The 121,896-nt window shown below is 32.9% G+C and overlaps 13 protein-coding genes and 1 long non-coding RNA gene across 21 annotated transcripts in view; 7 read left to right on the top strand and 7 right to left on the bottom strand.

Annotated features, from left to right (window-relative positions):
* Positions 1 to 5,170: 5,170 nt before the first annotated feature.
* On the top strand, positions 5,171 to 6,824 carry LOC112758932 (uncharacterized). The gene is made up of 4 exons (XR_003179859.3): positions 5,171 to 5,338; positions 5,420 to 5,495; positions 6,404 to 6,430; positions 6,532 to 6,824. It is a non-coding gene; the product is annotated as an uncharacterized lncRNA (long non-coding RNA).
* Positions 6,825 to 20,914: 14,090 nt separating this feature from the next.
* Positions 20,915 to 23,226, bottom strand: LOC112756625 (uncharacterized). Its single transcript, XM_025805249.1, has 2 exons — positions 22,417 to 23,226; positions 20,915 to 21,514 (listed from the first exon to the last, which is right to left on the bottom strand). Exons 1-2 carry the CDS (start codon positions 23,224 to 23,226, stop codon positions 20,915 to 20,917), a joined length of 1,410 nt encoding a protein of 469 aa, XP_025661034.1.
* A 62-nt stretch (positions 23,227 to 23,288) lies between these two features.
* Positions 23,289 to 26,039, bottom strand: LOC140179978 (uncharacterized). Its single transcript, XM_072220350.1, has 2 exons — positions 23,766 to 26,039; positions 23,289 to 23,504 (listed from the first exon to the last, which is right to left on the bottom strand). The coding sequence occupies exons 1-2, from the start codon at positions 26,037 to 26,039 to the stop codon at positions 23,289 to 23,291; spliced, it is 2,490 nt and encodes an 829-aa protein (XP_072076451.1).
* Positions 26,040 to 39,124: 13,085 nt separating this feature from the next.
* On the bottom strand, positions 39,125 to 39,967 carry LOC112758837 (monothiol glutaredoxin-S11). The gene is made up of 2 exons (XM_025807612.3): positions 39,824 to 39,967; positions 39,125 to 39,724 (listed from the first exon to the last, which is right to left on the bottom strand). The coding sequence occupies exon 2, from the start codon at positions 39,668 to 39,670 to the stop codon at positions 39,362 to 39,364; it is 309 nt and encodes a 102-aa protein (XP_025663397.1). The 5' UTR covers positions 39,671 to 39,724; positions 39,824 to 39,967; the 3' UTR covers positions 39,125 to 39,361.
* A 2,103-nt stretch (positions 39,968 to 42,070) lies between these two features.
* Positions 42,071 to 42,758, bottom strand: LOC112758168 (glutaredoxin-C11-like). The gene has a single exon (XM_025806766.3). It carries the CDS (start codon positions 42,679 to 42,681, stop codon positions 42,373 to 42,375), a length of 309 nt encoding a protein of 102 aa, XP_025662551.1. The 5' UTR covers positions 42,682 to 42,758; the 3' UTR covers positions 42,071 to 42,372.
* Positions 42,759 to 70,177: 27,419 nt separating this feature from the next.
* LOC112756360 (membrane-anchored ubiquitin-fold protein 3) lies at positions 70,178 to 73,370 on the top strand. 4 transcript variants are annotated; one of them, XM_025804925.2, is made up of 5 exons: positions 70,219 to 70,365; positions 70,863 to 70,930; positions 71,195 to 71,410; positions 71,954 to 72,124; positions 72,934 to 73,370. In XM_025804925.2, the coding sequence occupies exons 3-5, from the start codon at positions 71,281 to 71,283 to the stop codon at positions 72,987 to 72,989; spliced, it is 357 nt and encodes a 118-aa protein (XP_025660710.1). In that variant the 5' UTR covers positions 70,219 to 70,365; positions 70,863 to 70,930; positions 71,195 to 71,280; the 3' UTR covers positions 72,990 to 73,370. The 4 variants fall into 4 exon arrangements, with proteins under 4 accessions (XP_029149771.1, XP_025660708.1, XP_025660710.1 ...); XM_025804924.3 differs by having other exon boundaries at positions 70,786 to 70,930; XM_029293938.2 differs by lacking the exon at positions 70,863 to 70,930 and having other exon boundaries at positions 70,178 to 70,365; positions 71,169 to 71,410.
* A 10,071-nt stretch (positions 73,371 to 83,441) lies between these two features.
* LOC140179977 (protein MAIN-LIKE 1-like) lies at positions 83,442 to 84,700 on the bottom strand. Its single transcript, XM_072220349.1, has 2 exons — positions 84,686 to 84,700; positions 83,442 to 84,071 (listed from the first exon to the last, which is right to left on the bottom strand). Exons 1-2 carry the CDS (start codon positions 84,698 to 84,700, stop codon positions 83,442 to 83,444), a joined length of 645 nt encoding a protein of 214 aa, XP_072076450.1.
* A 473-nt stretch (positions 84,701 to 85,173) lies between these two features.
* LOC112756513 (E3 ubiquitin-protein ligase MIEL1) lies at positions 85,174 to 89,717 on the top strand. 5 transcript variants are annotated; one of them, XR_011873860.1, is made up of 12 exons: positions 85,211 to 85,526; positions 85,613 to 85,700; positions 85,800 to 85,856; positions 85,947 to 85,979; positions 86,075 to 86,152; positions 86,241 to 86,284; positions 86,408 to 86,448; positions 86,591 to 86,673; positions 86,762 to 86,853; positions 86,949 to 87,018; positions 87,952 to 88,554; positions 89,400 to 89,717. XR_011873860.1 is itself a non-coding variant. In XM_025805128.3 (12 exons), exons 1-12 carry the CDS (start codon positions 85,444 to 85,446, stop codon positions 89,517 to 89,519), a joined length of 828 nt encoding a protein of 275 aa, XP_025660913.1. In that variant the 5' UTR covers positions 85,211 to 85,443; the 3' UTR covers positions 89,520 to 89,717. The 5 variants fall into 5 exon arrangements, 3 of the variants coding, with proteins under 3 accessions (XP_025660915.1, XP_025660913.1, XP_025660917.1); XM_025805128.3 differs by having other exon boundaries at positions 88,516 to 88,554; XM_025805132.3 differs by having other exon boundaries at positions 88,512 to 88,554.
* A 5,492-nt stretch (positions 89,718 to 95,209) lies between these two features.
* Positions 95,210 to 98,068, top strand: LOC112758052 (zinc finger protein CONSTANS-LIKE 13). Its single transcript, XM_025806618.3, has 5 exons — positions 95,210 to 96,144; positions 96,426 to 96,599; positions 96,683 to 96,921; positions 97,427 to 97,524; positions 97,781 to 98,068. The coding sequence occupies exons 1-4, from the start codon at positions 95,536 to 95,538 to the stop codon at positions 97,515 to 97,517; spliced, it is 1,113 nt and encodes a 370-aa protein (XP_025662403.1). The 5' UTR covers positions 95,210 to 95,535; the 3' UTR covers positions 97,518 to 97,524; positions 97,781 to 98,068.
* A 2,229-nt stretch (positions 98,069 to 100,297) lies between these two features.
* Positions 100,298 to 101,892, bottom strand: LOC112756623 (NAC domain-containing protein 13-like). Its single transcript, XM_025805247.1, has 4 exons — positions 101,449 to 101,892; positions 100,752 to 100,904; positions 100,587 to 100,705; positions 100,298 to 100,427 (listed from the first exon to the last, which is right to left on the bottom strand). The coding sequence occupies exons 1-4, from the start codon at positions 101,890 to 101,892 to the stop codon at positions 100,298 to 100,300; spliced, it is 846 nt and encodes a 281-aa protein (XP_025661032.1).
* An 8,121-nt stretch (positions 101,893 to 110,013) lies between these two features.
* Positions 110,014 to 112,897, bottom strand: LOC112759054 (CASP-like protein 1E1). The gene is made up of 2 exons (XM_025807880.2): positions 111,128 to 112,897; positions 110,014 to 110,636 (listed from the first exon to the last, which is right to left on the bottom strand). The coding sequence occupies exons 1-2, from the start codon at positions 111,361 to 111,363 to the stop codon at positions 110,264 to 110,266; spliced, it is 609 nt and encodes a 202-aa protein (XP_025663665.1). The 5' UTR covers positions 111,364 to 112,897; the 3' UTR covers positions 110,014 to 110,263.
* Positions 112,898 to 112,929: 32 nt separating this feature from the next.
* Positions 112,930 to 114,241, top strand: LOC112758714 (uncharacterized). Its single transcript, XM_025807439.3, has 3 exons — positions 112,930 to 113,070; positions 113,150 to 113,262; positions 113,350 to 114,241. The coding sequence occupies exons 1-3, from the start codon at positions 112,971 to 112,973 to the stop codon at positions 113,641 to 113,643; spliced, it is 507 nt and encodes a 168-aa protein (XP_025663224.1). The 5' UTR covers positions 112,930 to 112,970; the 3' UTR covers positions 113,644 to 114,241.
* Positions 114,242 to 119,526: 5,285 nt separating this feature from the next.
* On the top strand, positions 119,527 to 120,957 carry LOC112758747 (uncharacterized). Its single transcript, XM_025807486.3, has 2 exons — positions 119,527 to 120,445; positions 120,585 to 120,957. The coding sequence occupies exons 1-2, from the start codon at positions 120,243 to 120,245 to the stop codon at positions 120,682 to 120,684; spliced, it is 303 nt and encodes a 100-aa protein (XP_025663271.1). The 5' UTR covers positions 119,527 to 120,242; the 3' UTR covers positions 120,685 to 120,957.
* A 731-nt stretch (positions 120,958 to 121,688) lies between these two features.
* The window catches only part of LOC112758160 (uncharacterized), a 4,552-nt gene continuing 4,344 nt past the window's right edge, over positions 121,689 to 121,896 (top strand). The window contains exon 1 of the mRNA XM_025806758.3: positions 121,689 to 121,896. This exon is cut by the window's right edge and continues 1,796 nt beyond it. The gene's annotated coding sequence lies outside the window, so the exon portion shown is untranslated.

Below are 121,896 nucleotides of genomic sequence, written 5' to 3'. Positions count from 1 at the left end.
CTGGTCTAAGCGGCTAAACCAAGCTGTCCCTAACCATGTGCTTGTGGCGTGTAGGTGTCAAGTGAAAACTTGAGACTGAGCGGTTAAAGTCAAGGTCCAAAGCAAAAAAAAAAAAAGAGTGTGCTTAAGAACCCTGGACACCTCTAATTGGGGACTTTAGCAAAGCTGAGTCACAATCTGAAAAGGTTCACCCAATTATGTGTCTGTGGCATTTATGTATCCGGTGGTAATACTGGAAAACAAAGTGCTTAGGGCCACGGCCAAGACTCATAAAGAAGCTGTGTTCAAGAATCATCATACTGAACTAGGAGAGTCAATAACACTATTCGAAATCTGAAGTTCCTATAGATGCCAATCATTCTGAACCTCAATGGATAAAGTGAGATGCCAAAACTATTCAAGAGGCAAAAAGCTATAAGTCCCGCTCATATGATTGAAGCTCTGTTTCATTGATAGTTTGGAATTTATAGTATATTCTCTTCTTTTTATCCTATTTGATTTTCAGTTGCTTGGGGACAAGCAACAATTTAAGTTTGGTGTTGTGATGAGCGGATAATTTATACGCTTTTTGACATTATTTTTAGTATGTTTTTAGTAGGATCTAGTTATTTTTAGGGATGTTTTCATTAGTTTTTATGTTAAATTCACATTTCTGGACTTTACTATGAGTTTGTGTGTTTTTCTGTGATTTCAGGTATTTTCTGGCTGAAATTGAGGGACTTGAGCAGAAATCAGATTCAGAGGTTGAAAAAGGACTGCTGATGCTGTTGGATTCTGACCTCCCTGCACTCAAAGTGGATTTTCTGGAGCTACAGAACTCGAAATGGCGCGCTTCCAATTGCGTTGGAAAGTAGACATCCAGGGCTTTCCAGAAATATATAATAGTCCATACTTTGGCCAAGAATTGACGACGTAAACTGGCGTTCAACACCAGCCTTCTGCCCAAATCTGGCGTCCAGCGCCAGAAAAGGATCCAAAACCAGAGTTGAACGCCCAAACTGGCACAAAAACTGGCGTTCAACTCCACAAATGGCCTCTGCACGTGGAACACTTAAGCTCAGCCCAAACACACACCAAGTGGGCCCCGGAAGTGGATTTATGCATCAATTACTTACTCATGTAAACCCTAGTGACTAGTTTATTATAAATAGGACCTCTTACTATTGTATGAGACGTCTTTTTGACCATCTTTGGATTACCTTATGATCCTGTGATCACGTTTTGGGGGCTGGTCATCTCGGCCATGCCTGGACCTTCACTTATGTATTTTCAACGGTAGAGTTTCTACACTCCATAGATTAAGGTGTGGAGCTCTACTGTTCCTCAAAGATTAATGCAAAGTACTACTGTTTTCTATTCAATTCTTCTTATTTCTCTTCTAAGATATCCATTCGCACCCAAGAACGTGATGAAGGTGATGATTATGTGTGACGCTCATCATCCTTCTCCCTTATGAACACACGTGCCTGACAAACACTTCTGTTCTACATGAATTAAGCTAGAATGAATATCTCTTAGATCTCCTAACCAGAATCTTCGTGGCATAAGCTAGAATGATGGCGGCATTCAAGAGAATCCGGAAAGTCTAAACCTTGTCTGTGGTATTCCGAGTAGGATTCAATGATTGAATGACTGTGACGAGCTTCAAACTCGCGATTGCTGGGCGTTAGTGACAGACGCAAAAGGAGGGTGAATCCTATTCCAGCATGATCGAGAACCGACAGATGAATAGTCATGCCGTGACAGGGTGCGTAAGCATATTATTCACTGAGAGGAGGGGATGTAGCCACTGACAACGGTGATGCCCTTGCATAAAGCCAGCCATAGAAAGGAGTAAGACTGATTGGATGAAGATAGCAGGAAAGCAGAGGTTCAGAGGAACGAAAGTATCTCCATTCGCTTATCTGAAATTCCTACCAATGATTTACATAAGTACCTCTATCCCTATCTTATTAATTATTATTCGAAAACACCATTATCCATTTATATCTGCCTGACTGAGATTTGCAAGGTGACCATAGCTTGCTTCATACTAACAATCTCCGTGGGATTCGACCCTTACTCACGTAAGGTATTACTTGGACGACCCAGTGCACTTGCTGGTTAGTTGTATCGAAGTTGTGACAATTATGAATTAAGATCAGAGCACCAAGCTTTGGAGCCATTACCAGGATTTGTTCGAGCCTGGAGATCACAATTTCGTGCACCAAGGTTGTGACTGGTTGGACCGATAATAGTCACGACTTCTTAGTCACCGAGAGCCTCGCGATATTCGACAGCGAACCCGTCGTGAGCAGTTCATACAAAAGTTATATAAAGCTTTCATGGGTTCACCATATTAGAGATACACAACCTTTAGACACATGGGAGTCTGTTAAGCGCTATGTTAGGTGTCACATCTTTTGTCTGCTGGGTACCATCCTCTTCGCGGATAAGTCGACGGCATATGCCCACGCGAAGCATCTACCACTGCTCTAGAATTTTGATCAGATCGGCAATTATAGTTGGGGGTCTACTTGTCTCGCGCATCTTTATAGGTCACTGTGTCGTGATTCACAATACTATTGTAAGGAGATGGATGACCCACTTGATTTGTTGTTTGTTTGGACGTGGGAGCGTATGCCGTGGCTTGCGTCCATTCCCCGACAGCAACTTGCGCCGGCTGATATACTGGTGGCACGCAGGTAACCGTAAATAATTTATTGAAATTTGACTTGTATATTATTATGTTTTACTGGCAAGATGTAATTCAAACTCTGTGAATAATGTTCTGTGTTGTAGATTGAGTCATCATCCACGGACCCGAACATGGATGTATAGGAGTGCAGCATCTATTAGGCACGCAATCGACTTTATGGAAGAGGTGAGTATGAGTATTGAGGTTTTCACTATAATTTACGTATTATTAATAATCTAATGGCTCTCGCAATATTTTGTAGTTTGGCTAGAGGCCGTATGTCAGTCTCATCATACCTGCCGAACTACACGCACACCTTGATGTCTGTGACACGGTAGGGCCATTGGTATCATTCGAGTGTGTCGAATGGCTTCCTGCAGACCGAGTGGTTCGCCAATACAGATATGCACAGTCCCTCCCTCTGGCAGCACAAGCCATACCAGTTGACACACATTGCTATACTCTTCGCGGAGTACAGTCCCATGATTGGCACGGGATACAATGGGGGAACCGACGTAACAGTTGTATGCGAGATTGGGACCTGCAACCAATCTTTGACTTTACCCCGTCTACCGATTACCAGAGTTGGTACATTGGATCATACGGGATGTAACTGAGGCTGTCAGATGTCATTCCTCAGCATCCACCCTAGTATCCACCACAGCGGCCACCCCAGTATTCCCCCAGCAGCCATTTCTTTATCATCGCCTACAACTATCTCAGCACGACAGCTTGGATCATGGGCATCGAGCCATCACAGCCATCAGTCTCATTGCAGATCACATTACAGCCATCAGTCATACCATCACAGCCATCAGTCTCATCGCATATCACATCAGGCCTAGCAGTCGCATCACAGCCAGCAAAGCAATCTTGGATTCGATTACGCAGACATTTCCCCATTCTCACCACAGGTAGATACATTTGGGGACGAGGATACCATCCATCGATTCCTTGATAGCGGTGGTCCTGTTCTTCATAATGCTTTCATCCCAACCATCCCATCACAGCAGTCGGTGCAATCCCACCGGGTATCAGTCGACGGTTCGTCTCATCGAACCCATCATATGGACACACCTGATAGGCAAGCCAGTGTATGCATCAAGTCGCATATTGGGATCGATCGGTGTCGTTTGAATAAACCAATAGCGGTCTGGACTTGAATGAGTCGACACAGGAGCTTGTTGATGAGTATATCCCCGGTCCTTCTGCCCCGACAGGTAGGGTCAGGTCCAGTTGCAAAACAGGCAAAGGCAGGTGGATCAAGTCCAACAGAGGGGCAGACAGTTGGTCGAGGCCATTAGTACAACCTATGAACAGATGTCCATTCACCAACCAGGTTTACTCTCTCAAGTATTAACAAGATAGCGAACAAGGCGATGGGATGTTTTATGAAGAAGTCGTAAGCTGTTAGTCGAACTTTGTTGATTTCATCGTTGTATTAGTTTTCAGTTTAGTAGAACTTTGTTTAATTCATCCTTGTATTTCTTGTTTTAATTTCCAGTAGTCTAACTTTGTTGCTTTCATCGTTGTATTTGTTGTATTAACTTTCAGTTTGAGTCGAACTTAGAATTGAATGCATTAACTCAAATACATTAACTTAAAATTACAAAGACTTTGAAATTCAGAATTGAAACACATTAACTGAAAAATACATGAACGTCCAGGACATCTACTACGACTATGACCTTACGAACCACAACTAGAAACAAAACCATACGAACCACCACTACCACCAACCCTACTTGGTCCAGTACCTTGAGGACATCTACTGCGACTATGACCTTGTCTCCCGCAAAGACGGCATATTTGGGGACCACGCATTTTCCGTGAATCCATTTCATTCAGATAGTGAGTCGATTTGGGACGACCTTTTGACTTTCATCTCAAGGCAGGATTTGCGACCATCCTCAGTCCCGGGTAATCAAGCCATGTCTCCGTGTCGTCCAACGGGACAAACTTAACTCTGTAGACCTTGTAAATATCTGACATCTTGTATACATCGCTGACATACACCTGCCAATCCAGTCACTGGTTAGCACAACAAGCAATAGCTTGGCGACATGGAAGATAAGTGATAAAATACATCTCTTATTTCATATTAAAATTCTTTAGCCATATCCTTGCAAATATATTTTTATTTTCAAAAAAAAAATTATCTGCTTAGACCTATTGGAAAGATAAGTGATAAACCATGTAGGAACTATGATAGTCCCTCTGAATTGTTGCTTTAAAGTGATGCCAAATTAGTAATTCTGTCTCAAATATATTCAAGAATGAAAAAGCTTTAGGGTGTGTGTGATTAGAGGGAATACAAGTGTATTTTCAGGAATTTTGAGATGAGAATATCTTATTTCCATATTTGGGTCAAGGTTTAAAATATTATTCTCAGGTATGTTTTATTCCAAGGAATATTCCTATATCCTCTTGGGTATATTTAATTCCAATAGAAACAGAATTTGTATAATAAAAGAAAAAAACTAAACTACCCTTATCTAAATAACAAAATCCAACCCTCTTTTAGATCTCTCCCTTCTCATTTCACTAAAAACCAAAATCCTAGCAGAGCTTTTTTCCCAAATTCAAGAAAGCTCCACCAGTGTCGGTGTCACCTCGCCTTCGATTTAGGTTTGCACGACCACTGCGCACGTCATTCTAGAGGTAGGAGTCACTTCGATTTCTTTTTCGCGTTCGCGTTCACGTTCCTCTGTATCATTCACTCTCTATTTCATTCATTTTCAGTGACGAAGAACGAAGAAGAATGACGATGGCAATGGTGAACTGCCTTGCGAACTGAGAGCCAAACCAAACAGTGAAAGTGTGTTTTCATTTTTGATCGTTCTCTAAATTATTTTTGGATGGAGATTGGGTGTTCTGAACTGTAGGGTTTACTGATTTTTTGAATTTCTATTTCTTGCTTCGTTAGGATTTGCTTTCTGATTTTTGCATCTTTTTTGTTAGAGTTTGTTGATTCTGCATTTTGCTTCGTTATGATTTTGTTAAATATTCTAAACTATCGTTTGCTTGCAGTTTAAATGCAATGGTCCCTAAAATAATCAATGCCCATATCTTGTTCAATGATTGCGTTTGTGCTGTTTGTGTAAATGGTTCTAATGAATTGGTTTTGATTCTACTTAGTTTTTATGGAATTTATTTTTTACGCAGCCCTTGATTTTGAAGTTTTGAGGTGTTTGCATAATTTTAAATATTTTTCATTTTGCTTCATTTTGCTTCATTTTGCTTCATTTTGCATTTTGCATTTTTGTTATTTATTTTTTGCTGAATTCTATTTGTGCTATGATTTATTGACACGAGGGTTTGTGCTAGATTTGAAATATTATTATCTTAATCTGTTGTTGACTGTTTTAACGCCCAATCCCACCGCATTTCCTGGTATGCTTGTATTTGGATTCACGATTCCTTTATTCCTCCAATTATTTATTTCTTTTCTCTATATTCACCTTCACCTTGATTGTAATTGAGATTATGACTGTGATTTTGGTTGTTAATATAATAATGATAATCAATAAATTTTGGTTGCTACATTCTCTGTATTGCATTGCAATGAATCTGCGCTATATATGCTATGTTATTCTATGCTCCTATACTTGTATAACTTCATTATTTGTGGACAATGAAATCCTAAAACACAATCCATGTTTACACTATTTGGGTGGTTTTAAAGTTTCTGTTTGACCTAACATCTTTCCTTTTCGCATTTTGCAGAACTTGATTTTCAGGTTCCTTCAAAGTGTAAGTCCTTGCCTATACTCAGTAGTACCTACCTCTATTCTTGAATTCTTCTATCCTTTCTATAACTTGATTTTTTTTATGTGAATTGTGTTTTTTTGCAGAAAGCTCCCATTCAGATTTGGCTCTTTGAACAAAAAGATTTGAGGATTGAAGGCCGTATCATTGTGATATGGTTCATGTAATCTTTAGTATATGGTTCTTTTATTAAATATTTGTCATCCATAGAACTTAGTCATTTCAAAACCATCATAGTAAATTATATAATCAGCCATGTGACTCGTTTTATACTTCCGATATATATCATGTGTTGTAGGATGTTTTTTGGTTATTAATTTTATTTTTTAAATAATAGAAAAAAGTTTATATACAATAAATAAATAAAATCTTTTAGCTAAATATTTTAATATTTTTTTTTTATAAAATAGATTTCAAATAGAAGATGAGAATTATTACCTGTTTGATTTTACGTTTTGAATTAATGAATGACCTTATAGTTAAGTTGAAGAAAAGAAAATAAAATGATAGCTACAGTAGGTAAGTAATAAGAGATGTTAGTGTCGATAGGATTATTTATTTTAGTGATCTACCATATTGAGATGATCCACTATATTGAGACGAGTGATACTTGGGGTAGATAGAGGGATCAACTTGCACAAGAAATGTAGAACTAATGGAGGAGAAGACATCACATTCGATAATTGTGATCATTTTTCTATGTATGAGACTGTCTATCATAACATTGATTTTATTTTGTTGATGTGTTTGTATTCTTATATAAGAGTTGTGCATGTATGCTTATTAGTGCTAGTAATTCTTTATTTTTAAGATTTCTTTGTAACTTTCATTTGGATAATAGTAAAATTTTTTTAGTAAATTTAATTGTAATAATGTTAATTTTAATTAAAAAGATATTTGTTATTAAGGATATTTTAGTAAATTAAAAAATAGAATCGATAATAAATTTAATTAAACATATTTTTTATTAAGGATATTTTAGTAAATTTTTTTATTAGATTTATTTTTGAAAATTCAAAATGTAAAAAAGTAATAATATTTGATTAGATTTATATTTTATTTTTTTAAAGAAAACTAGAGTCAAGAATAATTTTGGTTGAAAATATTTGATATTAGGAATATTTTTGGAAATTAAAATATTTTTTGTCTAAAAATAATAATATTAAGCTTTTAATAAAAAATATAGTCATGTAAATTTTTTTATGTGTTTATCAAGTTTAATTAACTCCGCCTATGTTACACTTGCGGTACATAGCCGGTCCCAAGCCCGGATAAAGGAGGAGGGTTGTGTTAGGTCTTCGGCAACCAATATAAAAATATAGCTGAACCCCCATGACATGAATCAAAGACATTATTGCGTTAAAGCTAGGTCGTTGCCCGGAAGCAACGCGCCGTATGGCTCGAGTACGGTGTCAAAGCAAGAGCCGCTACATCGGTGCCCGGATGTAGTGTTAAATGAGCAAGGGTTCTCGTGTTTTCGTGAACGGACGAGGGTAAATAAGCTAGTTCACAAAGTAAAAGGTATAGGTCGAAGCGACAGAAGGTTGAGATTTGGGACATGGAACATAGGCACTCTAACAGGAAAGTCCATGGAGGTGGTGGACACCATGACAAGGAGGAAGATTAACATCATGTGCCTACAAGAAACGAAATGGGTTGGTACAAAGGCTAGGGAGTTGGATACTTCTGGTTTCAAACTTTGGTATACAGGAAAGGTGAAGAATAGAAATGGGGTTGGAATAATTGTGGATAAGCAGTGGAAGAAGGACGTAGTGGATGTCAAGAGAGTGGGAGATTGGATCATCTCTATCAAACTTGTGGTGGAGGGAGGTGCTTTCCATGTGATTAGCGCCTATGCACCGCAAGTGGGTTCGGACAAACAACACAAGATAAGATTTTGGGAGGATCTAGAGAGTTTGGTTCAAGGCATACCTTTGGGAGATAAGATTTTTTTAGGAGGAGATTTAAATGGCTATGTTGGGAGAGAAGTGACTGGATATGGGAGTATTCACGGAGGCCATGGTTTCGGGGTGATCAATGCCGAGGGTAAAACTATTTTGGACTTTTCCTCAACCTTTGATCTTCTCATCGCAAATACATGTTTTAAAAAGAGAGACGAACATCTTATAACCTATAAGAGTGGCATGACAAGCTCTCAAATCGACTTCTTCTTGTTGAGGAGAGTCGACCAGAAATTTTGTATTAACTGTAAAATTATCCCGGGAGAGAGTTTGACAACACAACATAGGGTGCTCGTCATGGATTTTCGCGTTGAGCAAAAGTTGAGGAAAAGACATCATACGAAGAATCCAAGGACGAGGTGGTGGCGGATGAAAGGTGGGGAACAAAGAAGCTTCCTAAGACGGGTAGGAGAAGAGGCAAAGTGGGATGGGAATGGAAGCGCGGAAAAGATGTGGAGGGAGATGGCAGAAGTTATTAAAAGAACAGCAAAAGAAAGTTTTGGTGAATCTAAAGGAATAGGACCAAGAGACAAGGAGTCCTGGTGGTGGAATGCGAGTATACAAGAAAAGATAAAGATAAAAAGGGAATGCTTTAAAGAGTGGTCTTTATACCGCAATGTAGATAATTGGAAAAAATATAAGGCGGCTAAGAAAGAGACAAAAGTGGCTGTAAGTGAAGCAAGAACAAGAGCATATGAGGGTCTCTACCAGTCTTTGGACACGAAAGAAGGAGAAAAAGGTATATATAGAATCGCAAAGAGCCGGAAAAGAAGAACGAGAGATTTGGATCAGGTTAAGTGCATAAAGGATAAGGATGGAGAGGTATTGGCTCAAGAGGAGAAGATTAATGAAAGGTGGAAGAGCTACTTCTACGAGTTATTTAATGAGGGACAAAAGACTCTTCCGAGCCTTGGTCGATTATGCACAAGGGAAGAAGATCAAAACTTTGACTACTATCGAAGGATTCGAGACTTCGAGGTAAAAGAGGCTCTAAAATAGATGAAAAATGGCAGGACAGTAGGACCTGATAATATCCCGATTGAGGTTTGGAAGGGTCTTGGAGAAAAAGGCATCAACTGGTTAACCATGCTTTTTAATGAGATTTTAAGGTCAAAGAAGATGCCTGATGAGTGGAGAAAGAGCACCTTGGTACCTATCTACAAGAATAAGGGGGATATACAAAGTTGCGAAAACTATAGAGGGATTAAGCTTATGAGTCATACTATGAAGTTATGGGAAAGGGTGATAAAATGGAGGTTGAGAAAAGAGACACAAGTAACAGAGAACCAATTTGGATTTATGCCAGGCAGATCTACCACTGAAGCGATATACCTATTAAGAAGGATGATGGAGAGGTATCGTAGTAATAAAAGGGATCTACATATGGTGTTTATTGATTTGGAAAAAGCGTATGATAGGGTACCAAAGGAGGTCCTATGGAAGGTTTTAGAAAAGAGGAGAGTAAGGATCGCATATATTCGGGCAATTAAAGACATGTATGATGGGGCCACAACTAGTGTGAAGACTCAAAGTGGTGTGACAGAGGAATTCTCTATTGGTATAAGATTACACCAGGGATCATCCTTAAGTCCATACATTTTCACATTAGTCTTGGAAATACTCACAGAGCACATCCAAGAGCATGTGCCATGGTGCATGCTTTTTGCCGATGATATCGTCCTTATAGGAGAGTCAAGGGAAGACCTAAATAAGAAGTTGGAGTTATGGAGAGAAGCTCTAGAAGTGTATGGTCTGCGCATAAGCCGTAGTAAGACGGAATATATGGAATGTAAGTTCAGTCTGAGAAGGGAAAACCCCAATATAGAGGTGAAGATTGGAGAAAACATCCTACGAAAAGTTAAAAGTTTTAAGTACCTTGAGTGCATCATACAGGATAATGGAGAGATTGAACAGGATGTAAATCATAGGATCCAAGCAGGTTAGTCAAAATGGCGGAGTGCATCTGGTTTTATATGCGACAAAAAGTGCCTTTAAAGCTTAAAGGTAAATTCTATCGCACCGCTATAAGACCGGCTATGCTGTATGGTACGGAGTGTTGGGCGGCTAAAGGGGAGCACGAACATAAGCTGAGTGTGGCAGAGATGAAGATGTTGAGATGGATGAGTGGTCATACGCGATTGGATAAAATAAGGAATGAAGATATAAGGGAGAGAGTTGGAGTAGCACCCATTATGGAAAAGATGGTTGAATCGCGTCATAGGTGGTTTGGACATGTGAGAAGAAGACCGATAGAACATCCAGTCAGGAGGATGGATAAGATGGAAGATGGACAAAGGGCGAAAGGCAGAGGAAGACCTAAGAAGACCATCCATGAGGTGGTCAAACGAGATCTACATATAAACGGTCTCTCTGTAGACATGATACATGACAGAGCATAATAGCGTCGTTTGATTCATGTAGCCGACCCCACTTAGTGGGACATGGCTTTGTTGTTGTTGTTGTTTATCAAGTTTAATTACTAATCTTTTAATTTGAATGATTAAGGATAATTTTGACATATTACATAATTAAGTAAGTATTTTGTGTTAATTTTAATTGTGATAATGTTAATTTTAATTAAAGATATTTGATATTAGGAGTATTTTAGTAAATTTAAAAAAATTAAAATCCATAATAATTTTAATAAATTTATTATTAGGGATATTATAATAAATTTATTATTAGAGGTATTTTTGTAAATTTAAAAAAAAAATTCAATTTAAAGAAGATAATAATATTCGATTAGTTTTATATTTAATTTTTTATGAAAATTAAAAAAAATTGATATTGGGGCTATTTTTGGAAATAAAAATAAACAATTTTATCTAAAAATAATTATGTTGAATTTATCTTAAAATATATTTATATGTAAATTTTTTATGTATTTATTAAGTTTAGTCATTAATCTTTTAATTTAAATGAGTAAGGATAATTTTGAATTTTTGACATATTACATAATATAAGCAAGAATTTTAAATCCAACCAAACAAAAAATTATTCATTCTCAAGAATATTACACAAGATTTTAAAATATTAGATTTTGTAAACCAAATTGAAAAATGTTATATACCAAATAATCTTATTCCAAGATATTATATTTCTAAAAATGATATTCTTAAAAATGAAAACTAATATTTGAAACAAAAGACACCTTTAGAACTCTAGAATTCCTTTTCAACCAAATACACTGTAAAACCGAGGACGGTCATGAAATATTTGTCCCTTTCTTATAAGCTAAAACTTCTGAACTTGGTGAGGAGATACTGATGTAAGCCCCATCTTGCTGAGCACACGGATAATGCTAAATAAAAGTTAGTTGAATCAGATCTCGAGATAGTAGAAATTAGCTTGAGACTAAAGTCCTGGTACCATAGTAGGTAACTAACAGATAATGCTTAAAAATGTTAGTAGAATGTTGCTCTTATTTAAAAGCGTGTCCTAGATTTGATACTCTTCAACAAGTTGGGTAAGATTTCTAATACATTCTCTACCTGAATTTGATATAATATGCGTGTTGAGGGCAAAGCGGAGTATGTAAAATGTATTATATTCCATTTTCATATCAATTTTAAAGTGAGGATCTTCCATAAGCTGATTTTGATTTTTAACTTAAAAAATATTATGCTAAATATTATGCTATTCATTTATTATTATAATCCATGGTAGCAGATAAATGAGGAAAAAAATTGAAAGAAAGCTAGAACTTTACATTAGAGATACACATTATATATAAGATAGTAACTAAAAAAACTAACATATTGTAGTAACCAACAGCAAAAGTAATTAATATCCATTTTTCTAATTAAGTCACTAATATCTCTAAAATATATTCTGATTGATTGAGTAATTAAACAATCAGACTAACTTTATTTTTTATTGTAAATTTTAAGAGTCTCGCTAGGAAGATAATGAGGTATTTGTACAATATGTACAATGGACTGTTTATTTAGCCTAATATGAGTTAAAAATTAAAATTATCCACGAAATAATAAATTTAAAAACTCTTATTCAGTTATTTCACATCAAATTTCAAATTTCAAATTTTAAATTCTCCAATTTCAAATTTTAAATTTCAAATTCTCCAATTTCAAATTTCAAATTTCAAATTTCAAATTCTCCAATTTTAAATTTCAAATTTTTAAAAAATCCAGTTAGTTATTTCAAAAAAATAACCATCTGAAATCCTCCAATGCTCTCTTCTTTTTCAACCGGCGGCCACCCCACCTTCATCAATAATCATCCCATTTCACCATCGCTACTTTGCTTGCCACACGCCACTCACCCTTAATAAAAATAACCATACACTTAAGGATAAAAATAATCATTCACATACCTAATGAATTGAACATCTAACATATTTAAATTATATATAACTAAACTCAATCCAATCAAAACAATCATCTACATCAAAATAAAATAACCATTCGCATACCTACTAAAATGACCATCCTAAATTGACCATTAAAATAGAAGAAGAAGATGAATAAACAGAAAAAAATTATTATTGTAGTGAAACATAATTTTGAAAGACTATGACAAAAGCGACACTATTGTAAAGTATAGGGCTCAAATCATGAAAGAAGCTAGATCCGAAGAAGAAGAAGAAGAAGAGCATGGTGGTATCATTGTTGAGAAGAGGCTTGAATGAATGGGAGAAAGCGAAGCCAGTTTGGAAGAAAGGCACGAAAACAGCGGCAACAACGTTAGGTTGAGCGTCGGAGGGTGAGGCACATCGGGCTGACCGGCGGAGGTGAGGACGGTGTCGGTGGGAGGATGCGGCGGCCTCGGTATGGTCGGAGAAATTCAGTGACGCGAGGTAAAAATAGGAGAAGATGACGGTGAGTTTTGGACGTGAATTAGAAATAACCGTACATATTGTGAATAGATTTAAATACTAATCTTAATTTTCAAATTTTAAAATTTAAAATTAAATAATTAATTAATGATCTAATTTTTAATTTTAATTTTACATTTTTTTAATTCATTGTACACGTTTTACACAATTAATATTGGTTCCCCATACTTTTCTAAACTTTAATATTCTTCATCTGAGTTCATTTGGTGCTCATGTTCATAGTTTTGTTTTGCAAGTTTGATATGGAATGGAACTCAAAATAAGCTGAAAAATTAAAAAAAAAATTATCTACTTTAATTTGATTTTCTGATGCAACAGTTAAGAGAATCATTCTACCTCACTTATTTACACCTAAATTTTTCAAAAAAAATTCAAAAAAATTGTCATTCATACAAATTAATTCAAAATAATTAACAGAATCTTTAAATAAGCTATTAACAGATCAACCTAAAAATGAGTCAAATTTTTATAAATATCTAATTTAAATTTAAATATCTAAAAATAATTTAATTTAAATTAGATTTATTTTTATTGGATTATATCAGATTTGATTTAAATTTAAATTTTTTAAAAATATTACTAAACTAAATCAAATTTTTTAATAAATTCTAACAACAAAATAAATTAAATATAGACTAAAAAGTCCTCCTGAACATGTATCAAAGCTGCTCGGTAAGATATCGTAGTTTTGTTTTTATGCAATCGGATTTATTGAACTATAATTCTATCGGAAATATTTGGTAACCAAAATAAATTAGTAAAAAATGGCAAGAATTTATTTTATTTAATGTTTATTAATTATTATAACAATTAATAAATGTTAAATAAGATAAATTTTTTATGATTTTTTTTGTCTTCCTAGCATAACTGTAATTTTATAAAGAGTTTAGCTAATATGTTAAGTTTATAAATTAAGAAACTTTTTTATTGAAAATATAAAAAATTTAAATTTTTAATGTATTTATTTATATTTATTAAATAAAATATTTAAAATTTTTATACAAATTAGATAGATTTATGTTTTCAATGAGATTAATTTTGGTGTATATAATTAGGATAGATAATTATTAATTTATTATTTTGGGAATTGGATGGCAATGCTGGGTGTATTTCAATTTTCGACAAAAGACTAGGGTTAGTGATTTGATATATGAAAAGAGAAAGTTTAGGGACTAGCATTTTTATTAAAATCTGGCTAACACTTAACCATTAAAAGAAGAATGAGTAATCATATACCATTAGATATCATCTCATACCATTAAAAATATTGATGATAGCTAATTAATGGTTACTCATCACAAATTTCTCTATGTAAAAATATGTAAAAGAGTCCTATTTTGTATTTTGTTGTGATAGTTTGTCAATTATCTTAAATATAACTTGCAGCATTAATCCATCGACGAGAGCACTCAAAAGTTGCATTTGATATTAACCAACTTCATTTTGAATGTTATTTGTATTAGGAAAAGTTGATTATCTCACTAATATTTGTTATTTTGATTGGTTGAGTAATTAAATGATCGGACTGAAAATTTCTATGGAAGACTTCAATTTTCAAACAAAAAATCAAGAGATCTGATATAAATGGATCAAAAGGAATTTTCTGTTCAATAAAACACTAAAATTGAATCGGTTAGCAAATTAGGGTTTGATTTTCTTAGATTTGGGCTAATTTATGGTCTTAGTCCTTGAAAAATAAAATAATGATAGTAAAAATATTAAAATTATATAATTTTTTTATAACAAAGTCATACTAAAAAGAGTCGGTCTAATTTGTTGAGATTATGTATAAAATAATACACATATATGTTTATTTTATCTGTAAATAACAATATGAAATTGAAAAAAGTTTGTGGTGGTTTAATGGAAAGTAAAGTTTTATCCTAGCCTATTTTGATCCTAAAGATGACTTGTTAGGAGTTGCTCTTAGAATTCTAAATTTAAAAATAATTAATTAGGTATATATTGAATATTAAGTTGAGATAATTTTTCTAAATTTTGACAAGTATGATTATATAACAGTAATTTCAATAGTTGATTTTATTTTTATATAATAATAATTTTTAAAAAAAATAAATTTAATTAAAATAAACTATAATTTACCAATTCAAAAAAACAGTAAAATATATAAATTAATATTAATTAAAATATTTTAAAATATTTTAAATATATTATTCGTGCGGTACTATTTATTATGTGTCACGAATAACTGGCTCTATTATATAACAACGGATATAAGAAGCAATTTTTGATATGAAGTTTAGACATTGAGGTTATTTTTAAAGAAGCATCAAATTTACGCTAATACACTTTCATCCTGAGAACAATTTTCAAAGTACCTTTAGTCTTTCACATAGTGCTTGAAATATATGCAGTGCTGGCGTACTGCCAGCATGTTATAAATGTAACTCTCCACTATAAAATCATGAATAAGATTTTGTTGTTGATAGTCACAATGTGAGGACTAAGATTCACCACTAAAGGAGTGTATTGTCATTGGATAAATAGAAGGACGTTTGATTAGTTTTGTTATTGTGGATATATGATCCTTGGAGGAAAAAATGTTAGCAAGGTATGTTAGAATTGTACTTTCGCATGATCACTAAATAATAAATGCTTAAAGAACAATAACTTAGAATTGCAACATTCTCTTTACAATCTATCCTCATATAATAGTGTTGAGGTTGTGAATTGGTTTCCTGTGTGATATTTATTATTTACTCTATCAATGTATTTGGATATTATGCTTTTATAATTCTTTTACAAACGCCCCAAAGTGCATCTATGATCATATAGTATTTTGATTAAGTAATTGCGGTTAACCCTTTATGGTTGAGAATAAATCTTAATGCATTGTTTCCGTGATTGTTATGCTTGTGTTTTAGTTGTGGTGTTTGTAGTTGTGATTATATTTCTAACTGCATGATTGCATGTTTTTTAATAAGTGGGTGTTCAAAATTTTGTTTGGTTTCCTTCAATTACTGTCTTAGTCTGAATTTTTTTTTTCGGTGCACTTAATTTTCTAACTCCCAAAAAACGAAGTAAACATCTTTTGTTTCTAATAGTATAAAAGAAATTCTTTAGCTTTTCTTGATATAAAACTTACTTAAGCTTGACACGATTGAGTACATTTGAAGCTAGTTTCACCTTTTTTTTTTGAGAAAATATTGCAAAATGCAAACTAACTGATGATTGCTCTTTATGGCCGTGGTTGCTACATTGTCATGATTCGTGCAGTTAGGAAAATCTTAATATATTTGATGTATGATATAGATTATGGCTGGTGATCGATGATGATAGTTGAAAAAGCCTTAAATAGTTATTAAATTATTGATATTTTTGAAACTTGCTATTTTTTTAGCTTTGTTCATTAGAGCAAGAATCTTGATTTGGTATTATCAAGTTTTTGTGCTATATTTTGATCAGTAGATATAGTGGTATATAATATTGAGAATTTATTGTCACATTTTTTACTTCTGAATTATTAGCAAACTTGATGAAGCTGATCAAAACCTAACGTGTTTCGACCATGTGAGTCTATCTAATTTTGTAAGGAAATACTAAATTAAGCAACTCGTGTTCATTTAGGTCGGGAAACTTTCTATTGCATTTCTGATATGATCATTAAAAAAAAAAAAAAAGTTCATCTCTCTTTCACAACTATTATCATTATTTAACAATAATGTTATACGTTATTACTCGGGTTAATTTACTGTTTATAATAACAAGAACTGAGATATCATAAGTATCATAACTTTTTAATTAAATAGATATATGATGGCTTAAAATTGAATTTCACCTAAATAATTTGTTAGTGTTTACAGTGTTTAACTTAGTCATATAAATTAAAGGGTTCTTCAATTCACAAGTAGGGTTTAAGGTTTTTTTTATTAGCCTGCAGTATTCTTAGCTTAATTATCTATGTACTGGAGACCTTACCAGATAGAAATTAAATTAAATGGTTCATAAGTAATAGTTTAAAATTGAATTTCACCTAAAGTGTTTTTTTTTTTCAAAGATAGTAGGTTATATTTCATTAATTATTGAAAAATAAAATACAAATATGTCCAAAAACAGGACAACATAATGAAAGGTGAGGATTTTCCAAAAACACTACACTGAAGATATGCATCCAACGGTGATAAAAAAAACGAAAGAAAAATTGAATTTCACCTAAAGTGTTTTTGGTATTTAACATAGTCATGTAAATTAAAAGGTTCATTCATTCACAAGTAGAGTTTAGGATTATTTTATTTTATTTTATTTTTATTCAAATCATATAGAAGGGCAACAAACAAAAACACAACATATTTTTAAGTAATTGAGTTGAAAAATATAATATATGCTATAGATAAAGTTTAAATTCGTATAAGCCAATGTGATTCTTTGAAGCGATTAATTTAAGAGCATAAGTTTACTCTCAATGTGATTCTTTGGAAAATCCATTTACAACTGTGTTTCAACTCAAACTTTAAAAAAAGAACAAAGAGAATTTGTATTACTGATCGATATCTAATATAAACTAAAGTTCAACTCAAAAAAGATTATTGATCTTGCCTGGAAAATAGGTCGGCTTCAACTCCTCGAGACTAGCCGAGCTATGTGCTATAAGGTCAGGCGTCCGCTCCTCAAAGTCCGAGTTCTTTATGTTCGTTGTAGATGTGAAGGTACGAGCAATACAAAGGGAGTGGAGTGTACCTGCAAAGACACTCCAATGCTTAAGTCAGTTATGGTGTTAAGTTAAGCTAAAAGATCTGTCTAGAAAAGACATTTTACCTTCCTTTTATAGAAATATGTTCGTCCGTTATATTGTAGGTAATAAAATCGGTTTCGTAACCGATTTTATCTTTCCGTTTGGGACGTCGGTTATGGTAATATTAACGCCACCGAGTTATAGCTCATAAGGGCCGAGCAATAACGGCAAAATGGCGAGTTATGGTGATGGTCAGTAACGGTTATGAGGCCGAGTTATAGCTTGTATTAATGGTGACCATATCATAGCCCCCAAGCTTAGCCTGAGGAAAGTTTTTTAATGAAGCAGGTTGAGCTTTTGTAATGAGTTATAACTCAGTTAAGTGGGTTACTGAGTGAGCCCCCAGTTCAACGTACTTCATTAAAGTAACTTCCCGTTTGCGCCACGTGGAAAATTGTGCGTGTTTTTTGTTCAGGAGAGAGAAGGAGTGGGTGCTTCATTAATGTTTTGATGTTTTCCAATGCTCCTTTCGTCGTTTGATGTGACTGAGGGAGTTTTGATATTTGGAACGTTTTTTGGTTGTGATTAATTGTTTTTGCTGATTGGAATTTTGGGCGTTTTTGGTTTTCTGCTTCTTGTCTGGAGAATGAGCAAGAGAGGTATGGTCATGTTTGTGTTCTTCTAATTCGTTTCTTCTCTCAACTCTTTGTATTTCTTGGTTGCATGTTTGTTTACTGTTTCTAATGGGGTTTGAGAAGGAGAAGAAAGGTGAAATAGACTGGTCTTATGACTGGGTGGGGGATGACGTGAGGTCTCGGGTGTCATTGTTCTGTGATGAAGCTGCTGTTAAGGAAGTAGATGCTAGTAGGGTGGTGAGGCGGAATTCTGGGGTTGGGGTTGAGTTGCTGCCCTGTAGTGTTAATGATAGGGTTTATCACCGGGGCAGAGGCTTTGAATTTTTCTATATGCACAGCTGTGTTCTTGAGGAGTTGAGAGTTAGATTACCTTTCACTGATTTCGAATGTCAAGTCTTGAGGCAGTTAAACTGTGCTCCGTCGCAGCTTCATCCCAATGGGTGGGCGTTTCTCCGTTCGTTTGAAATTTTAATGGAGTTTCTGGAAGTGGTGCCATCTGTTGACCTTTTCTTTTCTTTATTTCAAGCCAAAGGGGTGTGGAAAGGTGGTTGGATAAACTTCAATAGCACCCCTGGTTTTGGCATTTTCAAATTGTACAAATCCTCTTTTAAAGATTTTAAAGAGATGTATTTAAAGGTTAGGGCTTTGGAAAAAGATTTTCTGTTTTTTGTGGATGAAAATCTGGCTGAGAAGTTCCCATTGTATTGGTGCTCGGAACCTCAGAATATACTCGGTCCTGAGGTTATTTCCCCGAGGAACATTTGTGTGATTGAGTTTCTTGTTGAAAATATCGGTCGGGGAGACTTAATTTCAATGTATGAGCTTCTGAAGTGGGAGGAGGATAAAGATGCTGTGGTAGCCTATTTGGGTGAGTCATAGGGTTTTTATAAGGTGTTTATTGCTTCTTGTCGTATGTCTGATGTGTTTGTTGTTTTCACAGGTGGTAAATATCCTGGTGTTTCAGCTGCGTCTTTGAGGACGCGTTTCAAGAATAAGAATCTGGAGAAGGAGGTATCGTCGTCTAATGCTGAGAAAGTTGCTGGTGTCGGCGAGGTTACGCAGCCTCGTCAAGGTCGGAGGAAGGTGATTGCGAAGAAGAGAAAGAAATCCGACCTTATTGATTTGTCGGATGATTCTGACGATAAGGAGATAGGGGTTCCTCTTGAAGAGATACAGGCTTTTATGGGCAATCAAAAAAGGCTTCATGAAATTTCGGAACAAAGTGAGGCATTTTTGGTGTGGGGAAAGGAGTATCCCTATATGGCTGTGGTGGACGAGTATTGTCAGTCGTCGGCTGACGTTACTCTTACAAAGGAAGTCGGGGACATGGCTATTGGGCAGTATATGCAAGTAATGATTTTACTTGTTTTTTCTTTGCTCTTCCTCTGGGAGTCTTATTAGTTTTGGTATTATTTCTTTCTTTAGGTTGTTGGTCTTCGTCTTGCAAGTCTTGGGCGTAGCCAAGAGTTAAAAAATAAGAGGGTTGCTGCAGAGAAAGGAGAGGTTTCTGTTTTGAAGGAGGAGTTGGTGAAGAGTAAGAGTGTTGCTGCTGAACTTCAAGCTCGTTTGACTGAGACCGAGAAGTTGTTGAAGGAGACTAAAGAAAGTTACTCGAGAGATGTGGAAGATTTGAAGAAAAAGGAAAGTGATCTGGTGAACATACAAACTCGTTTGATTGAGGTTACTGCTCAATTTAAGGAGATGGAGAAGAAAAAGGCGGATGAGATATTAGATTCTTTTGTTGAAGGTTTTGAAAGGGCGAGGTTGCAGGTTAAGTTTTTGGTTCCAGATGCCGATCTTTCTGGTATGGATCCTGGAAAAATAGTTCGAGATGGTCAACTGATCGAAGATGATGGCGATGCAGAAGATGAAGCCGATAATGTTTAATGTGTTCTGTTAGAAACATGTTTGAATTTATTTTGCATATGTGATAGTTAGTTAGTTTTGTTTGAACTTTGTTGAATTTGACTTGTTTGAATTTTGAATGTGATGCTTTTTATAAAAGCTGTTTGATATTTGCCGGAAAGTGTTCCGAGCTTATTGCTATTTTTGTTGGTGTGGTTATCTGATTATGGCAGGTTGTAGCTTAGACATGTATTGGGCTTTGTCTGAGCTGTGTTTGATAGGGTTATATTTGATCGACAATACTAGTCGTATAGTTATTTGATAAAGAAGATAATATTTGTCTCCTATATATTCGGAGTTTTATGAACCTTTTGAATACAAAGGTGCAGGTAGGCTAGCCTCGTTAAAACCTCTCCAAGCAAAACCCTTTGGGATAAAATCTTGGTAGTAGGAAAAAGAGTACAAGCCTGTCCCTGTCTTTTAACTATAAAATTTCTTTAAGGAAGACACATTCCATGTACTAGGCATGAGTTTACCATCTAAGGATTCTAGCTTGTACGCTCCTTGACCGAGTACGTTTGATACTCGGTATGGACCGTCCCAATTGGCTGCGAGCTTTCCATGTTTTGGTGGTTTCCGAGCAGTTTCGGTCTTGCGGAGGACTAAGCCTCCTTTCACGAATGATCTGCTTTTGACCGACTTGTTGTACTGTCGAGCAATTACTTGCTGCGCCGCGCGTTGCTTCAAGGCGGCGATGTCTCTGATTTCTTCAATGATGTCGAGCTCGGATTTCCGAGCTTCGTCTTGGTTGTCCATGTAAGTTCGGATTGAGTTCTGGGAGATCTCGAGGGGGATCATGGCTTCCGATCCATATACCAGTCTGAATGGCGTTTCTTTTGTTGATGTTTGTGGGGTGGTGTTGTATCCCCAAAGGACTTCAGGAATTAGTTCGGCCCAGAGTCCTTTGGCGTCATCTAGTTTCTTTTTTAGTGCATGCAGGATGACCTTATTTGCAGCCTCTGCTAGTCCGTTCGTTTGAGGGTGTTCAACGGAGGCGAAGTGTTGGTTTATTTTGAGATTCTGCAAGAAAGATTGAAACTTTGGTCGGCAAACTGGCGACCGTTGTCAGTTGTGATATGTTGAGGTATGCCAAATCGGCAAATAATGTTTTTCCAAACGAAAGAAATCATTTGTTGAGATGTTATTCTTGCTAAAGGTTGGGCTTCCACCCATTTGGAGAAATAATCAATGCCGACAATAAGAAATTTTACCTGGCCCGGTGCCGTAGGAAACGGCCCGAGTATATCCAAACCCTATTGGTTAAATGGCCAGCTGATTTCTGAATGATGCATTTGCTCGGCAGGTATATGTATCAGTGGTGCGTGTTTTTGGCAATTCTGGCATGTCCTGATTTTTTGTTGGCTGTCCTGTTTCAACGTCGGCCAGAAGAATCCAGCTCGGAGGATTTTTGATGCTAGGCTCCGAGCTCCTGTATGTGTGCCACAGATTCCTTCATGTGCTTCTGCTAATGCTATGTCAGCTTCTGGCTTGTTGAGGCATTTTAGTAGGGGGCGAGTATATCCACGTCAATATAATGTTCCGTTGAGTATTGTGAAGGAAGATGCTTGCCGTCGGAACTTTTTATCGTTCTCGACCCCTTCTGGTATATTACCTGTTTGTAAATAGTGTATAAAGTCGTCCCTCCAATCTTTTACCTGTGTAACACTTAACACATTTGTCAGAGTAACAGTGGGTGATGTTATTGTGAATTGTTGCAGTGTGGATAACTCGGATTGTGTGCTGCCGAGCTTTGATAAGATATCTGCCCTTTGATTTTGTTCGCGTGGTATATGTTCTATTTCAAATTTGACAAATTTTTTTAATAATTTTTTGACTAATAGCAGGTATTTAGAGAGTAGAAGATCTTTTACCTGGAAAAGGTCGTTTACCTGCTGTACTACTAACAAAGAATCACAATATACCTTGATCGTCGAGATTTGGAGATCTAAACAGAGTCGGAGTCCAGCGAGCAGTGCTTCATACTCGGATTGGTTATTGCTGGCTTTGAAAGCGAAGTGTATTGAGTGTTCAAGTATGAATCCGTCCTCGGCTTCCAGACGTATTCCTACTCCACAGCCTCCATTATTGGAAGATCCGTCGACATATAAGATCCATTGTTTTGCATGATCTTCTTCGGATGGTGTAGTAAACTCGGCGATGAAATCTGCTAAAAATTGTGACTTGATCGGTCCTCTGGATTGGTATCTGATATCGAACTCAGACAGTTCGACTGCCCACTTTATGAGTCGTCCTGCGATTTCTGGTTTGTGTAACACTTGTCTTAGTGGGTGATCTGTTCTGACGTAGATAACGTGGCTCTGGAAGTAAGGTCGGAGACGTCGTGCCGAGAATATTAGTGCCAGTGCGAGCTTCTCAATCCTTGGGTAATTGAGCTCGGCATGTTGGAGGGTTTTGCTGACGAAGTATATCGGATGTTGCACTTTGTTTCTTTCTGATACAAGGGCCGAGCTTATCGCCCAGTCAGTGACTGACAGATATAGAAATAAGTCCTCCCCTTGTAGGGGTTTTTGTAAAATTGGCGGTTGTGAGAGAGTTGTTTTTAATTTGGAAAATGCTTTCTCACAATCGTCGTTCCATTCAAATCTGTTTTTCTTTTTAATTGTTTGGAAAAAGGGAATAGAAGTTGAAGCTAAACAGGGAACAAATCTGGAAAGTGCGGCAAGGCGTCCTGTGAGACGCTGAACTTCTTTTACTGTTTTGGGGCTGGCCATGTCCAGCACTGCTCGGCATTTGTTTGGGTTTGCCTCTATTCCCCTGCACGTTAGTAAAAAACCTAAAAACTTACCCCCTTGAACGGCAAAGGCACATTTCTCGGGGTTGAGGCCATGTTGTACTGGCGGATCTGGCCGAATATTTCTGTAAGGTCGTTGATGTGATTATGTCCGGTTTTTGTTTTGGCGACCATATCATCGACATAAACTTCCATGTTTCTGCCGATTTGTTTGGCGAACACTTTATCCATAAGGCGTTGATAAGTTGCACCTGCGTTCTTTAATCCAAATGGCATAACTTTATAACAATAGTTACCGAAATAAGTGATAAAAGCTATTTTATCTTTATCGGAGGGGTGCATGAGTATTTGATTATACCCTGAATACGCATCCATAAAACTTAAAGTAGCGTAACCTGATGCATTGTCTACTAAAGAGTCTACGGATGGTAGGGGGTAAGAATCCTTTGGGCATGCCTTGTTTAAATCGGTGAAATCGACGCACATGCGCCACTTACCGTTTTGTTTCCTTACCATTACCACATTGGCTAGCCATGTAGTGAATCTGATCTCTTTGATAAATTCAGCGTTGAGGAGTTTTTGTGTTTCTTCTAGGGATGCTCTCCTCTTTTCTTCGCCGAGTTTTCGTTTCTTCTGCTGTACTGGTCGGACTGCCGAGTTTATTGCTAGCTTATGACTGATGATTTGTGGATCGATGCCGGGCATGTCTGCAGGTTTCCAGGCGAAAAGCTCGGCGTTTTCTTGTAGAAACGTTTTTATGGCCTGTAACTCAGCTGGGTTGATTGATGTACCTACATATGTAAATTTGTTAGGGTCATTATTAAAATACACTTTTTGCAGGTCATCGGATGGTTTTGGTCGCTCGAGAAAATCGGCTCTTGGGTCGAGGTCAGCTAGTGTGTCTTCGTTTTGCTTGAGTTCGACATTGTTGACTTGTTGTGTTGAGCGGTTTTGGAACTTCATGCTGGTGTTATAACACTGTCGGGCCTCTTTATGATCTCCATGGATTGTTGCAACCTGATCATCCTGCAATGGAAACTTTACACAGAGATGGACGGTAGAGACAATGGCGCCGAACTTATTTAAAAAAGGTCGGCCAAGGATAAGGTTATATGGGCTGAAACAGTCAACTACTAGATATTGAATATCATTAGTTTTTGAAAGAGGATGCTCACCCAGTGTGGTTTGTAACCACACTGATCCGAGTATTGGAACGCGTTCTCCCGAGAATCCGACTAAGTCTCCTCCTGTGGACTGTAGCATGTTGTCGCTGAGCTTCATCTTTTGAAATGTTGAGTAAAACAGAACATCGGCACTGCTCCCGGGATCCAGGAGTACTTTTTTCACTAACAGATCCCCTAGCTGGAGGGTGATTACCACAGGGTCGTCCAAATTTTGTATGTTGGAGTTAAAGTCGGCCTGTGTGAAGGTGACCTCTGGTTGTGGGTTATTGATTGCTACATCTTCCTTTGGTCCTTCTACCGAGCATATTTCTCTGAATGACCTTTTCCTTGCCGAGTTTGAGTATCCCCCACTTGCGTATCCTCCTGAAATACAATTGATTATACCTCGTGGTCTTTCATATTGGTTTGAGGATGCCTTTTCTTTTCCTCGGTGTTGTTCAGAGAGGTCGTTTGTTGTGGAACTGGGGCCGCGTTTTTGGATGTGACCCCCAATGTATTTGTCTAGGTGGCCTTGTCTTGCTAGTCGTTCTAAGAGATCTTTGGCGACCACACAATCATCGGTATTGTGGCCGTGTTTTTGGTGGAAAGCGCAGTACTTTGATCTGTCTACATGCTTTGCATCCTGGTATGTGCCGGCCTTTCTTGGTGGCTTGATTAATTTGGAGTTCAGGATCTCCTTGATTATGTCTTCCCTTTTAGTGTTAAACTGCGTATAAGAATCAAATCGAGGTGTTAGTTTAAAACTTTTCTTAGTGGTTGAGTTCTTATCTTCTTCGCGGAAGTGTGACTTGTCAGATTTCCGAGCTTGTCTGAGTTCCTCGATGTCAATTTGTCCTTTTGCTTTCTCTCGAAATTCTGCTAGAGTCTTTGGTTTTGCCACTGCGATCGTCTCCTGGAATTTCCCGGGTCGGAGGCCGCTTTTAATTGCATGCAGATGGACCTCGGGGTGGAGATCTGGTATGCTGATTGCGACTTTGGTAAAGCGAGTCATATAGTCCTTTAGGCTTTCGTTTGGTCCTTGCTTGATGGTGTTCAGGTAATCGGAGTCGTGCAAGTATATTGCAGATCCGGCGAAATGTTCTTCAAATAACTTCGCCAGTTGGTGAAAGCGTGAAATGGAACCTGCAGGCAAAGCACACAACCAATCAAGTGCAGGACCGTCTAAATAATTCGGAAAACAACGACATAAGACTGTATCTGATGCACCATTGACGATCGTTATTGATCGGAATTTCTTTATGAACTTCCTCGGATCTCCGAGTCCATCATAAGGCGTGAGGGTCAACGGCAGAGTGAACCTCTTCGGCAGTTCGAAGTTCATTACTTCTTCTGTAAAGGGGCCTACAAGGTCCTCGGATTCTTCTTTCTCGTCTTCGGGCTGCTGCTCTTCATGTTGAGCGGTTTCCGAAACATGAGTCGGTTGGGATTGATGTTCCTCGTCTTCCGCCTGTTGGCGGTGAGCATCATTGTGTTCGATCCGAGCATGATTTAGCTCAGCAATTTGAGCAGACATTATTTGGTTCTCGTCAGCCATCCGTTGATTAGCTTGTTGTAGCTCAGCTACCATTCGCATGAGTTCGGACAGTGACGGAGGCGGTACGTCAGCCATGGATGCAGATGGAGGTGATGGGACCAAAAGAAAAAATATGATTTCCTCAGCCCCACGGTGGGCGCCAATTGATCTTGCCTGGGAAATAGGTCGGCTTCAACTCCTCGAGACTAGCCGAGCTATGTGCTACAAGGTCAGGCGTCCGCTCCTCAAAGTCCGAGTTCTTTATGTTCGTTGTAGATGTGAAGGTACGAGCAATACAAAGGGAGTGGAGTGTACCTGCAAAGACACTCCAATGCTTAAGTCAGTTATGGTGTTAAGTTCAGCTAAAAGATCTGTCTAGAAAAGACATTTTACCTTCCTTTTATAAAAATATGTTCGTCCGTTACATTGTAGGTAATAAAATCGGTTTCGTAACCGATTTTATCTTTCCGTTTGGGACGTCGGTTATGGTAATATTAACGCCACCGAATTATAGCTCATAAGGACCGAGCAATAACGGCAAAATGGCGAGTTATGGTGATGGTCAGTAACGGTTATGAGGCCGAGTTATAGCTTGTATTAATGGTGACCATATCAATTATTATTTCTATAAAAGATATTAAAAGAAAGAGAATTTGCATCACTGATCGATATCTATAAAAAATATTAAAATATTAAATATAATTAATATAGTTTAGCGATAGAAATTTAAGGATTCATAACTTAAGATATGGCTATAGATAATAAATCTTTTTTATTTATTAGGTATATAATTTAATATACTCAAAAGTACCCTTTAAGAATATTATTACACAATGGTACAATTTCAGTTTTAATTCTTTGGTTAAAAAATAATAGATGATTTTTGTTAATTTAAGAGATATTCAATTGATGATTTTACAATAGAATTGTACCATATGAAAAGCCTTTGAACCTTTTGAATAATAAAATTTTGGTTAGCAATAACAATTATTGTAGTACCTATAATTTTATTTAATAACATCATATCTTAAAATAAGTGGTAACTATAATTAGATTGTGATTTAAGTTTATTTAATTGATCATTATAAAAATTTAATTTTGATTTAAATTATCTTAAAAATTTGTATACAAATACTAAAATATAAAATATGATGTATAATTAGATTTATTTATGGACAACTATATGTTACTTTATCAAGAATAATGAGTAGTCCCTTATACACTAGGGATCATGCTTGTTTAGCCATTTTTTTTATTGTTTTAAAGAGGTTAATTTTTATAATTTTATTTTTATTTATAAATTGTTAAATAATTAAAAAATTAAGAATATAAAAATTTAAAAATAAATATAAAAATTTTATACACTATTTAATTTTTAGAATGTATAAATTTTATAAATTTAAATTAAAATAGGATATTAAAAAATTTATTATGTTGTTATTATATATAATAAAATCAAGATAAAGATTTACAAACATTATTTATAATTAATTATTTATAAATATTATTAAATTTATTTATTTATTTTTTCAACAATATTTAACTTAAAGTAAAAATAAATTTTTTATGCAATGCTGTCTTTATCTTCATACATATTTTTAATAAATAAAAAATATTTTATTTTTTAAATTTTATATTCAATTTTTTAAATTATATTTAGTTTTATTATTTTTTAAATTATTAATTTATATTTTTATTATATTCTCTTCTTATACCACATACTATTCTTTTCTCTTCCTATTATTCTTTATACACATTTTTACTATTGTCTCGATTATTATATTACCTTATTCTCTTTTCATTCTTGGGTTGATTTTAAGAGATGAGGGTTGATTTTATTATTAGGTTCATTATTGTATATATTGTTGGTCATTTTATGAAATTATAATTTTTCTAAATTTAAAAAAAATATTTTGATAACTTATCCTCTTGATGAGCCATGAAGAGAAGATAGTATTGTGTAGTATTGTAGGAATCACAATAAAGAAAAGAAAAATAAGAGGAGAGTAGAAGAAGTAGAATCAAATTATGTGATATTGTAAGAATCAAAATGAAAAAGAGAAAAATAAACTATGAGAAACAATGAAAAATAAAGAGAGGAGAGTTCCTTTTATAAGTTAATTTTACAATGCATTGAGGAAGAGTAATTGGTCTGTTGCTGGAGTCGTGATGTATATATATAAAGATGTTTGGAATATTAGGATTATACTCATAATGTATTGGCATTTTTCTAAAAAAAATATAAAACATTAAGCACATGCTATGTAAATTCAAAAAGAAGAAGGAGAAAAATAAACTATGAGAAACACAATGAAAAATGAAGAGAGGAGAGTAGTCCTTTTGTTACCTAGATTATTTCTTTATCAATAATAGGCTTAGTAATTATTTTTTAGTAAGAGTACATAATATATAAGGTGTAATAACTTAAAAAATATTTTGATACCTTAAAAAAATAAGAGGAGAGTAGTAGGAGTGGAATCAAATTGTGTGGTATTGTAAGAATCAAAATGAAGAAGAGAAAAATAAATTTTGAGAAACAATAAAAAATGAAGAAAGGAGAGTTCCTTTTATAAGGTAATTTTACAATACATTGAGGAAGAGTAATTGGTCTGTTGCTGGGAGTCGTGATGTATATATATAAAGATGTTTGGAATATTAGTGTATTAACATTTTTCTAAAAAAAAAAAATAAAACATTCAGCACATGCTATGTAAATTCAAAAAGAAGAAGAAAAAAATAAATTATGAGAAACACAATAAAAAATGAAGAAAGGAGAATAGTCCTTTTGTTATTTATATTATTTTTTTATCAACAATAGGCTTATCATTGTAATTATATTTTACTGAGAGTACATAAAAAGTACATAATATATAATGTGTAATAACTCAAAAAAATATTTTGATAACTTACTCTCTCGATGAGCCATAAAAAAAAGATAATGTTGTTGTATAGTATTGTAGGAATCACAATGAAGAAAAAAAAAATAAGAGAAAAGTAGTAGGAGTGGAATCAAATTGTGTGGTATTATAAAAATCAAAATGAAGAAGAGAAAAATAAACTATGAGAAATAATGAAAAATAAACTAAGAGAAGAGAGTTCTTTTATAAGGTAATTTTACAATGCATTGAGGAAGAACAATTGGTCTGTTGGTGGGAGTCTGTGATGTATATACATAAAAATATTTGAAATATTAGGATTATACTCATAATGTATTGGCATTTTTCTAAAAAAATATAAAACATTCAGCACATTCTTTGTAAATTCAAAAAGAAGAAGAAAAAAATAAACAATGAGAAACACAATAAAAAATGAAGAGAGGAGAATAGTCTTTTTGTTACCTAAATTATTTTTTTATCAATAATAGGCTTAGTAATTATTTTTTAGTGAGAGTATATAATATACAATGTGTAATAACTCAAAAATATTTTGATAATTTACTCTCTTGATGAGCCATGAAGAGAAGATAGTGTTGTTGTGTAATATTGTAGGAATCACAGTGAAGAAAAGAAAAATAAGAGGAGAGTAGTAGCCAGTAGGAGTAGAATTAAATTGTGTGGTATTGTAAAATCAAAATGAAGAAGAGAAAAATAAACTACGAGATACAATGAAAAATGAAGAAATAAAAGTTCCTTTTATAAGGTAATTTTACAACGCATTGAGGAAGAGTAATTGGATGACCGGTCCGGTTTTTAGAACCTTGGTTTAAACCTTTTATATATATCTCATGGTATCTATTACTTGCTCTCCACACATCCAAAATTCATTAAACTATTGTCTAATATTCTATTATTTTTTTTATTCTTGCCACTCCCATTATTTTTAACAACTACTCGTACTTCGTTCATACCAACAATTATCATGTGATGCGTCCTTTAAAGTCATTCTAAATTAATACATATTAATATATAAATAAAAGTATTAATCGACTTTAATAAACATATGTTTTAATAATACGTATTAAATGATGTAACAAAAAAAATATTGATAAATTTTAAAAAATATAGAATATATTTATAGGTAAATAAATAAATATTTTTTTTTACACATAACTTGAAATGAGAGAATATAATCTCTTTTATTTTTAAATAAATTAAATAGAGTAAAGTATCGTTTTTGTCCACAACATTTGGGGTAAGTCTTATTTTTGTCCCTAACGTTTAAATCGTCCTATTTGTATCCTTAACGTTTATAAAAGTGATTCAATGTTATCCTACTATCAATTATACTAATAAATCAGATTATATTTTTCAATTATTCTCACTTGGATGTATTCATTCTCAATTCGGTCTCACTTGGATGTGTTCGATTTTAATATTATACCCACTATTTGTGTTTAGATTCAATTATGTCCCTAGAAAAGTGAATTATGTAAATGTTGTAGGAATTAGTTTCAACTTTTAATGAGCTATTTTTTTGAGTGGATCATCGATTCTATCCTAAACTTTTGTATTCTAACTTCAAGAAGAGATTTTTAAAACTCAAACTAAAGCGCTCATGATGTGTAATTGACGACAGGGTAACATTGAATCACTTTTACAAATGTTAAGGATACAAATAGGACGATTTAAACGTTAGGGATACAAATAGAATTTACCCCAAACATTGGGGACCAAAACGATACTTTACTCAATTAAATATAACTCGTATAACTATATAAAAAATATAAATATTTTTTATTCATTATCAATTATTATGTCATGAATTTTTTATAATATTAAAAAAATTATATTAAAATATTATTTTTAATTAAAAATATAAAATATAAAATATTTAACTTTATTATAATTACTATTATTAGTATTATGAATGTATTGTCTATTTTTAAAAAAAATTATTTGTTAATTATTTATTTTAATTATTTATTATGAAATTTATAATCTTATTTTTTATTAGGCATTTTATATAATAGTAGTGCGCTATAATATATCTTTAAATTTATTCATTACGAAAAATTATTTGAATAAATATTATATATTATATGATAAAGATAAAATATTTAAAAAAATTATTGTTACTATTTTATCCCTTAAATTTATTTTGTGAAATGAATTGTTTGAAAACAGATGATTTCTTCAAAAGTTGGACATCAAATTGTAGTATTGCCTTTATATATTGTTTGAAACTCGTTCATATAAGAAACTTGTTGAGATATTGAGCAGTAGTGCTCGATCAGTTATACAAAAAAAATACAAACTTTAAAGTACTTATCTTTTGAATTTAAAATTAGTACTCAAAAATAAAATAAACCGTGAATATAAAATACCAACCACTTATATTATCATAACGTCTATTCTTTGGACCAGTTCTATTATCGTGTTTCTATCCCTGTATTTTTCACAATAGACTATTTGTACAATGTGTATAATGGGCTATTGAGTTACAAAATGAACATCCCCCATATTATATAGAATAACCATCCGAATACTAAGGATAATAAACATCTTCCCAAAAGCTTAAACTGATTTTGGGGTTCACCATGGATCGAACTTGTTCACCAATGATCGAACTTTTGACCTTTCGGATCTAGCGCTCTAATACCATGTCATGATACCACTCATCCCAAAAGTTTCAGCTGATGGAAAAAGGTAACACTAATGGTTATATCTCTAATACTCCATAAACATCCATTGTTCACATTGTACAAATATTCCATTGGCTCCTCATACTTTTTCTTTTTCAAAAGGCAAAATATAAATACCTATGTTTGGCATAGGAGTTGTATCAACTCCCTTGTCAAATCATCTCGTGATGATTTGTACGCCTTCTAGCGAAGTGACGTTGCATTTGTGCTCTGGTGATAACATAATTATTGATTTGTTAAATTCTCCCTTTCTTAATAAATGCATGTCAGAACTAAAAGATAGCAAGACGCACAAAAAAGATCAGTGATAGATGTTTGTAAGTGAAGCAGTTATTTAATTTCCTCACGATTGCAGTAATTATTTAACTCTTTTATGGATTAATGATATTTTTAATTAAAAAATATAAATGTACTCTTACTATTTTATTCATAAATTTGGTTTGTAAAATGAATTATTTAAAGATAAATAGTGTCTAAAAAATTGAGCACCAAATTCTAGTATTGACTTTATATATTGGTATAGATATGTGGCTTTTATATGTTCTAAATATATTATATACATACTCATTATATCAACAAATAAACTTTGATTAGTTCTTGATTTAGTGGGTTAGAAGATATCATGAATTGATGCAACCAAAATAAAATTAAAACTCACTTAAATATATATGTTAAGGACAAAAGACAATTTTGCCTTTATTACTACTTGTTAAAAACAAGAGAGTGAGAGAGAATCTGAAAAGTGTATTATTGAGTTGTGATGAAAGGTACAATATATAAGGGGTATTTATAGGTGCTAAATGAATCAAAGTAATAAAGACATAGAATCCTACAATTAATGTACAGATATATTATATAAATATAGACGATACTAATTGATCTAAATTGATTCTAATAATTCTCTAACATCCCCGCTCAAACTCAAGTGGGAGCTAAGGATACCAACTTGAGTTTGGATAATAAAGTCCGGAAACGAGTTGGGTGATGAGCTTTCGTGAAGATATCAGCAGTCTGATCTAGTATTCCAACAGTAATGAGACGAACAGTATCAATAAGGATACGTTGCCAAACAAAGTGACAATCAATCTCAATGTGTTTGGTGCGTTTATGAAACACATCATTATGGGCGATCTGAATAGCATTGTGGTTATCACAAAAAACATCAATAGGGGACAACTGAGGAGCACCCAAATCTTCGAGAAGCCAACGAACCGAGATAACTTCAACAGTGGTGTCAGCGAGGGCACGGTACTCAGCTTCTGTACTTGAGCGAGCAGTGAACGTTTGCTTCTTAGCACGCCAAGAAATGAGAGCGTCGCCAAGAAACAAACAGTAACCAGTAGTAGAACGATGATCAGTGGGATCACCAGCCCAATCAGCATCGGAGTAAGCCTGAAGAGACAAAGAGGAATGGGCAGAAAAATAAAGGCCATGAAATAAAGTGCCTTTGATGTAGCGAAGAATGCGTAGAAGTGCCGCATAGTGAGTAGTACGATGAGCTGACAAGAACTGGCTAAGTACATGAACCGGATAGGCGATGTCTGGTCGGGTGACAGTCAAGTAGACGAGACCGCCAACTAACTGTCGATAGAGAGTCGGATTATCCAAAATAGTGCCATCCATAGGGGTAAATCGAACATTAGGCTCAACAGGAGTAGACTCAGTGCGACTATCTGTAATCCCAGCGCGAGCAAGAAGATCTGAAGCATACTTAGCCTGAGAGAGATAGATGCTGTCATCGGTGGAGATGACCTCGAGACCAAGAAAATAGCTGAGAGAACCAAGATCTTTCATCTCAAAGGTACGGTGAAGTGAGGCCTTGAGATCAGAGATACCATCAACATCATCCCCAGTAATGATCATGTCATCAACATACAAAAGTAGAAGAACAACTCCACGTTCGCTTTTACGAATGAAGAGCGCATTCTCATGAGGGCTAGAAGTAAAACTAAGACTGCATATGGTAGTGCTGAACTTGTCAAACCATTCACGAGGAGCTTGCTTAAGTCCATAAAGTGCCTTGCGAAGGAGACAAACTTTATTAGAAGGACAAGGATATCCCGGCAGTGGTTTCATATAGACTTTCTTTTTCAAATCCCCATTAAGAAATGCATTCTTCACATCCATCTGACTGAGAGACCATTTTTCAACCGCGGCAATGGAAAGAAGAGCTCTAACAGACATAAGACGAGCGACAGGGGCAAAAGTCTCTTCATAATCAATACCATACTCTTGCGTACAACCTTGAGCAACCAAGCGGGCCTTATAACGGTCAATAGAGCCATCAGAGTGAGTCTTGATCTTGTATACCCATCTACTGCCCACAACTTCCTGATCAGAAAGAGGATCAACCAGATCCCAAGTATGTACTTTTTCAAGTGCATGTAATTCTTCTTGCATTGCTTGTTGCCAATTTGGGTTTGAGGAGGCTTCTCTGAATGTCTTAGGTTCATGTTGATGAAGAATAGTAGAAAAACAATGGTAATCAAGAAGATGAGGAGGTGGATTCCTTACCCTAGAAGAACGAGCGGGAGGAGGAGGCATGACGGTAGGAGCAGGATCATCGTCCGGTCTGGAATCATCGGGAGATGGAGAAGGCGGAAGAACAGGAGGCTGTGGAGGGTCACTCGAGATAGAATCTATAGAATCATCATTAGGAAAAAGATCAACATTGGGGTTAGTAAACAAAGGTGACTGAGTAGTAGGAATCGACTCAAAGGATGAGAATCGAGAAAACATGTGGTGCTCCTAGAAGACAACATGACGAGATATACGAATATGTTTAGAGAGAGGATCCCAACAACAATAACCCTTGTGTTCAGTGCCATAACCAAGAAAATAACACATACGAGCCCGAGGTTCAAGTTTACTATGTTCATGAGGCTGAAGAAGAACAAAGCATACACAACCGAAAACTCGAAGAGAACTATAATCTGGGGAGGTATGATAAAGTACCAGGACAAGAAAACTCAGACAAAGTACCCTATTCTGCAAGAAAGGCTAAGAGTTTAGAATCACGGTATTCCATAGCATTATCACGTCAGAAAACCTTAATGACCTTGGAAAACTGAGTTTTAATCATAGTAGCAAAGTTGATATAGATCTGAGGTAACTCATGGCGATTAGTCATCAAATAAACCCAAGTAAAACAGGAATAATTATCAATGAAAACGACAAAGTATCGAGCTCCGCCCATAGAGGCAGTGGGAGCGGGGCCCCAAACATCAGAGTGAATGAGATCAAAAGGAGAGCAAGCAAGAGATGAATTATTGTGAAAAGATAAAGCAGGTTGTTTGGCAGTTTGACAAGAAATGCAATCAAAAGATTCATTTGGAACCTGACCTAAAACACCATGAGAGACAAGAGGACGCAGTTTTCTTAAGGAGGTGTGGGCAAGACGCTGGTGCCATAAGTGGAGGGTAGAGGGAGAAGCAGCACAGAGATTTGGTACCGGAGGAATATGAAGATTCTCGAGTTCAAACAACCTTCCGACCTTACGTCCAGTCCCGATGATTTGTCCCGTCCGAGGATCCTGTACACGACAACCAGAAACAGAAAAAGTGACTTCAAAACCCAGATCAACAAGTTGACCAACAGAAATAAGATTGAAGTTTAATTTGGGAATATAATAAGTATCAGGAAGATTAAGAGTTGACTGGGATATAGAACCCTTGTGTGTTGCGTGCAAGAGGGAGCCGTTTGCAGTATTGACAGAAGATCCATTTGTAGTGGTAGACATGGATGAGAAAATATTACGCAACAGAGACATGTGATTAAAGCAACCCGAGTCAAAGTACCATTTAGAATTACCTGGAGAGGTGGAAAAAGCAGCAGGGTATTACCAGAAACAGAGAGAAGACGCTGAAGAAGAGATGCAATATCAGAAAGAGAGACAGGAGACGAGTTGAGTGGACTAGAACGTGGTGGGCGAGTAGGACAGGCAGTAATTAAATATCCCGAGAGCTTGCAGTAACGGCAGAACAACTATGAACAATGGTAGCTAAGATGACCTTTCTGGTGGCATGTGCGACATTCAACAGAAGGACATTCAAGGAAGAGGTGCCCAGAACGGTTACAGTTGCGACAGAATTTACCTTTTCTGTCGGTGGCAGTAAAAACATCTGGCTTTTCCATGATAGCAGTCACAAAGATCAAAGAGAGGAGAGAAAACGGTAATTTCGGAGCAGAAAATGAGAAATCGGAGTGCAGAATCGAAAAGAGCTCACCAAAAAACCTTAGGGAGGGTCCCACTTGTCTGCCACATCAGCAGCCACGTCAGCGAGACAAGGACACGTGGCGGCACCTGAGAGGAGGGAGAGAGACACGCTGGTAGCCAGGTGGAAGCGCGAGTCGGGCCAGGCGTGCGCAGGTCGGGTCGGGCGTGCGTAGGTCGTCTGAGGCTCAATTGACACGTGGCAGCGTGAGGATCGTCTGATTGGTGTCGAGATCCAAAGGCTGCTGAACCTTCTGAAGGAGAAATAATGGAGGCGGGCAGCAGGATTCCGGTGGCGCGTGACAGCGCGTCCGGTGGCTGATGGCGGTGATCTCGGCGGTGTTGGAAAGCTGACGAAGAGAAGAACACGATGATGTCGGAGATAACGAACCAAAGCGTCAGAAACAGATCGAAAAATGAGAGCAAAGAGGCACGGGTGGAATCTGGAAGAAAGATCAACCTGGTCGTGGCAGCGTCTTTCGGCAGCGCGTGGAGGCACGTCTGGCGGCGGATGGCGGCAGTTCTGGTTGCGTTGGAATCACGGCGACAAGACGAACAAGATGGTTACATGGGTGACGAACCAAAGCGTCGAAAAGGGAACAAAAAAAGAGACCAAAAAACAATGTCGGAAAGGAAAAAATAATGGGGCTATGAACTAATATTCATTGAAAAAAAAAAGACCTAAACTCTTGATACCATGTTAGAGACAAGAGATTGAGAGAGTAATTTGAAAAGTGTATTATTGAGTTGTGATGAAAGGTACAATATACAAGGGGTATTTATAGGTGCTAAATGAAACAAAGTAATAAAGACATAGAATTCTACAATTAATGTACAGATATACTATATAAATATAGACGATACTAATTGATTCTAATGATTCTCTAACACTATTAATTAGTCTCGTCAAATTAAAATAGTTTTAAAATAATTATGTGCGTAACAATTTGGTCTTTGAAATATATAACTTTATATCAAATTAATTTTTTTTATTAGTTAAATGATATTATGATAGCATCTGAAATAAATTATGTTATAAAACTTTATTGACTAAATTACAATGTTGCGCTTTACATAATAATTTTGTTGCCTAATCTCAACATCCAAATAGAGCATGGCATATAAAATCTTCATTAGGTGATCTGCTTTCAAGGGAAAAATTTTAGACTATTGTCTATTATTAAGCAATTCCTTTTTATTTTATCCACATAAAGTAACATAATAAGGAAATAATTTCCAACATATTCCAGTTGTTTTAAGCCCACAGAAATGAAATATTGTGCTATATAATATCAAAGATACTAAATTCTAAACAATAATAAGAGGAGGAGGGGTTGGACCAGTAATCAATATCTCATGCATGGACCCAGAAAGTTGCAATCTGCAAAAGCATATGCCTTCAAAGATAGAAGAATATCACACATCCACACCCCACTCTTATTAGTCTTTACTTGTCTCTCACTCACTAACAAGTCATTCATCTGCCAGTGACAGTAACGGACTCTTGTAGCCTTGATTCTTATACTCATTGAGCTAACTCCTGAGAAAAAAATAGACCATTACTTTTTAGCTACTATTCTGACAGCTATTTCCCATACTGTTGGGAAAAGTATGCTTTATTTATGACACACAAGCCAGATTTTGTTTTTGATATTGGAATAGCAAACTGTGTTTTTTCAAAATGTGGCTTGATGGGGTGTTATTCTCAAATGTAGAACCGTTTAATTAGATAAACAAAAATCAAACTATTCGATTTGTGAAAAGTACAGAAATTGGACCGTCCGATTTATGAGGATACAGAAATCAGACTGAGAAATTTGTGAAATCGGATCGAAGGATTTGTGAGAGAACAGAAATCGGACCGAGAGATTTCTGTTAAAAAAAATTAAAAAATTTAAAGTATAGAAATCAGACCCTCCAATTTGTGTATCTTTCGCACTTTTGAAAAACACAAAAAATTACAATATTAAAATATATCACCACTTTTATTTCCATATACAATATACAAAAAAAAAAAAGCCCACACAAGCCAAGTAAAAATAAGAAATATTTAGCATTACTCTTTCATTGATTATGTCTATAATATCGACCACTCAAAAATAGGAGAAAAAACAAAAATTAGAGCAAACATTTGAAGAGTTCTGATATTTTCAAGTGTGCTAGTTATTTTAACCATTAATTTTAATTTTGTATATATTTTATAACTGAGATTAATAATTAAAATTATTAAAATATTTAAAATACTTGATATATTTTTAAATTTAATATCTATCATAGAATTTCATAAAATGAATAGCATTATTATTAAAAAGATTATAAAATCTTGTCTCAAAGAATTTGAATAATATGTGAATAAAAAATGAAGCATAGCATTTGATTAAAATAACATATCAGATTGAAAGTAGACTAGTGGTAAAAATTAAAAAAGACTATAACAAAAAAATTTAAATTTAAATTATTTCACAGTAAAACGATACATATTGATAAAATACAATAATATCATTTAATTTATATAATCAATCCCAACTAATGAGATAAAGTTTCATTTTTTTTTGTTGTATGTATATATATTGGTATAGAAAAATCAATAAATATTTTTACAATAAAAAAGTATCGTGTATAATATTCACTTAAATATATATATATATATATTAATTAGCCATTGTTTGGTGCTTCATGTCATGTTTTAACTAGATAATCTTGTGTGTGTATGTGCATAAATATATAAATAAACTAGCATTATGAAAGGAATTTTGTGGAAAAATGGTGGATTAGTTTTCACAGCACTAGTTCATAGAACAGAGATAATGCTTTCCCCAGAATTCGATATTGACTGATGCTAGTGGAAAAAACGAAAAAGGCAAAAAAGAGAATAAAACCAAATGCATGATAACTAAAAAAAAGGGAGGGGGGGTAAGGAATGTAATGCCATTCTTTATGAGGGATAAAGTTGAAGAATCTGCAAGACCACACCACAAAAAGGTGAGAACTTCCCTGTAAGCTTTTAAATGTGTGGACAAAGCTAGCTATCAGATACAAAAAGTTAATGCCAGAACAATATTTCTTATTATTATATCATTGTTAATTATTATTATTATTATTATTATTATTATTATTATTATTATTATTATTATTATTATTATTATGTAGCCTGATAAGTCACTATGCTATTCTATTCTATTCTCTCTTTGAAACAATTGTCAAAGCTTGAAATGCTTTTCTATTTTACATTACACTTTTTCTCATCCTGTTTCTGCATATGAGGCTATAGCATATGCATGAACATTGAGAACGATTTGCATTCTTTTAATTAGTCTTTTGTCATAGTTATTGATCTTAACAACAGATTGAAGAAAGAGTGATCAAATAAAATGGGAAGTTGTAGCATTTTGGATAAATCAAACTTCATTAAGAATAATTATAATATTTATCAGATTACATGATACATGATAGCTATAATAATCAAATGCTAGAGAGCACAACTTTCATACATTAAAAACACTACATAGAGAGAGAGAGAGAGACTAATTAATACTACTACTACTACTGCTACTAATTAAGTAAGTTCAAGCCAGTTTATTATGACTGATGAGGACTACTTCATTCATGAATTTTCCATTTGTTTCAAGATAATGAAGTTTGGTATGGCTTGAGGAGTTGAGTGAGTGAACCACTTAGGTGCATGGACATGATTTCATTGGTGGACCCCATTAGCTTCCCTCCAATGAACACTGCAGGCACAGGTGCATTGCAACCTAGCCTCATTAGAGCCTTCTCCATTTCCCTTCCATCAGGGTCTTGATCAATCTCATGAACCACTGGACTCACCCCTATTTCTTGGAACAGAATGTTCACTGCATAGCACAAACAGCATGAGCTTTTTGTGAAGATCACCACCCCTTTCTCAGATGCCAACCTTGTCACCTTCTCCATCTTCAAATCTTGATGATCAACTACTAGCTAGTACTATTATGTATGTACAAAATTCTGTTCCAGAAGGAAAAAAACAAAACATAATGTTATACAAGAAGAAAAAGAAAATCCAAGTTATATATGTAAGTGTTTAGAGTTTAGAATTTAGATTACCTTAGACTTATTTAGAACTCCCAAACCATTAGACCGAATTCAATACTGAGTTTGAATTCGATCCAATGGTTTGTTCTGGGGTGATAAAGGAGGAAATTTGGGAAATATATATATATATAGAATTTCTTTTTTAATGTATATATATGAAGGTTGATGAGGTTATTTGAAATGAGATGGTGTATGTACTAGACTATTTATAGGGACAAGTTTATAATAAGAACCATCACTTTCTTTGATGCAATAAGAGCAATGGCACATACACAAACACTGAAAAGAGGTTTTGCTTTATAGATACCCAACTAATTAGTGATGATGATGATGAATGATCCCTATTCGGTTTTGAGCAAGTTGGGAAGACATATTAACACGCATATGCCTTCAATAATTATATATATATATATATATACATACTGCATAGTAGTCTCTGGCTATATATGCATGACACCAACCATATAGTATAAGATTATTTTTATTCAGCATGGACGAATGAAATGAAAACGATATCCTGGAGTGAATAAAGATATATAATATGCAATTTGGCATCATGATTTAATTTAATTTTATGAATTTGCATAATGTAAATAGAATAATGTTCGAAATGCTTATTGTTAATAGGGATGGTCAATTTAAACCCGATTCTGATGCATATATAATTAATAAGAGCTTTGAATCCTTGTGCAGAAGGGATGAGTTGGCTTTCGGTGGCTGTGAGATTCTTCATTCTTCATGTTCCACCCACCCAACTTGTATGATTCTCTCTCACTACTCAAACCAGCTTTTTATCATACACATACATGGAATTAGTATACGTATACTATACCTATATATAAGGGTATGGATGTATATACTTACATCTTAATGTTATAACTTATAAGTGTGAAGAGTGTATAAAATTAGTCTCACATCGAAGAAAATAAAAAAAGTAAAAAATTTATAAGATAAAAAATTTATTCAATTGATGCTTTAAAATTTTGAATTGAATATGAAAATTTATCATGCATCTTTTATTCTCTCACTTAATTTCTCTTTAAAAATTTTTTAGTAACTTAATAGGTGAAAATTCAAGTGGAATTGATTTTACGTGAAGTTAATATCTGAGTCGTCAGATGATTTGACTAAATTTTCATCTAATAGCTCTCAGATATCAATTTCGTGTGAACTCAACTGTATCCACCAACTTAATAAATATGCATGCTTGACAATTGCACTTGCACGTAGTGCTCATGCAGATAAATTATTTTAGAAATAGTAACTTTGGATTATATAATTTTATATATGCAGGCATAGTTTGTTGGATATGAAGGAATAATAATAATAATAATAATGAGACATAAAGTGCTAGATGTAGAATCTCTCTCTCACACACACTCAAGCTTATGAAGGTAATTAAGCATTCCTAGCTATATATGAAGTTTGAATTATAAAACATGGCTTATACATAGCAAAGCTTAGTGCCATGATTTATATCCCTTAGCTTGGACCGGATGCCCAAATAATTTAGCGGTTACGAATCAACCCCTACTTATATCTTTCACACACTTGGAATAATAAAAGTCATGCATTGTTTATAGTCACACACTTGTTATGGCTCCATTTTATTCCTTGTTACTGACAAAAATGGTATTTCTATTTAACTACTTTAGGATTCTATATTGTCAAACAAATATGTTATGTTCAAGTCAAAAATTAACTATTAAATTAATTATTTTATATATATATTATTTGATTTATTTATTTTTTATTATATACTATATATTTTAATATATAATTTTATACAGATAACTAATTTAAATATATAACACAATTAATTACTAATTAAAAGAGAAAAAAAAAACTCTTTAAATTCACTATTTATTTACAACAATAATGAGTTTGACTTTTTAGACCATTAAATAAATATGAATTTAAATTTTATATTCCATTTAATGGTAAAAAATTATATTAACTCGGTCAGTTGGTCAATTAAAAGGGGGTATATAATCACAAATAGATCTGAAATGTATATAATTACAAATACCACTGCTGATCTACTACTAAATGAATGATACCTGAAAGTGATACTCTCCCTGTCTAGCTACTTTATTCTTACCAAAGTTGATAGCAATATGCCAATACAGTATATGGAGTGGTGAGTGTATTATTGTTTAGTATCTTTAGAGCATGCAACATTATATTGGGTGTAACATTTGCATTAACATCATATGTTGATGATGAATTGATGATCATGATTCATAACCCTGGTAGACATACACAAAGAACTATGTACTTATTAAACTCTCATCATTAAAGGAAAACAAAAAAGGGTACCAAATTAAAACAAAAGACATTCTTTTTTATACAGACAAGTTTGATTTTCATAAGTGATCAAACAAACAGGACACACACACAAGAAAAAGAAAAAGGGTGCCCCAGATAATTGTCTGCTAGAAAAAAAAAAAAAAAAGAAGTAAAAAGCAAAAAGCTCCTTTGATAACACCACTTTTGGTGTATATATAATAGGAGCTTAATTTGTTTAATTTTGATGATGATGATGATAGGTAGGTAGGTAGCTAGAACCATATGGCCTTAGCATCCATGAGCATTTGTTTGAGTGTTCCATCAACATGGAGGGATATTACATCCTTTGATGAACCAACAAAGTTTCCACCAATGAAAACTGCTGGCACTGAAGGGTTACAACCCAAAGTCCTCAAGGCCCATTCCATTTCCCTTCCATATGAATCCTTATCAATCTCATGCACTGCTGGGCTTGCTCCTAGCTCATAGAACAGTTGCTTTATGCTGTGGCACATGCAACATGAACTCTTTGTGAATATTACTGCTGCCTTCTTTGATGCCAAATCCCTCACTCTATCCATTTACAACCAAGATTTCTTTCTTGCTTGCTACTTGTGAAATAAGTGCTTATTTGGTGCTGGTGGATTTTTGAGATTTCATTCACCTCTTATTTATAGTGGTTGTTGGTCATATACTCATATGCATGGTTGTGGGTTATTATTGCATTATATTTTATTTTATTTTATTAATTTTGTTTGTATAGTTAAATGGATATATAGGAAAGAGAAACACATACATACATATATTAATAAATTATAGAGAAAAAGGGTTGCTTGAGATCAGATAGTTGGTTGGATAAGAATAGGGAAATAAATCAAATAATGCTGCTAAGTGATCATTTGGTCGATGGTGACACTGCAAATTCTATATGAACAAGTTGCATTTAGCATCTAACTATGTTAGTGATAATAATTCAATTTTAAATCTATCTTGGGAATAGATAGATGGCCGTACATGCAATCAAACCTTGGAATAAAAACAATGTGTATTAATTTATTTGTCCAAAGAGACTACTCTTTTAGCATCAAATATATATTATATCAGTAGTAGTGGTAGAGATCAGTATATATATTTTGTGATTTATAATAATTAATTAATTATTATTAATATTTTTAATAATATAAAATTATATTTAATATTATAAAATTATATATTTTTTTAATAATTAAATACTGACAAAATTTTAATAAAAATATCAACATATAAAACTCTCGTATATTATATATAATATATATCAACAGAATTAGAATAATATTATTAGATAAGCAAAACTTCTTAGAGGCAGGTGGCACAAAATCAATGCCATATACTGTCGATTAAATATGTTAAACTAATTATGGAATCAAATATCGGCATTAGAGATTTTTTTTTTATTTTATCAAAGATAGGAAACTCGAACTCGCAATCTCTTAATTGAGTATGGGGACTATGCCATTTGAGCTATTATTTATTAGCAAAAATTTAGAAAGATAGGAGACTCAAACCCGCAACCTTTTAATTGAATATGAAGAATCTATACCATTTAAATTATTATTCATTGACTAAAGATTACAATTAATAAATATTATTAATTAATTAACGAAATGAAAGGTCAGAGGAAAAGAATGATATACGTGTCAGGATGAGTATTCATAAAGTAACCGACTAACTAACGATATATAACTACCAAAGAAAGATAAACCCAAGATATTATTCAACTTTGAATTCTACAGTACTTATTATTTGAAGTCTAAATTTTATCTAATTTATTTTTATAATAAATTTTAAACATTTAAAAATATTTATTTTTATATTTTTAAAATTAAATATTAATTTTTTTTAATAAATTAGACATAATCTTTTAAACACTATAGCAATTATTTTGTTAAATTATGACATATTTCATCCTCTAAGGTTATTACAGATACAGCCTATACTTCTAAATTAAAAGAGCATGATGCAAAATAAAAAGTGGGGCTGCCCAAAAAGCATAAACTATATAAAGGGCAAATGATTATGGAGCTAATAATAATTTAGATTCCAGTTATATTGAACAAAGTCTTCAAGTGTCATGCATTTGTTTTCTGAACATGATGAAGCTATCTGCTAGCTTGGCTTCAAGAGAGAGAAGGTGATGTGGAGGAATTGAAGATCAGATAAGACTACTCATCAAGAGTGAGTTTATCTATTTTATTTTCCATTCCACTTTTTCTTACTTTCTCATCTATATTTGGTCCCTGCATCAGATTCATGGAATCGGAATCCATAAATAGTTGTTAGGTCCGACATTCTTGGATATGAGTATTTGCCCCTTTAGTTATGGGGAGGGAAAAAAGATTCTTCAAATTTAGAAACTGGGGAGTGTGAATGTAACGACACTATAATTAATCACTCATATTATGTAGAGCTTAATTTTACCAAGGTTCTAAAAAACGGATCATCATTAAATTAAGAAAAAGTATAGGGTACTAACATATAGTCTGTTAACTTATTACCAATAATAATTAATTATTATATTTTAAACATATGTATAAAGAGATACATCCAGAAAATATATTTATAAAGACACTTCTATTAAACAAGTCATAAAAAAGACATTTTTATTAGACACATCCACAAAGACACTTCCATTAAATACAATTATAAACTAGAATTGATAGAAGTTGGCAGAAATATTGTTGGTAACGTAACGAAATTGTTAAATTAATAAAGCTAGAATTCAAAAATTTAAAAATTTAATTGAAATCAAACCGATAATAATAAAATAATATATTTTTATGTAAAATATATAATTTGTTTTTGAAAAAAAATTGTATTTTATTATTTTAAATCGATTAACTACTAAAAAGATACCAATTCGATCGATTAACTGATATATACTAATTAAATTTTTTTGTCTTTGATCTATTTGTTGCCAATTAATTTTTTATTTAGACCGAATTAATTTGATAATCGATTTTCAATTAATTCGATTAAACCAATCAATTCGATCTTATTCTTAAAACTATAATTTTAGTGACGATCATATAAAATATTTTATACATTTATTAATTACATCTATTTTTTATAATTATTTGTATTGTCAATATAAAAAATAATAATTTTTATTAATTTATTATTATATAATTAGATATACGTATAATTTTTTTTATAATTTATTAAAATTACTTCTATTATATATCATATATATTATTGCTATTGATGCATTGGTTTTTATTATCTCTTGTCTAGCATTGATCTGATGAGTGATCACATTAACTTTAGGGAGGGATGGGATAATTCTTGAATATATATAAAATATCCAAGAAAGCTTACTTTATCCAAAAGAGGAGGGATTCTTACACATCATATTAGCAAACTGTATGAAGGGGGAAGACAGAGAATGTCAACTTGAAATTACTAGAAGCTAGGGAATATGATAAAGTGTGTGTGTGCGGTTGGTTTCATATTGATATTGTGAGACTTCTCATTGTTCATGCCTAATTAAGGGGAGGAATGGGCTTAGAGATCCATATCTTGTCACAGATTTACTTTGTGTAAAATAGTTAGGTAATTCGACTCAATGAGTCAATAATAATATACGAATCTAGAGAAATCCACAAAGTAATTAATGTGGTTATCCAAAACACTTAACGGGTTTCTAGTTGATAAGCAAAACATAAAATATTCGGGTTGTTATTTTATTTTTGAGTATTTACTCATTTTAATTTTTTAAAAATTTTAGACTAAATACTTTAATTTTCAACTAAAATAAATTAGTTCATTAGTTTCTAATATTTAATTCAGTAAATCGTATTAGTTTTTAGTCTACTTTATTCTGTCAATTCGTAATGAAGTTATCCTACGTTCGTATTACGTTAAATTATTACGTCAAATGTTAAGTGTTACATTATGAAAAAAATAAATTAATCTTGACAAATTGTAATCAATTTTGTCCTCTAAAATATTTATTGTTAAATAAATTAGTTTCTAAAATTATTTATAAAACTAACTAGTCCCCAAGAATATTTAGACAAATTAAGTTATAATTGTCACATTAGACCTTCTCATTGCTATTACATCTCGAGTTATGCTATACATACGAGTCTTTTTAGTTTACAAGTCTTACAAGTTGTGCTAAATTTAACAAAAATTACATTCACGCGTGATAACACGCGCGTCACTCAACCGTTTCTAAAGCGCGCTCTCACTCACCATTATGGAAGATACTTCTTCTTTTTCACATTCCTCATTCTCCTTCTCCTCTTCCTTCTTCTTCTTCTCCTTCTTTTTTGTATTTCTCCTTCTTTTTATTCGCGTGTTTCATCTTTATCGTTGTTTTTTTATTATTGTTGTTGTTGCTACATTTTTTCCTCCTTTTCTTTCTATTGATTTTGCAACATTATGTATTTTTTTTCTTTGTTTGATTTTTTCTCCCAAGAAGAATTATAAGAAAACGAAATAAGAAAATGATAATGAAGAAGAAGCAGTAGAAGATGAAGAGGAGGAAAAGGAAGAGTTTTGAATTATACAGAACTTATCAGAATAAAAATACACCTAAAAATTCTTAAAATACACCCAAATATCTTCGTGTTACACCCAAATTTGCTATAAATACAGAAAAATATTTTCTCTAATGCTGTGTTTTTTTCTTCTTCTTTTTTTCCTTATTTTTTTCTTTCTTTTAGTTAAATGAATGTAAGTTCATCCTCTTCCAAGTAATTCTGCAGCATTATGTGTTTATTCTTCTTTTTTGTTTGATTTTTTGTTTTTATTCTTGTTAAGAGAGTAAATAAGAAGAAACTTGAGAAGGTAAAATAAAAAAAAAAGATGAATTACAAAAAAAAAAAGAAAAAGATGGTGATGATGATAAAAAAAAAACTAAGAAACAATAGAAGATGAAAAGGAGGAAGATGAAGAGTTTTGAATTATGCAGAACTTATTAGAATAAAAATACCCAAATATCTTCGTGTTACACCCAAATTTGCTGGAAATACAGAAAAATATTTTCTCTAATGTTGCGTTTTTTTCTTCTTCTTTTTTTTTCTTATTTCTTTCTTTCTTTTAGTTAAATGAATGTAAGTTCATCATCTTCCAAGTAATTCTGCAGCATTATATGTTTCTTCTTCTTTTTTGTTTGATTTTTTTATTTTTATTCTTGTTAAGAGAGTAAAATAAGAAAAAACTTGAGAAGATAAAATAAAAAAAAAGATAAATAAAAAAAAAAGAAGAAAATGGTGATAATGATAAAAAAAAAAGAAGAAAAAATAGTAAAAGATGAGAAGGATGAAGAGGAAGAGTTTTGAATTATGCAGAGAATAAAAATACACCAAAAAATGCTTAAGATACACTCAAATATCTTCGTGTTACACCCAAATATCTTCGTGCTACACTCAAATTTGCTGTAGAAAAATATTTTCTCTAATGCTATATTTTTTCTTCTAAATTGAACCACACCTTAGCCACTTAATTAGATTCAAAATAATAATCAATTTTGTTTTGATTCAATTGACAATCTGAACCTAAATTATTTATTATCTTCAACAACGAAATAACTGATGATAAAATAAAAAAAAAATTCAATAAAAAAAAGTAGAAAGAGAAGGAGGAGAAAAAGATAGTGTTGATAACGAAAAAAATTACGAAAAAAAAAAAGAGACACAAAAAAAATATAAAAAATATAAAAATACGGTAAATATAAACAACTTATATAAGTTATATAAAAAAACGCTTATACCTGAAAAATAACTTCTACATCTTTCCCTTGCTGGTTTAAGAATTCTCTTTTACAAATTATTTTGTCATTGCAGATCACATTAAATTCAACCTTCATGTAATTAAATGCCTCTCCATGTGTCAAGTGAGACTAAGTAAGGAGCATCTTCTCTAACATAGGAAGTTACATTGTGTGATGCAGCAATACACACTAGCATATAAAATAAAAGTGAATATTTTAATCAAGATTATATAATTATCTTTATATAAAAATATTTTTTATTATTAGATAGTAAATTATAAAATTTAACTTTTACATGTTATAAAAATTTTATTTTTATCTAAAAACATTATTATTTTTTTAAATCATTACTTTTTTTATAAGTTATATTTTTAAAGTGAAAATAAATAAATATTATTATAAAAAATTATTTTTAACATTTTTATTGGATTAGATGTCATGGCATAAACAACAAACAACCTTTTTTTTCTTTCTTTCTACATCACGGTTATTAAAAAAATGACTCTAAGCCATCTCTTATTAGCACCACCATTATTGCTATACTAATACTCAATTATCAAGATACATCTTGTTATTTTTCTTTTAATTATTTTGACTTAGTATAATGCAAATGTTACAATAATATGTATCTAGCTATATAGATTGATGCCTAGTTCTTGATCTAGGAAAGTAGGAATGATCCTCTTATTCTTAACTTCTTCTACCTCATTCTTTATTAATTTAATTTTAATGTGCACTTAATATTTTTATATTTTATTTAATTTTATAACGATAGCGGTCAACATATAATTATACAATCATACTATAAATGTACTAAAAATTAATCTGTAAATAAGTATTTTATACATAAACACATATTTTGCATTTCCTCACGAAACAATTTTTTTATATTGCTATAAACAAGTTTAATTATTCTGGTAACTAACTATTTAATAAAAAAATGTACGTGTATATATATCCAAATGAATTATTTATTTATTTTTTAACATTCAAAATTTAAAATTTTATTTCGTCAAAGATGATTAAACCAACAAAATTAAAACAGGGATTATAAATTAAATTTTAAATTATATTTCAAATTATACTAATTAAAAAAAAAGGAATTTTGCAAACATTTTTGAGTAGTTAGAGACAATAATTAAGTAATCAAATAAGATATAAGCATTATAATGTGAATCTAAAACAATTAAACATAAATTTGTTATTCATAAAATATCAAGTTAAATAATTTTTTTTAACTAACAAACAGTAGAACTCCTCAATTTGGATTATGCGGTGAGTAAATATTCTGCACCTCTACATTATTTTCGATGATAATGGTAGGTTAAGCAACCATGTAATTGAGATGTGGTCAAAATTGGAACCCAAGATTCTCCAACTCCATATCTTTTCATCATCCATGTTTTGGCCAGCATATCATTACAATAAATCAAACAAAGAGAACCCCTGAATTCAAATAAGGCAAAGTTTGGATCTTGATCCTTGGGTGCCATAGAGAAGGATTGGAACCTCTCCGTGTCGAAATTTAAAGCCCATATCGAGATATTTTCATCAACATCCATACCAATCCAATGAAGTGCCCCATTTAAATAAGTAGAATAATCAAACAAATCTATCAAATGCTTGGGATAATCTACCTCAACATTTATCTATGTCGATATTCCAACTGTGTGCATTTCAATGACCATACGATGATCATGTTTAGAAATATGTATTCTAATTACCTTGTATTGGTTAATTTTTGGGTGGAAACCAAAACCCTAAGATATTTGCTTGCAGGTTTCAGGATTGCAGGTATTTTTGGAAGTCTTATGAACTCACCTGTTATTGGGTTGCAAACAAGTGAAATATTTCTGTTCATTAAACAACTCAAGTAAAAAAGACCATTACAAGAAAGCACATCAACATAAGCTCTTGTATCTTGGATTGATTTAGAAGAAAGCACATCAGCATAAGTTCTTATACCCTTAGGATTAGGGAGAGGAATCTCAAATTTAGGATCAAGTTTTATGCTGCTACTACTATTAGGTTCCAGAACCTCAAACACACTGCAGCATAATGGATTGTTTATCCTTTCATGCCATTCAATTCGATCATATTCAATAAGGTGAAAGATTTTTGAATGGAAGTGTCGGATCATGGTAGCAAGAGGTGTATAAGTAAAGAATAACTTGGCAAAGTTTAGATCAGAAATCAACGTGTTTTAATGCTTACAAACACATCTACAAATTAGAATAGACTCCATGGGAAGTCTAACAAAAATGTCGGTAATTATATCATTTGGAAAACTGGTAAAACAAGACCTACTACGCACTTGGAGTTTCCTGATAATTAAGTACAAAATAATTTAGAGGAAGAGAAATAAAAAATTTACGGTGTTGTTTGTACTCCATAGAAAAACAAAATATAGTTTACCTCACTCGGCTTGCGAATAAGCATTGGAAGAGGAATTTGATCATTTTACCATCACTCTCACGTGATAATGATTATTGGGAGAAATCTCGTACCTGATTATTTGAAGGGTCTTTGACTCTTCTTTATATTAGTTATTGATAAAATTGTGAAAAGACGAGAAAATAATTTTTATTGATTCTTGACTGATTGAATTTAACTGAAGTTTGTTGTAAATTATAAGGGTAAAACTAAATATATATAGAGCATTGTCCTATGAAAGATAAAAGTAAATAAAGATAAGATAAGAACAATTAGAGATAAGATAAGATAAAATAATAAAGACTAAAATTGTAACTGAATTTATGTATTCTATTGGGATGAATTTGTGGGCTACGAGACTTCTTTATTGTTGTCATGGGTTAAGGTGGAAGAGTAGTTTAATAGTTATCTCGTCTTATCTTATCTGACTAAGATAAAGGAGGTATTTAAATTCAAATATTAGTCAGAGATTATCGGTTTAGACCGTTCATGTTATCTTATTTAGGTTTGGTCTGGTAAAACTTTTTGAAGAGGTACTTGTGCTTTTTAAAAGCTCAAGTTTCTTATTTTGTGTTTGGTAAATAAAAAAGATCATGTGATTGTGCTTGCAGCTTTTAAAATATCGGGGTACTTTTGAAAGCACCTAAGATAGAGCTTTTCAAAGTTAGCTTGTGCTTTTTAAAATTTAAAAGTCTAATATAACCTCATATGTTAACTAATTTTTAAATTTAATGCTTGCATTTATGTCTACTATAGTATTTTTAAAATTTTAAAAGCTATTTTACCAAATGCAATTGTTATTGCTTGTGATTATTAAAAGCAATTTTTAATTTGATTTACCAAACATAAATGTTACAACTTTTAAAAAGTTATCTTTTAAAAGTTAGCTTTTATAAGCTACTTTTAAAAAGTAAAAATTTTACCAAACTAGGCGCGAGCTAAGACAAGTGTATTTAAATTCGAATATTGGTTAAAAATTTTAGGATCGGTTTGGGCCATCAAAAAAGGCTAATCCCAAAAATGCTTCTGTAATATAAGTCAACTAAGTCATTTTTTATTTTTAATTTTAAAATTCAAAAGATTAAAATAATAAAATATTATTTTTTATTTTATTTTGTAACAAATTTATGTTTTAATTAATTAATTACAATTGATTTCATCTATAGTTAATTTTCTGACAATTACCGTTTTATAATTTAAATACGTTTTTTTAGGTTGTTAAGTATTTAGTTTTTAAAATTATTGAATTAATTATTTGCTTAGATACAGTCATTAAAATTTTTTTAAAATTATAAATTATTATTTACTTAGGTTGTTCATTGAAAATTTTTCAAATTTTATTTATAAATAATAAATTATTATTTGCTTAGTTTGTTATTTTTTATTTTTAAGTTATTTATTTACGTTGTTATTTTTTAAATTTTAAGTTATTTACTTAGGTTGTTACTTTTTATATTTTAAGTTATTTACTTAAGTTGTTATTTTTTAATTTTAAGTTCCTTAGTTGTTTATTTTAAGTTCACCTAATAACTATTAAACCCTAAATAAATTCACGTAATTGATCGTAAATTCGTAATTACCTCATATTCCTCTTCACTCTTTTTAATTTTTGAAAAAAATTCATGTTAAATTAATTAGTCATTAGAGTTTAAAATTTAAATTTATTTGTTTTACCTATAAACCCTAACTATGAGTCAATTAGTTAGTCATAACAATGGCGGTCAATATATAATTATACAATTATGTTATAAATATACTAAAAATCAGTCTCTAATCAACTATCTTATATAGAAATACAAATTTTACATTTTATAAAATAATTTTATTATACTATCCGTAAATAAATTTGATTATTCTGATAACTGATTATTTAATAAAAAAATTATCTACATACATAAATACATAGGAATTCATTTTTAATGTAGGGAGCGTACTATTGTAAAAACATTAAATTGCTTTTTAAAAAAAATCAGTTTGTGAATTTAAATTTGTTCGTTATTTTTTAATATTCAAAATTTAAAATTTTGTTTCGTCAAAGGTGATTTTTGGTGACTGACTGGATATATTTTTGGTGACTGTTCGTCAAAGGTGGTTTAAAATTAGAACAGGATTATAAATTAAATTGAATTAATTTAAATTATATTTTAAATTATAATGGTTTAGAAAAAAAAAGATTTTGCAAAGACTATTGAGTAGCTAGAGATAATAGTTAAGCAACCAATCTAAAATAATTAAACAGAAATTTACTATTAATAAAAAAATATCTAATGAAATGATTTTGTAGAAATTAAATAACAGAACCTTAATTTTGGATTATCCGGTAATAATATTTTTTAATGGGATAAAAGTAGGAACAAGACGAAATATTTGAAAGTTGTAATTATAGTGAGTCCAAAAAATCCTAAATTCTTTATTTTCACAATCATGGAAGAATTAGTTTTACTGTCAGAACTTACACAATACTAAATAATGGGAGTCCATGATTCTCCAACTCCATATCTTTTCATCATCCACGTTGTGACAAACAGCTCATTAAAATATATCAAGAAAAAAAAAACTCCTGAATTTAAATATGCGAACTTTGTTCCCTGATCCTTGGATGCGATAGAGAAAGATTGGAACCTCTCCGTGTCGAAATTGAAAGTCCATATTGACACATTGCTATCAACATCCATACCAATCCAATGATGTGCCCCCATTTAAATAAATAGAATAAGTCGACATACATATATATCAAATTCTTGAGGCAATCTATCTCAATGTTTATCTATGTTGTCTATATTCCAACTGTGTGCATTTCAACAACCATATGATGATCATGTTTAAAAAGATGCATTCTCATTACCTTGTATTGGTTTATTTTTGGGTAAAAACCAAAATCTCGAGATATTTGGCAATTGGCATTCGTAGGGTTTTAGGGGTTGGAGGGTGTTTTGGAAGTCTTATGAACTCACGTGTTATTGGGTTGCAAACAAGTGAAATTTCTCTATCATTTGACCAACTCAAATAAAGAAGACCATTACAAGAAAGGACATGCACATTAGCATAAACTTTTGTATCCTGGATTGATTTGGGATCACAGAGAAAAATCTCAAATTTAGGATCAAGTTTTATACTGTTACTATTATTGAGTTTCAGGACCTCAAACACACTGCTGAAGAATGAATTGTTTCTCCTCTCATGCCATTCAATTCGATCATATTCAACAAGGTGAAAAGATCTTGAATGCACGTGTCGGATCATCACGGCAGAAAGCGTATAAATAAAAAGTAACTTAACAAAATTTGGATCGAAGAGTATGGTACTAGAAATTCCAAGTCTAAGAGTTGCAGTTGAAAGTTTTTCCCCAGCTATGTATTAGTGTGTTTGTGTTGCGGGTAAGATTTGAATAATAATAATAAAAAAAAATAGCCCCTCTCCTTCCAAATACTTGCAACCTGCAACTGTGACCCCATACACTTGATTTTGGGTGAACACAAGTTACAAATATACCTCCACTTTATCATAATTTTTCACAACTAGCCATGCAGTAAAAATATTTTTTCTTTACTATACAAGAGATATAATTAAGAATCCTCTGTAGTGTAATATGCAAATTAAACATACTTCGTACGTGACACATGTCAACTTATTATTAGTTAGTCAACACATAATCATATTTAATTATCCAAAATTTAATCACCAGAAATACAGAAAAATATATATATACCGGTATAATAATAAATTTATATATACCGGTATCATGAAAATATTAACGAATAAAAAAACATGTAACCTATATTATCGATGTCAATGTTTATTTTTATATGGTGTTGTCTCTTAGTGGCATAAAGAGAAGAGTGACAATGGTGGCTAAATTGCTTTCACCAATTCAAATTAGGCAACTAGATACTTCGAAGTTAGAAGACCCATCGTTTGATTTATTGAAGGACGATAACTTCATTAATCATCTATGGTAAATTTTTTGAATCATGGCTAAACTCCTAAACCTTTTTTATTTGGACCTGGCTTAAAGTTAGCTGGGTAGACCCAACCTAGAAGTATGACACTGGGTACAAATTCTGCATAGGCAATAACTTCATCATGATGTACCCTACTTTTCAAACTCACGCAATACAAAATCAAGAAATACCAACTAACATCCTCCCTATAACTATTGCCGCTGCCGCTATGGTAGTCGTGGACAACAACCGCCACCGAAGTTCCTCTCTAATTGTCCATTGTCTCTATATAGTAAACACAACTTTTTCATTGGAGGAGACAATAGAAAGTGAAATTACTCTTTTCATCCCCTACCAATACTTAAAATTGCAAATATGGATACGCGGTTACAAAATTCAGTTATGCAAATTTCATTATCATCCACAATGCCATGTGTCATCTCTAAAGAGTCATTTGGCTCATGATTCATGAGTTCGACAACATCCATTTTCTCCTCAAGATTTTAGGAGAGATAGACATTAGACAAGACAGAGTAGAGACCAAAGGGCATAAGTTATTTTTTCCTCAACTATTATTAATTTATTATTTATATTAGTATATGTATTCGTATTTTGTATGGCACATAATAATAATATATAAAAATATATAAAGTATTTTTTTATTTTTAAGTAAAAATATGCATAATAATTTTTATTATAAAAAATTTTATAGAGTTAATTAAATTTAAAATTTAATTATTTTTAATATTAAATATAATAAAATTAATGGGTAATAAATTTTATTTTTGTTTTTAGAGTTTAACAATTACTCCTTAGTAGTAATATATAATCTATAATTAAATTAAAATATTTATATTTAAATCTTATCTTTTAAAAAAAATTAAATAATATTAGTAGTTGAATTTATAGATATTTTCTTATGATTTATAAATAAAAATTTCAAACTTTTTTACTCTTATGTTAAAATTGATATGAGCAAGTACAACTTAATATGAGATAAAATTTATCATTATTGAATTATTTTTTTTATTATCGTAGCAAAAAAAACTATTATAAAAAATTATTTTTTTTAAAATCTACCTAAAATTGTTTTATATTTTAGTATCATATTTATTTTTGGAATAAAATAATAAGACCAAACATTGTTATCGGTTAAAATTTATCAATATATTTATCTATTATTGAGTTGAAATAACTGATGTATTTGTACCTAGAAATAATTTTATATTTTTTTGTTAGTTTAAATATTTTTCAGAACTGATAAAGATAAGAAAAAATGTACAATATCTTGTCACAAGAATGACTAATTTATTGGTCAAAATAATTTAGAATGTTTTTTCTTATTTTAAGATAGATAATAAAAAATTTACTAAGAAAAACTATAATAGAATTTATACTTATTTTTTATGCATAAGTACTATTGCATATAATTACTTATGATTCCTATAATAAATGAGAAAAAATAAAAAGATGAAGAAGATGCACAATAATATTCATCGATGTTATTTTATCACCTAATCTTTTAAATTGAAAATGAAATTAAGTAAGTAAAAAATATAATTTAAACATTAAGAAGACTTAACATAAGTTATGATAAATTAATTTGGATGGAATACAAATGATAAAATTTATAATAAAAATTATAAAAATTAAATAAATAAACAAAATAAAAGAAATAGAAGAGATAGAGTATAATAACGAATAATAATATTTATAGTTCATAAAAAAATTAAAGAGTAAAAGTAATACATCATAAGAAAAAAAATATTACTAAATAAAAGAGCAATTGGTGAAAAAAAAATCTCTTATAGTATATATGACTTTTTATAGCGAATAAGTTATGAAATACATAAATAGGTAAAATAAAAAAAAATTTATCTACCGTGTGATCTAAGAACACATGTTAAGATAATAAATTAAAAAAAAAATTTTGAAAACACAAAAAAATTAAGTTTTCAATGCATTTATTTTTCTAATTATTATTTATTAAATAAAAATATTTAAAATATTCTATTAATAGTAGTTTTATCACGTGCCTTTAAGGTACATGTTAGCTAAACCCATAAAAAAAATACAATTGTGTTTTTTTAATAAATTAAAGAAATATTATTCACAATCATATAATTAATGGTAGGCATAGAACTATTAGCTAATAAATTATAAAAAAAATATTAAATTTAATATTAAAATAAAAAATATGAATAATAAATAAAAATTTAAAATTTAAAATTAAAATATTTAACATCATAGAAGAAAATGAAGATTAACTTTTAGTAAATAATGACTTAAACATTAAGGTCTCAATAAATTAAATAATTGATTTAATAAATTAATAATAATGATTTGGTTGAATGAAGTAAGTTAAATAAATAAAAATATCTTATAAACATGTTATGTAAAAATTGAGTTATTACTTAAAATAATTTCTAATATTTGACTCTTGATTCAATTTAACCTTTCAATTTTTAATTGATTCAAGTTGTATCTTAAAATTTTAAGACGTGACTCAAGTTGGTTTATCCATTCATTTCCGTTATCAGAGAAATGATATGGCACGATTAAATAACGTCGTTTTGCTGTTTGCACTTAAATGATGTCGTTTTATTCTTTCTCTTCTTTTTTTTCTCATTCTTAATGTCCTCCCACCATCCTATCGTCACCACCCTCAATCATATTTTTCCAACCTCACCACCACCACTACCATCATCTTCTTCCTTCTTACTTTTCTCACATCAAGTTTTTTTATTAATAAAGTTGGTTTGATATAACAAAAATTAGTTATAACTAGCATTATTCTAAAGTCTTATTATTTAACTTAGTTGGATATGATTCATAAAAAGATTTGAATGTGTAGTATTACTCTAATCGAAATAGACAAGACAAAAAATTAATATAAATTAAAATAAAATAAATTCATTTATTATAATCAAATCAAATAATTAATATAATTAATTGCCAATGAGTTATAACTCAAATGGCATAGTCTTCCCATACTCAATTAAGAGGTTGAGGATTCGAATCTCCTATCTTTGATAATAATAATAATAATAATAATAATAATAATAATAATAATAATAATAATAATAATAATAATAATAATAATAATAATAATAATATAATTGATTAGTTAAAATTTATATAATTAAACAAAATATTAAATAATTTAATATTTATCTCAATCAAATAAAATAAATGAATAATTAATTAACTCATTTAAATAAATCAAATAAAATAAATAAAAAAATACCTTAAAAAGCATAACATGTTAACGATGTTATTAATTGGAAAAGCTCGATTTGAATGATATATAATAGATAAAAAATAGAGGAAGATATCTACACGACGCGAAATAATTTTTCATACATCAAAAAATAACTTTTAATCACTTATTATTCATATTAAAAAATTTTAGGAGTGTGATCAAATTACCATTCTTTTCTTTTTGATAAATTACCATTCTTTTCTATAAATACTCTATTTAACTAAAATATTATTCAATTTTAATTCGCATAAACTTGTTTGAATTTTTAATAATTTAAATATTAATGTTAAATATTATTCAATTTTAATTCGCATAAACTTGTTTGAACTTTTATTAATTTAAATATTAAAATTATTTATAAGTATTCCTATCATCGTTTAAAGCTGACATAAAAACACATTTAAAATTCTCACTATTATCTTTTAGTAGGGGTGAACGCGGATCGGATCGGATAGAACCAAAATTTCGATTCGATCCGCACTAAAATTATCAGATCTCATATCCGCAGTTTTTTAAGTTTGGATCCAATCCGATCCGCAAATTTGCGGATCGAATCGGATCGGATATCGGATATATCTGCAAAACACAAAAATATTTTTAAAAGTTTATTTTTATTAAAAAATATCAATAAAATTCATTTTTTCTATTCTTTTAAATATGTTTACTTTTAAAATAATATTAAACATACTTTTCTTAAATAATAAATTAAAATAATACAACATATATGATAATTATTAATTGAAATAATACATAAAAAAGAATATTTACTTATTTATTTCTTTATTTTTGCGGATACACAGATATGCGGATATCTACAAAAAATCCGCAATCCGATCCGATTAGTATGTAGATTGGATCCGATCCAATTCGATAGTCTTGTAGATCGAATCTATATCTACAATTTTTAAATTAAATTCAAATAAATACTATAAATATACAGATCAAATCCGATCCATGAACATCCCTATTTTTTACATTTTTTTTGTAAACTAAAATAAATTCAATCCGTTTTAAGTATGCCTCGAAACAATATATATACGGGGTATATACTTTCACTATATTTCTCCCGTATATATTATGGAAAGTAGCTAGGAGGGATGCACTCACTGTACATTGTGTATGTATGCTTACATGTTTTCATTCATTTTTCTTTAATTTGTTACTTGTTGTATATTAGGTAAGGCCAATTTTATGGTGCATATGAATTGGTATTTAAATTTTGTCTAACTTATTTTTTGTAGTAAATTTTGATTTTTTTTAAAATTATTTATTGTTATATCTTTTAAATTAAATATTATTTTTTCATCTTTTTTAGTAAATAAACATCACCTTTTAAGCACCATAGCATTCACCATTAGGTAATACCTATTTTATTACTCGTCATAGATGAAAATTCATGGATGCATGTAATTTGTGTATGACATGGAACAATACGTTGTGGAGACCACGATGGGACACCTTCTTTCGGATTGGAAAATATAAGTGGTTGGAAAAGCTAGTTTATATTATAAGCAAATAATAATATGAACGATTCCACGCCATGGAGGTGGTTAATACTTAATACTGAAGGAGGGTGAAGACGGAAGACAAGGACAAATTCTAAAGCAATATTTCAGTTGATGTGATTCTAATTCTGATTCTTACCTTGTAATTAATTAATGGAGTTTCCTCTACATAAATTAAATATTATACTTACTCAAATTCTAATGGTACTTAATTATACAATTTGATCATTTAATTCATTTGATAATTTCATTAAACTAATAAAAAATTTTTATAAGTATCAAATTGATTTTATATCTTTACAAATTTTTAATATTCAAGAAAGGACAATATATATTTTTTAGAATAATTTTTATTTATGTCTAGCCCAAAAATATAGGCCTGACCCAAAAGATATTTAATGTGTAACCGACTTTTTGAGAGGTCAGATAAGAGCACTGCTTGATGACTCCCTTCTAGAGGAGTTATAACCAACCCCTAATATCTCTCACCCACTTCTAGAAGAGAGATTTTAACAATCCTAAGATAAAAGGACGGTTATCCACCATCAGAAGTGGAACTACTCTAACGGTGGTTATTGGCATATATCACCTATAAATACACTGACACCCCTCAGGTATACTTAAGTTCCAATACATTAAAACCTGCTAAGACATTTACTAACTTAAGCATCAGAGTATTTTGCAGGTACCACCCCCACCTTCTCACAAACAACTCGGACGACGGCCACTAGACGTGGAATAAGTCGGAATCCGCTCCATTGAGGATTTGGGCCTTACTTGCCAACCCCAAGGCAACCCAATTTCAGGTAACCCTCAAAACATTGGCGCCGTTACCGGGGGCCTGGAAATTCAACACCCATGGCGGATGATCATCTCGAAGACGGACGCACGGCGTCAGAATCAGACCCTAAGAACCAAGACACGGTCAATAATGACCAAGCTCTTGTGGTGCCTCCTCCAATAACGGAGGAACCCCACAGAGAAGGCTCCTCAGGAGGGCATCACAGAAGGATCCCCTTCGAGGTTTGCCACCCGGACAGGGAAGAACAATCCCATTCCATCTACTTCATGGGGCTGCTATATGGACACCATGGCCGCCTTGCACATTTAGAACAAGAGTTAGAGCGGCAGCGAGAAGTAGAGAGGAATCTGAGAAAAGAAATCAAGCGACGGAGAGAGCTGGAAGAAAAGCTATCTAAACTAGAATCCGACATCCGGGGTAAGAGCTCGAGCACAACTCGGGAAGATACCCCGTTGGGAGGAAAAGATCTTTTTATCGAAGATATCATGCGGGCTAAAGTTCTTAGAAACTTTAAAAGCCCCGATATGAATCTTTATGACGGGACAACCGACCCGAAGCACCACCTCAGCAATTTTAAAAGTTAGATGTACTTGGATGACGCCTCGGATGCTACACGCTGCAAGGCCTTCCCGACAACTTTAACGAAATCGGCCATGAAGTGGTTCGATAGCCTGCCACCTAGGTCGGTTACTAGTTTCGATGACCTCGCGCGTAAATTCCTTACGTGATTTTCAATTCAGAAGGATAAGGTCAAGCATGTACCCAACCTACTCGGAGTCAAACAGAAGGTCGGCGAACCCCTGAGAGATTACATGGAAAGATTCAATAAGGCATGTTTGGAAATCTAAGACCTGCCCACTGAGGCGGTAATAATGGGGCTAGTAAATGGCCTTTGAGAAGGACCCTTTTTCCAGTCCATCTCAAAAAGACACCCTACTTCTTTGTGCGATGTACATGAACGAGCTGAAAAATACATCAATATGGAAGAGAACGCCAAGCTGCGAGAACCAAACTGGCGACCAGGGAATTCTCTCCAACCTTGGGAAAAAGAGAAAGACCCCAAGAAAAAGGAAGAGTTCAACTCAAAAAAACCTAGGAGGTATCGTAACTACACCCCGCTACGAGTTTCTCTCGTAGATGTCTACAGAGAAATTTATCACACCGAGAAGCTTCCCCCTCCGAGGCAGATCAAAAATAAGAAAGGGGAAAGCCGCAGCGAATATTGTCAATATCACAAGCTTTATGGACACTCTACGAATGATTGTTACGACCTAAAAAATGTGATAGAAAAACTGGTCAGGGAAGGTCGGTTGGATAGATATCTCATAGAAAAGTCGGACAATCACGAAAAAAGGAAAAGAGATAACGAAGAAGCTGGCCGAAGGGGTCAGCCGCCACAAACCTCAGAGCGACACATTCATATGATAGCAGGAGGCTTTGCTGGGGGGAGGAGTGACCAAGTCGTCTCGAAAGAGATATCTGAAAGAAGTCTACCACATCAGAGAAGAGCTTCCCGACCTCCCCACCATCTCCTTCACAAAAGAGGACGCGCAGGAAATTACACCAGGGCATGATGACCCTGTGGTAATCACCATGATACTCGTCAATACAAATTTACACAGAACTTTGGTGGACCAAGGAAGTTCGGTCGACATACTATTTAAGCATGCCTTTGACAAATTAGGGCTGGACGAAAAAAAGCTGAAATCCTACCCAAACACTCTTTTCGGGTTGGGAGACACCCCAATTAAGCCACTAAGGTTCATTTCCCTACATACTAATTTTGGAAAGGTATTGAAGTCTAAAACCATAAGTATCGATTATATTGTTGTGGATGTGCCGTCAGCCTACAATGCCCTAATTGGCAGGACAACTCTAAATCGACTGGGAGCCGTCGTTTCTACTCCTCACCTCTACATGAAATTCTCAACAAAGGAAGGGATCGCTACCATCAAAGGAGATCAAAAGCTGGCAAGAAAATGCTACAACGAAAGCTTGAACCTACAAGGTAAAGGTAAAGAAGTCAATACCATTAAACTTGGAGGAGTCCGAGGAAGGGAAGAGTTACGGCCACAACCTGAAGGGAAGACGAAAAAAATCCAAATCGGGGAAGAAGTCGAGAAAAACACCAACATAGGAGCTAACATGAAAGCAGATTTAAAGAAGGAGCTCGTGAAACTCCTACAAGAAAATTCTGACCTTTTCGCTTGGAAGGCCTCTAATATGCCTGGAATAGATCCCAAGCTCATAACGCACAAGCTGGCTGTCTATTCTAGATCCCGACCTGCGCAACAAAGACGTCGTAAGCTCGGACCCGAGCAGGCTCAGGTGGTCGAAGAGCAGGTTCAAGCTCTCTTTGAAGCAGGATTTATAAGGGAAGTCAAGTACCCGACATGGTTAGCAAACGTGGTACTAGTAAAAAAGTAAAATGGGAAGTGGAGGATGTGTGTCGACTACACCGACCTCAACAAAACTTATCCAAAAGACCCATATCCCCTACCCAATATTGATGCTTTGGTTGATTCGTCCTCGGGATACAAGTACCTATCATTCATGGACGCATACTCGGAATACAACCAAATTTCGATGTATAAGTCGGATCAGAAAAAGACATCATTCATCATACCCAAAGCAAATTACTGCTACGTGATCATGCCTTTGGATTAAAAAATGCAGGGGCCACATATCAAATGTTGATGAACAAAATGTTTGCACATCACCTCGATAGCTTAATGGAAGTCTATGTGGATGACATGCTAGTAAAAACCAAGGATGAGACCTACCTTCTATCCGACCTCTCATAAGTCTTCGACACCATAAGAAGACACAGGATGAGACTGAATCCCACCAAATGTACCTTTACAGTAGAAGCAGAAAAGTTCCTGGGTTTCATACTCACACAAAGAGGGATTGAGGCTAACCCTGAAAAGTGTAGAGCTATCTTAGAGATGAGAAGTCTGACTTTCTTAAAGGAAGTCCAACAACTAAATGGCCGACTCGCCGCATTATCCAGATTCTTGGCGGGATCAGCCTTGAGATCTTTGCCACTTTTTTCATTTCTAAGAAAGGGATGCCAATTTGAGTGGACCTCTGAATGCGAGTAGGCCTTTCAAGAATTTAAGAAATTCTTAAGTGAACCATCCATCTTCACCAGGCCACAAGCGGGAGAGGAGTTGGTGTTGTATCTAGCTGTCGCTGAAAAGGCAATGGCTTCAGCACTGATATGAGAGGATGAGGTTGGACAGTATCCCATCTATTTCACTAGCAAAGTCTTACAAGGACCAGAGTTAATGTACCAAAAAATAGAAAAATTTGCATATGCCTTAATCATGGCGTCCAGGAGACTCCGACCTTACTTCTAGGCACACACTATAAGAGTCCGGACAAATCAACACATGAAGCAGATACTCCAAAAGACCAACATCGCAGGTCGGATGGTGCAATGGGTCATAAAACTATCCGAGTTTGACCTGAAGTACGAAACTTGGACAGCCATTAAAGCCCAATGCCTTACCGACTTTGTCACATAATATATAGGCGATCAGATAGAGACCTCCACGACCTAGGAAATTTACGTCAATGGGTCCTCCAATAAGGTTGGGAGTGGAGCGGGCATATTACTGGTCAATAAAAAAAGGACTCAAATTGAAGTTTCCCTGAAATTTGAGTTTCCCGCTTCCAACAACCAGACCGAATATGAAGCCCTGAGCGCTGGACTGAAACTTGCCAAAGAAATGGGAGCGACCAAAGTAATAATCTTCAGTGATTCTCAAATAGTAACTTCACAGATCAATGAAGAATTCCAAGCGAAAGACCCTAACATGAAGAGATACTTAGAAAAAATGCTTGAACATCTTTAACAATTTGATGACACTGAAGTCCGGCATATAACTCGGGAACTCAACAGCCGAGCTGACGCCATTTCCAAGCTGGCAAGTATCAAACCAGGAGGAAACAACAGAAGCCTAATACAAGAAACCCTAAAAGAACCCTCCGTTAACAAGTCAAAAAGAAAATCGGATGTTCTATCTGTTTCCAGCCTAAACCTCGGATGGATGACTCCCTTGATTGAATATTTAAAATTCGACATCCTTCCCAAGAAGCAAAAGGAAGCCAAGAGGGTTCGGAGGGAGGCCCAGAACTACACATTGGTATAAAATGTCCTCTATAGATGGGGAATATCTGCACCTTTATTAAAATGCGTTCCGACTAATAAAACTGAAAATGTCTTGGATGAAGTACACAATGGCATCTGTGGAAATCACCTCGGGGAACGATCTCTGGCTAGAAAGGTGATCCGAGCTAGATTCTTCTTGTCAACTCTACAAAAGGATGCAACCAACTTTGTTAGAAAGTGTCCGCCCTGCCAGATACATGCCAACTTCCACATCGCTCCACCCGCAGAGCTCATCAGTATAACCTCTCCGTGGTCTTTTGTGAAATGGGGGCTGGACCTACTCAGACCATTCCCCCAGGCACTGGGACAGGTTAAATACCTGATCGTGGGAGTGGATTACTTCACCAAGTGGATAGAAACAGAACCGCTAGCTACTATTACAGCTCAAAGAATTCGGAAATTCCTATAAGAATATCATTACTCGGTTTGGGGTCCCTCACTCCATTACCACAGATAATGGTACACAATTCACCTACTTCTCATTCAGGAACTTAGTAGCAAGCATGAAGATTAAGCACCAGTTTACGTCGGTAGAACATCCCCAATCCAACGAACAAGTTGAAGCAGCCAATAAAGTCATATTAGCGGGGTTAAAGAAAAGGTTGCAAGATGTAAAGGGAGCTTGGACAGAAGAACTCCCGCAAGTACTATGAGCCTACCGAACAACACCCCATTCCACGATTGGAGAAACACCCTTCCGACTTACATATGGGATAGAAGCCATGATCCCAGTGGAGGTAAATGAGCAAAGTCTAAGGGTGAGATTCTATAATGAGGTCGGAAATGTTGAAGCCCATAAAGAAGAACTAAAACTCCTCCTAGAGGTCCGAGAACAAGCCCAAATAAGAGAAGCAGTGCTAAAGCAAAGAATATCAGCTAGATACAACAAAAAGGTCATGTGAAGGAGCTTCGCCACAAGCGATTTGGTCCTGATAAGGAACGACATAGGAGTAAGCAAGTCGGGCGAAGGAAAACTCGCTGTTAACTGGAAAGGACCTTATAAGATCTCCGAAGTCTTGGGAAAAGGTTATTACAAAGTGTCCGATTTGAATAGAGCCGAGCTCCCAAGGTTGTGGCACGCGTGCAACTTGAAAAGATATTATAGCTAGAAGAGCACCTCGCTCCCTGATGTACTATTTTTCCCGACTTCAAGGTTTTTCCCGAAGAAGGGTTTTCCTGAAGGGGTTTTAATGAGGCATCCAAGCAAGGACTAGGGGCAAGAAAATTATTCCCTTAGTAGCAAAGCATTCTTTGTAAATCATATTTCATCAATAATAATCTCTTTTTATATCTATTCCATTACTATTTCCTACGATACGCATTGACTTAAGCTCGAAAAAGTGCGAAAATATATAGCCCAACCTACAAGGTCGGCAGAATAAAGCGACGAGGTACAAGTCGGTGTAAAGAGGTTGTAAATGATGATCATATGAAAACTCGGAACCAAACGACTTATAAGTCAGAAAGCGTCTGAGCAGAATAAAATGCATCACAAAAATAACCTAACTTACGAAAACGGTTCGATAACAAAAAGATGAACATCTATACTAAGTGATGGAAATCTGAAACCTTTAGAAACCTAAGGGAAAGATTACTTAGGCTTTTATAAAAGCCTCACAAATAGCTCAAACAACAGATGAGTCATCCGAAAGCAAAAGGGAAGCTCGAAAAACATAGAAACCTTTTCAAAATAATTATAGCTACTCATGGAAAGTTGGTAAAAACCATCTAAAGGGGTGAACATCAGCAAACAATAACAAAATGAAAGAGTTATTAAATTCCTTTTTAAAGGACCAAAGTCATCAACAACACAAAACAAAAACATAATAAAAGTGTTCATAAGAGGACCCACAGGCCGGGCCTTAACCCATACATCAAACAGGACCAATTAAAAGATTCTGATCAGGAGCTGGAGAGGAACCAGGTATGGCTGAAGAAGTCAGAGGATTTTCCTTGACGGAAGAGGTCGGAGGGATTTCCTCGGTAGTAGCTGCTTCTGGCTGAGAGGAAAAACTCGGAATCACCTCCTCGGAAGCAACGACTTCTTGGGGAGGAGACTCAACCAAACGCTACCCAGCAGTCTTGAGCTCGGAGTCAGTGGGAGGGTGAGGTGGAAAAATGATTTCTCCATCGACTACAATCTTGTCGGGATGGAGGGAGGACAAGTCCAAGTCAGGGGCAAGAACCTATACTTGGTTCTTCAAAATTTCAAACACTTCTTCCGTCCCCTCAGCAACTAACTCATCCAAATCAATGTAATCCTCCGTAAGTTGCTCCATTTGTCTCTTCAGCTCCAAGTTCTCCCTAAAGACCCTGACATAGTTCTCTTTAGCCTTCTTCAATAACCCCTCGGCCAGAGCACAAGAAGCTGCAGAATCCCTCTCCCGGTCCCGAGCTTTGAAGAGCTTGGCCTCCAAGCTTATCTTTTCCTCCTCTAGCCCCTTCTCGGCCTCCCGAAGAGTGGCCACCTCGGCCTGAAGGGCCTCCAAAGAATGCTGAGTAGCATTCAACGAAGTCTTCTCTAACTCTTTAAGAAGGGTAAAGCACACCCTAGCAGTTCAAATCCCCCCCCCCCCGGAATCAAGACTTTGAGATAATTTTTGATAGAAACATCGCCCATAGAAATAAAGCTATGAGGAAGGATGTGTTTCTCACAAAATTTCACCCCGTCAAATCCGATATCAGTGAGATTAAGGGCTCTAGATTCCGAGGTCTTTCTCTTTTTAGAGCTCGGCTCAGAAAATTGAGGAACTAGAGTAGTAAGAACTAGAAAGGAAGGAGGAAGAGGAGGAGGAAGAGGGCTTACCGGCTTGCTTTGAAAAGAGGTCCCCGAGTCAGACTTCGTCGGAGAGGAAGTATCCGACTTACTACTCTCCTGCAATTGAGCAGCTTGGGCACGGGCGTTCCTTTTTGTCTCTTGGACCTTTTGGTAAGCCTTGGAACCGCTTTTCATTTTCCCTACAAAAAGAATACTAAGCGTTAAAAAAAAATTCAGAAAAACAAATGAAGATACCTGAAAGCAATAAAAACTACCTAGCTCGGTATAGATATAACTCAGAGTCCCGAGAAGGAATTTTTTGGTATCGAGGTTTAGAGCCCGTCCCCAAGCCTCTCTGAAAAACTTGACTACTGCCTCCTCGACCTCATTCAAGTCTGTCAGATTATATTTCTCGACAGTGGCAGCTTCCATCCAGTACAAGGGGAAACGGGGATCGTTATTATCATTTAAAAAGAAAGGGTGGTGACCCTTAATCGTACGAACTTTAAAGAAGAAGTTTTTGAAATCATGGAATGCCTTATCAAAGATGGAAAAAATTTTTTGACCTTGGATGGCTGGGAAGGACACCCACTGCTACTTATTTTTATTTGAAGTAGCACTAAAAAGGCTTAGTAAGATGAAATAAAAAGAAAAATATCTTTAAATAAGTCGAAAAATCAAGCTCACGACTCACAAGCTGATAAATCTTCATAAAACCCTAAGAATTTGGGTGCAGTTGGGAAGGAGCAACTTTATAGTAAGATAAGACCTCAGTTTTGAAATCAGTAAAGGGGAAGGTCACCCCAAGTCGGGTGAAAAGGCAATCGTACATGAAGATAAACTGCGACTCTGAATTAACGACTCGGCCAAAACAAACCCTGTCTTCAGGGTCAGGGGCAACTAACTCGTATTTCACCTCATCATCCTTAGAGCTACAAAGCTTATGGTATTTTCGAAACTCATCTACAAAAACACTATCTACCATATGAACAACACAAAGAACTGAAGAGTCTACCCATCTCAACAGATCCTCAGAAACTCTCGAAGACATTTTTGAAATAGTTGGGCGAGACATTTAGAAAAGATATATCTACATTATGGAAAGAAAGGAGTTACTACCAATCAACAACAAAAAGAAACACCCTTTTTTACAGAACAAATCATTCGACAAACATGAAGAAGCACTTTCTTGAAAAAGCGAACAAATATGTTATAAACGATTATCGCAAGTACTGTTAAAAAATATTTCCACATACAAAGAAGATCATGGAAGCATTATAACAATATAAGTGACAAACACACCCGAAAAAAGTAAATAGGAAGGGCTTCACCAACAAACAGAGACCCACTATGCTTCAAAAAAGCAACAAAGAAACAGTGCATTAACAGGAAAGGGAAAGGTAACCTCTTCTCCCAGAAAGGTAGATAGCAGTGCGTGAAGACAACAAAAGAGTTTCCTCGAAAGCAAATCCGGCATTCTTCGAAATTCTTCAGAGGAAGAATCAGGCTTCAATACCGAAGGCTGGAACAACAAACATAAAGGAAGAATGAGAGAATTTCAACGTAGGTGAGTAAGCAGAAAGAATCGAAAAGAAAATGGTGCACTCAAAAACACAGAAGAAGAAGCAAAAAGAAGAGAGAGAAAGGGGAAAAAGCATTTTTAAAGACCTAAGGCTGTGTTTGTTTACAGAGACAGGACACTGAGACAAGGACACAGAGACACAAAATTGTGTTTGGCAGAGGAGACATGGACAGAGACAGTGTGTCCAGAGACACTGAATTAGTGTATTTTGTGTCCATCCTGACAGGAAGGACACGGAGACACTAACAAGGGACACAACTTATTTTTTATTTTTTCTTTCTTTATTTTTGTTAATTTTTCATAATTATATATTTTATTATTATATTTTTCATCTCAAATTTTTTGAATGAAAAAAATGAGAATAAATTGGATTTTCATAATTTGTTCTAGTTTATCACCAAACAGAATACAAGAACACAAAATTTTGTGTCTCTGTCCATCAGTGTCTTGTCATGTTTTGTTCTCAGTGTCTTGTCATGTCCTGTTCTCGAAAACAAACGCAGCCTAAGGGACAGAAACGTAAAAATTATCTCCCTCATTAATAACGTACACGGTTACAAATGTAACCACATCCCACGTGTCCAAAAGAAGAAGTCAAGAGGCGCAACGGTTCACATCCTAGAATCACGTCGATTTTTCGAACTGTAAATCACGTCGGTTTTCAAGCAGGGGCATAAGGGCATTGTTCATGTCTGGCCGAAAAACATATGTCTGGCCCAAAAACATAGGCCAGGCCCAAAAGACATCCATCGTATGACCGACCTTTTGAGAGGTTGGATAAGAGCGTTGCTTGATGACTCCCTCCTAGAGGAGTTATAACTAACTCCTAATATCTCTCACCTACTTCTAGAAAAGAGATCTCAACAACCCTAAGATAAAGGGACCGTTATCCATCATCAGAAGTGGAGCTACTCCAACGGTGGTTATTGGCACATCACCTATAAATACACTGACACCCCTCAAGTATACTTAAGTTCCAATACATTAAAACCTGCTAAGACCTTTGCTAACTTAAGCATCGGAGTATTTTGCAGGTACCACTCCCATCAAACGTAGAATAAGTCAGAATCCGCTCCATTGAGAATTTGGGCCTTACTTGCCAACCCCAAAACAATCTAATTTCAAGTAACACTCGAAACAATTAAAAAAAATTTAATATTAAATTAAAAAATCCGATAACGTATAGATTCTAAATTATTAAATTACCAAATCAAGTAACAACTAACAAGTGAAATCGACTTTGAAAAAAAAAAGTGAAATCTCATTCTCACTATTACAGTAAAAAAACAAAAGACAAAAAAAAAAATTTGTACCATTAGTAGGTTCAACTTCCTCCTTTTTTTTTCCCACCTGTTCATTAATTTTTAACAACCTAAAAAAAAAATCCTATTACGTGTATATTTTTTTATAAAAAATATTATTTTAATATTAATATTTTTAATAATCAAATACATAAATTGTTTATTTTATTAATTAAAAGATAATTTAAATATATAATTAATTAATAATTATTATATTCTTATATAAATATTAAAAATGTTTGGTATAAGAATAATATTTTTTAAAAAACAATAACTTTTAACAATCTGATAAAAAAAAAAAAACGTTGCAAAATGTCAAAATTGCCACGGACTCTATGAGCAATTAACTCCTTCAGGCATTACCTAGAAGGCTAGAACACACAGAAATAAAGAAAGCAAAGAGGACCCTAGGCAAGGGTATACTAGTAACTACTCACCGCAATACCATTAACTCGTATGACGTGGCAAACTACAAGTAATGCACTACACCTGGGGTTTGTAGAACCGGCCGCACTGGAATATACCACTCATTAAGTCGTAAGTGGTAACCGCTTTGCCACTGTTGAGAGTTAGATCCTTTCTCTCTCTATTAACCGATCGAAGAAGCAACAAGAGCGAGAAGAAAGCATAACGAAAACGAAAACGAAATCGAAACCGAAACGAACCCACACCACTCTCACATAGATCTCTTTCTCTCTAACAACACTTTCACCTTCTTACTCATCATCCATTAATGGCTTCTTGACCAGGTACTATCAATTTTCCCCTAAACTCTCACACTTTTCATTTCTTTTCTTTTTTTTTTCTTTTTGAAGAAAATATTGTTATTCTCTTCCTCAATTTCACTTTTAGCTATCTAGAATTTCAGGATTTTTTTTCCCGTTCTGAGAAACCCATCCCTTATTGAAAGTTGAGTCTGATTCATCACTTTGTTTAGGTTCTTCGTTTTCCCTGCAATTCTAGGGTTTAATTTGCGCCGTATATATACATGTAATATACGGTAGAATCTCATTCGGTCGAGAGCATGCCAATCAATTCTCCTTTTGATTCATAAGGTTTTGCTTTCGAATAGAATCAATTCTGATTTGAATTCGGTGCGATCTGTAGGAATCCGATCTTCTTCTTCTTCTTTATTTTTTTGTGCCTTAAAATTCCATATCTTCACGCAGAAATATCTGTTGTAAAGATTGTTTGGAGAAGCAATTGGATCATATGAGGTGTTCACTTGGTTGTATTGATTATCCAGCTGTCAATTCAGATGTGCAATTTTTGCGAGCTTGCTGTAATAAGGAAATTTCCCGCGGAGTCATTGAGGTTAGTTGTGCACGATCATGTTGATACCGTGTGCATTAACTTCATTCTTCGTGTTTATGTTTCGGGATTTTAATTTTGTGGTCTCCCAATCTAAACATATGCTATAGGTGCCTACACTTGAAAACCTTCTACCCTGCCATACAATTCTTGATCGAACTATTGATTTTATTTATTTCCTTTTTTTTTTTCATTTAGAATAGTTAAGGTGGTGATTGAATTGTTTCTAAATGGATTGAAGTCATTGGAAGGGGAATTTATTTGCAGGTAGACCTGGTGAGTCCAAATTATTTGATGCGGGGGAGTACCGTTCTGCAGTTGCATAAGCTTGGCAGAGGTGGAGACGGGCCATCATGGCTGAACGAGAGGAGATTGAGCTTAAATTCCGCATATATGATGGAACTGATATAGCGCACAGGACTTACTTACCATCTACTACAGTTGCTACCCTTAAGCAAAGGCTAATTACCGAGTGGCCTCAAGGTGAGTCATCCTGAGGGGCATCTATGAGATAGATTTTGTTATTTTTGTACATGTGTTAATAATTTCTGTTGTTATTTTTGAACTATTGTTATTGAATGCTCTATTTAGATACCCTTCCAAAAAGAACTAATTCAAAGCAAGCATTAGATTCATCTTTCAGTGATTATCTGCAAATATGTGCTAGGCATTTTTATTGTTTCATGGTTTACAACAGTAACAGTGCTACAATCTCGCCATACTCATTATCTCTCATTAAGCATAAATTATATAAGCTAAAATATGTAATATTTTTCTTATTATTTTGTATTACTTCTCTAAATTACAGAAATGGATGCTGTTCTGCATGCATTTATTCTGTAGTTCACTAGTTTGTAGTCAAGTTTTATGTTTAACCAAAAAGGTTAATACAAAGTCCTGTCTTATGCATTATCCTTCTTAACAATGATAGATTCAACTTCCTTTTCCATGAATACTTTTTAAATGAGTATTGTCATCTCAGCTATTTGTTTATCCATACCTTTATTTGAATATTTTTGTCTACAGGCAAAACAGTTACACCAAAGTCAGTAAATGATGTAAAAATTATACATGCGGGCAAAGTTTTGGAAAACAACAAAACTCTTGCGGATTCCAGAATAACATTTGGTGACATCCCTGGTGGTGCTATTACCATGCATGTTGTAGTGCAACCTCCATTAGTTAAAAAGAAATCAGGTTTGTTCAATCCAACGTTTTGTTCTTTTTCTGAACCATCTAGGTTGCATGGACTGGCTTATACCTGTGAGATATCAGCTCTTGTATCCTAGTAGTTGATAGTAAACTGTGAACAATGGAAAGAGTTAAAAAAAAAAAACAAAGAAAATCTGTTACAGATAACTCGTGTGCATCCAGCAAGTACCTTAACCAAATACATACCAGCATGGGTGCCGCAAAAATTTGGCAATTTTAATTTTTCATTAGTTGATTTTAAGCTATATAGTTTATACTTTATAATCTATCTCTTATCCTGTTCCAACTTCCGTCCATCTGTTTCTGTATGGCATTTCACTTTCTTTCCCACTCCTACTTTTATAACAGGATGGAGATGTAAATGATGTAGAATAGAGACTGTTAAGACACAAATGATTTTAAAGTAGTTCTTGTGATGGCATGGAAAATGTTCTTTCCAACAACTTGAACAGATCGTGATCAGTAATGGTGAATGTAGTATTATGGTATTGGTCTGTTACTGAGTCTAGTCTGGTAAATAATCACAATTATGACAGTGCATCTTTAAAAAAACATGCATAAAATAATAAGATAGAACACTCTGGCTGCAACTGTTCCAACTTAGTGGAATAAGGTTAATTATCTTTTGTCTGATGTCATCTGTTTGTCCTTCATATGTATCAATGTAGCTATTAATATTATGTTGCTCTGAAAGATATGATGCTTTTGGCAAGTTAAAGATACTTATTTATTTATTACTAAATTACACTCACACGATACGCTCTTCCCCCCTTGGCTATCTACTTATCTTGCAGAAAAGAACCAGGAGAACAAGCAAAAGATGAATTCATGTGCATGCACCATCCTTTAGTTAGGAGGCATACCTTGCGGCTGCCCCTGAAGATAAGGTTGCGTTTTTCCTATTTTTATCTCAGCCTCTCCGGTTGTTGAATTGGCAGTGCGCTATCAAGTGGCATTGCCTTCTGACATGTTTGGATTTATCAAATCTTTGTTGCTTGCTTTTTTTTATGTTCAATTCATTACTAGCCATTGTCTTTGGAGTGAAATCAGATATTATCATTGCAAAATTCTGACCTCAACGACCACAATAAGAGTGTTATATTGGAGGACATAAAGCCTTGGCCACGAGTCCATATTAGGCCACTTCGTAGCATTTGATGAATATATGTTGTTTGGAAATGTATAATTTGACATTTTATACGCTATAAATATCCAGATATTGAAGCACCAACTTACATTTCAGTCCTAATCTTTATCTTTATTTATGGAAGCAATTTCTAAATTGTAACGTGTAGACTACTTTGATATTGAATAGTATAGGTTTAATTTACAACCAAATTGATTTAATTATGACATTATGTAGACTATGGATGTAAAAAATTGCCATATAATAAGGCAGGTCATCACTATCAGTAACCTTGCTTGTCAAAGCGTACCGTATATAAGAATTCCCCAAAAACCTATTACTATCGCTGGGGACATTAAATAAAAATCTTAACTATTATTTGGGGTTAATAATTTTTCGATGGGAAAGTATAGGGAATCAATGGAATATTTGTACAATGTGTACAATGGAGGTTTAGGGAATATTAGAGATATAACCATTAGTGTTACTTTTTTCCATCAGCGTAAGCTTTTGGGATGAGTGGTATCATGACATGATATCAGAGTTTTAGATCCGAAATGTTAAGAGTTTGATCATTGGTGAACTCTAAAATTAGTTTAAAGATGTTGATTTTGTAACTCATATAGTCTATTGTACATATTGTATAAATATTTCATTGGCTACATTATAACTTGGTCAGAGAGTCCTGTTAGGGAGCCAAATATTCCATTGGCTCTTCATACTTTTTTAATTTGTAAATAGCAACGATATATTAGATCTCAATTTTTTTTTAAAAATATTTTTTATATTAAAATATAACCTGAGAATGAATACATATTTTGATTAAAAAAATAATTGAAGCTTAAAATATAAAAGCAAACACAAGATAAAAAACGGAAAAGGGAAAGGGGGAAGAAGGGAAAAGAAAGAAAAGAGTATGGTGCTCAAGTTTTCGGTCTCTCTTTGGAAGTGAAAACAGAGAGACGAGATGTGTATAACTTGTTTGGTCATAATATTTCTCAACCTATCTTTGGTACTAATACTAGTATTTTTTATGTTCAGTAATGCTACAAAAATTTATTAACATAGTAAACAATTTTGTAAAACATAGCATAAAAAATTTTGTAATAACACAAATTATTGATATAGCACACAAATTTTTGTTGTATTTTGTTTGTTGGGTGAATAAATGTTTTAGGTATGTAGTCCTTTAAAAATTTGTGCTACACATCAAGAATTGTGTATTATGTATCAAATTTTGTGGTGTACACTAAAATTTATATGTTGTATGTATTTCATTGATATAGTAAACAAATTTTTGTATATAACATAAATTTATCAATATAGTATAAAAAATTTTACATATAACACAAATTTTTGTTAGCGAATATATTTTGTTAGTTGAGTGAGCCAATATTTTAAGTATATAATCTTTGAAAATTTATGTGTTACACATTAAAATTTGTGTACTATATATTAAAATTTTTGTATTGTATACCAAATTGTATATACCGTGCATATTTCATTAATATAGTATATACATTTTTGTATATAAGACAAATTTTTATATCATGTGCGTATTTTCTTATGAACTTGTTTTAGTAAAAGACTAAAGGTTTTTTTTTCCAAATAACTTGTTTTTGTTTGTATTGTATGAAAAAAAAATAATTGTCATGTGGTAGAAATTTTTTTCTTAAGAAAAAATTAATGGTTAATCTAATTCATTGTCTCGTGCCAAAATTGTAAAAATAATCATACTATTGGTGTTTTTAAATTTGAAGTCCTATCTATTGAAGAAAAGTTTGTTAAGGTAAATAATTATTTTTTGGGTTAAGTATTTTATTTGTCTTCAGTATTTTTTATTAAAATCAAAATCGTTTCTGATCCTTTTTTTTATTAATATTATCATCAACGTTATAAAATGTTATAAAATAATTCTTTATCTAATTTTAGGACCAAAATATTTTTTATTATCATCTCTCCTCCATCACTTCCACCACATCCATTGACACCTACATTGCCAGCGAGAAGAAGGTGTCACTGGCAAGAAAGTGCGCCACGACAGTAGCGGCAACCCGCAACAGCGGCAATCCAACAACAGCAACCCCTCCTTCTGTTCGTATCCTCTCTCTCTCTCTCTCTCTCTCTCTCTCTCTCTCTGTTGAACCACAACAACCCTTCCCTCTCTCTGTTCGCGTTGGTTCACTCTCTCTCTTTTTTTCCATCTTTCTCTGATGAACCAGCGGTGATGGCGACCTAATAACAACAGCGACCCAACCCTCTTCCTTTGTTCGCAATGCTTTTCTCTCTCTAATGAACCAGTGACAACAACAAATGGAACTGTGGTAATGTAGATGGCAATGAATGTGATGAAAGTGGTGGGAAGGTAAACAGTTGAGTGAGGAAGGTGAAGGGGATGATGATGATAAAGGGTGTTTTGGTTCAAGAATTAGAAAAAAGATGATTTTATAACTTTTTGTAACGTTGATAATGATATTAATAAAAAAAAGTCGAGAACGATTTTGATTTTAACCCAAAACGTATTGATGAATTTAAATAAAATATATAATAATCAAATCAGACAGTCTGATTTGATTTTTGCAAAATAAAAAAATTAAATATATATAAAAATCGAACGGTCTGATTAGCTATGTCAAAATTCAAATTCTTCCTCCCATACAAATCGAACCGTCCGATTAGTGGGCTTAATTATTTTAACAAAGAAATTGAATAGTACGATTTTTTCGGAACATATCCAAAAAAATGAACCTGATTCAAGAACTCTTAATGTAATTCTTCACAATTTTTTTTGGTCATATACACACGCATATTGTCAGAAATTAATTTGTAAATGGATAAAAAAAAATGGTAAAATGCTGAAAAGTGGATGCATGGTGTGTTATCAAGGTTGTCAAACTCGCGAGTCTAGGTAAACTCGTGGAGCTGACCTAGACTCGACTTGTAAACTCGACTCGTAGACTCGTACGAGTTTACCTGTTATAAATTTTTTATAAAAAATATATATATCATGTATAATATATATATTTACTCAAATATAGACACTCAAACTTAACAATTTTAACATAAAAAAATATAATAAATTAACATAATACTACAATTATAACAAGTACTCTAGATCACACATTCAAATCCTTCACAAATCACAAATATGCATCTAGTTCAACATAAAACACACAATCACACAATCAAAACTTCATATAACACAACCAAAAAAAAAAAAAAAAATAACAAAGTAACAATTAAATGTTCTAATAAAGTAAAAGACTAAAACTGAAATCCTCCAACATCTTCATCTTCTATGGCATCAACATCATCACCTTCACCATCTTCATAAGACATTTTGTATTTTTGTCCCTAATCAACATTCAGATTCAGTTGCAAAGTTATCAAAATTGATAAAATGAATAAATGATAAATAACAAATTCAGATTTCAGGATTCAATTGCCAAGTTATCCACTAGTCCACTATCAAAGTTGATAAATTCATAACCAACACAGCAACACTAACAAGTAACAACTACAAATTACAAGAAGCAACTATTAAAAACAAACTAAACTAACCCTAACATTTCAGAGTTTCAATATTTCAGTTTCAGATATTCAAATTCTTCAACAAAAAATAACTAATTAAGTAACTAACAGTCTAAGTATCTAACACTAATTAAACTATTCAAGCATCAGTTTAATTTTTGATACATTATTAACTTATTAAAGCATGTTTAATTTTTTTCCATCAAATTTCAATAACCAATTTCATCATTCATCACACCAGATGACCAAAATTTAAACTAAAAAAAATTAAACTATTAATATCAGAAGTTAGAATCAAAATGGCAGAACCGATGGAAGCTTAGGCAGAACCAAAATTATTGATATTTAAATTTGGGAAAAAAATTACCTTGGAGAAGGAAGCTCAGGCAGAACCAAAGAAGTGCAGAACAGAGGGCGAGGAACGCAGACCAAAGGTGAGGAACGATGGGAAGAACAGAAGTGCTGTGAAGCGTCAAAGAACCTTCAGCGTCGCCGTCAGCCTTCAGCTTCACCGACGAAGTGAGGATTGAGGAGTGGACATGAACGACGGTGGCAGCGCTGCACCACGAGGAAGAAGATGGCGTGGGATCCGTCCAGCCTCCGGTGTGGTGGTGCAGACAACGGTGGATGGCGGCACGATGGGCTTGGAGAAGAGAGTGAGAGCTTGGAGTCTTGGAGAAGAGAGTGTTTCTCTGTTCTGTGTGTTAGCGTGGTTTGGCCGTTTGGGATTAGGGTTTCCTTACATGAACGAAGCCCTTTCCCTTTTTCTTTTCTTTTTTGGTCCAAAACGACGCCGTTTTGGCGAAAATGGGCTCCCAAATCAAACTCGCTGACTCGCCCTCAAACTCACGAGTTTGACCGATTCTGTCCGAGTCTACCCGAGTCTACCCAGAAATGAGTTTGTGTCCGAGTTAACTCGATTCTACTACCTAAACTCGTACGAGTTTACGAGTTAATTCGCGAGTTTGACAACCATGTGTGTTATGCATAAATGTGGAGTTGGCATTGTCAGAGACCACAAAACGCATATTACATTTTTGGCTGGGACGAAGACCAAGAAAGTGTAGCATGATGCAAACACAGCCTGCGTTTGGCAGGCCAGGGCAACCAAGTGACGAAATGTGGCCCTGTGTCCCCTGCATGCAGACAGGAGCAGTTGTTGACCAGTATTGGAGAAGGCAAAATGCAGGTTGCATTTGTCAGCCATGCAGGACAAAGCGCCGGTTGCGTTTGGCAGCTACTCTAGGGTGGTAAATCTGTTTATAAAAGCCAAAACCAAAACGTAGATAGGGGAAGTAGTGGTGAACCAAGAGTGAAATGAGAGTAAAAAAATAAGAGTGAAAAAATTGAAGAAGCAAAGGTGAAGAAGCAAGTGTGGGAGAAGAAGAAGTATACGGTGAAAAAAGAAAAAATGGTTCGTAATTTTACTAAACCTAAATAACACATTATTGAATATATGGATCATCTTCGATGAGTAAGAAATTTTTTTTTTAATTTTATGATTAGTAAATAAATATATTTATTTTTATGTTACGTATTTGTATTGTTATTTTCGTTGTTATTATTATTATTATTATTATTATTATTATTATTAGTACTAAGATCAAGTCTCGAGGAAAAAAAATGTTATGATGATTACTATATTGTTAATTTTGTAAATACTGTAGAGAACAATAATAATAAATTATTATTATTATTATTATTATTATTATTATTATTATTTTCTAATAATAAATAATAATCGTGTCTATGGTGCACGTGTGTTTGTCATTGTATCTTATGATTTTTCAATTTCTTTTGAATCAAGTTAGTTCGGATAAGTCAATCACAACCTGCACCATAATCCTTGTATTTCGCAGAGAATGTCTGCGGCTCAAACTCATACACGGTGTAATCAACTTCTCTAGAGATAGTGTAGCTTTTGATTCCAGATATCACCGATTCTCTTGAACCAAATTCCATTCCGACACTAAATTCACAATCTTCCATCGCAGCGTTGTCTTCACCTACAACATGCACACCACCATCAGTCAAACAAGGCAAATAAAATAAACAGTGTAGGTAACTTGAATTAATAATCATAACATACCCATATTCGCATACTCAGGAAATTTCGGGGCATGCATGGCTTCGAGATCTAGAACCGCAAAAAAAATGGAACACCAAACGGGTGCTGGCTTACAATCGCATCCGCTTCATTTTGCACCATTGGATTGCCTGCCAAGTCTCTATCATCGTTTTCGTCATTGACTTCATAGTTGGCTTCGAACTCCTCTTCACTGTCATTATTATCTTCCTCCCAATCTATATCCCCGAGTTCATCAACATTGACCTCCTCGCCAACCGCGCCCAACCCCGACTGCTGTTCGAACTCAACGCATAGCTTTATCATCGGCACTAGGGGTGCACAAACCTGGCCCGGCCCGAAGGTCCGGCCCGGTCCCGAACACTTTAGGGGCTAATTTGGTGTGATTTCATCGGGTTTAAGGGCCAGGTAAGGGTCTCAAAAATAGACCCGGTCATTATTTCGGGTCGGGTCCGGGCCATAGCTCGGGTCACCCGAAATCGGCCCGGTGGCCCGGTCATCATACACAATTAATATTTTGTATTATTAGTGATGGATCATGACTATTCTTATGTGGAATTTAAGTATTTTAAACCTTAATATTTTATTTTATTAGTCAGTATAAGACTATAAGTTAATGTTTTATGTTTAGAATGCATAAGACTTTAGACTAATGCATAATATTGTGTTATTTGTATTGATTTAAATATTTGGTATTATTAGACAATATTAGTATTGATTGTGGTTTTGCTTTAGTATTGGTTGTGATTATGCTTTAATTTTAAAGAAGGGTTGGTTCTTGTTATATTTTTCTAAGTGAATTTTACCATGTTAAATAATAGTTGGAGTCTTGAAAATTTGGATATTTTTACATGCTAGCTTACAAGAAGGTATCAACATAATGTAATGTTAACGGCCCGGTTTTCACCCGGTATAATTGTGGCCCGAAAGTGTATTAGTTTCATCGGGTCTAGGGTCGGGTTCGGGTCTAATAAATAGACCCGATGTATATTTCGGGTCGAGTCTGGATCACATCAAACTCGGCTTCACCCGACCCATGTGCACCCCTAATCGGCACGTAAAATCGGGTTTGTTGATAAATACATAACATCTGTTGCATACTGGCATCGTCAGTGATGGGCATTATTTGAAAGTGTATCAGCCCACCAAATACTTGTATAGGATTCCTGTATAAAATATTACTCCCCATTTTCGAAATGTGGCTTTGAATGTTATTACAAAGCCCATTTTGCAATTCTATAAAACTCATGGTACATGGAATAATAAATGACAACGGACATTCACAAACAAAAGTCGCTCCTTCATGTGTGTTTGGTATAACCTCATCATTATAATACACTCGCAAATTTGCAATATTTTCCATAACTTCAACCTCACTTAATCCAACTTTTTTAAAAAATCTAACTGCAAAAAAAACTAAGAACTACGACATATGTGTAAGAAAAAAGAATAGGATGAGTAGAAGTAGAGTGAAGCAAGTTGAACGAGTCTTGCTTCGTATTTATAAGCAGGACTCTTGATTAAAATATTTTTTTATAAAACGTAGCCTATGTTTTACATCTTTTAAAAAAAAGCTGACACCAAATACAAAACGCAAGCTGCATTTTGTTATTTCAAAAAAAAAATATGCCCACCATTAAACATAGACTGCATTTGGACTAAAATAAAATAAAAAAATTGAAAACCTTGCAAAAAAAAAAAAAACGCGGGCTGCGTTTGTTTAGTTTCGTGAGCAAAAAAAAAAATTAAAGACAAAAGTAAAGCGTAAGTTACGTTTTACTGCTCACACCATAGTAAAAAATATTTTGTCCACATATCCATTTTATTGATCAACACCAATTTTTTTTTTCCATAACAAAAAATCAGCCACATATTGTAGACTTTTTTCTATCGCAAATCAATTATTGCTAGAAATTGAGGCTCATTTTTTGGCAAATGGAGAAGTTCATGGAGTAACACCATGAAATGGAGGCATAGCAAAATATTGCACTGCTATGGGTCAGTGACAAAACGTAACTTACGTTTTGTGTTTATTTATTTTTTTTGAATTTTAAAATATACCAAACGTAGCTTATGTTTTGGTTTTTCTTTTTTTTTTTTTTCAATACTAAACGCAAGTTGCGTTTTACTATGTTAGAAAAAGAAAAAAAATTTTGAAGCCCACAAAACGCAGGTTGCGTTTTGTTAGGGTCAGAAAATTTTTATTGGAAGCCCCAAAACGCAGGTTGCGTTTTGTACACAAAATAATATTTAAATCCACAAGTTTGCCTATAAATATGAAGTCCGGTGATGTTCATCTTCATCTTCACTTCTCCTCTTATTTTTTCTTGCATAAAGTCCTTAGAGAGGTGTTTTTTTGGAAGATAACTGTGTCAAAAAAATAGAGTTAGTTAAGGCTGAAGTTATGGAAGGTGTTGCAAACTTGCAAGTATATTATAACGGTGAGGTTGTAACAAACACACATGAAGGAGTCACTTTTGTTTGTGAATGTCCATTGTCATTTGCCATTCCATGTACCATGGGTTTTGTCGAGTTGCAAAATGGTCTTTGTAATAACATTCAAAGTCACATTTTGAAAATGGTGAGCAATCTTTTATACAGAAGTCCTGTGCAAGTATTTGGTGGCTTAATACAGTTTCAAATAATGCCCATCACTGACGATGCCAGTATGCAGCAGATGTTGTATATTTATCAACAAACCCGATCTCACGTGCCGATGATAGAGCTGTACGTTGAGTTTGAACAGCAGCCGGGGATGAGTATGGTCGACGACGAGATCAATGTTGATGAGCTCGGGGATATAGATTGGGAAGAAGATAATAATGACAGTGAAGACGAATTCTAGAGGAGTTGATTACACTGTGTATGAGTCTGAGCCGCAGACATTCTATGCGAAATGCAAGGGGTATGGTGCAGGGTGTGACTGGCTTATCCGAGCTAGCTTGATTCGAAAAAAAGCTTGTTGGGAGATCAGGAGATACAATGGCACGCAACCTTCCTGTGACTGCACTTGTCCGGTCAACTTTCTATCGGTTGAATGAGTTGTTCACTCGGAAGAGTACCGAAGCTCATGAGCGTCTTCGCAACGGATTCACGTATTCAGAATTCGCAACGAAGAGAGTTGAAGAAAGCTTCCGACGTGCAGGAAACATTGTGGTCAACCGGTTCGACAGGCGCAATGAGATGTTTGAGGTTCGCGAAATGCAAGATGGTACTATTTACACTGTTAACCTTGCGCAACGACACTGCGACTGTGGCCATTTCCAGGTCGAGCGACTTCCATGTCGCCACGTGCTTGCATGTTGCGCCAACCAGCGTCTTGATTGGCAAGTGTACGTGCACAATGTGTACAAGATGTCTGAAATTTGTAAGGTGTACAGAGACGAGTTTGTTCCAATGGGTGACCCATCTACGTGGGATAGATACGAAGGAGCAAAGGTGATCGCCAACTGGACATTGAGGCGCGCGACGAAAGGAAGACCGAAGTCAACCCGCTACTTGAATGAGATGGACTCGCGTGATATGCGTGGTCCTTGCCGGTGCACTATATGTGGACGCGAGGGACATAGCCGCAGCCGATGTCCTCAGCGTGCAGGTCCAAGCTCCGCTGGAGGTCATTAGTGGTTTAGCTTTTCAATATAACTTTGTTATTACCTACTTCAAAATTATATGCTACCTTTTTTTGTAACCTCGTCATTTACTTTAACCTAGTTAACAATTTATAATAAATAAAACTTTTAACCTCGTTATTTAATTTTTTAGTGAATAAACATTTCGAGCCAAACAGAGTTATACGAGAACAAAGCTAAATATGTCAGAATAATAATACTGAACAGAAGTTTCTAAATATAAGATACGACACTAAATACAAATCTGAATACAACACTGAATACAAGATCAACTGCAACAGACTACTTCCTCGGCGCCTTCTTCGAATACAAGGATGGGGTGTATTTGTCCGGAGGCACAGTCTGTGTCCGTAGGTTATACGGATAACCCTGAGACACACCGGCATCCAGCCCACTACCAACGTCAGGACCACCAAAATCTGTCACGCTCGCACCACCAGTGTCATACAAACCGGAGCCACTCATCCCCGGAGCACTCGCTCCACCAACATCATACCAGTGCTGCAAGTCGTATCCCAAGTCTCCCTCTTCCTCTTGCGGGTACTCATTCAAATCAAACAACTGAATAAAAACATTAGTTACCAAGAGGCCTATTAGAAAAATTAACTGAATAAAAACATTGGACATTAATGGTTACAACTTACATCGTCAACTCCCATGTCGTCGAGTCATCGCCTAAAATGCGCAGTAGGCCTCCGGATATATCGTGTATGTCGGCGCCAATGGCTCCACCTAACATAAAAAAACAATAACAATATTAATAAGAATAACAAATTAATAATAATAATAATAACAATAATAATAACAACAACAACAATAACAATAAAAAACAATACCTTCGCGCAAGTGGAATACCGACGTCACCGAGCTGATCGCGGGGTATAGGTGCCAGGAGCGGCATACGCTCCCACGCCCAAACAAAAAGCAGTATCAGTGGGCCGTCCATCTCTTTACAGTTGTATCGTGAAGCACGACACAACGAGCTGTATAAGTGCGCCAAACTGGCTGCCCCCAACTGTATTCTGAAATCCGGTGGAAATCTCGAAGTAGCGGTAGAAACTTCGAATTCAATGAAGTGGTCGACTTATCCGGAAACACTACTGTTCCGAGCACGCATAAAATGTGCACCCGGACGTACCGTTCAACAGACTCCTGAGTGTCACAAGGCTCAGTGTCTCTGCACCTTCGGACCCATGCGAGATTAACCTTCTCTAACACGTGATCTTCTGGACTGGGCTCCCGACCAAAACAGGCAATGCAGTTCTCCACCAAAAACTGGTGACTGCTATCTGATCTACCGGTAACAGCCTCCCCATTAATCGGGAGACCAAGAATATAGCTCACATCTTCCAACGTCACTGTCACTTCACCGACCGGAAGATGAAACGTGTGAGTCTCCGGCCTCCAGCGTTCCACCAAGGCACTCAGTAGTGCAGCATGACCTCTCATTTCGCCTACTCGCGAAACATGTTGAAACCCAGTTAATGCTAGTGCCTCTGCCGCTACCTCGTTAAAAGTATCTGGCGAATCGAGTTTTCTGGGCAACAAATTCCTGATAGCCTGCAATAAATAAAATAATAATTATTAAATTCTAAATAATAATCATAAATTATTAAAAAAATAATAAATATTTATTTACTATTAGAAAATAATAATAATTATTATACAATATTCTATTATGGGCAACATTATTAATAATAATAATAATAATAATACGGTAATTAAATAGTATTGTTACTACTATTATTATCTTAAAAAATAATTATTATAATAACAGTAACAACATAATAATAATAATAATAATAATAATAATAATAATAATAATAATAATAATTATCTCATGACTACCGTATGATAAAACACAACTATTTTTCATATAATAGACATGATAATAATAATAATGCCGGTATGATAAAACACAACTACTATTCATAATAATAATAATAATAATAATAAATAATTTATAAGTTAAATATATCACTACAGAATATAAAAATAAAAATATTTATTTATCATAAACTTAAATAAAAATTACTCACCAATTGAAGATGATTCAAATATTTAATAATGTGTTCTTGTGGTAAAGTAAAATTACGAACCATTTTTCTTTTTTTACTAAATAAAATCCCAAACCTTCACTAATTCTTCCTCTTCACAAACTCACTCCCTTTCACCCTTAACCCCACCATTTTACTCTCAAAACTCACTCACAGCATGTAATATGAAAGGGAAGCATGTAACATGAAAGGGAAACATGTAACACAAAAGGGAAGCGGCCTGCGTTTTGATTTTTATAGGCAGGCTTCACCACCACTCTTCTTCACACGTGTCACACATGCAGCTGAGGAGACTGCCAAACGCAGGTTGTGTTTTGCTGTGCACCTGCCAAACGCATCTTATGTTTTGGAGGTTCGAGGTGTTGGCATGCAAAGAGCACAGAGACACGTTTTGAAATTGGGTTCTCCTCCCATGCTAAACGCAAGCTGCGTTTTGCAGAGCATGCAGTTTTTTTTAAATCATCTCGGTCAAAACGTAACCTGCTTTTTGCAGGTTACTGAATTCACCAGTTCCACATCTGTAGATTACTCACCATGATACAATATTACTGCACATCACGTTTTTTACTTCCATAAATAAATTAATTTCTGAGAAATTGAACCTTGTGTGACTATTTAATATAAGGCAAACAATTACAAAGATACTTGTTAACAAGTTGAGACCTTCTTGAATGTGATTGTTGGACCAATTCAAGGGAGTTTTATTCCTGACAGAGTTACTACTACACACAACATCATAATAGTTCAAGACAATACTAGTACTTTTTATGTTTTTCATAAAAATTAGAGCGGATCAAAGTTTTGGCCCCCGCCGTCTCCGATTCGGTGGCGCCCATTGTTTTCCACGCAGCGGAGCCACTCCATTCAGTTCATAAATGGCAGAGTTCTCTTCCGCATCAACTCTTCCAACTCCACCTGAATCTCAAACTAGACTACACTTTGGGAAATTGCAGCACGGGTATTCTTCTTCTTCTTCTTCTTCCTCTTCTTCTTCTTCTTCTTCTTCTTCTTAACACATAAATTGCATTGAATGCTTTACCCTAGGTGCGAACACTACAAGAGACGTTGCAAAATTCGAGCTCCATGCTGCAACCAGATCTTCTCTTGCCGTCACTGCCACAACGACGCCATGGTCCGTTCCCTCTCTCTCTCTCTCTCTCTCTCTCTCTCTCTCTCTCTCTCTCAATCTTCGGGTTTTTGTTTTTGTTTTTTTTTTGTTTTTGCGATTCAGGGTTCACTTAGCGATCCCAAGGAGCGTCATGAACTTGTCAGGCGCGATGTTAAGCAAGTAATAGAACTGCGTAATTGAGCATTTTGTTCTGTTTGAGATGCTTTAGGATGTAACTAATTATGAATGTTTCTGTAATACTAATTTCAGGTTATATGTTCTATCTGTGATACTGAGCAAGAGGTATAATTTCGTGTCCTCTGTTTTCTTTTATTTGAAAATTGTTCATTCTGTTTATAAGTTATAACCTCATTACCTGTGGCATCGATTATTCTCAGGCTGCCAAGGTCTGTGCTAACTGTGGCGTCAACATGGGAGAATATTATTGTGAAATTTGCAAATTTTATGATGATATTGTAAGTTTTTTTTTTATTCCAATTAGTTATCTCGTGTGATGGAGTATAACTCCCTTTCTTAATATCTAATGCTTTTTCATTGCTGCAGACAGAGAAAGGACAGTTCCATTGCGACGAATGCGGGATTTGTAGGTTAGAATCGTGTATTGATGAATTATTTAATTATGAGTCTGACTGAAGATACTGTATGAGTTGTTCTTCTCTCAAACATTGAGCTTTCTGTTTATATCAGATCTTCTTAATTCTTAATTTCAGGGTTGGTGGTCGTGATAATTTCTTCCACTGTCCGACGTGTGGTATGTTCTCTTGTGAAGGTTTTTTGTGGAGTATTTCATTTATTTTGTTTCCTCCTGTGTTAGCATTTGTATTGCAGTTCTTGGTGATCTGACTTAGCATGAATTTCCTCAACATGTTTTATGAATATTGTATGAAATTCAGGCTCTTGCTATTCAGTGAGCTTGCAAGGCAACCACCCGTGTGTGGAGAACTCAATGAAGAGTTTCTGTCCTGTCTGTTATGAGGTTTGTCTTTGGCTATCTCGATTGCCAATTTTGCTTAGAAGTTAGAATCGTTGCTCAAAATTTTGACGGTAGTGCTTTATGCTGCTAGTATCTGTTTGATTCAATAAAAGGCACCACAATTATGACTTGTGGACACACAATGCATATGGATTGCTTTGATGAAATGGCAGAGCAAAATCAGTTAAGTTACTTCCTAGCCTTTTCTTGTATCAGATTCCTTTTGAGATAAGCAATTGTTTTTGATTGATAAGCTGGCCTTTGATTATATCAATCAGGTATCGCTGTCCTATATGCTCAAAGACAATTTTTGATATGTCTCGGAACTGGGAACATTTAGATCAAGAGGTATGTTCAACTTCCTATCAAATTTTTGTAGACGAAAATTGTTGGTCACTACACATGGTTCTGATATCCTGGGATTAGCGGAATAGGACAAGATGAAGGAGGGTATGGAGGTTTTGTTGTGTAGTAGGCATAACATGTCATAAATTCACCGTTCCAAGCTACACCTATTTTTTGCTATATCCAAATCTCAGATAAACGAATGCCTCTAAGGCTCTAACTAATGCATGTCATACCAACATGGTGTAAAATGTGTTACTAAGTGGAATCTTTTAAGGAACTTGGTAGAGATATATTGGCTTATGTAGTGTAGCCGAATTTAACAATCCTATAATACACTAAATCTTTTGGTAAAAAAATCTCAGCTAGTTAATGCCTCTTTAGTAATAAACTAATAAACCTTGTGATTGTGACTCTGGTGGTTATCTCTTGCATTTAGCTTGACTGATTGACTCTGATCTCTCCTTGGTTCATTTTGATCGAAAGTTTGCAATCCAATTCATCCAATCCACCAGTTTTGTCACCTGGAAACTACCATAAAGAGCCAAGAAACATTCCTTCAACTTACAAGCTAGAAATCTTTTTTTTTTAGATTTTAATTTTATTCTTTGTTCTTCTACAGTTGAAAACATACATCAATTCTCTGTCTCAACAAGAGATACCTTTCATGAGTTCTTTTACCACCAACATGTACTATCATATGATGACATTTAATTAAATGCTCAATAAATTAATTAAATGTCAATGTCATTTTATTCTACTGTAGTGTTTGTGAACATTGTAGATTTAAACTGCTAAGCAACAACTTTGCTTTCTGATTTTGTTATAATTTAGTTTGATTTGTTAGGTTAGAAGATTCTAATTTCTGAATTCTGATATATGGATGCTGCTCCATATGATCATGTTTTATGAGTTTATTTTTGCTTCTTGCTACAGATAATTGATGATCAAATTCTGGGTTTCTTTGCCAATTTCCTTGGCATCTTCATCTTTGTACTGGTGATAGCCTATCTTTTTGTTATGGCTGATCCAATGTATGAAGGGAATTAGGGTACTGTGTGGTTGTATTTTTCATGTTGTAGACTTAGCTATTACTGCTATTTTTCACTGCTAGTACTCTGAATTTCACTACATTGTTGTACTTTTTGTGCTCATTGTTTTTTATTCAATGAAGGAATAGATGAATTGAATTAATTCAATTAATTACTGCTAGTACTCTGAATTGTTGTACTTTTAATGCTCATTGTTTTTAATTCAATTGAATATCTCTTATTGGTTTAGTTGATTCAATGTTTTTTTTTTGTTTTTTGTGACTATCTTAATGAGTTCAATAGTGACATCATGACTATTGAATGATAAATTGTTAATAATTGATGAAATTAAAGTTTTTGTTACATTTTGGTTGATGTAGTTCTTTAGATTTGGAAGACATTTTAAATTCAATATATGATGTGTTTACATACATGTCTTTCCTTAACATTGTTATATTTGCATAGCCAGATTGAAGCTGTTCCCATGCCTGAGGAATATAATTTTGAGGTAGTTACTTCACTGTCTGATTCTCTTTAGGCTAGTCATTAAAAAAAAAAAAAAACACATTGCTCAACAAATTTATCCAGTTAGCTTTCACATAATATCTTACTCAGTTCAGTTCCAGATAATTTGGTGAGAATATTTGTTATAACTTGTTTACGGCACCGTTTCTACCTGGATTTAAAACCCTTGGTATTTGTGTATCATCAAGCATGGAAGTGCGTTGATAGTATTCTTTTCAGTTATGCATGATTCATCATAAAAGATGAAGAATATTATTTCTCACTAAACATGGTTCTGATATATTGGGATTAGCGGAATAGGTCAAGATGAAGGAGGGTATGGAGGTTTTGTTATGAAACTTAGTAGACATAACATGTCATAAACATTGTAGGAAAATTCACCGTTCTAAGCTACACCTATTTTTTGCTATATCCAAATATCAGATAAATGAATACCTCTAAGGCTCTAACTAATGCATGTCATACCAACGTGCTGTAAAATGTGTTACTAAGTGGAATCTTTTAAGGAACTTAGTAGAGATATATTGGCTTATACAGTGTAGCCGAATTCAACAATCCTATAATACACTAAATCTTTTGTAAAAAAAAATCTCAGCTAGTTAATGCCTCTTTAGTAATAAGCTAATAATACAAGTCATATCACTATATCAGCCTGTTTTACAAAGGGTTACTGCTATAGTGCTATTTGTAGGTGGGGAATGCATATTTCTTTACATTCTCATCATATAATAATAATACCTTCTTCTAAAAAAAAATTGATAGTTGTTTACCAAACTCGGTATGCTTTTATGAAAAATATAAATACTAGGTTGCTGGGGTGTTTTGCAGGTTTCTATTCTGTGCAATGATTGTAACAATACAAGCAGGGTTTCCTTTCACCTATTTGGTCACAAATGCAGAAACTGTAGTTCGTATAACACCCGCAGAATTTCAGCACCAGAAAGCTAGTAATGATGCTGGTGAGTGGTGATAGTGAAGTAAAATCATGAATTCTCCCAAAATTTCTCTTTCACCTTTTCCATTTTGTTTTTGGACATGCCACTGTTTCATTTAAGAAATCATCTTGATTTTGTTTATTATTGGCATATTCTGTGGATGAGGTCCATTGTGGATGGCTGTTATATATACACCCTTTATTTTTTTTTCTCTCATTGCCTAATTCTTCCGGTGAAGTGGAAAGAGAAAATCATTATGTAATTAATAATTTGGATAAGAAAGATGGGACACCCAAATTATAGTACTTTTCTAAACTGATGACACTGGAATTGCCAAAAAGAAATGGTCAAGGATAGTTCAATTTCTCTGGTGCTAGATTAGGTGGGTTCACCTAGATTTCTTATAGATGCCGCTATGTAATGAAATAATGAAGTTAAAGGGAAAGAAAAGAAATTGGAACATGATTAAGCATTCTAATTGACTTGTAATTTGTAACACGATTATTACTACTAAAGATGGAAAAGTGGGAAATTGCTATTTCAATCGGACTAGTGATTACGTGGGAAATACGCAAGGCTTATGTATGTATATATAAGTGCTAGAAAAGTGTAAGATTGGGATAAGACATTTATGATACAATGGACCAGAAAAATTAATCACTTTGTCAATTTGGTAATATTAAATCCTTGACTCCCAGTTGTCTCGGACCCCTTCCTAGGTGTTCTTTTTTGGGAGGTGTCCCCTCCTCGGTGTTATTGTGGCCATTTTTTCATTGTTACAAGTGGGTATGTGAATCTTATCAGATTCATATATTGTACGCAGTAGAAGGCTAGAAGCATGTCTTGTTCGATTACCACAAGAAGGGGCTATGTCATGTTCTATTCCAACTGAAATAGATAGCTGACGATAACAAGAGCAACTATAATTTAATTGTCACGTTTTTGAACCATGACTACGTTGCAAATCAATATTCAATCCAGAGTGTGAAGTGTGAAGTGTAAATGTGGATAGAAGTGGGTCCTATCAACTTTGCTGAGGAAGAGAGGACAAATTTCATCTTAATGAGTGTCTACGGTGGCCTGGTCATAAAATATTTATGAGTATGAGGATTTAGCCACTGCAGTGACATTGTGGTTGATGGGTCAGAAAAAAGAAGGAAGAGGAAGGAGGGGGGCCCATAATATTTTTCCAGCAAGTTCGGTTGAAAAGGCCCTTGGCCCACAGTCATCAAATATCCATGCCAATTGCCATGCTACCCTTCTCTCTGAAAACGATATCTCCCACCCTTTCCGTGGTTATCTTTAATCTCTTTTTGGTAGTTGCCAACTTGCCATTCCAAATAGAAACAGTTTAACTTAACAAAAAGTTATAAACATTTTAAATTATCAAACAAAATTATTATTTTTATGATTCTAAGTTTTTCTCTTTATTTACTTTTGTTTTATAATTTTACCTATTTTTTAAAAAAGATTTTTAAGAGCTTTAGTGCAACATGCCAATAGGAAGTTGTAATAAAACCCTTTATTTTCGATTAATAAATGTGTTGGAGGCTATCTTCATTCCTCTTATAGGCAAAATTCACCTATTTGAATTACATGGAAGCAAGGTAAAAGAACTGTTAGAAAATCACAGAATTTTATAGAATTTAGAAAATTAATAAATTTTATAGACAATTTATTTTCTGTATGAATGCATACTTAATAGTCCGTGTCTATCATTTTGTTGGGCATTGCTATAAGCCTATAATGCTGAAATTACTGTCTCTTGTAATTGAGTTTTTTTTCTAAAGAAATTCATTTCTTCCAATAAAAGAAAATAATAATTACAAGTTATATTGTAATGATGTATTATCTAGATGTTGGAAATCAGTCGTACAGTTTTCACGAGGAAAAGGTGAACTATAATAATTTTTATGGAAAAAAAATGTTACGTTTACCCTCTTACCCTTTTTTTAAAAAAAATATCAATTAACCATTCAAAAAACTAAGTCCAAAAAATAGGTTAGAAAGCAAGTAATCATCTTCAAAAGAAAAGCCACCAAATCCTTTTGAAGTAACTTTCAACTTTTTCTTTATAGTTTGTTGGTTTTCTAATTGCGGATAAGAGATACATTTCAGTCCAATTTAGGGATATAATCTCAAGATAGCGCATCCAAGGATTAAGTAAAATTCACCTAATAAGCCAAAAGATTAAAAAGAAAAAAAAATTAAAAAGTTCAGAAGATATAATTTATTCAATGAAAACTTATAAGTATTTAAGAATATATTCTGTGGCATTAATTAAATACATATTATTAGAGATATTTAACCATGATAATAGTAATATTATAAAAATATGCATAAGATTTTAACAACATGATACTGATTGAGGCGTAATTTTATATTATATTCATATTCATATTAATAATATCAGTGTGTATAAATACATAATAACCTATGAAAGGATATTTTCTTCTCAAATAAAAAATATATTGTTTTTTATTTGAAATTTGATACTAAATCATTAGAGAATGTATTAACATTATGGGTAATGTATTAATATTTCAATACCCATATATAAAAATAAGGACAATTCACTCTAATAAATCAAATGCTTGTCAATATTATCTAGATCTTTTAAATTATAAAAGGCTACATTAAAGTCTCCATTTCTATTTTTATATAAATCGAATTGATTAAATTTGATTTAAATAAAATCATAATAAATCAAATCTATTAGATTCGAATTAAGTGTATGGTGAATGTCCTAGTAAATCGAACTAAATTGCTTCGATTTACATATCATAGTAAATCGAATTCATGCAATTTGATTTAGTCCCGTGAAGCACTCCATGGTAAATCGAAGTCAATGGATTCGATTTGATGGTTTTGTAAATCGAAATCTATAGATTCGATTTACATGCTGTTACGATCTCTACTAATTCAAATTCATTGGCTTCGAATTGCATTGAATGTGGCTATATATACAAATCGAATTCATTTTATTCGAACTAGAAAACACACAAACCCCACACCCAACCCCACCACCCAGATCCAAAAATCTTGGAAAGCATCCTGAGAATCATCGAATCTGTACACATGGAGACGATCTGAATCGTCTATATTGGCTAGATAGAGTCGCACATATTGCTGGCACCGTCCATCTCGAGGTTAGTGAAAAAAAATTTGAAAATAAATTAGTCATTCTAGTAATATTAACATAGTTCGTGTGGTAGTTGCTTAGAGTCATAAATTAGGGATTATTCAAAAAAAAATTGAATTAAGTGCATGTTAGAAGTAGTGAGGTATTAAGTGGTTAGATTTTAATAACTTGAGATGTTATTTAAGAAGGTTACTTAGGATTGTAGGATATGTTAGATTTTTAAAGTTGTTAGTCCTATATTCAACGAGACTTGGTTTATAATTAGGATTAACTATAAATTGTTTTGAGTTTTTTGAAACAATAAATATAAATTTTTTATAGACTTGTGATGCACTTAAGCAATTTGTGTTAGCATTTTGTAATTTTTGTGTACTCGTGTAGGACTATATGCTTTGGTAATTTTTTTTTTTTTTTTGAAGAATTGGGTCATGAATTATTTAGTGATTTGTGTTGGTACCTATGAAGAATTGGTAGGGCGTTATTGTAAACATATTTTTAAAGTTAGAGCATGCAATATTTATTGTTTTTAGAATTTTATGCATTGAACACTGTTTTGTGATGATTGTGATAAGGCATTTTCTATCATTATCCAGCCCCATCGATGTATCACTAGCATGAGACGGCAATACGATATGATGTTGGATGATAGGATTGTACCATCTTGCAAGACTAAACGAGACTTGGTTTCGATTGGACGAGCCATTGGTGAGCGCATTCGTAGAGAGATGGCGTCCTGAGACGCATACTTTTCACATGTCGTTTGGAGAGTGCACGATTACCCTCCAGGATGTAGCGTACCAACTAGGGCTTTCAATCGACGGTCAGTATGTCAGCGGATGCCTGACAAACTTTGCGCGATATATCGAGGGTGGCCGCCCAGCGTGGATATGGTTTGAGGAGCTGTTGGGTGTATTGCCTCCTACGAGCTGCATCAACAAGTTCACACTAAAGAGTACATGGTTTCAGGAGACGTTTAGTGAGCTTCCGCAGGGGGCAGATGATGAGACGGTTAGGAGGCATGTCCGTGCGTATATCATGATGCTCCTATCGACGCAGCTGTTCGGGGATAAGTCAGGTACCCGCCTCCACATCCGTGGGCTACCCTACGTCGCTAAGCTAGAGGACATGGGTTAGTACAGTTGGGGGTCTGCTGCATTGTCATGGCTATACAGGTGCATGTACCGTGTGGCAAACAGAAATATCGTCAAGTTAGCTAGTCCACTGCAGCTCCTCCACTCGTGGATTTTTATAGAGGTTTCCTGGATTCCGGCCGGATGGATTTGATGTCTTTCATTGGCCATTGGCGTCGAGGTAATCTCCCTTTAGTTATGCATCCTCTTTTCCATAATTTAGCAGTTCACTTTATTGTTAATTAAATGTTGTGGTTTTCATATGGTCAGGTTATCAGCCGACATTGAGCGACAAGGGGCCTCGTGTTGTGAATTGGAGGCTTAGGATAGATTTACTCCAGCTCGGGGATATGAGTATTTATGGTTTCGATATGTTCATATCTAATGTTGTATTTGCATCTTTTACTATTTATGATGACTAACGATAAGTACTTGTATGCACAGTTCTTGTCGATGCCATATAGCCTGCCGGATGTCATTCAGGTAGTGCATCCCGAGATATTGGAGCCACGACATATGGTGTTGTGGAGGACTGCGACAATGTTGATCTATTTCGCTGTCATTGAGTGATATCTGGTAGATCGGGTGCTGCCGCAGTTTGGTGGAATTCAGGGTAGACCTCGTGCTGCCCTGAACATAGATTTCCTGATTTCGAAGGATGGGAGATGTGGAGATCGATGGTTTCCGTTGACGCTACAGAGTTGACATATTCATTAGGCCAACAGGATGCAACATGTGCTACAGTTTGACGTTGTTGTGGATCCAGGACATGAGTACCTTGATTGGTGGTTCATTACGACAGTCGGTTCTTATCTCCTATTTTATAAATAACAATAATGATTTATACATATTTTATAAATATAAAATTAACTTTATTTATTCATAACATCATTTGAATAAAAACAATAATTTATTATAGTATTTAAAATCCAAATAAATAAATGTAAATGTCTTATCTGTCCAACTACATTATCACTCGTTGATTATAGAAAAAGCCAAGTCAAAAGCACAAGATTCGATACTATTCTAGTTTTCATTTATTCAATTATGTTTTCTATTTTGAGTAAAACGGTAAAACCCACTAATGAACTTTTCTCTTTGACTTCATTCCTCTTTTGCTGGGCTCTCTTCTTAACCTCAATATTTTATATACCAAACCATAAAATTAATTAACAATTATCTTAAAAGTCCCTAACACTCGTGTTTTTTTAATTCTATTTTAATTTCTGAAAAATACAAATATATCAATACAAATTAAATTAAGATAAATATTAAGAAGTTAATATTTTTAATAAAAAAATATAAATAACTAATTTTTAGTTAGTCAATATTAATCAATTTTAATATTATAAAATTACAATTAATAATTTATGATTTAGAATTTAAAATTTAAAATAAATAAAATAAAATAATTAAAAAAATTAATTTTCTAGTATTACTCTTTTTTATTAATATTAATTTAAATATAAAATAAAAATAAAAATATCAACCATCTATCATTTTTCTTAAATTAATACTTCTGTATCAACCTTAATTTTAGTTCTTGCTGTGCAAGAAATAGTCATGAGTATTCTCTTTTTGAGTGTATGTAGCTAAGTAGGTGGTTGATCCAAAATTCTCATTCTCAATAGCGCAGATTTGAAGCCATATCCTCTTTTCTCTTCTTCTCTTCCCATCTCATATTCAACCCAACCCAACTAACTTTTCTCTCTCAAAACCCTTTCTTTTTCTGAGATTTGAACTCATACAAAGAAGCCATGACTGGTCCTCATCAAAATTCAACACACTCTGCATCACACACACAACAAGATAAAGCTTCAGCACCATCACCATGCGATTACTGCAACAGCTCCAGATCAGTTCTGTACTGCAGAGCAGATTCAGCGAAGCTCTGTTTCAAATGCGACCGCGAGGTTCATTCAACAAACCAGCTCTTCTCGAAGCACACACGCACTCTTCTCTGTGACTCTTGCTACGATTCCCCTGCTTCCATACTCTGTTCCACGGAATCCTCTGTTCTCTGCCATAATTGTGACTGGGAAAGTCACAACCTTTCTCTTCCAACCGTACACGAGAGAGGTCCCCTTGAAGGATTCACTGCTTGCCCTTCCGTTTCGGAGCTTTTAACCATTCTGGGGTTTGAAGATGTTGGGAAAAAGGCTCTGCTTTATGGTGGTGATGGTGGTGGTGGTGATGGAGGAGGAGGGGAAAAGAATTCTGCTGACGACTTTATGGGGTGTGAGATTGAAGGCTTTTCAGATTTCTTCGTTTGGGATGCTCCTTCTGTTGTTAGTCTCGATGATTTGATTTCTTCTTCTGCTCCTTCTCATAACTTTCAGGCTATGGAGGTTCCTCCACTCCCCAAGGTATGTTCTGATTCATGCTCCATTTTCTATAACAATTGAGAAATTCGTGTCGGTGAATATGTCAATTTTTGTTTTTGGATGGATAGAACATTGAGCAAATTTGTTTCAAGATAGAGACATAGTGCTTGTTTTGTGTTTTTGAATGTGTTTCATTATCTCTGAGGCAGGTGTTTGAGTAGGAGTGTGGATTGTTTTGAATGTGTTAAGAACACATTGAAAATCTGTGTATATTGCTCTATGATTGTTGACTTGGTTCAGGGTATTGATTGTTATTGAATCAGAATCGCAAGTCTTCTTGTGGGAGACATAGAGAAGAGATTCTTAGTCAGCTTCGTGAACTCGCAAAGTCTGAGCCTTTAGACTTAGACACTGAACAACAACAATACTTGCAATCAGGGAACATGTCCACAGATCTTGAACATGATTTCAAGACTGATAAATTCCCTTCTTATGAGGTAATTAAAGCTTCTATTGCACTTGCTTTTATTACCAATTCCCTTCAGGAATTGCTGTAATGATTATTGATTGTGTATTTCAGTGGCATAGAAGAAGCAGTGAACCTATGAATCAAGTTGTTCCTCTGAATACATTGTTGAATGAAGAAGTTGCAGTTGAACATCCAACTTCTGCAGTTTCGGAGAACAATGAGGGGAAAACACCGATATCTTTCAAATCCGAAACTGTATCAGTTGTTCCAAAAGCTACTCCATGTGAGTTAACAAGTCAAGAAAGAGATTCTGCTTTGTTACGGTACAAGCAAAAGAAGAAAACCAGAAGGTATTCCTATTGCTTCATCCTTTGCTTTGTTGGTGTGCTTTTAAACTCAACAATCTTTGTGCTACAAGGCAGTGGCGGATCTTAGTTCAGAGAGATGAGATTAGACGAACTTATCTTAAATGTGGTCCATATAAAAAATATTTTGACAATTATTTTTTATCTGGCCCCCCAAAATTTTGTTTCAAGTTCCGCCACTGCTACAAGGAAAATTAGGATGGATGGAATAACTGAGTTCTTACCACTTATAAAAGCTGCGGTTAAAATCGTAATTCCGGTCATTAGTAATTATTTTTGGATTTCAGTCCTTCAGAATCTCCTGAGATGTCAAGTAAACATAATTCTATGCAACATATTTTCTCAAAATTGTTGAGTTGGAAGAGTTCTACACAGACTTTTAGGGAAAATGCTGGTGTTATAGAATTTATATTATGTTCATATATAAATTTATGAGCTTCCTTAGACATCTTATTAAATTGACATTGCTTCTTGACGTGGAAAACAACAGATATGAGAAGCACATAAGATATGAATCACGAAAAGTTCGGGCACAAAGCAGGATAAGAGTCAAGGGCCGATTTGCTAAGATGGAACACTGATATCATGGTATCCTGCTACCTATGGCATTGCAAATCACTACTACTTATAATAATAATAATACATCGCATAAATTAGTATAATTTTGTGTATATATGTCTCATGGATAGGGAACTTAATTATATCTTGCACGTGCATGGTGTATTCATGATCTGCATTTAGGAAATTGTGCAGCTATTATTCTCTAGTAAAGTAAAAACTTAGGTACAGTTGTTTTATGTGAAGTGAATTTAGTTAAACATGTCAAATCATATTATGTATGTAGATGTAGATACATACAGTGGAAATACAAGAAGGAAGAAGCAGAGGGAAAAGGATACATAATTCAGCAGAGAATGAAGATAAGTGAGCATTTTTGCCAGCTTCAGCACTCTTGTTTGTTAGGTCTTGAAGCTGAAGGCTTGGAGAATAATGCTTACATGTTACACATTGTAAAGTTATAGAATGTTAGTTGTATTATGTTATTATTCCCTACCTAGCCATATTTGTATGGTGTGACAGGAACACACACGAATATTAATATGCATTCTATGGCATTTCATATTCAATATTATTCTTCTGTTTTGATTTCCATCCATAATTAAAAAATACAAAATAAGATCAGCGATAAGTAAGAATTACCAGATGAAAAGAAACGAAAAAACTATAAGAATAAGTATAAATAAAATCAAGAGGAGTGCTGACGGACAGCAACTTTTGTGATTTGTAACTATTAAATAATCATCAATGATATTTTTAATGGTGTGAAATTACTCACTTTTTTTAGTGATTACATATTAGCCAAAATTTAATAAAGTTACTGGTTCTTAAACTTTTTCTAGAATCAATTTTGTATAGATTTTAAATTTAATATTTCTATTCAATCGACTTAATTATTGGCAAGAATTTATTAAATTCATGGTTTGGACTCATAATAAATTAAAAGTTATTCCTGCTACTTCAATCTAGAATCTTGAACAATGTCCAAGAACTAAGAGTAACTTAAGGTTTCTGCAGATTATTTTAATTTTAAAAGACAATAAAAATTAATCTAAAATTATCTTATTTTACATTCATTAATTACATCTAAAATAAATGCATAATATTAGATGTAATAAATTCATAAACATAAAACTCAATATGTTAATTAAATTCAAAATTATATTAAATTCAATTAAAGATTAATCTCTACGTACAAGTGTTTTACATTTACAAGTTTTACAAGTCTGAACGAAACCCACCCATTAAACGCGCTGCTTGTTACGTGCCTTTCTAACAGAATTTTAAATCAATTCAAATCAATCAACGCACAAATATATAACTTCCATTTTTCAAAAGATTTCGTTTCTTTTTTCGAGTTTCTTGCCAAATTTGTTGGATCTCCTTCATGCGTTCTCTCTTTGCTTCGTTTTTTTTCGATTTTCATGGTTTTTGAAATCAAGCTTTGAAATCGTTTTGAAGATAATGGAACTTCAAAAATACACCTAAACGATTACATAAATACACCCAAACGGTTACAGAAATACACCCAAATGATTACAGAACGGATTACAGGAATACACCCAAAACAGGAGAAGACATTATATTTCTTCTTGAAATCTTTTAATGTTTTGTTGGTTAAGGATGAGGCACATGGGAGAGACAATCTAGAAGAAAAACCTAGAAGAACAGTAAAACAGTACCTTGAATAATGTTTCTTCCTTTTTTCTGGTGATTTTTTATGGAAATTTGTATCTTTTTTTCTTGATTCTTCTAATCTTCGCGAGGAGTTGGAACGTTTCTGCAGAATCGTAGTAGTTTGTTTTGAATGTTCCTTGAATCTTGATGGTTTGCGTTTTGATTGAGAAAGAAGAGGAAGAGTGAACGTGTTGTGGAAGGGGCGCGTGTTTTTTTCTTAATGGTTTGCGTTTTGATTGAGGAAGAAGACGAAGTGTGAATGTTGAAGGAGTGCATGTTTTTTTTTTTGGACTTGGAGCAACTTGTATAACTTATAAGCCAAAAAGACTTGTATGTGTAGCAGACTTCTTCAATTAAATATTATAACAACATAAAATATAGACTAACTTAAAGCATGCTACGGCTTTTGAAGAATAACCATTAGTTCAAAACTTCAAATCACTTTATTTTGATCTATTTGATTTCATTTTTAAAATTAATTTAAATTATATAAATCTTTAAATTTTGAATTTTCTAAAAAAAACTAACTTAAGCTAATGCAATAAACAAATAAAAGTAAAAGAATAAGTTTACTAATGTTATGTTCATATATAATATTAAATCTCTATAATAGCTTTATAACGTTTATTTTTTTATCTATGAGATTTTAATTACACTGCTATGGTTCTCGAGATTGAATTTTGGATATTAAAGTGGCCTCTCAATTTTATAAAATAATAGTTTACTAATGTAACTAGGCATATTGCTAATTTATCAAGAATACATTTCATCCATCTTATAATAATATCAGTTTGTTCCCAAAATTAAATAAAAAAATATTATCATGTATTATTTGCTTATATTATCAAGATATGGTTGAAGTGAACATAAAATTGAGTAATTGTAATCAAACATCTACTGCTAGTAGTTAAAGTGAACATAAAATGATGATGAGGTTGCTGCTCAGTACTCACTATTTGATTGATATTAATAGTAACTAAAGATCTACTACTAATGTTTATTTTCCTTCACAGTTTGTAAATGTTGTAAGTTGTAAACATTACATCATGAATCCATTTAATTAAGAAAAATATGATTAACAAGTTTATTATATGTAAGTAGGACATCTTTTGGTCTTATGCAATAATTAGATGCCTTTTCCACCTCTTCTTGTTCCCCCTTGCAGCTGCATGAGGTTTCTGATGAGGTTCTCGTTCGTGATTGGTAATCCTTGTTTAACAATGAAAGAAAGAGTTAAACCATCCTCATCATCTTTCCTAATATAACAGAATGTACTTTGAAGCAAAATGTATATAAGTATACCAAATTATTTAATAACTATGCTAGGTGTATATTAAAATCAGCTATCAATATAAAATATATACTAAAATATAAATACAAATTCAAAATAAATTAAACTACGTATATATTTATACATATACTTACCCTCAAACATTTCCAACAACATTCGCCTGCCAAGTTCATTTGGTATGAATTGGACCTCTTGCTCTTTAGTGTTCCTCTTAAAATATATATGACAATTGGTCAGCACCACCTACAAAGTTTCATGTAACTATATATTCAATGTGTTGAGTACTTACATATGAATGAGGAGCGTTAACATCAATTTGAACGCCGCTGGTGGTGGCAGATTGACCGTGCCTTTTTCTTTTGTCTCCAAACTGCACCTCAACTGGATGAGCTTCACCTTCTACATTCTTTATCAATTTGCATATAACATAGCTATGATCCACCTGCTACCAACACAATGATGGAGGCTTACTTGAAAATATTTTACACAAAGATGATAATTTAGATATTGATATTGAATGAAAGAAAAATGCGTAAATATTGAAAAAGTTTTTAGAGTACTTATAAATAAAATCTTAATTTGGCAGGTATATACTAATATTAAAAGGTAATTTTAACTTTTTTTTTTTTTAATGAGATTAATGTATTTACTAAGGTGAATGCTAATAGATTATAAAAATAAGAAATATAGGATTTCTTAAAAATTAATTTATTATTAAAAATAAAAAATAAAATATTTTAAATTTAGATAATTAATATAAAATATAATCAATAAAAAATTAAAATTTATTTGATTAATAAATATTATAGCACTGCATTCCTTCTCTTTTAGTAAGAACATTTAAAGACGAAGAATGTTAATGATAATTATCAAAATTAATATTAAAAGAGACATGTTAGCAAAAATGTGATCATATACACACAAGTATATGAAAAGAAATTTTGAACTCTTTAACGAGACTAGAGGCATTGATTAGTAGTAATTACTGAAGTATTAGTGTGGAGCGAGGATCCATGAAGAGTGTATTCATGCAAGATCCATGCACCATCGTAGGAGGTGCCACTCTTGTCAAAGACGAAACATTTCTTGGTCCCAATACGGCGGTTCTTGCCCTTGCCAACGATGCTTTCGCCGTCAATGGTTTCGGCTTCAGCTTCCCAGACGCCGGCTCCGATGGGGCGAGAGGCTGTGGAATGGTGCTTTTTGGTGGGAGAGAAGAAGAAAAGGGCGGTCCTGCCGGCATCAACGTCGCCGGCGAAGTCCCGCCAAATGTCCCAAGGGTTCTTGTTGCGGCCGTACAAGTATTCACATTCGTGGATGTTGATGGCGGCGTCCTCGTCCATTGATTGGCCTTTCACCTTGTCGGAAAGGAAATGAATGAGTTCTTCATCGCTGGGTGTGAAGGTTGCGGCCGCACTTAGCTCTGCCATTAATAAACTATGATTTAGGGTTTGGTTCGTTTTTCAAGGAAAAATCACATCAGTTCAAAGTTCAAACTACTTGATCTCTTTGATTTCATTTTTAATATCGATTTAAATTATATAATTTTTTAAATTTTGGATTTTCTAAAAAAAACTAACTTAAGTTAATAAACAATAATTAAATAAATAAATAAAAATTAAATAATCATAAATAAAATAAGAGCGAATACCTCATCCGGCCCTAACAATTATCTCGAAAGGACAACGAGGCCCTGATAATTTTTTTTGGGACTGATTAGCCCCTGTACTAAAAAAAATAACATTAATTTTTTTTTGGCACAGGGGCCTCGTTGTCCTTTCGAGGTAATTATCAGGGGCCGGGTTGAGTTTTTTTTTTTGTCAGAAGTCGGATTGGAGTTTTTTTTTGTCAGGGAGCTCATTATCTTTCGAGGTAATTGTATGATAACTTAAACCTATTATAAGTAGTCACCAAAAAAAACTATTATAAGTAAAGAAGTGTTTTAGATCGGAGTACTAATTCTTAGTTTTGCTCATTTTAGTTAAAAAAAATTGTAGTATTATACTATTTAAATTATATTGAATTATTGTTAAATATTATAGTTAAAGTGTCATCTAATTATGTGATTTAGCTAGACATTAAATAAAATTCATTTTAGTTAATAAAAATTAATAAACAAGACAGTGATATTAAGAGGTTGTAAGTTCGAATTTTTTTTTAACAAAAAAAATGGTAATATCAAAAAACCAAAAATCCAATTTGGCACCATTTAGGGGCAAAGACAAAACCCCAAAAACCAACGAATTGACAAGTCATCTCAAGAAATCATAATAAGATTACCGGTAAAACTACTATGGCATTCGAAAGAACAATTACATGAAGCAATTACTACAAATAAGCAGAGTGCAAGATTCTACATGAATAAGCTATAAAGGCAACATCATTCATCAAAAACAACATCTACTATCAACAAAAACCAAACAATCAAAAAGAAGAAAAGTATTAACTTTGGTGCCGAGGGAATATGGAAGTTACGTGGAAGATGATTCTGACAGTAGCAACTTCAACGAATACAAGCAATAATATGAAATGAAAGGCGAACGTTGGAAGAGTATTTTTTATTTCAATAACTAACTAAGTAGTTTATATTTATTATATTGTTTTTACTGAAAAATAATATTTAATAAAAATCGTATAACTAAAAAAAATAATGATTTTGTAATTAATAAAAATATTTTATATTTTTATTTATATATACTTAATAATATTTATATTAATTATTATAAATAATAAAAAATATAATTAATTTAAAAATAAGTGAGTATAAAATCAAAATAATATTAATAAAATTATTGTATATTTTTTACTATATAATTAATAATTAGCATATAAAATAATAAAGAATAATATAACTTAATAATAAAAAGAGCATGCAATAATAAGGAGGATCCAAATTCAAGTCGCAATGGACCGAATTGATTGAGGATCCGGTTCATTAATTTTTCGATTGAACTAAACTGATCCTATTCGATTCTTACGACACTGTTTATAACAATATATATAAAAAAAATTTGAGATACTAAATATATTTTTTTTTGTGACTAAACAAAAAAAAGAAACAAAGCAAAAACTATTCTAAATATATATTTCTACACATAATAGTTGATTGATAATTTATTTTTGAAAAAAATTTTCTTCTTTTCTCTATTTAATACTTTCTTGCAACACTCTTTTTATTCTTCTTTTTCTATAAAAATTAAAATCTGAAATCTAGCAATTAATTATTAACGCTCCAAAATCTAAGAAAAATTATTCATATTAATAATCATTAGAGAGACGATTTCATTTACGTATTAAAATCGAATGTTATTACCTCTTTAATATGTTAATTATTCATATCAAATTTAATAATAAAACAATATTAAACTCATCTAAAATTTTTTAAAAATAAAAATAAAATATTTAAATATTAAAAATTAATAATTAATTTTTATAACTAATTTTAGTATACAAATAATATTTTTAATTTTAATTCTATACTACACATAGCCTAAACATGCTAATTAGTAATTAATTAAAGATATTCGATGGGCCCACCTAGCCTAAACAAGCCAATTAACGTAGACGCCGTTATCATGAGTACCATCCAAATAATGTTATAGCCACCGGACTCAATTTCTATAGAAGAGTTAAGACTTAAGAGTACTAGCTAAGACCATTCCAATTTCCAAATAGTCGTTCCTTTAGAAAAGATGAAATTGCAAGCAGTCAAACTTGTACTTTAAACTTTGTATTATTTAAAGTTTTAAACACGGCACCAAACACTGGTACCTTTCCTGTAGAAGCTCACATTTTTTTTCCTTTTCTTTCTTTAATATCTTTGTATTGTCTATACACACTATGAATCACAGTCACTTTTTTTTTATTTGTTATGTCAATATATCGAACACATTTTAGACACGATACTTATTTGATACGCATATTTTTTATGTTCGACCGTATCTTAATAAAAAATAAATAAAAAATTCTTCTCTAAATACATATAAATATTATCTCATATCAACTTGTCTAATCTTATTTTTAACATGTATCATTGAAATAAATTTAAAAAATATATATTATTAATTATTAAAACAAAAATATTTTAAATATTTCATGTAATTAAAAAAGACAATAAAAATAATTAAAAAATTAATTTATATTTTAATATTAATAAAATATCAAAATATCATTATAATTTATTTAAAAATACTTTATATATATATATATTATGTTCCTATGTTTTATAAAAATTTTAAATTTATGTGTCTGCATGTCCCGTATTGCGTTGTGTCTTATGTATGTATCTTTATTCATACATCATAATTTATACATAATTCAATATACTAATTGTTTATTATAAATGACTCACACACATTTTTGTAATAAAATTTTGTGCTACATGTACACCACTTTCTACCACTATTTTCATCCACCGTATTTATAGAGGTATACAATACAAAATTCAAAAATTAAAAATAAAAATCTCACTCTCAACCTTATTCTCGCGCTAAAACAAACGTTATTCGTTATTCTTTCTCCTTCCCTCACTCTCACTCTCCGACGCGACTCCTTCCTCATCCTCATTCTCAACGGTGATTCTCCTTCCCTCTCTCTCCGGTGACACGATTCTCCTTCGCTCTCTTTCAAGTGCGGTTGCGATTCTTCTTTTTCTATCTCGGACGCGTGCTCTCTGTCTCAGGGGTGAATTTCATCGACTGCATTTTTCTTTTTTTGATTCTACAAGATAAATTTCTATTCCTTGTTTGATTCTGCATTTTTTTTTGCATATTTTCTGTTTTATTCTATCAGCTTCTTTGACGGTATTTTTCTTGTTCGTTTTGAGCTTCTATCTGTTTTTTCGACTGCATTTTTCTTCTTCATTTTGAGCTTCTATGAATCAATTTGTGTTGTGCATAATTTGTACTAAAAATATTTAAGTTAGGGTTTTGAATTGAAGTCTCAGTATGCTAATTTTAACAATTAATTATAACTGAATTTTTGTGATATGAGTTGAATTATGTTTGATTATTATATGAATAAGTTTGAATACGCTCAGTTTTAAAAATTATATCATAGCATATAGTTGATATATCTACAATATGTTTGAGTAGAACTAGATTTTTATGATATGATTTGGAGTCTATTTGATTATGTTCAACTATTAAAACATGATATGACAACATGCTTGATTATAGCATACTTAATATTTGATTATTGAGTTTTAACTTTTTTATTTTTTGAATTTGATTGGATTTTGGTTGTTTAATTTGCTAATTTTAAAAAATGTAAAAAAAGACTGTACTAAAACGAGTAGAAAGAGAACCAGAAAATAGGGACACACAAAAAAATGTATCCAAAAAAACTTCGAAAAAAATGGAGTGGAGAAAGGTATTTTGTCTTTATTTTTTTTTTATGCTAAATTTTTTTTGCAACTGATAAGGCCTTTGCATGTTCTTATTTTATTATACAGAATGTATTACTAAATATTAGTTTACACAACGAAACAAATACCACTTTAATTAACACATACTGTATTTTAGTGTTTGATTATTATCTTTAAACTGTATAGACTAAATCTTGAACGGTATCCAACTGTCCACTCTCAATTATCAAGTAGTGACTACACAAAATATCCCTTCATATTGCAACCATCTCTGCAATTCATCAAATTAGATCATCATTACTAAGCTTATAATAATACAATTGACAAAAAAATATTGGTAGTAATGAAATGAAGCCATAAATAATTATTAGTACATACTTTATAGCAACTTGTAAATTAGATAAATAGCCATTGTGGTACCCAATTTGTTTCTCATCCTTTAGAGCATCCTTAATGGAGGTAAATGGGCTATTCCCATCATCCATCCCTGTCACAAGTCAAAACCATTGTTGAAATAAAGATTTAGCTTTCTAGTCAAAAATGTTATATATACACTTTAGTGCTATTTATGGAACATGTGAAAGTACACAGAACAAAGTAGATTTTAGATTAATGCTTTAGATTCTGTGACATAATATACATAGTAAGCATCAATTATGTAACTTATATTTTGAAGTTGATCATTTTCTGTGATATAGATTATAGACTGTAGAGTTTTCATACTTTGGTCTGATGTAGTTCATCAAGGTTCTCATGCTTTGTGGCACTATATACAACCATATAAAATTTGACTGAGACAACACAGCATTTTAATTTTCAACATTAGGTGGTGCTAAAATAGATTAGGCCAGGATCTCATATCACATATCGATTAGAAAAAAGAGAAGGTAATGATGCAAAGGCTTACCTTTTTTTCAATAGCTTTAGTACCATTGATTATTCTTAAAACTTAGATGTTACATTATTGTCTTATTCTTAAAACTTAGATTTGATATTAGAACTTAAATTTGAGACTTTAGGTTAAGAGATTAAAATATTTATTATTTTAACTAATTGTAAATTGGTAATCTGAATTAAAACTGAATATGCTACTATTTTATATGTATGATTTGATTCGAATATGATTAGCGTATTTTCATTAATGTAGTGCTATGATTTAATTTGGTTGCTAAATTTGTTTGGTGTGTATGGTTTGATTTGAATAACAGGATGATTGTCATAGATTAAAGAAGAATATCATCATACAAATACTCCTGTGCCGACAAAATAATTGTCGAACTAATATTTTGGAGCTAGCAAAAGGTTATCAATTTCCAAAGATTGCCAATACAAAGGAAAGAAAGAAAAAAAAAAGAAAGCTTTGAATACTTCGAAGGAGAAAAAAGCACCAAGACAAAGAAAACTAGGAGCCTCCCAAGTTAGTTCATATGCAAATGTTAGGACGAAAACCTTAGAAAGAATAATTGGAGATGAAAGAAGAAATTAAAAGTCTTAAGAAAATTTAGGACACATCGAGAGGAAAGAATTGATTGTATAAATTTTTTACATTTGACTATCATGTTAGCAATTTTTTACTACTAAATTTGATTATCATGTTTACTAAATTTGATTATACTCAAGTTTAGTGCTATATTTGACTAATGAGCTTGATTATACATATTTATTGAGTTTGATTATACTCCGGTTCAGTGCTTGACTATTGAGGTTGGTTATACATATTTATTGAATTTGATTATAGTCAAGTTCGGTGCTATATTTAACTACTGAGTTTGATTATACATGTTTATTAAGTTTGATTATACTCAGGTTCGATACTATATTTAGCTATTGAGTTTAATTATACATGTTTACTGAGTTTGATTATACTCAGATTCAGTGTTTGACTACTGAGTTTGATTATATGTGTTTATTGAGTTTGATTATACTCAAATTAGATGCTATTAACTACTGAATTTGATTATACATGTTTACTAAAACTTTTTCTTAAAAAAAGTAAGCTTCTTAATAGATAGGAGATCCTGCACCATTAGAAAACATTGAAAACTTAATCTTGGACAAAATCATATTTCTTGTTACATAACATAAGAAGCTAGCAATAAACTAATTTTTACAAATAATGGAACGTAATTTTATAAATAATGAACTGAAATTATACAAAAGATCTCAAAGTGACCAAAGCAACCCTAACCTTTGTTCACAATACCAAAATTATTCAGTTCAATGTTCATCTTAAAAAAAAGGGTTATGTTCCTAAGCCAATAATAATTCAGAATCTCAGATAACTCAAAATATTGAGTGTAAATTCACTAACCACATGTAAAATTAAAATTAAAATTATTACAAAGAAAAAAAAATGCAAGAGATGTAATAAATCTATTAAAAAAGAAATAAAACTATTATTCTTTCAAATAGTGACTTTGTTGCATTGAATTAGACAAGGATACAAAGCCATATGGTTAGTTAGATGTAATGCTCAACTCCAAAGGTAACTCCACAACTGGGTAAAAAAATAGCAATCAATAGTGATAATAAAGCATTTTAATAATAATAATAATAAAACTAATCAAACACTGAACTTGCCTGTGATCTCTCTTTCACATTCTTTGTATGCTTCTTTCTACCTTATTTAACAATTTTTTCTACAATAGATTCAAGCTTTTTCTTATGCTTACAAAAGTATAATCAAACTCAATAAATATGTATAATTAAACTTAGTAGTCAAATATAGCATTGATCTTGAATATAATCAAACTCGATAAATATGGTAATCAAACTCAATAGTCAAATATAACATTAAACCTCTATATATTCATAGAATCAGCATCATCATCTGATCTAAACATACAAATACAAAAATTTTAAACATAAAAATTATCAATTTAGCTCCAATCCAAGAACTAAAATATTTTTCTCATTGCACAACGTACATGAATGCTTCTTATAGGTGTTTGGGCCTTCAAGAGACCAAGAAAGCGAGCTAGATTTTTTTTTTTTCTGGAATTGCTTATTCGATAACACAAGAATTATCAAAGGCAACGAGTGAAAGAGAAAGGTTAGCAGCAATTTAACATGAAATTTGGAGGATTGCAAGAGCCATTCAACAGCTGCTTTTGCACTCAAAGGAGAATTCACCTAACTCATCACACCACATGCAAATCTATTTCTATGTTTTGAGTTACATACTCATAAATATTCCACTCGAATAGTTTTGACACTTATAAATGTACATAATAAAGCCACATATTAGAAGTATAAGCCAAATTAAAAGTATTTGCATAACTAAATCAACAAAATTAAAATTAAATTAGAAATAAATATGGATAATCAAAAATTAAAATTAAATTAAGAATAAAAAATTAATATATCAAATAAATTAAACACAAACCTCATCATTTAAATTTGTGGATTCTATTGAATCAAAAATTATAATCAAAACCCTAAGATAACAAGAATAAAAAATGGTGTGAAGCAAAGTAGAGGGAAACGTGGAGAAGAGAAGAAAGCGAGGAGTGAGATTGGCGTGATCGAAGAGAAGAGAAGAAAAGTGAGGTGCATGCAATGGAACCCTCTCTACAAGAAGAGAAGAAATTTTGGCGCGAGGAAAAAACTTCCAGCACCAGCGCATTGTATTAGCTTCCTTATACGTAATCGTATTTTTTACTGTATTTTAGTGAGAGTGGCTGAATTGGTGGCTGAAAAGTAGTATACAAATATCATTTTTTTTTAAAAAAAATGATCAAAATTTTACTTTTTCGTGGGTTTTCTTACTTTCTTAACTTTCATTCTATCTAAAGTCGTAACATGCTAGCTACATAGTGCGCGCGATGAAGCCAAAATTAATCGATCTAGTCATAATTAATCAAGAAGATTTTGATTGAATAATTTGTATGATATTTTACGTCTAATGAATTAATATTTGTTTACGTTTTCCAATTTCTCTTTTATGTCCAAATAAATTGGTAACGAGCTCACGCACCTGATTTTACACACACATTATTCTCATCGTTTATATATATATATATATATATATATAGGAAAATAGCAGCAGGAAACATTAACTTCCAATCAATATATAAGGATGGTGGATATATATAAATATACAGCTATTGATCTTGGGGTAGTTATACCTTTACTGCGTTTACCTACTTTAGAAAGTGAAATTACTCGAACCCACTCTTGCTTTCACAAAAACAAAGTATGTATATTTATTCCACTGCTCTTAAATTAATAGAGACACCTACCATCTGCTATTCCAATATTAAATAATATTAACTGAGCAAAGGAAAAAAAACACTTTGATTCGTTCAGATCAATCAAACATACATATATAAGATTAATTAACCGCTAGTATATATTTTCATGAACACTATTGATGAGCATATGATATGATATGATATACTATAATAAGATGTGATGATGATGTAATATTAATACAATTAAGTAGAAAACTTGTAATAATGGAGTTTGACGAGAGAGAAAAGAACCATGAAGAGGAATGAAATGGATGCAAAGAAAGAGAGGAGAAATGCAGCGGTCATGTGGCGACAATATGCATCAAAGACATTGCAAACTTTCATCCATTGAATGTGGGAGTTTCCGTTCTGTGCGATTACTCCCACAGCAGCAGCAGCACCATTTGCTGAGAATAACAGTCCCATCATTACAAGGTCCATCACCGTTACACCAAACTCTACTACTGAAGTAGATAACACATCACTATTATCGTTTCTTCTTCTTTTTGCCATCTCCAACATCACCAAAGATGCAGCTGCATACGAGCATGCTATGGCGTTTGACACCAACAAAAATCTGTAATAATTCCCAAAAAAAATCAAAAAAAATAATTAATCAATCATTTTATAAAATATATATTTAAATTATTATTTTTCTAAAACAAAAAATTCAACACAACAACAAATTGAAACGAACAGAAAGATACTAATACAAAAATACTATAAAAACCAAACAACCATTAACTCATTTTATTAGTATTGTCATCCATAATTAATGGATCAACACCATACTACTCTTTATCACTCAAAAAAAAATTAATAATAACTTTTAAAATATTAAATAATATATATTTATATATAAAAATATTATTTACACTTTAAAATCAACTATTAAAATTAACTATCATATATATGTTTGTATGTGTATAATTTAATTTATTTTAATATATATTTTAGTGACTAATTTTAATATATTTGTAAGATTAGGATTGATTTATATATAAATAGATAGCATGTAGCACTTTGAAAAAGAGAGATGCATGGATACATATATAATAAAATACGTACACGGTAGCAGAGAGATATTCCCACTTAGCAGTGGCCTTGAAGTTGATACCAGCATAGGAAATGATCTTAGTCTCTTTATCAACACCAACGATGATGGTGGCAACAAGAGTAAGAAAGAGGCCAAGAAGGCGCACCACGACCTCGCAAGGGCGCCGTCTCGTCCCCATTAGTATTGCCCTCTCCACAACCTTGACGTTGCTTTGCAGTCCTCCACCTTCCACACTACTACTGCCCATATTTGTTTTTATTACTTATTACTACACCTGATGGCAAATATATGAATGAGAAGAGAAAGGTAAGGTGGGGAGGTTGGAGTAGCATTCAAGGCAACTTGTACTACGCCTTTGTACCCTATTTAATGTATCTCTCTACCAACGGCTACATCATCAACACACTGCTATACAAGTTAATTGTTACTCAATACGATTAGCTAAAAATAAGAATATGAGAGATGTTAAATTTTATATTATTAAAATTTAGAATACGGTAATTAATATTTAGAGTATTAGTTAAATATTAGTAAAAAAATTAAATACAAAAAATATATCTTTAGATGTAATGGTTTAAGTTTTTTTTTTTTTGAATAAAAATTACTATATGTCTCTCAAAAATGAGTTACTAAATCAGCTATTATTTATTTGTGTATGAACAATGTTAGATGATTGTCCGTTAGGGAGCCAATGAAGTATATGTACAATGTGTATAATGGGCTGTTTATTTGGCCTAATATGAGTTAAAAAATGAATATTCAAGATAAAATACTACTAATTTCTCAAACACAATACACTCATACTATCCAGAATAACCATTCAGATACCAGGAATAATAAACATCTAATAATCGAACATCCCTAAACTCCATTGTATACATTGTAATGATACTCTATTGGCCTGGCTCCCTATACTTCCTCTAGATGATTAATAAAATTTATTATTTTTAACTAATATTATAATCAACTCTAAACAATTAAACATCAAAGATCAAATTATAATATATATTATAAATTCTAATAGTATAAAAATAAGGTGTTGGACTAAAGTGTTGCTTAATATTAATAAAAAATATTAATTCCTAATATTTTTTTGTGTATAAATATATATTGTTTAACTTATTTTAAATGTGTATTTAATATTTTAATATACACATAATATAATTATTTTTTTATATCTAAAAACTAGTATATTTAAATTTAAAATAAAATATAATTTTAACAAATAATAAATCTTAAATCCAAAACTCAAATTCTTAAATCGTAAACAAGTTAAATACTAAACTCTAAATTCATTTCATTAGTGTTATGATATTTGGTGAGTATGAAAAGTTTTAGGAATGAAAGTCAGATTTAATTTAAATAGAAAGTTAATTCTCTAAAAAAACTAAAAAGTGAATGTATAAATAATTTTTTAAATTTAAAACAATGATGGAGTTATAAATAACATTTGTTTTGTTATAACTTATAAGGGTGTTATAAACTTTTAAATTATAATGGCTCACAATAGTACAAGGCATTGCCGCATTGCCACCACTTCTGTATTGGGCTATCATTCAAACCCGATCCGTTGTCTCACGAGTCACGACCTACATTATGATGGGTGTTTTTGGACCGGCTACATTATAATGTTATTTTTGCTCATGTTAGTATTGGTCCCTTTTGTTAACGAAGGTGCGAAGACCAAAATGGGCCTTATTTCGTTATTGGACCCAGTCCAAAAAAAATATTTGGCTGATGGGTTGGTCAAATAAATCAATTAATTATGACAAAAAAAAAAAATAGATCAATTAATCTTCTTCTGCAAATTAGGGTTTCCACTCTTCATTTTGTTCTCGCATTCCACAAAGCACAATGAAGAAGAACGAGGGAGTCAACGCAAGAATGAGAAAGAGGAAGAACTATTCCGGCAATGTGAAATCCGATAAAAGTTATTACAACCCTGCTCTCATAAGTATGTTACTTCTCGCTCTTAGAATTTTATATTGTAATAGAGGTTGAAGCAGTGATTTAGGTGATGCTTGTTTGTTCAGAGAAGCAAAAGGAATTCTATAAGAATGCGAAGAATATAAAGAAGTTTAAGAAGATGTTAAAGCAGCAAAAGGAGCAAACCGATCCTTCCTCGGCACAGAAACTGATCATTGAGGTTCTTCGATATATTATATCTGTTATAGCTAGCTCATGATTCTAATAGTTGAATCCATTAATTCAAACTTTCTATTTGATGGTGCAGAGCGATGGTGCTGTGATGAAAGAGGATAAGGGCGAGAGTGAGAAGAGGAAGAATTGTTTGGAAGAATTGTACAGAAAGAAGCATGAAGAGAAAGAGAGAGAAAGAATGGAAAGAGAGGCAATATTGATGGCTAAGAAGGAAGAGAGAGAAGAGGCCCAAGCCAGAAGAAAAGCTCTGCGTGACAAAATGCTTAAGAAAACCAGAAAAGGGCAACCTCTTATGAAATACAGAATTCAGCATCTTTTGGATACTATTCAAGTCTCATATCAAATTCAACCATCCAAATCCCCTTGATCAAATTATATAACAATTCCAATAGTTGTTGATTTTGCAATTTTGTACTCAAGTTAACTATCTTTGTTGATGCCATAAAATATTATGAGTTATTAAAAGTTGATTAAGACAAATTTTATTGGTAATTCGATCTATTTAACAACCAACTTAGAGTCTTAAACAATTATTATGTCTTATAATATGAACAAAGATCTTAGCTCACAAACAAGGCAGGAGAAAATTTCTTAACTGAAATTTTATTTGATATAGAAGAAAGTAGATGGTTTTACACAAAGACTTACAAAAATAGTAATGAACACTTGATCAAATACCCGGCTCATACAAACTCTTTAAGATAACAGAAAAAACTTTGGTGACAAGATACACACAGCACAGCCATATTATGAAGAAGAAGCTAGTAAGGCCAGCGGTGGACGACAACCCTCCTCCTTGGCGAGGTGGAGCAGATGAGCATGAGGGCCAGAGCAATAACCAGCGCCATCAGAAGCCCCATGAAATCAATACATATTTCCTTGCAAACCATCTCTATGTGCCTTGTATGAACAAAGTGCCTGAATGAAAGGGAATGGAATGGAATACCCTTGGTTTTATTCAAATTGAGTTTGTTCAAGACTTGGTTTCTATATATATTTTTTCTTTTTTTCCAACTCACAAGTTGACTATTAAGTCTATAATCACCACTAGTCTAAAGTCGATTTTAATTTTGATTTGTGAAGCTTCTTAAGTCAATGTTAGACAGAGAAATACTGGAGACTAGAAAGCATTAAAAGTTTAAAACAAAGCATGAACATAAATGATGTCATATTATTTGCTTACAATATTTCTGGTTAGAGTTTTTCGTGGCAGCATCTCAAATGTCTCTTTAGAGTTCAATCCTATCTCTGTTTCGACATTGAAAATTGACATACACCCCACTATCGAATTTTAAATAACAACAACCAACAAGTAGCTCCAAATTAATACAATTTTTGGATCATTCATGTCAGCTAACATTAGAGGAGATACATTAGCCTAAGTTTTTTTTTTTTTTTTACCATCATTAATTAACTTTCTGTACGAAATTTTAGCCACCAAAACTAGATTCATGACAAAATTTCACCTATCTGAATTCCTAAATTTTGACCGAACTGAAACATAACTAAGTTTTACCTTTTCAGTAAGAGTGAATAAGTTGTTTAGTTGAATTATAAAAAAAGAACAGCATGAAATAATTTTAGGTTAAAAAACAAAAGAGAATTAAACAATTAAGGGATTGAATTAGGTTTATTAGATAGCATCTAGCCATCCACAATAATATCTCGTGACCTTTGATCCAAAAACAATACCAAGAATAGAAGAGAAAATTATTCTAAAGAACTATTAGGGAAATTTAATTACTAAAAAATATTAAAAAAATTAATTTTTGTAATATTTAAAGAGAAGGATCAAATTCTTTTTATAGAAAAACAAATATATTTATAAATTATTTATTTATTTATTTTGTAAATATTTTTTTAATTGTCTATCATATTTAAATCCTTATTAATGCACTTTTATCTATAACATAAATTTATTGTTGCAAATCATCAATTTTTATTAATATGTCCTTTTTAACTTTTAATGTAATTCTTTTATTATTATTGTGATAAAATATATGACCTCCATAATTTAAAATTTTTTTACTATTGAAACTTTTTTTCTCTATTTCCTTTTTTTTTTTCTTTCTTTTTCTTCTTCTAACACTGTTTTTTTTTTCGTCAAATTAATTTCTAAGTCTTACTTTAATTTATACTTAAAATTTGTATCTTAAATAACCTCACAATTTCATTTAACATCCCATTATAGGCATTAGCTGCAGCAACATATTTGATGTTCCAATATTAAATTAAGTAAGACAATTAGCAACATAATGATGTCATATTATTTGTTTACAATATTTCTGGTTAGATTTTTGCGTGGCAGCATCTCGAATGTCTCTTTAGAGTTCAAGCTTATCTCTGTTTCGACATTGAAAATTCACATACACCTCACTATTGAATTTTTAATAACAACCTCCAACAAGTAGCTCCAAATTAATACAATTTTTGGATCATTAATGTGAGCTAATATTAGAGGAGATATATTAGCCTAAGTTTTTTTTTTTAAGTTAATTGACTTTTTGTACAAAATTTTAGCCACCAAAACTAAATTCATGACAAAATTTCACTTATCTGAATTCCAAAATTTTGACTAAACTGAAACATAACTAAGTCTTACCTTTTTAGTAAGAGTGAAAAAGAACATCATGAAATAATTTTAGGTTAAAAAACAAAAGATGATTAAATAATGAAGGGATTAAGTTAGGCTTATTAGATAGCATCTAGAATAATATCTCGTGACCTTTGATCCAAAAACAATACAAAAAATAAAAAATATATTATAACCATAGACTTGTTAATTTAACCGTTTCACCTTGCTCGATTAAAAAATAAAATAACATAAAATACAGTAACACACCGAAGAAAAACTAAGACTAAAGTAAAGTAACTAAGGGTTCAATTATTGATCCTCACATGTATTTTACGCTATAGGTCCCAATAAGTTTAAATGATTCATTCATCTCTTGGCAACTGATAAGGACTATAGAAGAATCCTTGAACCTTGTTATACGATGCATCTATTTCTACGAAATGAGAAACGAAACCGCAACTTGAAAAACTAAGTCAACAACAATTCTCATCAACAATCATTACTTACAATACACAATATAACATAATTTGGAATATAATTTAACATACCGAAAACGAATTACATGATCTTAGCCGATGCAGGGACTCAATTAATTGTAAGTGTGGCTAATTAGTTAGTAATAAGGGTAACGATGAACGACAACCCTTCTAGGAGGAGAGGAACATATGAGCATGAGAGTTAGAGCAATAACCAACGCCATTAGAACCCCTATCATATCAATTGACAATATGCATAGAGCCATCCTCTCTTTCTCTGCAAAAAACTAAAAATTAGTTTGAGTCACAATACAAATAGTGGCCTTGCTATTCATTCAAGTTAATCTTCGTTATTTATAATTTGTTTTCTTAATTATTGTAATTTGTACGTCAATACTTTATTAGCCCCGTCCATCACTATTCTAAGTCCACTTTTGATTATGTAATTGTAGGTTGACCAACAAATGACATAGAAGTAGAAACTAGAAAATAGCATCCTAATGCTAATTTCAGTTTCAATATTGTGGTTCACTCTTTATTAATTGAATAAATTTTTACTCTTCATTTATTATATTTTATATCAATAATTTAAATTTAAAATTTAATATTTATAACATTTTATTTTTTGCTTCTACCTAACAAATTAATTTTTAAAAAATGTTATACTCTTAATTTTTTTTCTTAACACATTAATATTCGTCGAAGTATTATTTTGATATCATCAGATGAGATCTTTATAATTTTAGTAAGATTGCGCAGAAGCTATCTTCCCAACATATTAATCCAGAAAATTGATATTTTTTGTTGAGCCTGATGTAAGAAAAGAAGAGAATGATAATTGACTAAGGTTTTTTGTATTATAATTTTGACTGGAGACTATGACATATTGTTTTAACTTTTTAATTTCAGAGGTGACTGGTGAGCTAGTGGCTATAATAAATAAAAGAAAAGCAGAGGTAAATAATGAAAATATTAAACAATGTAAACAATAGATATATCGGATGTTCATTTAATTAGTGTATAAATGATTATTTTAATATTAAAATTTAAAAAATTAATTTAGAGATATAGTATGTTTTTATTTTATTAGTGATTATTCATATTATTCAATAAAATTATTGTCTCCTAGCATTCCCCATAAATAAAACATTAAAACCAACTTAAAGTCTTAAACAACGAACTTGTGAATAAAGTTTAAACATGTTATTATTTCGCATTTATACTTGCGCCTAACATTTCAATTCAATCTTTCTAGTTTAAATTATTTAATTTGTTAACAACAATTTAATTTAATATTGGAACGTCAAATAAAAGCATGCTTTTCTCTGGTCAATAATGACAATAAAAATTGACTTGAATATGGATATACATCATTATATGAAACAAAAGCTTGCAAAAAGATAGTTAACAAAAACAAACCGACACTCTTATTTCATTTAAAAAGTAATTATTATAAGATTGTTAGTTGTACAATCATTAGATAACCTAATAAACATTTATAAGTCGCCTAAGTCCTAAACTAAGGTAGCGTTTGTTTTGAGGTATTGAGACAGAGACTGAGAGATTAAGATTCAGTATCGTGTTTGTTAGTTTAGAGATTGGTATTAAAATTTTTGTCTTTGTCTTTAAAATTTCAGTATTTCAGTACCTCCAAAAAGTAGGAATACAGGTGACTGAAATTTTTAGAGATAAAGGCTAAAACTTTAATAATATTTTATACCTAAAATACTTTTATTTCAATTAATTAATTCCAATTTTACCTTTATTGCAAATTAAATTAGAGTTTCATTCTTGTTTCAATTCCTGTCTCCCATTTTACACCAAACAGAATACTGAGATTTATTTTAATCCCTGTCTCTTAGTTTCTGTCTCTCAGTCTCAGTCTTTCCGTCTCTGTCTCTCCACCAAATACTACCTAATAGATAGCATTTGTTTTTTTTGGATGAAGCTTCTTTTAAGATAAATATAAGAATAAATTATTAAAAGTGTATTCGAATAATTTTGTTATGGACAAAAATATACTTAAATTTTACTATTGATAAAAATACACTTAAATAATTTTAAAATACGATAAAATTATCTAACAATAAATATATATTTCTCAAAATATATTTTAGATATTGAATTTTGATAAGATTTTTTGCAAGTATAATTAGAAAAATGAGATATTATTACATATTTCTTTGTAATTTTTTAAAAGTATTATCGATTGTTAGCAAAAAAATCACATAAAAATATATATTTAACAAAAATTATCAAATTTTAACGATAAAAATATCTAATTTTTTTAATCGTGTTTGAAAAATCGCGTCAAAATTTAATTTCGAACATTTTTTGAAAATACATATTTACTATTAGATATATTTATTGCATTTTTAAATTATTTGAAGATATTTTTATTGATAACAATTGAATTAAATAAATAAAATTATTTGAGTGTATTTTTTGTCGTTTACCCTAAAGATAATGATAAAGCGATAAAAATTATAAGTAAAATGATGATCAATCTAATTTTATTAATTTATCAAATTTTTTTAATTAGAAAAAATGTTTAATTTGATTGAAATTAATTAGATAGATTAATGAACAGAAAAGAAAAACAGGTGTGGGAAATAAAATCACTTTTTATTTTCAGTGTACTACTCCAAGTCTCCAATATACTCAAGAAATTTTTTTTATGAATTTGTATGGTGGGTGAAAAAATGTGCTTTTTATTTTTAATATGGAGGTAAGTTTGATGTCTTGTCTCGGTATGGAGTATACAGGTGCTTGACCTGCATGTGGTGACAGTAAAACACAATTCGAACCGAGGGAATTATAATGGTAGAACTTGGACGGTCTGTTTTCAAAAAAATAAATTTTCATGCAAATTCAGAGGATCCGTTTTCTAATTAAAAAAAAAAACTAATCGGAGGGTCCGATGAGTTCACTGTGAAATTTAAAATTTTCATCCCTCACAATTTCGGACTCTCCGATTTGGTACCTCATTTTTTTTGACACACAACTCCCTCCTTCCGATTTCTTGTTCCATTGGTACAGCCAAAAGCTGTCCCACACCCTTGTAAAGCACTCCTTTACTCCATGCCAATGGGTTACACACATAGATAAAGCATATCTAAATTAATGAGTGGTGAAAAAACACATGGGATCCAAAAGTAAGAAAGCCCAATAAAAAGGTTGAGAGTCCAAACGACGTCGCAGCATGAATCTCTTGATATTTAATGAGATCTTTTATTCTCTCGAACCCCTGCTCCCTTGCCTCACGAAAGTTGGGTGAAACCAGAAACCCTAATTAAGGTGTTCCAATATCTGGCGATGTTTGTGTTTTTGGTAAGGAAATTTGGGGGAAAATTGAATTAAATGGTAGGAGAAGGAGAAGCTGATGATGAGGGTATTATAGGCACGAGCTGTAGCAACATATTTGCGCACCGTGTTCTCATAGTACACGGGTTGTTGCAGCTATGTTGAATGTGCCATAATGCTAATCTGAGGCTTCCTTTCTCTCATTAATCCAAACTGGTTTTAATGTGTAGAACTAATTCGCTAACTAACAGTCAATTTGCTAACCTTTTTTTGAATGATTGTTGATGCCACTCAGCAAATGGATATATATTTATCATGGAACCGTTATGATTTATGAGTTATGACAAGCAACTACTACTTTGAGTCGTGGGTTTGAATGGTAGCTAACCATGATTCATCTGACTAGTAGTTTAAGCAGCTTTGTTACAATTCGATGTACGAAGAAGGATTTTCTGACTTGAATGTTAAGAGATTTATAGCCACTATATAAGAAGCTTTGTTAGAACTTCATAGTTTCACTACACCTCTTCCTTCCCTCTAGCTTTTGTAGATACAACCTACTCGCGGTGCTCTGTTGGTGTTCAAGTGTGTGGAGACTAGAGACATCTAGCCATGGGACCGGGTGGGCCGGGGGGTCCTGGTGGGCCGGGTTTTGGTGGCCCTGGCGGACCTGGAGGCCCTGGATGGGGTCCTGGCCCTGGTTGGGCTCCGGGACCTGGTGGACCAGGCTGGGGTCCTCCTGGGCCTGGTTTCTTTGGATCCGGTGGATTTTTTGGTGGGTTTGGAGATGGTATATGCAACCTCATTTCTTCATGGTGAGTAGTAACTAAACATTACGTGAAGCCATGATTGCTATATTTTAGGCCCATTAATAATGACAATGCCCATTAATGAATTTCACATATTAGAACCGGCTCTAAATTCTAATAATTACTTTCAAATGTGTCAATGCAGCTTCTATTGTTTGTGCTGTTGTTGGTTGTTCCAAGGTTGCTTCGGAGGTCCACGTGGATCATTTGGCCCACCCGGCCCAGGAGGTCCACCTGGCTTCTGATGGGCAGGCATATTGTCCACACTGCTATTGTCTATCCGGAATGAGGATTAATCAAGGCCTGGCTTCACTTTGTTCTTGAGTTGTGATTAGAACTAGATGTAATAATGCAAGGCTATTGTTCTTGTAATATGTCCTCTATCTTATTGCCATTTTTTTAGCAGAAGTCATGAATTTGATACATCATACATCTAGTAAGTGGTAACTCACACTAGAGAATTTCATTGGATGGAGCTCTCTAAAATATTTATGAATTTATCCCATTTCACTTTTCTATATTCATTTAATGGAAACAAAATTTTTAGGAATTTATTAACAACTTTATACATAATAAGTTAATTAGACTCCAATAATTCAACAAATTCACAAATCACAATCATCCATCTAGTCATCTGAGGCCATTAACAAATATATTACAGAATTTTTTTTATGAATGTGGACACCAATAAGTGATGCTCAATGGAAAAAGCATCAAACACCAATAAGTGATGAATAGTTTGAGAAAATACATTTCTTCAAAGAAGCACACTTTGAGCTTTTGCAGCTTTCCCAACTGATGAGGAATAGAGTTATTGAGATTACTAACGTGCGAATCTTCTAAACCCGGAACTAAACCCGAGTTCCAATGGTAAGAACCGAAAACATTAGTGTCATAAAGTGTTGAAGTTTGGAGATTGATAAGTTTCAAAATATGGAAAAGGAATGGAACCAGAAATTTCAGTGATTTCGCCGGAGGAATTTTCGGCTGTAGCTCCTCCGTTGTGATTTCGTCGATGACTGCTGCTCCCAATGGAAGGCTGTTGTCCGATGAGAACAAAGGACGAGTTTGTTCCTTTTTTTTTTTACCTTTTTTTTTTCTCCACCATTTCTCAATAAAATTCAATGGAACTAGGTATTGTTTAAATAGTATTCTTTATTCAATTTTTAAAAGAGAAAAAAAATAAAAGATAAATAATTTTTTAGTTAATCGTTTAAAAAATCTTTTAGTTGATGATTTTTTTTGCGATTTTTTCTTTTTTTTTTAACTTCTTTATTTACTTGTAGTTGTTCTTGCTCTACTTATTGTATTGACCTCTTTTGTTTAAAAAAAAAATAAATTTTTAAAAAAATTTATCAAAAGCTAAATTTTAAAAAACAAGTAATTTATTTTACTCTAGTTGTGTTCTGATTAAAAAACTTATGTCTATTTTTGTTATTCTTCAAGTGAGACTAGTA

This window comes from Arachis hypogaea, chromosome 16 (genome assembly GCF_003086295.3).
Source record: "Arachis hypogaea cultivar Tifrunner chromosome 16, arahy.Tifrunner.gnm2.J5K5, whole genome shotgun sequence".
Taxonomy (NCBI): Eukaryota; Viridiplantae; Streptophyta; class Magnoliopsida; order Fabales; family Fabaceae; genus Arachis; species Arachis hypogaea.
This window is presented reverse-complemented; position numbering and strand designations above follow the sequence as displayed.

Excerpts from the sequence above, each read along its gene's own strand:
- LOC112756625 (XM_025805249.1), bottom strand. The coding sequence starts at position 23,226 with ATGGCCAGCCCCAAAACAGTAAAAGAAGTTCAGCGTCTCACAGGACGC. Across the intron at positions 21,515-22,416 it reads TCCAAATCTCGACGATCAAG|AATCTCAAAATAAACCAACA; the intron begins GTATATTGTGAT and ends TCTTTCTTGCAG.
- LOC140179978 (XM_072220350.1), bottom strand. The coding sequence starts at position 26,039 with ATGGCTGACGTACCGCCTCCGTCACTGTCCGAACTCATGCGAATGGTA. Across the intron at positions 23,505-23,765 it reads CTACATGGCTAGCCAATGTG|AACGCAGGTGCAACTTATCA; the intron begins GTAATGGTAAGG and ends TTTGGATTAAAG.
- LOC112758837 (XM_025807612.3), bottom strand. The coding sequence starts at position 39,670 with ATGGAGAAGGTGACAAGGTTGGCATCTGAGAAAGGGGTGGTGATCTTC.
- LOC112758168 (XM_025806766.3), bottom strand. The coding sequence starts at position 42,681 with ATGGATAGAGTGAGGGATTTGGCATCAAAGAAGGCAGCAGTAATATTC.
- LOC112756360 (XM_029293938.2), top strand. The coding sequence starts at position 71,281 with ATGGCTGAACGAGAGGAGATTGAGCTTAAATTCCGCATATATGATGGA. Across the intron at positions 71,411-71,953 it reads AATTACCGAGTGGCCTCAAG|GCAAAACAGTTACACCAAAG; the intron begins GTGAGTCATCCT and ends TTTTGTCTACAG. Across the intron at positions 72,125-72,933 it reads ATTAGTTAAAAAGAAATCAG|AAAAGAACCAGGAGAACAAG; the intron begins GTTTGTTCAATC and ends CTTATCTTGCAG.
- LOC112756513 (XM_025805128.3), top strand. The coding sequence starts at position 85,444 with ATGGCAGAGTTCTCTTCCGCATCAACTCTTCCAACTCCACCTGAATCT. Across the intron at positions 85,980-86,074 it reads TCTGTGATACTGAGCAAGAG|GCTGCCAAGGTCTGTGCTAA; the intron begins GTATAATTTCGT and ends GATTATTCTCAG. Across the intron at positions 86,285-86,407 it reads GACGAATGCGGGATTTGTAG|GGTTGGTGGTCGTGATAATT; the intron begins GTTAGAATCGTG and ends TCTTAATTTCAG.
- LOC112758052 (XM_025806618.3), top strand. The coding sequence starts at position 95,536 with ATGACTGGTCCTCATCAAAATTCAACACACTCTGCATCACACACACAA. Across the intron at positions 96,145-96,425 it reads AGGTTCCTCCACTCCCCAAG|AATCGCAAGTCTTCTTGTGG; the intron begins GTATGTTCTGAT and ends TTATTGAATCAG. Across the intron at positions 96,922-97,426 it reads CAAAAGAAGAAAACCAGAAG|ATATGAGAAGCACATAAGAT; the intron begins GTATTCCTATTG and ends GGAAAACAACAG.
- LOC112756623 (XM_025805247.1), bottom strand. The coding sequence starts at position 101,892 with ATGGCAGAGCTAAGTGCGGCCGCAACCTTCACACCCAGCGATGAAGAA. Across the intron at positions 100,905-101,448 it reads CGCTCCACACTAATACTTCA|GTGGATCATAGCTATGTTAT; the intron begins GTAATTACTACT and ends TGTTGGTAGCAG. Across the intron at positions 100,706-100,751 it reads TTAACGCTCCTCATTCATAT|GTGGTGCTGACCAATTGTCA; the intron begins GTAAGTACTCAA and ends GAAACTTTGTAG.
- LOC112759054 (XM_025807880.2), bottom strand. The coding sequence starts at position 111,363 with ATGGGCAGTAGTAGTGTGGAAGGTGGAGGACTGCAAAGCAACGTCAAG. Across the intron at positions 110,637-111,127 it reads GAATATCTCTCTGCTACCGT|ATTTTTGTTGGTGTCAAACG; the intron begins GTACGTATTTTA and ends GAATTATTACAG.
- LOC112758714 (XM_025807439.3), top strand. The coding sequence starts at position 112,971 with ATGAAGAAGAACGAGGGAGTCAACGCAAGAATGAGAAAGAGGAAGAAC. Across the intron at positions 113,071-113,149 it reads TTACAACCCTGCTCTCATAA|AGAAGCAAAAGGAATTCTAT; the intron begins GTATGTTACTTC and ends TTGTTTGTTCAG. Across the intron at positions 113,263-113,349 it reads CACAGAAACTGATCATTGAG|AGCGATGGTGCTGTGATGAA; the intron begins GTTCTTCGATAT and ends TTGATGGTGCAG.
- LOC112758747 (XM_025807486.3), top strand. The coding sequence starts at position 120,243 with ATGGGACCGGGTGGGCCGGGGGGTCCTGGTGGGCCGGGTTTTGGTGGC. Across the intron at positions 120,446-120,584 it reads TGCAACCTCATTTCTTCATG|CTTCTATTGTTTGTGCTGTT; the intron begins GTGAGTAGTAAC and ends GTGTCAATGCAG.